The 121,896-nt window shown below is 45.9% G+C and overlaps 2 long non-coding RNA genes across 11 annotated transcripts; both read left to right on the top strand.

Moving 5' to 3' along the window:
• The first annotated feature begins 12,919 nt into the window (after nucleotides 1-12,919).
• LOC141421474 (uncharacterized) lies at nucleotides 12,920-36,787 on the top strand. 9 transcript variants are annotated; one of them, XR_012446016.1, is made up of 6 exons: nucleotides 12,920-22,228; nucleotides 22,321-26,306; nucleotides 26,554-31,246; nucleotides 31,338-31,504; nucleotides 31,597-31,784; nucleotides 32,193-36,787. It is a non-coding gene; the product is annotated as an uncharacterized lncRNA (long non-coding RNA). The 9 variants fall into 9 exon arrangements; XR_012446014.1 differs by having other exon boundaries at nucleotides 12,921-16,440; nucleotides 16,569-22,228; nucleotides 31,338-31,784; XR_012446015.1 differs by having other exon boundaries at nucleotides 12,921-20,867; nucleotides 21,096-22,228; nucleotides 31,338-31,784.
• Nucleotides 36,788-36,817: 30 nt separating this feature from the next.
• Nucleotides 36,818-46,975, top strand: LOC141421473 (uncharacterized). Of its 2 annotated transcripts, XR_012446008.1 has the most exons (4): nucleotides 36,818-37,929; nucleotides 39,385-39,424; nucleotides 39,891-45,730; nucleotides 46,789-46,975. It is a non-coding gene; the product is annotated as an uncharacterized lncRNA (long non-coding RNA). The 2 variants fall into 2 exon arrangements; XR_012446007.1 differs by having other exon boundaries at nucleotides 39,385-45,730.
• The last annotated feature ends 74,921 nt before the right edge of the window (nucleotides 46,976-121,896 follow it).

The raw sequence follows: 121,896 nt of genomic DNA, 5'->3' as shown, positions 1-121,896 counted from the left end.
GGCCCTGTGCTGGGTGCTTGGGACACAGAGCTGAGGCCCTACACACCCAGCATCCCCTCTCTCTTGGTACTTTCCCATGGGCTCTTGCAATGCTATAGTTCCTTTTAAAAACAGAAAGAAAAACACTTCCTTTAGCCATCACCCTCTTGGCGGCTTCTCTACATCTAATGTATTTTGCTCCCGACTCCACACTCTGCTAAGGAAGCTGCTGTGAGGGTCACCATCCACAGGCCAGCTCAGCAGCCCCACTCTGTCTGCTCGAAGTGTTCCAGCGCTCCACATATTCAAACCTAAATCCTGCCCCCCCAAACTGCTCCCCAGCCAGTGTTCCCAACTCAGAGTGGCGCCCCTCTGCGATCTTCTGTGCCCAACACCTGTGGGGATTCTGGACCTTTCCTTACTGCCATCCTTCAACCACACCAATACCAAGTCCCTCAGGCTCTTCCTCCTAGGAAGTATCAGACATGTTCACTGCACCCCATCGCCTTTCTCATCAGGCCCCCATTTGGGGGCTCATTCTCCTTACACCCACCTTGCCCCCAGCAATCCTTTCTTCTCATATTTGCAAGAGAGATCATAAAAGCATGACAGTCACTACCTCCTCTGTCAGCTAATAGTGTCTTGCCTTTGGCCTGAAGATAATGTATACAATTTTTAACCTTTGTGACAAAACCCTGCATAAATCCGCACTCCCCCAGGCTCCCAGGCTCATTTCTGGTTCTCCCTGTTGTTCTGTGCACGTGGTTTCTCTCCATTACCAGGCTGTGCCCAGTCCCTCCCCTGCCCACACTATGATTTACCCTTTTCACATTCCTTGCAGTCCTCCCCTTCCTCCTTGCGTCCACTCATGACCCTCTCTTCCTTCGGTTCCCTCATCCTCATCAGAGACAGGCTTTCCCTGCCTGGGACACAGATCCTCTTGTTAAATGCTCTTTGCTCCAGTGCGTTACTTAGGCTTTTTACTCTTGCAGTCAGTACTTTGCAGTAACTACTTTCATGTGGGTCTCCTCTGCTCCAGTGCCCTTAGGTGTTAATAAACACAATGGAACACGTGATTAATTGGAGAAAAGGTGCAGCAACGGGGAGCAGAGTGGGCCAGGGAGGCAAAGGCCTGTACTGGTTGGGGCTGTGCATGGCCCTGGAAGAAGTAGCCAAGCCATTGAGATGGAGGGTGTGAGCAGAGACACCCACGGAGGTGGAGGAGAAGTGAGGAGAGGCATCGTATGGGGTGGAGATCATCTGACTGTGGAAGCCAATGACAGGGATAAAACTGAAGCCTTCAGTGCCAATCTAAGGAGTGTAGACTTCAGCACCTGGAATGGGAGCAAGCCAGTTCCCACATGGGCACCTGCCTTGTCCTTCTTTGGAGACTACTTGATCCCATGGCTTTGCACCCCATCGCAGGGGCTGGTGGTATGGGCAGAGGGGCTGGAAGCGGGGAGATATTCGCCAGGAGCCCTGAGGTTTGAGTCTGCACAGGTGTTCTGGTGTATGGTAAGGGCTTTCATAGCGTGGGTGAACCTGGGCATGTTGCCCGCTACACGTCAAACAACTCCCTTTGCATGTGGCGAGCTCTGCCCTTGCTGAGTCCTGTTCAGCCATACAGAGCCCACCACTGTCCTTCACTGTGACCAAGAGATGGTTGACCATGTAATGCCTGAACATGGTTAATATCATAGTTTGCCTTTTCTCAGTCTTTCCAAGTTGGCATGGCCTTCCTAGAGGAGACACACGCCTATGGGCTAGAAGTGCCTATTCCCCAGCAGCTCTACTGGTCCACAGTTGAGAAGGGTTGCTTTTGTTCACCACATACCTACTTCCCAGTGCCAAATCAGCCTCAGAAAACTCTCTGGAAGTGACGCCAACGTCAGGGACAATGCCCTGGTTCTGGGGTCAACACCATTCCATGGTTCCTGAAGAGATGGTAGACTATGGAACGTAGGCGTTATGATTTTTGACCTATGTAACATGGTCCACTAACTCTCGGTATCCAATCCGTCCTCGGAGGGCACCCCGGAGGTTGCCAACATCAGGAAAGAAAATATTGGGTTTAGCTTCGCAGCTGCTCCATGTACTTCCTGTTGCCTGTGGTTGATGTCATGCAACAAGACCCATCTCTTCTGGGCATTCAATGCACCCCCTGGGAAATGTTTTGGAGGTGATACAACATGGAGGCAGAGACCCCAGTTTCAGCCTCAGCCTGATTCTTGAAGAGGTGGTTCCCTTATGGCAGATGCACAAGGAGATATTTGTGTGACATGGTCCACCACTTCCCAGCTGGCAAACTTTGGAGGCTTCGTGGAACCTGTAATCATTGAGGGAGACCCATCGGTTTGGCCTCCGCCCACTCCGTGGCATTGCAGAGATGCCTTCTCTTGTTGAAGCTGACTGTGTTTGCACTAGCGTCCACTTCTTCTCAAGATTAAGTCCAGCCTCTGAGGGTTTTCCAGCGGCAATACTAAATACAGGAATGAAATGGGGGCTGTGACTTTAGAGAGGCAGTTCACCAAACCATTACAATCCTTATTCACCAAGATGGCATGGTGGGTATGGCTCCAAATTCAGTCCAACCTAAGAGGACTGCCTCAAAATGCCCCTGACCTTTCAGGCAGATGTGGCTATGGGCCTTTCCTCATGGTATAGTTTTTCTGTGCCTAAGACCAGGACTCACAAGGAGGTTGGACCTGGGTCTTATGTGCCCTGATATAGTTGCTTGGCCTGCTCAGTGTAATGAGCCAGGTGTTGTTTTTGGTGGCACATAGGCCATTTTGTATTTCTTACTTTTATTCCCATCCCCCACTCACAGTTCTGCTAGCCACATCCCACGCTGTCCCTCCCAACTGTGACCAACTTACCATTCCTCAGACTCTGCATTAGAGCCCAGTAAACAGTAGGCACTTAATCAACATTTATGGAATTATCCACTTCTACTCGGTGGGACTTACAGCCTTGGAGGGCTTCCTGGAAGAGTTGCCACTTTGGGCAACAAGCTGCTGGTTCCAGTGTTGATGCCACCCCTGACCATGAAGACAAGACTCCCAGCCTGTGTGTGCTTGTCGCATGATGCATGTGTTGTGCCCGACCTGCCCTCTGGTTCTACCCAGCTCAATGCCTCGGAGGGCTTTTCTGAACGTGTCATCAACCTTTGTCCTCGGCGTCTCTGTGTGGTACTTGGAGAGATAGTAGACCGTATAGCGTACGCTTTATCTGTGACGTATGTAACACGGTCCACTAACCCTCAGTATCAAATCCATCCCCGAGGCTCCTGGAAACGACACTGTCTTCTGGGAGGCATCATTGGACCCGCTCCAAGACACTCGAAGAGATGGTTTCCGTATGGCATGCTTTTTTTTCTCATGCATGATGGGAAATGACATACTCTCCCTCTTCTTATATCAAGTTCTGCTTTGGGAACTCTCGCCATCTCTGGGGAGGAGACCTTAACTCTTTCTGGGATCAGTGCTATTCCATGGCCTCAATGACGTAGCTGACTATGCAACTCTTGGTTGGTAGACACCATGACCTGCTTCTTCTCAGCATCAAATGCAGCCTTGAAGAGGTGCTCTGAGGCGTCTTGGTGGATGTGAGCGTCTGACAGCGGTCCCTGCCATGGTGCGGTACTTGAAGAAATGGTTTACCGTCCCACATACATTTTAAGTATGTATGTGGGACGGTAAACCGCTTCTTGGTATCCAGCCCAGCCATCCAAACCATCCTGGAGACAGCCTGAAGTTGAAGAACAGATGCTGGGCTCTGCACCCTTCCCATGCCCCGGCCTTTGGCGACACTACAAGATATGTGCTTTATCTGTTAATGTTTGCAACACAGTCTTCACCAGGATAACGATCACCTCTAGGAAGGTAACCTGCTTCCCACTGGGCACAGCTCTACATATGGCTGGAAGAAATAGCTGGCTCTGCCAGTGTTCATGAATGAGGGATGTTACATGCTCTGCTTCTCGTTATCCTCAAAGCTCTCCCCAGATGACTTCAGGACATAATGCCCACGGAGGGGCGTGGATGGGTGCACGTGGCAGTGCCTCTCCAGGTACTTGAAGACACACTCATTTTTATCATTGATGATTCGTGTATGGTATCTTTTTTTCCATATCAAGTCTAGCCATCTGGAGGAAGATGCCTGTTCTAGACTCGGCGCTGAGTCTCCGTGAAGATACGATTGACCCCAGCATGTATGTTTACGGATCAAGCCCGTCCCTTGACCCACTTCTCCCCCTCTCCAGCCCAACCTTGGAGAACTCTCTGAAGATGCTGCCAACTTCACAGACAAGGCACGGTTCTTGCATCGGCAATGACCTCATGGTACCTGAAGAGGGTCCCGCCACACTGCATGTGTCTTATTAACAGCATGTGTCACATGGTCTCAACATCAGCCTTGAAGGGAGGTCCTGGTAACCACCAGAGACAGGGCACCAGCTTTGCCTCAGGGTGCTTAGGAGAACTTGACTGTGCTTCTTATGCTTTACTTACCACGCATGTTTCTGGTCCACCTTCTCCTAACAGCAAGTGAGCCTTGGGGTGGTCTTGGGCAGACATTAGTATGGGTGTCATCTCCTTTCTGAGTCCTTGAGGGGTTCCTCTGTGCTGCGCCTAGTGCATTGCAGCAGGCTCTGCATAGTGGGCTCTTCTTAATACTGCATCTAGCTCAGAGGGCTTCCTGGAGGTGACAGTAATGAGGGCAAAGAGACGCCAGTTCTGACATCAGTCCTCTCCATGGTACCTGAAAAGATGGTTGACCATAGAACATGCGCTATCTTTGTGTCGTATGTAATATGGTCCACGTCTTCTCAATATCAAAGTCAGTCATGGAAGGAGGGCTTCCCACAGGCAAAGCCAACTTCATGAGAGACACCCCATCTTGGTTTCCACACCATTCCACAGTATGTGGAGAGATGGTGGACCATCTTCATGATATGTGTAATTCAGTCCATCTCAGCATCAGCCAGGTGTAGGGGGCTTTCCGGAGGCCATGCCAACTTGTGCGCAGGGTCTGTGGAGGAGGTGCTGTCCAGCACAAACTGCTGGGTGACCAGCTATACACCATGCTCTTTATTTATGACTTGGGCCACTTGGTCTCCAACCAATTCTCAGCACCTCATACCAGGGCATCCTAGAAGTAGTAGCGGCATTGGACGTGACTTGGTGGTCATTGCCACATTTGCTGATTGCTGATAGCTCATGACACACATTGCCAGGGCTTCCTGGAAGCACTACCAAATTCAGGGAAGAGAGGCGGGGTCAGCGTGCCTTCATGGTATTTGTAGATGCGGTTGACCATGGTGTGTACGCTTTATTTATGACGTAGGACACATGGTCTACTTCTTCTCAATATCACATCTCGCCTTGGAAGACTTCCAGGAGATGATATCAGCTTTGAGGAGGAACCACTGTCCTGGGGTCTATGCTGCTGCTGCTTGGTACTTGGAGAGAGGTGGTCCGTGGCGCGTTCGCTTCATTTATGGCGCACATTACACGGTCGACCTCTTTGCAGTATCTAATCCCGCCTTGCAAGCTTGCCTGAAGCTAACATCAGCTGTGGGGTGGGGACACCAGGTCTGCGCTCTGCAACCCAGCGGGGTTCTCGACGTGCTTGTCTTGTGTGATGATAACTCTTGTGTGGCAGCCTTCTTCTCAGCAAACTCCTCTGGCTTGACAACTTCCAGGGCAGGGCTGACCTGAGGACGAGGAGCGTGGCATCAACACGTGTCTGGATACATGAGATGGTTGACCAGAGAGCACACGCTGTATTTGTGCCGTTTGTGACCTGGTCCACTAACCCTCAGTATCTAATCCCCCTTGGAGAACATCCTGGAAGAGATGTCAACTTTTGGGGAAAAAGACAATAAACCACCGAGGCCAGCTGCACTCTGCTAGACTCAGAGGAGAGAGCATCTGCGAGGCGTTTGTGACACACGGGCCAAATGTGGTGGAGTTGTTTGTTACTGTTGCTCTTCCTTGGAGGGCTTCCTCAACACGGGGCCATCCAAGGTCATGGCAAGGGGCGTGCTGTCTACACCATCCCAAAGTACCTGAGTGATCAGCCGACCAGAGTGCAAGCCCCTTCCTTACAGCATAGCTCACTTGGTCCAACACACTTGTGTAGTGAGACCTTGGGACGACCTTGAGTAGGGTCAACCTTGGCTTTGGGCATCTGCGCCCCTCTGTGATCACAGATCAAAGTTGCCCTGGGGGATAACCATGACTGCAACATGTCCTCTACCTGCCTCTCTCTGTGTCACCGCTCTCTGGTCATGATGTCAACGTTGAGAACATGTCATTGGTGTCTGCTTCACTGGGGTATTTGGAAGAATGGTTGATGGACAGCACGCATTCAACTAATAGCTTCAGCAAACTAACACTCAGTGTGCACTTCCGTATTTAACAGGACTTCCAGGACTGAAGGTCAAGTTTGGGCAAGCATCAGAGGTGGTCTTGTCAGTATTAATTGGTGGTACTTGAAGAGAGGTTTTCTGGGTTTCTGTTTCTGTGATGAGGATGAAACACACCTGGTTAACCTCTTTTCCAGTATCAGATCCCATCTTGGAGGCCTCTGGTCCAGACCTCAGCTCTAGGGAAGGATGTTACAGTCAGCACCCAGTCCATACACAGGAATCTCTGCTTGGCCACAAACCTGTATCTAATTTTTGACTTATGTCATCTCTTCTACTAACCCTTACTGTCTGACCCATAGTTAATAGGACTTCTGGTTTTGGGAAATCACAGATGGGCTTGCCGGTGTTAATTGGTGGCACCTGTAGAGAGGTTTCTGGGTTTCTGTTTCTTCCATGTGGATGAAACACAGCTGGATAACCTCTTTTCCTATCAGATCCCACCATGGAAGACTTCAGCTTCTGCTGAGGACATAAATAAGTGGACACATAACTAGCTGGCCACAAAGTCTGCCCCATATATCTGACTTTAGTCACCTATTTCACTAACCCTCAATGTCTTATCCATTCTTAGGAGGACTTCTTAACCAACCTGGGATGCCCACCTGGAGGAAGACTGGTTGTTGAGACAATTCCACGCCCTAGAACACATAGGTAGGTTATATATGGTTGTTTTGGTCTGCTTGTTTCTGATGGGTTACACATGCCCAGCCTTGTTCTAAACCAGCCCACTCTGGAGTCATGGCTGGTGTTTGCCTCTTTGGTGGTGAGCTTATGGTTAGCTGACCCTGAGGTATAAATCTGCCTATTGGACAAAACACCTGTTTTGAAAGCCAAGGTGTGTGCCTCGGCCACTGTCCTCAGCTTTCAGTATATTCTGAAAGGGTGCTGTGGACCTAGTGACCTTGTAGGGAAAGAAAGCTGACTTTGAGATCAAGAACAGACTTTGGGGTACCTGGAACTGATCTGGGCTGGCACCTGTATGTTTGTACTAAGAATGTCAGAATCGACTTGAGTCTGGATGAGCACTTGATGTTACACCAACTCTGGGGTAGATTTTATCATCATCCCTCATCCAGGAGAAGTGAGCAGGTGGCTGACCACAGGGACACACCTGGTCTCCTGAGAGACAGTCTAACTGTCTCTAGCAGACAAATGCTGGTATTTGGGAAGAGCTGTGTTTCTCTGATTATCCGCTCTGTGGTACTGGAGGAGGGCTTTCCTTTGGTGAATTTATTCCTCTTGTGATCAGACACTTCCAGTATCAAATACCAGCAGGGAAGGCTTCGAGAATGAGACCTCAGTTGTCAGCCCCAGTCTAGGGTAGCAAGCGGAGACGTGTGCTTCTGCTCTACACATCACGTGTGCCCGTCTCAGGCCTTTTCCTGGGACTTCTTGGGGGAGACACAACCCTCGAGAGGCCACGAGTCTCAGCCATGGCAGTAGATCATGGCTAGTGCATTCGTTTTGTGACTCTGTGTTCCCGACTCATTTGTGACACTTAGGGAGGGGAGTAGGCAGATGGGGTATACTGAGTTCTGGGGAAGGGCTAGATTTTTCCACTTCTTCTCTTTTCTTTTTGGACTGTGGTCAGAATGGATGGGGTGTCACCAGTTTCCATGTTAGTGGATGTCCAACACCACTGCTCCCACCTGAAATGGGCCCAGGAAGTGCAACAATGGTGAGTGTGTCTTTGCCTCTGATGTCACCAGGACATGTGGCTGCTGGGCACCTGGGTGGCTAAGCAGAGTTCAAAGACAGACTGAGAGGGTGCAGGGCAGCAGCATCACTCAGGGACCTCTTCTCTGTCTTCTGCCCTGGTGATCCTTTGGGTGGAAGGGAGGGCACAAATGTGCATTGTTGTAAGAGGAAACCTGCAGCTTTCTGTCCCTTGATCTTTGACTCTTCTCCTTAATCCTATCACAGTAGTAAAAATGTGTCTGGAGATCCCTACCTCTATAATGAAAACTTATGGTCAGCAGAGTTTTGTGGCAAACAGAGGCCAACCTGGAATTGGCACAAATATTTGGCAAGCAATCTTCAGGAAATGAAGCTGCTTTATCCCTTATTTCCACCAAGTTCAATGAAAGGCATTCCATGGCATTCAACCTGGGGATGGGGGCTTGGCCGCTCCTGACTTCCCATCTTGTTAAATCCCAATCCTCTGCAGAAGGTAGTCAGAGAATGCCTCACTTCCCACTAACCCAGCACTGTGCGTCTGTTTTTAGCATTCCACCTCACCCAGAAAGCTGCTTGGACCACGGCCAGCTCCACACAGGAGCCTGGGAGTTGGTTCATTTCAGATCACCCACCTGCGGGGAACTTGACATTTACTTGTGAACTCTTATAATGTACTGACTTCAGGATGCAAGCCATTATTCCTGGGGAGTACTTCCTGAAGACTGTCAGATTTCCACAGACCCGGGTTCCACCATCAGGAAAGCTGCAATACCTGGAGAGAGGTTGAAGACAAAATGGCCTCTGTGGTGGTGAAAAATATTTCTTGGGCAACTTCTTTTCCCTATCAAGTTTTAAAGGTTTGACTGACCTGCAGAAACCACTAAACCTAAAGTAGACTCTCCTCATAATAAGACATACGATGTCTGATCTACCTGGTGCCAGGTAGACCTGCAAAAACTTCCTGGAGGTGACACTAACATTGGAGAAGATCTGGCAATTCCATTTTTGTTTGTTTTTGCTTGTTTTCTGATCAGTGCTAATCTTCGATACTTGAAGGAGAGGTTGTCCGTGTTGTCTTCTCTTTATTTATGATGAAACATACACGGGAAACCTCTTTTTTAGTATCAAATCCCACCCTGGAGGCACTCTCTGTTCCTGATGCAGCCTTCAGGGAAGGGACAGTGACAGCGCCACCCTGGGTAGGCTCAAGGAAGGCGAACTGTGTGACATGCCGAGGAGGTGTAGCCCTCAAGACCGAACCCTCCGTGGAAGGTTTGTTGGAGGGCTCCTGTGGCCTTAGACTGCTTGGTGACTCGTGGTGGGTGGTAACTCTTCAATGTGAGGTCTTGCTCTATGACTTTGAGGTCACACCAGCAACATCATGGAAGGGACAATAGTGCCAATCACTCTCCAGGGTAGCTGAGGGGATGGTAGACCGGTGATGTGCACTTCATTTATGATGTAGGTCACCCGTTTGACTATCCACCAGCACCCAGTCCATCTGTGGGATGACATCTTGGGGCACTTGGCAACTATGGAGAAGATGTGGGAGGGTGTGGAGCCAGTGTGAATCTGGGATATTTAAAGAGAGGCTGCCTTCTAGGGGGCCCTTGTAAAAATCAATAGAAGCTAAATAAATTCTGCTGCACCCCAACTGCAGATGGTGGTGGGAAGGGCCTTGGCCCCACAGGGGAAAGCCCTCCCCCAACACTTGGTGAATGCAGGATGTGTGTGATGCCTGCTGGGGGCTCCAGCAGCAGGCCTGTGGTTGTGTGGGGCAGGGTGTGTGAGGCAATGCTAAGGTTGGAGTCCTGTTCTGTGGACATGATGGGTGGCCGTCTGGTGAGTATGATAGTGTACCATGGTTCATCTCTTTTCAGGGGTGAGCACCACCTTAAGAGGGTCTCCTGGATGTGAAGCCAGAACCCAGAGGTGGCAGAGTCAGAAGCACTCCTGATGAGAAAGTAAGTGGGAACTCTTTAGAGCCAGTTTCTAGTCTCTTTAGACTGAGACTGGAAACTGGCACACGAAACCCAAAGACAAGGAGTGAAGTCCCCTGTCCCCATGAGGAGGTCATGGTGAGGGTGTGTGCACACCCCTCAGGTGTGGGGGAAGGCTTGGAGCCAGTGAGGCAGCTGTCCTCCTGGGCCGAGGAGGACCAAGAAGTTGGGTTTTGTTCATTGTTCACTCACACTTCATTCCCATCTGCCCGGGGGTCACACTTTGCCAGCTGAGGCTTTACAATGGTGGCTCTTGAGGCCCAGGTCACTCCATGTCCTTAGAGGCACAAGTGTCCAGGAGACATATTCTGGTTTTGATTGAATGTTAAAATATCTGTCTGGTGCAAGGCTCATGAAGACTTCCTTTGCCCAATGGGTTCCACTGGGGAAGCTGGGATGACTGAGTGGCTGTGATGACCGTCCCTCTTTCTTCTCATCCAGGAGGGCTTTGGGGCAGCAAAATCAGTGTTCCTATGTTATTATTCTGTGATACTTGAGACTTGGAAAAAAACCAAACACGGATGACTTGTCCAAATCCTGCCCACAAGAGTCCCACCAGTGCATGTGGCTGGTGCACTAACAACTCCCATTCGTCCTCAGGAAGTCCACTAAGGTGATGCCAACCTCAGAGAAGCAGTGTCGCACATCGTTCTGACATGCGGTGCTTAATGAGAAGTTGCCCGTGTTTCTTTCGCTGTATTTGTGACGAAACATTCGCGGTGCACTTCTTTTTCAGTATCCTATTGTGCATCAAAGACGTCTTGGTTCGACTGCCAACTCCTGAGAAGGCATGTTGGCACACATGATGGATGCTGGTCAAGATTTTGGCACCCTTCCTCTTGTCTCCCTTTCTTCTCCTGGATCTGATCAAATCTAAGGCTCCAGTCCAGGTTTAAGTGAATGGATTGGTCCCTCCTCTGTGCAGCTGTGAGTGGTTCAGAAATGATGGGTTTCTAATCCCACTGGGCCAATGAGCTGCAAGGCGATGTTTGCTGAGGCTTCTGGGAAAAGAAATATTTCTTTTTGCTATGAGAGCTGCCAAAATAGACCCCGCACTATTCCCTTTTTAGTCATGGGGTGTGATAACATGAGATTTGAAGGCCCCACAGCCATTTAAAGGAGAGTGCATGGGACTGTCCAGACGAAAAAGGGGAGGTCTGCACCATGACAGGTAGATTGGAGAGCTAGAGAGGATCACAGCTAGGTATCTGGGACCTGGATCAAACCCTACCTGAAGCTTGCCATGCCTTTGTACCTTTCAATTATGTAAGTTTATACATCCACTTATTGTTTAAGCCAGTTTGCGTTGGACTTTATCTCACCATTGTCCATGTGATTAACGTCTTTCAGCAGTGTGTTCCTCTTTTTTTTTTCTTTTATTATTCATATGTGCATACAAGGCTTGGGTCATTTCTCCCCCCTGCCCCCACCCCCTCCCTTACCACTCACTCCGCCCCCTCTCTCTCCCCCCCACCCCCTCAATACCCAGCAGAAACTATTCTGCCCTTATCTCTGATTTTGTTGTAGAGAGAGTATAAGCAATAATAGGAAGGACCAAGGGTTTTTGCTGGTTGAGATAAGGATAGCTATACAGGGAGTTGACTCACATCGATTTCCTGTGCGTGGGTGTTACCTTCTAGGTTAATTCTTTTTGATCTCACCTTTTCTGTAGTTCCTGGTCCCCTTTTCCTATTGGCCTCAGTTGCTTTTAAGGTATCTGCTTTAGTTTCTCTGCATTAAGGGCAACAAATGCTAGCTAGTTTTTTGGGTGTCTTACCTATGTTCACCCCTCCCTTGTGTGCTCTCGCTTTTATCATGTGCTCAAAGTCCAATCCCCTTGTTGTGTTTGCCCTTGATCTAATGTCCACATATGAGGGAGAACATATGATTTTTGGTCTTTTGGGCCAGGCTAACCTCAGCAGTGTGTTCCTCTTAACTGGCTATCCCTGTTGTCCTATGTGAGACAGGTTCTTGGTGAAAGGTGACTTTTTGTGGTTTCTAGCTTTTGTACTTTAAATTCACTGTCATAGTGAATCACTTACCAGTGATGACTAACGCATACTGAATATGTTTTCTTTCCAGGTAAGGGCCATTGGCCCCTCTCCAGAGGACCTGCAGGATGGTGGACCTCAAGTCTTTCCCCTCATCCTCACCATCAAGGTCTTACTCCCCTGCGAGGACTTCCCACCAGTGATGCTGACTTTGGGGAAGCTGCTGTCATTTCCTCATCCCTGCTGTTCTCTGGCTCTCCATGATGGGTTTGCTGTCTTTGTTCAAGTCGCAAGTCACCCACTGTCAGCATTGAAGCAAACGGTTCCTCTAAGGAATGAGGAAGACCTCAAGGAGGAGGTGTGGGAGGCACACAAATGCATGGTTGGCTCAGAGCTAATGCACCGAGTTTCTGTCACTTAGCTCCATGTCCCTGTTTTCTCATTTCGAGTAGAGGCGTCAGGGTCTAGGACAATCTCCAGGAGCTCTTAGAGGGGTGGCAGGAGACATTGTGGAAGCCCTTGGCCCTCATCGTTGAGCTGTGCCCGCAAAGACTTCCTGGGATCCTGAAGTAGAGGGGGTCTGGGCCGGATTGCTCTGTGCCTGATGAGCACTGCGCCGTCCACCTCTGCTCAGGACCCGCCTCGCCCCGGGGCGCCCCGTGCTACCTGCCTCCTCCAGGCTAAGCTGTGCCCACTGAAGTCAAGGTTGATAGGCCCACATTTAGCTTTCTGTGTGCCCCAGCCCCATCACCACGCACTGCCCCTCAGTGTCCCTCGCACCCAGGAGCATGGCCGGAGAGGAGCACATGTTCATCTCTGGTACCTGAGAAGAAGTTGCCCCATGTTATTTTCGCTGTATATGTGACGAAACAAACATGGTGCACTTCTTTTTCGATATCAAATCTCATCTTGAAGTACTCCTTGACCCCCATGGAACTGTGGGGAGGGGACCTTGGTGTCACTACCTGTCTTGGTATGTACGTGGAGGACTTGCCCCAGGATTTACCCCCTTCTCCCCACTCCTGGGTTCTGGGCTCAGGGACACTGGTGTCCACCCATCTTCAGGCTACACCTGCCTCTCAGAGCAGGAACAATGGGCAAAACCTAATTTACACGCTAGCTCCCCGATGCAAGGGAGGCTGGGAAGCATGCTCTGCCTCTGTTATGGCCTTCCCCCTGCCACTGGAAAAAAGTTCAGAGGAGGGCAGCTGAAAAACATCATAAAACGTAACAGCAACAGTCATTGCTGCTTTTTTATGGAGATGTAAGTGGATGGTGGCCAGCTGTGTTTATTGTAACCAAGACATGTCACCTGATGGGTTGTTGTCACCCACTTCCACAGAAGAATTGACTGGGGACACCAACCATGGCAAAAGGGTGTGATCCATGTGTGTGTGTGTGTGTGTGTGTGTGTGTGTGTGTGTGTGTGTGTGTGTTGGAGCTGGCTATGGGAGCAGGTCCAGTCTGTAGGCCCCGAAGATAGGTGTTCCCCGGTGAATCATTTTCTTTATAACCAGTGCTCCTCTGCCAGCCTCCCCTCTGGCATCAAGTCTACCCCAGAGCTCCAGGCTATTTGAACGGGGACCTTGGTGGCCTCAGCATCTCTCTCAGGTAAGTGAGGGGGTGTTTCCCAGAGTGAGTGTATATGAGAACCACTACCAACCTGTCCACTACCTCTTAGTGTTTGCCTCCCTCAGGCCAAGCCCCTGGAGCTGTACAGCTGAGACAAGAGGCCATGAACCCCTCTCCAGGCTCCACGTGGTACTCAAAGACAGGTTATCCATGTTTCCTTGTTTTATTTATGATGAAAAAATTGGAGTGCACTTCTTCTTGATTATTGTCACATCCCATCACCAAAGTCCAGAACCGACTTAGCACTGGCCTTCACGGCAACCCTTTGTGACCACTGACTGGAGACACCTTTGACAGGCACAGTAGCCCGTTTTGCCCTTCCAGCTAGGGGTGGTAACTTTAGGAAGGCACAACTGTGGGTTCAGAGGGCATGCCATGCATCCTCTGGTTGACATGTGCCACCCAGTACAAGGACCTTCAACCTTTGAACCCTCTGGAAGGATCTGGTTCTGAGTTATCTGTGGGTTGTTATGAACAATTACCCAGTGATGGTTCTGTTTAGAGCTTGAGGAAACCTTCCAGGAAGCTTCTCTTTCACAATGGAGCCTCGTCTCCCTTCCTGGAAGGCTCTGAACGCTGCTGCTCCTGTGGGGAGACCCCTGATGCCTGTACCAGTCCAGGTATACCAAAAGCAGGTCCTGAGGGAGCTGGCCGTACCTGATAGTAACCTTCTTTGTGTGTACCAACTGTCTGCTTTGCAGAACATGGGCCTGGCAGCTAGGGAATGGGTAGGACCACAGCAGCTGGTCTGAGATGTGCAAAGGGACATTGTCCACGATGTGTTCATTTCGTGGCATATATTAAAGGTTGACCTCTTTTTAGCTTGAAATGCTTCCTTGAAGGACTTCCTGTACATGGTGTCAAGTTCAGGAACGGGATGTGGGTGTCAGCCTCTTGACCAGGGGCTGGGAGCAGATGGTCAGCCAGATGGCAAGTGTTTTCATTTATTTATTTTTTTACTTTGATATTTGAGAATTAATTGAATGAATTACCATATAATCTTGTTTCCTAAGGTAAATCTATACATTAAAAATTAGGTTATGTAACACCAATTTCTCTTTAATGAATTGACAAAGAAATGTGAACAAAAACACGTTTAGCATGGTTTTCAGATTTTCGAGAAGAATCTTAAAGTGTATACTCTGCAATCCCTGGCTTTCCAAAGATCTAAAATAATAGATAAGGCATAAATATGCACTGAAAAATAAAAATGACGAATACAAGATGAAGATGGGAATTTTTATGAATACATAGCAGGCACTTGGGTACTTTATTATACAACTTATTTTGATGTGATTTTATTTTTAAAACTAAGTTTAAGGGGAAAAAAAGCAAGGCCCAAATTCCTGTTAGCTTGGGAGAGTTATGATTTCCAGATTTCTGATAGAAAGGGCCATCCTAAAGTCTTTCAACAGTCTTCAGGTGCCCTATGTCTTCTCTCACCTAGTTGGTGGAGGAAGGGCACTCTCAACCCCAGGACATCTCTCTGACTCCTCTGTAGTCTCCCCAGAGGCCAGGACCCTGTCATTACTGCAGGGAGGGGCTCTCCAGAGACCACACTCCTCTTCTTAAGGTTCAGGATTCCTGAGAAAGTGAGTGGCTCAATCAGGAAGAGCTGCCAGAGTGAGCCATTCCTGGACAAGTTAGAATTGCTGGGGAGGGAAGTGGTAAAGCCAGTGAGAGGCTGATCTCAGGCAGGTCCCATGCAGGGTAGCTGTAGTCTGAAATGCTGGGCCCACTGAGATATCAGTGACACCCTTAGCTGGTGGTCCAGTGAGCAGAACTAACCCCTAGTAGTGGAGCTAGCACTTCTGCCTCAGCAGAACACTTGGAGTGATGCCATGTCCTTGAGGAGGCAGTGGGCAGGTTGGCACTGCTCCCAGGACCCCTAAAGAACAGTCCCTTGGTTCATGAGTACATATCTAACCAGGATCTTTCTATCTGTCTGTACTTCAATTAAATAAAAACAAAAAGCAAAAACCCAAAACTTGGGCTGTCATACTGGCTCAAGTGGTAGAACACCTGTCTAGCAAGTGCAAGACCTGGAATTTAATGCCCCTAGTACAACCCCCACCCCCCAAAAAAAACCCAAACCTAACAGCAGTTATTCACCAATAGCACACTCATCTCCCCATGGCCAAGTTTGCAAGAACCACTTCTAGGTCTATGAATGATACTTGGTCACAGCAAATATTGACTTTATTACCCAGACCATGAGGTCCCATAACCAGCCAGGTCTCGTTTATTCTTGACAGAGCTTCATGGTTTCATGGAGGGAAGCCAGCCTGCTCCAGCAGCTCTGTCCTACTGGTATATAAGGTCCCTTGTATACCTTTATTGATGACAAATTGTGGTTAGGGACTTTGGGGAAATCAAGCTTGATTCCTCTACCAGCTCCAATGGCAGGAGAGGGACTCTGGCTCTTTGTAAACCCTCTTGCCTCTTTAGGAGGCCTTCTGGACTCTACCTTCATGAATGACTGTGGTTGTCCACTTTTAGGACTCATGTCAGTGCCCCTATGCAGACTGGGAATGAGAGCCAGCCATAGACCGTATGTTCTGATTATGAAGAATGTCACCTGGCTCCTTTGTCCTCAGTATTGAATTTGTTTTTAGGAAGACATTTTGGAAGTGACAGCAGCCTTGCAGATAGGGACTGGATGTGAGATTCTTGGTGCTTCACTTTTTCCTTTGTGAGGCATGTTTGGCCAAGGTCCACAGCACCTATTTTGGTAAGCCTCTGCATCTGATCCACCACAATTTACTAATTGTTGGGGAAGCTGGTGGTGCAGTGGTGGTGTCCGTCACTCAGTTGTTTCTGAATAGCTATTGTCTGTGATCTATTTGCCTCTCCTAACAGTCAGTGGATTGGACCGTGCCTATGGGAGCCTTCTGAGCACAAGCCTCACTTTCCAGGAGGTCCCTTGATGTCTTCAGCCCTGCAAGGAGTGCAGACAGAAGCTCCAGTGCACACTTTGATGGGACCTTTGTCATCAGTGCCTTAGGAGGACTGAATGGAGGTGGTACTAGCTCTGAGAGCCATGCGAGGTTTTAGTCCCTGATGTTTTTGAAATAAAGACAGAATCCCTATTTTGCTTTCTTTGTTCATGGTGAAGTTTTAAAGGATCCACTTTTTCAGAATGCAGTGCTGCTTTGGATAAATTCCTGGCTGTGAACTCTCCATCAAGGAGAGACTTAGGGTAACCCCACCAGGGTGAGTGACAGCCAGGTAGACCCCAGATCGTATGCCTAGCCATGAGTCAGTCATCTGGACCTCCAAAGAGGGGTCTTGTAGCTCCCGCTTCATGCACTTGTCAGCCTTTACATCGTTATTGCTGATGAATTGTGTTGAGGCTGGTGTATTTCAGAGCCATTCAATTTCTGATATTCAAAAGGTGGGTGTTCCTTCTATGCTTACGGAATTTATGGTTAATCATAGATGAAAAACCCACATTTTCGGTATCTAACGTTGATTTAAAATATTTCTGAATATAGCCCCCACACTGGGAAGAGAGACGGTTATCCTCCTCCTTCCCCCACCTAGGGAAAGAGTGGAAGGTGAACTCCCAAACCTGTGCTTTCATTAGCGAGGTTTGTCTTTGGGACGTGTGTCCCACAGGGCTTGGGATCACCACCCCCTCCCCAGGAGGCAGTGCTAAGGGCACCTGTCCTGTGTCACTTCCATTTCTGATGGATTGTGCCTAAGCTCATGCTGTCCAGGACTAAATCCTTCTTTGGTATTTAAAAGGTGGATATTCCTTCTATGTTTATGTTATTTGTGGTTAAACATAGAGGAAATTCCACGTTTTCAGTATCAAATGCTTCTTGGAAACCACCTGAGGGACTGAAACTACCATGAGGGAAGAGATAGTAAAGTTGCCCCACTCCCCAGGGCAAGTGGACAGACGGTGGCCCCCAGAGCATGTGCCTGATTCATGCCATATGTCTGTGGACCACCCACCCCTCATGAGGAGCCCCTCTGGTGAGCTTATCACTGAGGCTGGGGGCTTGTCACAGTCTCTATCCAGAGTCACTTTTGCTTCAGGCGGACTGTGCCTACCTAGGTCATGTGTTCCAGGATTAAGCCTTCTCTGGTATTTAAAAGGTAGATTTTCTTTCTATGGTTACGTGTTTGATAGTTAATCATAGAGGAAAATCCACATTTTCAGTATCAAACGCAACTTGGGAACATCCACCCAGCAGGAGACGAGGCTGGGCTCAGCCCTCCCGGGGAGGTAGAAAGATGGTGGGCCGCAGAGCATGTGCTTCACTTGTGCCATATGTCTGCCGACCATCACCTTTAGGAGCCCCTGTCCTTCCATCCAGCCTGGCTGAGAGCCTGTGCTGCATCACCACAGGGACGCCTGGGACTGAGAACAATGCTTTTGCTGTCTTGCATCCATTTTTTGTTGTTGTTGTTGTTGTTGTTTTTGTTTTGTTTTTTATGAACTATGCACAGATTTGTCCTATCCAGAACGCAATCCTTCTTTGGTATTTAAAAGGTGGATATTCCTTCTATGTTTACGTGATTCCTGGATAATCATAGAGGAAAATCCATGTTTTCAGTATCAAATGCTGCTTGGAACTATTTCTGGAAGAGACTGTAGGACCAGGGTATGTGAAAGATGGTGGATCCTATATTGTGTGCTCATTGACGGGATGAGTCCCACCATGGTCTTGCGAGCCCACCTTGGTGAAGATGTATTATGGGTCTGTCACAGCCACTTTTCTGGGGCAGCCTGCCCTGCCCAGTGGGACTTTCATTTTTAACAACTCAAGTACAGGTTCGCGGTTTCCTGGACGGAATCTTCTTTGGTATTTAAAAGGTAGATTCTCCTTCTATGAGTACATTATTTACGATTAATCATAGAGGAAAATCCACGTTTTCAGTATCAAATGCTGCTTTGGAAACCTCGGAGGATGTGAAGTCGCCACAGAAGAAAGGATGTCATCTGCACCCCTCCTGGGTACAGGAATGGACAGAGAGAGCTTTGTGCTTTGTGTTACACAGGCCATGTGTTTACATGCCAGTCCCTTTCTTGCCCACAGCGCACAATGTGTTGTGATGAGGCTCTATGCTTAGTATCACTTTATTGACCCTGAACAAGGCTTGTTGTCTGAATGTTCATGTTTTGGATGCCTTTCCTGTAACCAGTTCCCACCAGCTAGAGGATACCTGGGTGGGCTGTCAGTTTCAGAGGGGGATGTGGGGGGAGTGATAGCCCTCTAGGAAACCCAGAGAGAAGGCTTATACCCCATGCTGGCCTGGATCCTAAGTAACTGCATATCCAATTTGTTTGTCTTAGGTTCACTCCTGGAACTGCTGCCAACAGTCACCATAAAAGTGGCTCTTCCTCCAGTGGTACCTATCGTTTGCTACTTGAAGAGAGGTTATCCTTTGTGTGTTTGCTTTACTCGCGATGAATATGCAAGGGCAAGCTCTCTTCGAGGAGCAAACCCTGCCTGGGAAGGTCCTTGGAAACAAAGCTGACTTCGGGGACCTGTGTTGGAGGCCAGGACTGCTCAAGGGTATGCAAAATGCATGGCTCACCATCACCAGCAGGGGCTTCTTTCTTTCTGCTTGTGATCTGGTCCTCTGAATCTTCTGATCCCATATATCTTTCCAAGAACTTTCTAGAGACATTGACTTTGGAGACTTTGTAGAGCTGCAGTTCTGTCTATAAAATAGTACTTCATTTAGTAGGCCTGCCTCAGGTGATGACACCATCTACAGGGCAGTTGCTCTGGCTGGTGTTTCCAGGGGAGATAGGAGCTTGGGGAGAAGGCCGTGGTCAGTGAGCCTCATTTGCAAGCCAATGCTTCATTTAGATGTGGCCTTTTGCTCTCCCCAGCCTCCATAGCCAGCCCATCCTTGGAGAGACTTTTAAATCTACTGTCCATTTATGGGATGGGAAGGGGGTTGGTGCACAACCAGGAGGTGGCCACAGAACTTGACATTGGGACCAGTGAGACTCACTCCACTGGTGTCCTCTCTTTTTGTAAGTGTCTTGGCATCATTACTGAATACCATTTAGTTAGAAGGAGTTGCTGCTGCTAGGAATTTCTTTTTCCTTATGTGGGGAGGGACTCTTCTACCAGACAAAAGCTTTCGAGTAGTAGCTTTGGCTCTCATGGCTTTTTGAACGCAATACTAGCCTCGGGAGAAGGACACTTTAGCGCTGCTACACAATTTGCGAATGGGTGGTTGGTCATGGAGTGTTGGTTTGCTTTTTACTTGGATGGTGGATGTGACTGTGAGTTCTAACCCCAGTTAGTTCATATCCATGGGAAGAACTTCCTGGAGGCAATGGCTTTTTGCACAGACTGTGTTTTTTTCTCCCATCCATTAAGGGGGTGTCAGCAATGTTCCATTCACTTTATGTCAAATTGTGTAGCATTGCTCTGTCTTTTGCCTGTTCTGGAGTAATGCAGGGAAGGAAAGTCAACTTCAGGGTCATGTCCCGGCATGCAGGGTGCAGGGCTGGGCTCCTAGACCAATCAGACGAGGCTTGTCACCCGCCCTGCCCTTGGTCCCAGGCCACAGGTGGAGACGTCCACTCTGGCGAACATGCAGCATGGTCTTCGCCCGCTACTCACCTGCTCTTTGGTACTTGAAGAGAGGATACCCCTTGTATGTTCACTTTATTGATGGCGAATATACAGGGGGAGACTCTTATTTGCGTATCAAACTCTGTCTGGGAAGCACTCGGGCCCAGCTCCATCCTCAGGACAGGCCACCAATGTGATGTCACCCCTCTCAGGTAGGTCCTGATTCCTGGTCTTGTATGTGGGTTTGGTAGCTGCTAGTGCCCAGTCTTCCCTGCACCCTCTGCCAGGTTCTTTCTCTTGAGAGTGCCCTGGGGGCTGTGCCATGCTGGGAAGGGGAGGGAAGGGGCCTTCTGTGGATGCTGCTACCTGCACTGAGTATAATGGCAGCTTGCTTTTTAAAGGACCAGTGGCCCATGGACCTGCCTTTTCTCAGTTACAAGCCATCTCTGGAGGCTCCCTTCTCACACTTCTAGACACATGTGTGGATGGCTGACCATGGAACCAGTGATGAGTGGATGGTGCTAGTCACTAGGATGACTGCCCTAGGGTCTCTGACCTTGAAGGGTGTTGACCTTGTGCAAAGGATGTTGATGTTGGTGCCATTCTAAAGGTAAGCGATTGGGTGGGATTTGCTAAGCCTGTCCTTGTTCAGTGAGACTGTCACCTGACTCCACCAGCCAGTCTTTGGGGATATTGTCAAGTGTAGATGTACCTAAGCACCTTGCACAGATGTTGTGGTCATCCTGACTTAGTTATCCCTGGAGTCTGAGGGTGTGGCTGCTTTCTGTTTGTTTGGAGTAGGTCCGAGTGACACATTCTTGGATCCAATCACTTCTAGGTGCTTTGAAGCCAGCCTTGGAGGAGGGACCTGGGTCTCAGCACTGAAGTCTGGGAAGGACCACGGCTGCCTTCTTCCTGGGAGTTGTTGTCTCCAATTTGCTGATCTGAGCCCTCTGTGAGCATCCCTTAGGAGAACGGTGATGCTGCTATCCTGCCGGTAGCATGGTGATCCAGAAGTGGACTCATCAGTGCTTGTTGATTTCACATATGGAAAGACCCAGGCCTGCCCTTTTTAGAGGTCAGTTTCCCACAGGGTGGCTTCGATGTGATATGCTTTATGGTTGAGTCCCAGAGTGGAGGATGCAGGACTGGGCTCCTGGGCCAATCAAATAAGGCTTGTCCCTTGGTCCCAGGCTGCAGGTGGAGACGTCCACTCTGGCAAACACGTAGCATGGTCTTCGCCCGCTACTCACCTGCTCTTTGGTACTTGAAGAGAGGATACCCCTTGCATGTTCAATTTATTGATGGCGAATATACAGGGGAGACTCTTATTTGCATATCAAGGTCTGTCTGGGAAGTACTCGGGCCCAGCTCCATCCTCAGGACAGGCCACCAATGTGATGTCACCCCTCTCAGGTAGGTCCTGATTCCTGGTCTTGAATGTGGGTTTGGGCCGAGCTGCTGGTACCCGGTCCTCCCTGCACTTTTTGTGCTAGGTTCTTTCTCTTGAGAGTGCCCTGGGGGCCATGCCATGCTGGGGAGCGGAGGGGTCTTCTGTGGATGCTGCTACCTGCACTGAGCATAATGGCAGCTTGCTTTGTAAAGGACCAATGCACATGGACATGTCTTTTCTCAAAGGCATGTGAACATGGCCTCTCTGGAGGCTCCCTGCTCACAGCATCAAACTTAGAAGGGAGACTGGGAAACTGTGATGTTGGACCATGTGACTATAGGTCACAGATGACCATCTTTGTTTATCATGGCTTTAGGCCTGATCCAACAACCCTGGGAGGGTGTCCTGGAGGTGGTGTCCCTCTTTGGGAAGAGGCTAAGGTTTTCTCATCAGCACTCCTCTTTTTAGCTTACAGTCCCGGAGATGAATCTGTAACAGCGCCTTATACTTGTCATTTGTGATTCAAGCCCTGTCTGGAACTGTGTCCCACACAGGAAGCCAGCAGTCTGTGGGACCAGGTACGTGGATGTTGGAAGGTCAGAGGGTACCCACTTCTGTCTCAGTGTCTGTGCCATGGTCCTCTGACCGCCAGCATTCCGTTCACCCCCAGGATGACGGCCTGAAGGAGGGGAGCTTCTTGATGTCCGGTGCTCTGGTCCTGTGTTTGTGGAGACCGTCTTGCGCCATGACACTGCCCTGCCTGCCTGGGGGTCTTTGGACTTGAATCTATGTGAGGAGGGTGCATCTTCACAGCCCCGGTCCTGTTGACAACAGGTGAGGACCTCACCTGTCCATGAGTCACTTCTCACCTGTAGCAGTCATTGCCTGCTCCTCCCTCGGGGAGAGGCCCTAAAAGGGCTACTTTGTCCTTCACAAAAGTAGCATATGGAGGTAGGCTCCTGTTCAGTGTCTGCTTTCTCCTTTCCTGGGTTTATGGGTATGATGCCAGCCTCTGGGAGGGTTGATTTGACCCCCAGGGGAGTCACTGATAGCAGTGCTTCTGTGGGAGATAGGAAATCATAGGGCCTTAGTTTTATCTGCCATGGTAATTTGCTGGGTCTCCTGTCCTTAGTGTACAAGACATTATTAGGAAGGCTTCCTGGAGGAAGTGCCATGCTAAGAAGAGATGGTGGTCCCACCCCCAGTCTTTCTGCAGAAGGCAAGAGGCTGAGCTCAGTGTCTCCAGGGAGGCCCATAGAGTGATCTCCTTTTTCAGCAATAAGTCCTCCTCTGTAGAGAGCTACAAATGATAGCCATGTGCAGGGGCCTTGGTGTCTGCCCCTCTCCGGACTCCCTGGGATGGAAGAGCTGACCAGTGACACACACCTGGCAGGTGGTGTTTGCCACCTGGTCTGCTGATTCTGCACCCCCCATCCCTCCCCAGGATGAGTCCCAGGAGACGAGGTCGGCCCTGTGAATGGTAGCACGGACCCTGCCCAATGCTTTTGTTTGGTACTTAAAGCGAGGTTGCCCTTTGTATATTCGGTTTCTTGACATGGAATATACAAGGGCAAGCTCTCTGTGAGTATCAAACCTTGTCTTGGATCCGGTCCAACGTCAGCAAGGATGCGGTATGTGTGTGCATGATTGTGAGTGTCCATTTCATGTGTGGCAAATTGCTCCTGGCCCACTACTTTGCTGAGATGGCTTCATGGGCACACGTGACTTTAGTGAAGCCCTTGGGAATATCCCTTCTCCTTGTTCCATGTGGGTGGGTCCCAAAGCATGCACTGTGTGTGTGGTCTGGGCCCCTGCTTCCAAGGTGGGCAGTCCCCAGCCTGGGCTGATAGCTAGGTCAGTGCTACTGTGGACAGTGGTTGTATGATCCTGTTGTGTGCACGTTCTGCTTGGTGTGTGTGACCTGGTCCACTAACACTCAGCATCTAATTCATCCCCAGGACCCCACCTGGAAGACATCCCCAGTCCACCCAAGGCGGTGGCTTTCTTTTCGGTGCCGACCTTTGGTACTTGAAGAGTGGCTATCCCTGTCCTCTTCGCTTTGCTCATGTCGAATCGTACAGGGTCATCCACTTTTTCAGTATCAAGAGCGCAGACTCTGGAGCCCGCTTTCCTGTATTTGGATCCTGCCTCTGACTTTTCCTAACGCACAGCCTTGGGCAAGAATGTCATCGTGTTGTGCCCGTTGTCTCGTGTCACAAGGGGATCAAATCTGTCTCGTAGGCTGCTGGGGCTGAGTGAATTCAGACTTGTACAAGGCGTAGAACAGAGCCCGTTGCTCAGAACTTCCTAGGTAGTAGCCATGACTCTTGTGTGCTATGAAATCTTATTACTGGTGGTGGCGGTGGTGTTATTAAACTCTTTCCTTGGAGTTTTGGCACAATGTCAAGACACAGAAGTCTCCATCAGGTACGTGAAGGAATCACGAAGCCCTGAGTTTGTGCGGCATTTATGGGGGCACCTAACCTCTTGATGCTCAGTAGCTAAACCACTCCCTCAATGGTTTCTGGAGCGAGATGCCCAGTGCAGTGGGGTCAGTAGGCCTGTGTCACCAGGCACACCAAGAACACTTGTTCCGGTCAGGAGAGGCAGTCCCTAGATTCTTGACCTCAGCCACTAACACCCTCAATAGAACTCGAGTGAGGCTGCCATGCTGAGTGTGGAGTGGGTTCCATGGTCTCCCTGGTGCTTAGAGAGACCATCTGTTGTGCATGCCTTATGCATGCACATGTGTGTGCACGTGTCTGTATGCATGTCTGTGTGCACGTGTGTGTGCGTGTGAGACCTGGTATGAGGAATAGCAGTCACCATCCAGTACTGAGACCGAGGCCTGCAGGGGCTGGTGTTCCTGTCCGTGTTGCTGTTTCATACTTGAGGAGAAATTATCCTTTGTGTGTTTGCTTTATTTAGGACGAATCATACAAGGACAATTTCTTTTTGAGTATCAAATCCTGCCTCGGCAGACTTCCTGGATGCCATGACAAGTTGTGTGAAGGATGCATGCGTCAGCCCTGCTTTGGCATGGGCAAAGAGCATGTGGCTGGTGTGTGGACCCTGGAAGTGGGGCCCAACTTAGTGAAGGACTAGGGTCTCCTTCCTTGGTGCTGATACCAATCTGCATTAGCCATGGGCATGTCTTTTGGGTGACACAGTGGCTTATCAAATTCTGTCTCTTGGATATGAAGCCAACTTCAGGGATGAGCCATCAGGGTCAGGCCACCACCTCCTGCCTGAGAGTGTGGCAGGCCCCCAAGCATGTGCTTGACTCTCAGTGTGTGAAGCTGACCTGCTAATCCTTGGGGTCTGGAACACCTGAGAAGAACATTCTGGAGGAGATCCTGACTTTGAGAAGATGCCGGGGCTTGATGGCGTGGTTCTTTGGTACTTAAAGAATGGCTGTCTGTAGTGTGGTCTTTATACTTACAATGATTAATATCGGACAACCATTGTTTTAGTATCCAAATTTGCTTCAGAAGTATAATGCTGACTTCAGTGAGAGGACATTAGTGCCTGCCCCACCACGGAGTGTGACTTTACTAATGATTTGTGATAACTAATTCAGTGATCCCAGAATGCCTCCCCCAACCCTGTGTGATTTTCTTAGACTATGCCAGCTTTGAGGTGGTCACAATATTTGAGGGTTTGGAAGATATTGACACTTGTTCATCTAGCTCTCTCTTCTTGTTATTAACTCTTAGCTGAGAGGAATTCCTTGGGGAGATGCTGGGGTCAAGCATCCCTCCAGGCAGATAGAGGGTGGACCAGGGGCTTCTAGGTCCAGTACCCACAATCCTTGGCATCCATTTTGAATATGGACAACTTCCTATAGGGGATACAAACATTAATGAAAGCCTTTTCTATCCTCCTTTTTTGTGACTTCTGAGCAGTTAGCCATTGTGTATTTATATGGCTTATTCTTGGTGTACACAGCATAGCCTATGCCTTTTTTGGTACTGACTTTACCATAGAGCGACTCTCACCTGGAATAAGACATGGTGGTCGACGGCATCTGGGGGAGGGTTGTGTTGTGTGTGTATGATTGTTGGCTAGAGTAGTGTCTCTCAAACTCTTAAAACGCTGCTAAGATCCTCATCACCTAGGGCTCTTGTTAAAAAGCAGATTCTGATTCAGGGACCAAGATTCTGCATTTTTAGCAAGTTCTCAAGTGATGCTAATGCTGCTGGTCTGTGGACAACACTTATAGCAGTTTGGGGCTGGAGATGATGTGCTTTATTTGTGATGCGTGCCTCCTGTCTCCCCACATTCCCTCTGCCATCCATCATGGGACAGCGTCCTGGAGCCAACCTGCTGCTCTTTGGTGTATGAGCGTGGTTGTCTGTGACAGGTCCCTTTTCTGCACAAATGTCATAAGAGTACTCTTCTGTAAAAGCAAATCATACCTTGAAGGGCTTCTCAGACACAGGCCTGCTCCAGGGAGGGGCCACCAGTGTCTACCCATTGCAAGACTTGCCAGGCGCTGGGCCTTCAGAAACTTACACATTATTGATGACTTGGGTCTTCTGATTTTGTAACCTTCCATTTCCAGTCAGAATGAAGGAGGAATTCCTGGAACTGAGGCCATGTCTGCAGGAGCTATCCAGTTTGCTGGGATCAATGACCCCTACTTTATCAGAACAGGTATTACCCATAATGCCTTTGCTCAGCTATGACACATATTCTTCTGCTAACTTCACGTCCAATCCCATCTCTCAGGAATGCTCAAGGGAGGCTTTCTTTTTAATTGAGCACCCCCCCCCACCTTAACACCTTTCTAAGCATGGTTCTAAGTGCAGGGTTGGTTTGGGCTTTGGTGTCAGGGCCATACGTCGACTGTGGAACCATGTTGTAGCAATGGATGTCTGATGCACGTGTACTTTCCTTACAGGCTGTGGGCATGCACCTTGCTGACTGGGGACTCAGCTCATCCTATGAAGAATCTTTAGAGGCAAAGACAACAGTGGGCAAGAGGCCATGGTTTTCCTGTCAGATCTATTCAAGGATATTTGAGGAGAGGTTATCCGTGTTATGTTCGCTTATTCATCATGAATAATACATGGTTAACCTCTTTTTGAATATCAAACTCTGCCTCGGAGGGTCTCCCGCACAAGAGACGTGAGGGTGTGTGCTTTGTGTGAGCCATGAGCCTTGTCAGGGATGCTTCCTGAATGTGAGACTGGTCGGGGGAGGAGCCCTGTTTGCAGTGAACTTGGTCCTGTTTGTTTGCAGTGAACTTGATGTGTTTTTCTGATTTGCATGGAGTTGCACCCTGCCCCCTTTTCAGTGTGTGTGAACCTGGGCAGTGGGTGGGCTGACCCCAGAGCTGAAGCCCTCCTTAGTACTGGCCATCTGAACCTAGTCCTTTAAAGGACAGGGTTTTCTGCCCCACTGGGATGCTCAAGGACTGGTCACTTCCTCCACAAAGACCCCTGAAGCCAATCTGTTTTTGAGGGTCAAGTCCAACTCAGAAGGTCTCCCAGGATGCAGGCCTCGCCCTCCTAAGGTTTGTAAAAGGCAGGCTGACTTAGACTCTGTTCCCTCTTCCTCACTAAAGTCACTTCCACCTCCTCAGTTGGATGTCTGTGAGCCATCACCACTGCCCCACTGGTGTCTCCTGCTCTGCCACTTGGCCCTGGAAGGAACTGGAGTCCCATCTCCCCTTCCTGGTGGAAACCATGTAACCAGTCCCTCATTGGCTCTGCGATGTCACTTCACATGGCTTCCTGCATGCAGTGCCCAGCTGGGGAAGAGAGGGCAGACCTCCAGTTTAGTGGAAGATTGTGTTCTTTGAGCCCTACCACCTTCATGATGCTCTCCTAGGGTGACACCCTAGAGTTGCCACAGTGCCCTACTGCCTGCTCTCTGGATACCAGTGTTTTATGTGCAAAGCCCAGCGTGATCAAGACCTTAGAAGGAACCAGTTCAGGAGGGATGCCTGTGAGGGGCACGGACTTCACAGCAAGGAAACCACCATCCTTTGCCCAAGGCGTGTGTAGGCAGAGTGGACCTTGGGTATGCATGTGCTATGTTGATGAATGTGTCCTCTGCTCCACCCGAAGAAGAAGTCGTAGAAGTGCCCAAGCTTTGGTGGGGAAATGCTGATATTCTTGCCAGTGTTGCTTACCTTGCAGGGCTTGGTGAGGGACCATCAGGGCTCTCTCATGAAGTCCTTGATAGATAACACATAGGTGACCTCCTTCTGGTGTCATGGGGAAATGCGTAGAGGGTGGAGAGCTTTAGGGAGGAGCCCTTCCATAGCACCATTGCAATGTTCATGGGCCGGGGCTACCTGAATGCTAGTGTGCTGACAGTCCCTGGCTCACAACAGAAGATAGGGCTCACCACCGCTCACCTTCTGTACTTGAGTTGTTAGCCCTGTTTCATCTGCTTTATTATTTCCTGCAGAAATATTCAGTCAGTGTCAAATGCTGCTCTGGGGCTTTCCTGAATGGTGTACCACCTTCAGGGAGGAGGTCTTGGTCTCAGACCCCAACCAAGGTATGTGTCTGAACAGTAACTCACACTACACATGCTTCCTTCATGATGCATGGCACCTACTACACTGCAATCTAATTCCCAAGGAAAGCTGTGGTTTTCCGGGGGTGTTGGCCTCTGCACCAAGCCATTATGGGAGGCTGGGCAGTGAGAATCCCATAGCACATGTGCTACCTCATGGTCTAAGTGACCCTTACCCTGTGAGTCACTGGAGACATACCAGTGTGCAGACGTGGTGGTGCTCCCCCGGGCATGCTGTTGACTGGCACTTAATTGGTCATCCTTATTGCTTTTGCTCCAGGAGGATTCTGTGAGTGACAAATCCTGCCTAGGAGAATGTTCTGGTAGCAGTGCTAACCCTGGGGAGATGTGGCATCTACCATGCCTTGCTGCATGCGTGTGTGCAGTTAGTTACACAGCATCTAAGCTTTGTTTTTGTGGCATCCCACTGCTTACTCACCCTCAAGAGAGTTGTGTCCAGCCTGTTGTCATAATTGCTTTTGATAAAGGACATTTGCCTACCCACGATGCTTTTTGATAGGGCTGTTTCTCTCTCTCTTTTAAAAATCAGATTCCCTTGTTATTATTAACTACATGGTCCCTGAATCAATCAACCAACAGGGATGATTTAGTTACTGTGCACATGATTGAACACAGACTGTATTCTAGATAGATAGTGTTCAGCCTAATGCACTGAGCAAGGTGAAGCTCGTGTGGCTTGGACGTTCTGGGGGGACAAATGGACAGTGAAACATGAGCTATGATGCATGATTTTTTTTTCATTGTCAAATTTTATGGAGGAAGAAAAGCAGAATAAGGTGCCAGAAAAGATGGTAGACATTTGTGTTCAATGTGGGTTCCGGAATATTCTCTCTGATGATGGGGAATAGGCACAAAATAGAGGTGAACCAGATAGAGATCTGTGTTGGAACATTTCAGAAAGGCATGGCCTATGGAAAAACCCTCTGATATCTCTAATAAGAAGAAGCAACAAGGCTCATAGAGTATCACCAACTCCCTGGCCATCTCAGAAACTCTTAGGGGACTTTATATTTTTTTCTGAGGGAGCCTATGGGAAGGGTGTGAACAGGGAGCCATGTATGGTCTACATGGAGAGGATCATTGACCACAAGAGCAGTGATAGAGAGTCCAGCTGGGTCTGTTGTTCAGATCTTGGGAGAGCTGATGGAGGCTTGTGCCAGGATGGGAGCGATGGTGGAGGTGGGAGACATGGAGAATGTGGGTTGTCCAGAGGTGGAGCTAGTAGATGTGTGAATGGACCAGATAAACCCTGCCAGTGTCAGGAGTGAGCAGGTGGTAAAGGGAAGGGCCAGAGGTTCTGAAGGTGCAATATTACTGAGTCAATGGTTATGCAGAGGGTGTTCTTACCAGTGTGGTCAAGATCCAAGCTTAGGCAATAACCCTGGGGCTAGAGAGCTGGTGGGGAGGATAGCATGTCAACATGTAGGTCATTATGAGAAGGAAAACAGGAGGTTGGATGTTGTCTAGCCCTGCAACCCTGTAGGGAAAGAAAAGAGAAGAAAAACAGTCCATGGAGGGGGCTATGTCCTCAGATTGGGGCGGAAGATGGAGCCATTGGAGAAGTGAAAGCATGAGGGCTCTACCAGTGGCACATGCCTTATGGAATAGTTGGGGCACGTGGGACATGGAGGGTGGGAGATGGGTTCTTACTTGAGCTTTTGGGGCCAGGATCAGGTTCTGAGGAGTGACCAGTGTGCAGTGGTGAATCCACCAGAACCTGCAAAATGGACCTGGCCCTAATAGCCTGAGGTTGTTTGAGAGAAGGTGGGTGAGCCATTTTTGATAGTGTCCTTCTTAGACTTGCTTCCTTGGGTGGTTCTGAGGGTGAGATGAGTGGTAGAGCAGTGGAGATGGGAGGGAGTGGGGGTCTCCTGGGACCACTATATGCTCAGTGACACTTCTTAAAATCCACCTGAAGACCCTCATGGCCTGGCTGACCAGTCTATACTGCAGTGTCAGTAAGGAGGATTTCTCCAGGACTGCCCCAGTCCAGTGGGCCCTACAGGAGCACGGCTGGTGCTGCAACATGTGTTCTGTTTGAGAAGTCCAGGGCCCTGTTTACAAACCCTTACACCTGCGGAGGACTGTTGACCTGTGGGACAAGTGGCCTCCATCTTCTCATTTCTAAACCTTGTCTGTGAGGACTCAGAAACCCCATTTCAACTCAAAGGAAGGGGGACTGTGTGTGTCAGCATCACTGCAGGGGAGGTGAGTGGATATCCCCAACCCATTTCAGTGTGTTCTCAGGACCCATGTCCACCACTTCACTAATGCTCAGTTTCCAATCTGCCCACAGGTTGGTGGTTGGAGGCCATAGCCCTTGGAGAAGTGGAGGGGGTCCCCTTGTCTGTCTTGTCTCTGCTTTTCTGTGGTACTTGAAGAGAAGTTGTTCGTGGTGGATTCGCTTTACTTATGACGAATCATTCACGGACAACACTTTTTTCAGTACCAAATGCTACCTCTAAGGACTTCCTGTACACGATAGCAACTTCAAGAAAGACAATCTGTGTCAACCGTGTAGAGAAACCAAGAATGGATGGTTGGCCGTGGACAGTGTGCTTGACCTAGCTGTAAGTCACCTGGTCTGATAACCTGAGCATCCGATCCATCGGTAGGCCTCCTAGTGGGCCATGCCAACCTTGGGGAGGCAGCCATCACCTTACAAGACTTTGAAAAGAGGCCAACTTCCAGAAGAGATGTTGGTGCCAGCACCATCCAGGGTGTGTGACTGGTTGACCAGAGGGGCATGCACTCTATTCACCCTGTGGGCCACCTAGTCACCAACCCTCAGCATCAATTCCACCCCAAGAAGACTCTCTGGATCCTGCCAACTTGGGGGAAATGTCAATGGACTTGCTGGCTGTGACTGCTCAGTGGATCAGGATGAACCATGGTCTTGGGGGTGTGTGTTTACCTAAAATGCAGTGAGTCATCCTTGGTAGCAACTCCATCACTATCACAGCCTCCTTGAAACGTTGACTTCAGATGTGGACATGATGTTGACTTCCCATGAGGGACCTGAAGTGGGTCAGCAACTCTCCTGGGTGTGTGACTGAATCATTCTTCACGAAGCATATGCCTTACTTATTAGATAACTGAGCTGGTCCTCTAACTCCCATCATCCTATCTCTATAGGAGAACCCATGGAGGTGATGCCAGCTTTGAGAATCAGCCTAAAAAATTGCACTGTCACTCCACCATAGGACCTTACCATAATGTGCTCACTTCATGTCAGCTCTGGAATGGCTCCCCCTCTTGTCTGGAGGACTAAGTAGGTCGAATGCCAACAGCACCCCCTTCAGGTAAGTGTGCCTCGGGTGAGCATGCACTTAATGTGGGTGTATGTCACTCGGCTCGGCCCACTACCCAACGATATCCCACCCATTCCTAACAGGACTTCCGAGAGGGGCACCCACCATTGCAAGAGAGGCAATGCATTTCTCACGAGTGTTCACCTGTGGTACTTGGAGAGAGGCTGGCCGTGATGAATTCGATTCATCAAAGCGAGTCATACATGGCTCTCCTCTCTTTTAGTGTCAAATTCTGCCTCAGAGGGCTTCCTCAGCCAGTGCTGTTTCTAAGGTGGGTTTCTGGATGGCTGAGCCTGTGACAAATGCTTTCCTTGGGATGCATGTTACTGATCCATTGACCCTAGAGTCCAAACTGACTCTTAGATGACTTCCTGGGGGCACTGCCATCTTTTATTACTTCAGGGTATGAGAAAGAGTAGGCCCTTGGTTTACTAATCCACAGCACCCTTCCCCCAGCCCTGTAGGAAACTCTTTTAAAGGGAGCCCAGTTCACCAAGGAGGCAGGGGGCAGACTGCTTTTGCAAATGGGTGGTTTGCTTTGTGTGTGCTGCTCTTTGCATTGCTAAGTATTGCTGCATGGCCAGCTGTGTGCATACTAATCTTGGGCTGGTGAACCAGGGGTTGGCTGGAGAGCTTGGGTCTGATTGGGAATTGAGTCACATGATTCACTTATTCTCAGGGTCCAGTCCACTCTCAGAGGCCATTCTCAAGCTGCCCAGCTATGTGGAAGATGCAGGAATGCTGTGAGCAGTCCCACCCACTTCCTGGTACCTGGAGGAAGGTTGTCTGTGGTGAGTTTGCATTATTTAATGATGCCCAGTACACAACCTCTTTTCAATATCACACCTCACCAGGTGTCTCCTTGGACCTTCCTGATGCTAATTTGGGGAAAGCCACAATCCTGTTGGTTCCATGCCAGCGTCCTTGAACATGTGGTTGACTCTAGAACTAGTGGATAGATGCTATCACTGTCTTTTGCTCATCCAGGCCGCTCATGGAAGGTGTTGCTGGCTGTTGTAAAGAAGCCTGTGATGGAAACTTAAGACCCTCACTGGCTTAGGGTATGGTGTGGCCATGATGCTTCTGGATTTTTGTCTTTTAAAAAATAGAAGAAGTAGGAGGAGGGGGAGGGGGAAGGGGAAGGAAAGATCCTTTTTCTTTTCCCATTAAATCTTGTCTTGGGGTCAGGACTTCTTAGACATGTTGGCAAATTCAGGGAAGGGATATGACATTCAGCATTGAGGGGTAGATGATTTGTCATGTCTGTTGGCCTGGGAGCCATACAAAATTTGAGGTCAGAGGACAATTTTATTTTCCATTTCTTATGTTTCTTTTAAAAAATAATGGTTATCCTAATCTTACTGCCATATTTATAAAAATGGCCTGTGTTTATAATAAAAATTCAAGCAATATGGGAAAATTTGAAAAGAAAAATTATCCAATTATCTACATACTCATAAATAACCATCAAGGACTTTAAGAATTTCAAACATCTGCCTGAACATATATGAACATAGAAAAGATGGTAGATGAAGAGAGAAAAAAATATTTTACCAATGTGAGAACACCTTGTACTCAATCATTTTTAAAAATATTAAGTGTAATTTTACTTGAATTTAACATAGAGAACAGCTACAATATATGGGAATAATTGAAAGGTTTTTTTCTTGCTTTAACAGAGGAAGTTTAAGCCCTGAATAGATCCCTAAAAAATTAAGAAAAATGATTGTGTAAGGTATTAAGTGGCTGGGACTAGTGTGGTTTGAACTGTTTCGATTTCATTCCTAGATCTGAAAGGTATAAGGAACCAGCATTCTCCTACATCCCGTCCCATCTCCTGCTTTTTCTTTTTTCCATTGTAAACATTTGTTCAATCATAGTCCTATATGTAAACAGATTCATTTTTGGCTACTTGTCCTTGCTTTTGTTTTCTTCAAAGTGAGGCTTTTCTTACTGACTCTTAATTTATATTCACTCATCTCAATAGAATGAATTTTATCATTGTTTCTTCAAGAATGGCTCAGAGACACTACCTTAGAGATCTTGGACACATGAGAATTTCTCTCATTTATGCATGAGGGACTACTTAGCTAGGTATAAAATCCTCAGCCTACTTTTAATTTTTTTTCTCATAAATATGTAGGTGCTTCTCCACTGTTCTCTTCATTAGATATTTCACTCACTCTTTTTGGCTTCTCCACTTAGCCCTTATTTACCTGGACTGTGTTATCTAGTGGCATTTGTTTGTTTTGCAGTGCTGGGGATTGGCCTCATGCATGATAGGCAAGTGATCCACCACTAAGCTAACCTCCAAGCCCTGGTGAGACTTTAGGCTACTGTATTCTGTGAGATCTTCCTCTCTGGGAATGTCTGACTATTGCCTTTACAGCTTTTCTCATTTGCCTATTGTTTTCATACTGTTCTGCTCAGCCCTTATGATTTCAAGATCTTTGAATCTCTTCAGTTACTTTCCAGGTACTCTCTGTATAATTTCTCTCAGTTTTAGGGGGTACAGTTCTTTCTTCATTGAGCTCGTTAACTCTTTAGGGATGGTATTTATTTCATTGTGTGGTTATCATCAGTTGAGGGTTAAGGTGCTTTGTTCTGTTCCCTATGTATGAGATGCCACATAGGGTTTGTGTTTGGTTCCATCTGGCACCTCAAGGATTTCTCCAGCTGCGACAAGTTTTCCTACACAGTTTTTTGGCTCAAGGACTCCCACACCTGATGGATATATAATCGTATGGACAGTATAAACCCTCACCACATCCTTGCTATCCTTTGATAGCTCACAAGGGACCTCATGCTACCTAACCCCCAGGTAGAAAGGAACTCGTATCATTTCTCTAGGCCATTACCGAGTTTTCTGTTTTCCTTTCTGTTCCAGGTCCAAGTTCACATCTCCTGGCTTGTTTTTGTCTTATTTTGTTTGATGTTTGCTTCTGGGGTGCTGGGGATGGAGCCCAGGGCCTCACACACACTGGGCCAAAAACTCTTATCACTGAGGCACACCCCAGCCAGCTCCCGTTCTTGCTTATTCTTAGACCTTATGACTACAGACCCTGGGAGCTTTCAGCCATTGCGTGGCCTTCCTTAAGTCCCATGGGGGCAGGTTGAATTCAGAATTTAACTGAATTAAATTCTCTCTTCATTAATACCTGGGGGTTTGACTTTCTTTATTCCTTTCAGTTGTACATGTGTTTATCAATTGATTGGAGTTGTCGTTGAATTTTATCCACTTCTACATTTGTGGGGAGAGACTAAAGCCTTCAAACTGAAGAATGGGTTAACTTGGGGCCATATTCTTGGGTCTCATTCCCTCTGAACTTTGTAGACTCTACTCAACATGCTTTCTGGCATTAAAACATTGCTTTGGACAAGCCCAAGGGGAGTTCCTGCTTTACCCCTGGACATAGGAATTATTTTTTCCTGCTTATATGTCCTGACAGTTTTTTAGTCTTGAATAGCGGTGCCTTTACCAGGATATAACTCAGTCACATTTTTCTCTATCATTTTTTTCTGAATCATATGAGATTTTCTTGTTCCTTCATTTCAAGAAGGTTTTCTTCTATGGTTACTATTACTTCTCTATTCTATGTATTGGTCTTTTCTTGGGTTAAAGGATCTACTTTGTTTATTACATTCTGTAGGCTATAATCTGGTCTCATGCAGCCATCAATATCTGCAGGTGTCTTTGTCATCATTTGCACTGTGCATTGGTCTATGCATAGTCACAACCAGACATCCCCCTTCCGCCTTATTGCAATGCCCACTTCCTGGATGGACATGGACTCCCCATTTGGCAGGTATGTGAATTTACTGTTAACAAGGGAAGATTTGTTTATTTATTGCTCATTGTGTCTGCTGGACCATGAATTCTAAGCATATAATCTGTCTTCAGGAAGATATCCTGGAAGATCTGTCCACAGAGTCGGTGCCAGGCTGTAGCATAAGAGAGTTTCCAGTCAGTGCTTTATTTTCTTTAAGATCATAATATTGCATAGTACTTTTCTTTGTGACAGACTCCAGCTTTGGAGGGCTTCCTGGACACAAGACCTGTGTAAGTAAAGGATTCTTGCTGTTGACTTTGATGCTAATATGAAATGAGGGACTATTCTCTGCTATGACTGACATTATGAATTTCTGTGCACTTGACCTTTCTGCCATCATCCCCACCCCCCCCGGAAGTACTCCTTAGACACTGGCCAACTTTGGCAGTGGCATTGAGATCTGAACTGCTGCAGAGTCCAGGACGAAATGCTTGAACACAGGGCATATGCTTTTGGCTATGCCCTTGGCCATCTTGCAGTCAGTCCACTAATCCTCATGTTCACTCTGTTCTCAGGGGGACTTCCTGGAAGAAGCCAACTTTGGAGAAGAGCCGTTGACACCTGGTCCAGTGTTCACGTGCGGTACTTGAAGATAGGTTATCCGTGTTGCCTTCGCTTTATTTGTGACGAATCATACACGGTTGACCTATTTTTCAGTACCAAATCCCGCCTTGGAGAAGTTTCTGGAGCAGAGTCTCACTTCAGGGCGGGACCTTGGTGTTGACTCCTCTCCAGGGTAAGCGAAGGGACCATTAACCACAGCTGACCCAGCAGAGCGCATGCTGTCCTGAGGTCATGTATGCCTCAGTCCTCATCCTGGGTGTGACCTGTCCTCTGTCTTTGGGAGGATTCCTGAGATGTTGCCTACTTTGGGGTGAAGGAGGACTTTTCTTAATAGCAGAGCTCCTCTGTGGTTCTTGATTCACTTTATTTTTTGATGAATCATCCACAGTTGACCATTTTTAAAGTATCAAATATGGCTCTAAAAGCACCCTGGGGCCATGCCAAGTTCAGGAGCTGAATGGAGGGTGAAGCTGTGAGTATGCACCTCTTCCCAAGGCTGCCATGCTTGTGTGCCTGCCTGCCTGCCATGTGATGTCACCAGGCTTATTGCTTCTTCATGTTGCTGGCTTGTCCCCTGTACAGTCACTGTGTGTATGATGAGGGGCCTTCTTGCTGTTCCCTTGGGATGTACCACAGATGGGCTCAGTAAACCTCTTCATTGTAGTGCATGCTCCCTGAATGGCTTCTGGGGAGTAGTGCTAATTACAAGCAAGGGACTGAAAGTGACCCCAGGCCACAGAGCATGTGTCACCAGCTTCCTGATCCTCGCTGCCTCCTCCATCCTTAGGCCTGCTGTCTGTGATGCACCGAAGCGAACACCCTGGTCAGGTACTCGAATGGCGGTTGTCCATGGTGTGTTCATTTTATTTATGATGAGTATTACATGGCCAATCTCCTTTCGGTACTAAACTCTTCTTGGGAAAACTTCACAAAGGGAGTTCCAGCGGCACCTGTGCAGGGTAAGGAAATGGAGCGTTTCTCCATGTCAAGTGCAGATGTCACATTTGTGCCACCCAGCTATCGTTGGAGGAGTTCCCAGAAATGATGCTGACTTTTTAGTGAAACTGTGGTTTTCCAGTCATGGGTTGCCCTTCATTCCTTGAAGATGCATCAGTGAATAGAGCACATTTGGTAAAGCATTTTAGGTGTGAGATCATCTTGGAGGGAAAGATAAAGGGACTCTAGGTCATGCCATTGGTCACACCTGGCTGAATGCCAGGCACACACATGATTTATTTATTTTTTACAACTCCTTCAATATTGAAATCCTCAGGGGAACCACTGGGAAGCAGAGCCACCTAGGCAGTGAAGAAGGGCTTCCTTGCAGTAAGAGTTCATGGTATTTGAAGACAGGTATCCATGGCATAAATTAGATAAGAATCACATGTAGCATTATTATATCTGTTGTTTGCTCATGGTAGGACCTTGAATGAGTCATTTAACCTGTCAGCTACCTGTGCCTCAGTTTTTTCATCTGTAGAATATGTTCAAGCCTACTTACAAGGGACGTATAGAAAGTCAATATAATCCAACATTTAGACAGTGTCCCACATATGGGAAAGTTGACTAACCATTGGCTCTCATAGCAGATGTTGTGTGAGTGTTGCTAAGGTGTGGATCTCCATTGTTCTTCCCAGCCCTTAGAGTAAAAGCTCCCTGGAGGCACAATTCTTGTCTGTGTCTCCCATCCCACACCGCCCACTGTACCCTTAGGTGCACATGGTGATGGTGAATAAATGAGTACATGGCATTTTGATGTTTTGTTTTTTGAACCCTCTTTGAAGCCTTCTGGAAGTACATGTGAATGGAGGGCAGCTGTCAGGTCTGTACAGTCCCCACCTGTGCCACTGCCCTCCGAGGATGCTGCCCTAGAGTAAGAGTCTCCTGTCTTCAAGTCGGCACCCCAACCTTGCCGTGGCCATGCAGAATGGCAACAGCTCCTTTTCTGTGTCCAGTCCACCTCAGGACCTTCTGGAAGAAACCCACTTTGGGAATGGGACTTTGGTGTCCGTGCCCCTCTGGGTAAGTGACCACTCACTGACCCAAGCAAGGGCTCCATCTTGATGTGCATGCTTACACCTCCCCCACCACACACACACATGCAGCTAGGTCAGGGCCCATTTCCAGAGACCTGCCAGCCAGTTCACAAGCTGTGCTCCTGCCGCACCCAGGGGCTCCTTGGAGGTAGTGGCAGCTTCTCTAAAGAGGGAGAGACAGCGACAGGAGGGGACAGAGTGTGAGAAAGGAACTTAGCTTCCGTCAGACCCCGCAGGCAATGCTGCTAGAGCAAAGAGATGCCTTGCTGGTGCTCTTGCTGGTGCTGACATTTGATCCTTGAGCAGAAGTTGCCCTTGGTGAATTCGCTTTATTTATGTTGAATCACACAAAGGTAACTTTTGTTTGAGTATCAAATCCTGCTTGGGATGGCTTCTGGGACCTAGTGTCAAGCTCAGGGTCTTTATCTCTCCCATGAATAAAAATGGATAGTGTAGACATGGGCGTGGACAGGATCGGGTACGAATCAGAACACAATCATGGTGTGGTTCCAATAGGGTACCCAACTGCTGTGGAAGAGGGCATTGGATCGACACTGGCTTGGAGATAGTCTCACATTGGCCCCAGAGACATTTATTCCTTCTCTTGTACTCTGAAGAAGTTTTGACCTTGTGGATAAACAAAAGAACTCACCTTCAACAATGTCAACTATGACTGTAGCCTCCTTTTCACTGTCTCCCTCTCCATCTCCCTCACCCTCATGTTCTCTTTCTCCCTCTTGTTTTCTCTGGTCCCCTTCCTTGTCTGTTTTTCTCTCTTTCTGCCACCCCCTCCCCCATGCATTGTTCTCAGTTTTCTGATGGGATATGAACTGAATACAGGCAATCAGTATTTCATCACGTTTACATTAAATAATAGTGATAAAAATAATCAACACAAAATAGCACTACAAACTGAAACCGCTCGGAGGAAAATGTATTCAATTGACTACAAATTGGCAGAAGAATCCAATTTTCTTGACAACATTTCAGCTGTGACATTTGACCCAGGGAAACAGAACACTGTAGACATGGCGGCCACAAGAGGAAGCGGGTGGTAGCAGCTGCTCTAAACAGTAATATTTGTGGTCGACGAAAGCACACGGAGAGATCAAATCTTCATTCAGATTTTTTAATGGAAAAGAATTGATCCTAATGAAAATGATTTGGGGGAAATAACAAGGGAAATAAAAGAAATGAAAATGGCTCAACAGTGCAGTCAAGGAAACTAAATAGGGAATTGGATTAGTTTAATGGAATTCGCTCCAAAAAATCCATGTTTTTATGAAAATCAGTGCTGGTGTGCCCTCGTGGGGGAGGGCGGGGAGGGAGGGTGGAGAATTGTATTCATTGAAATGAGTCAGTGGGGTCAGTAAGAGCCTGGGGTCAAAATGCAGGTCCTCTGTGTAGCTGACCTTTTGCTTTCTATCCCAAACCTTACCAGCTAGCTTCCTGGACCGGTGTGCTGGCTTCGGGCACAGCTGGTAAGGTGTCCTCTGGGGGATGTGAGTGCATATTGTTGTCAGAGCATGTGTCCTGTGACAGACAAGTGTCTCCTGACCTAGCCCTTCGCACTGTCCCTCCATACCCAGGGGTCCTTTTATTTTGGTGAGAGGTGGAGGCCCTGCCAGCAGGGTCTGCTCGTAGCCAGAGGACACCTCCAGTGCTGTCACTGCATGCATGGAGAGTGGGTGGGAGCGCCCAGAGTTCACTGCTCCTGGGACTCTGGTGTTGGCATCTCTCAGTGCTGGCCCTTCACTGGTGCCAATGTCACTTGGTCCCACAAGCCCATCCTGGAGCTGATGTTTCCAGGGTCAAAACCATTGCCTAGGATGTGACAAGACCTTGTTGTTTGCATGCATGCTTTAATGGCAACAGTATTGCATGACAGGTTTCTGTCCAGATTGACATCCACCTGAGAAGACTTCCAGAGGCCATTCCACTCTCTAGGTAGCCAGCAGCTGGAGGCCTGTCCAGGATAGGGGTACAGCCCTAGTCTGGTCTGATGTGCTGATGATGTATGTCATCTGGTCCCCTAGCCGTTGCCACCCAGCCATCCTCAGGAGGTGGTGCCAGCTCTGGGAAGATCTCTGTGTAGCAGGTCAGTGTCCAGTTCTCCTAATGGAAGCTGCCTGTGATGTGTTTTCTCTCTTTATGACAGGCCTCGTGTGCCAGCCTCTTGCTCTAATCATAGCAAGACTCTGAGGGCCTTCGGAGCTCATGCCAACGTCAGGGAAAGGATTCTGCTGTCGGTCCCACTCCAAAGTTCACAAAATGGGTGGTGGGCACAGAATCCAGGCTCTGCTTGTGGCTTACGTCGTCGGGTCCTGACCCTCACTGGCAAGCCCATTCGCTCTGTATTCCGGATGCTCTGCTATGGAGCTGCTCTGCCTTCTGTGGAGAGAGGTCACTTGTGATCCGTTTGCAGTTTTCTACACACACACACACACACACACACACACACACTTTTATTTTTAATGTTTCATCTGCTCCATTTGTGGGGCCATTTGAGTGGTTAAGCAGTCATGGTTGCGGTCACATGTCAGTTTGTCTTTGAAGGCTGCTGGGTATGGACACTGCAGGATAAATGGTGGGGTTGATGGGGACCAAGGAGGGGTGTCTGGATGTTTGTATCATTACCCACTGAGGGCAGCCATGCCTGTGCTAGCCCTAGAGTCACCTTCTCTTGGGGTTGGGAAGGAAGAGTTGCGTGTGAGCAGGGTCACCTTCCGCTCAGTGTCAGATCCTACCGACACTGAGTCAAGGCTGAATTCTGAGAAGGATCTCAATATTCCAGGAGGTGATGGAATGATGGGTCTTGGTGAGGGGTGTTCCTTGAAGAGTACGAAGAAGTTGTGGTCCCTAATTGTCCCAAGTTTGAGCTACCCGAGAGGAGGGGCTTCTGGAAGCATCTGCCTTGGTGTGAGCATTCGAGCCTCTCTGTGGTACTTGGGGAGAGGTTACCCGAGCAACTTTGCATCTAGATGACGAATGTTGCCCGGTGAACCCCTTTTCGGTATCAGATTCCACCAGGGAGGCCGATTCGGAGGCCTGGCACCTTGGGGAAGAACAAACATGCTGCACCAGCTCTGCTCTGGGGCATGGGACGGATGGTCGACCAGTTGGATAGTAATTGCTTCTAATGTACTTCACCTGGTCCACTAGCCGTCGGTGCCCACTGCAGCCTGCGGGTGGGGCAAGCCGGTTGCTTCAGCTTGGCGCCTCAGCTGGTACTTGAAGAGAGATCGACTGTGTTATATTCGCTTTGTTGACTTCGAATAATACATGGTTGATCTTTTCTCAGTATCAATTCTCACCTTGGAGGACACCTTGGAGATCCGACCCCTTTTGGGGTGGGGGTGGCTTGGAGCAGGGCCAGGGGACCTGGGCTGTGCTGGATGGGTTATGTGCAGCCTGTACCTGGCTCCTCCCACCTATTGTCCACTCCATCCTCAGGGTGGCTTCAGGAGGTGACACCAGCGCCATGGAGACAGTGGCTGTGGTCCTTGCTCGGTGTCACTGTGGGTACATGAGGAGAGGTTGTCTGTGATGAGTTCGCTTTATTAATGACGAATATAACACAGATGGCCTGTTTTCAGTACCACTTCCCATCCGTTGGTATGTACCAAGTGCCTCGCCAATGCAAGGTAAGTGATTGCATGGACTTGTGTGTGACGTTCCTCATCCTCTCCACCAACCCTCAACTTCACATCCATCCTGGGAACACTTCCTGGGCTCACACCGACCGTTTTGTGTTGGGGAGGCTGGTCATGAGACATTTGCTTGAAGTGTGATGAATGACTCTGGTCCAATCCATTTTCTGTGCCCATGTCACTGAGGCAGAGAAGTCCTGGAGCCAGTCCCCCGCTGGAGTGGGCTGACCCCATGCATGCCCTGAACCTGGGCCACCCTGCCTCTCGTCTCCGCTCCGAGGAACCCCCTGGGAAAGAGCCACGGTCTGTGTGCTGTGCATGCTGCTCTGCTGGTACCTGAGGAGAGGTCGCCCGTGGCACGTTTGCATTCCTCATGATGCACAATACACGGTCGACCTCTCTCCAGTATCAAATCGCACCTCGCATGCCGCCTGCACACCTGGGAGCTGGGCAGGGACGTGGTCCTCACGTGCATGACTCGCTTGACCTGCACCACAGCCCAAGCATCCCATTTCCTGCAGGCAGGGGGGTGGGAGGCCACCTGGGAGAAAGGAGCCTCCTGTCTGAAGTCTGAGCTGCTCGGTGGTACCTGAAATAGGTTGCCTGTGAGGTGTTCACTTTCTATACGATGAATATTATACAGTCAACCTCTTTCCGGCATCGAATCCCGCCTGGATGACTTCCACCTAGAGATGCCCACTGGGTGGCAGAAGACTGTGTTGGTTGACCCATGGACCGTGTGTGCTACCAGTCACCTGACCTGTTAGTTCCCCAGGTCTATTCTGGGTGGCCTTTGAAAGCATTACAGAATGCCCCCATCTGAGAGGCAGTGGTACAACCGGCTGTGTCCCTCCCTCCAGCAGGACTCTGCCTGTGCCTGCCCATGCTCTCTCTGTATTTGTACCCTAGGCCTGCCCAGACCCTGCCAAGATGGCCACAGAAGCCTGATCCCAAAAGGATGGAATGTTCTTTGGTCAACAGCTCCATCTCTGAGCCACCCCTCCCAACCTCCCCCCACTCAAAAAAAAAACCTGTAAGCTTTCTCAGGGCAGGGGCTTTTTTTTTTTTCCTGTTCTCTGCTGAATCCCAAGCCCTGAGACCGAGGCCAGGCCCATAGTAACAGAACAGTGTTTGATGATTGACTAATGGAGTCCCCAAGGGCAGAGACAACATTGGGTTAATCCCCAGGAAAGTGCTGGGCACAAAACAGAAACCATCCATTGTGCTGACTGAGTACGTGAGTATGGGAATTAGTGTTTAGAAAATTTTCACATTTGTTAACAGCTGTTTTGGGTTTCCAGTTTTTAATTTTTTTCTCCAGGATGTCACTTGAGTGTCTTAAGTTTGCTGCAGTGAGGACAGATTGGCTAGGTCTGGGTGGTTTTTCTCTACTTTTTAAATGAAGACCTCAGTGCTAGCCTGCTGAGTGTTCCCATTCCTCCTCCTCCTGCCACTCCAGCAAACGCCACTGTGCCATGAGCACCAGGCTCTGGGGAACTCCATCTGCAACGGGCCAGAGCCTTGTGTCAGGGCTAATATTTTATGCATGAAACTGACTAAATGAACACTTGGAGATGAAATTTGCATTAATGCACTGATGCATCCTTGGAATATATTAAGCGTGTGTGTGCGGGGAGACTGACATTAGCTTGGTATAATTGCTCCAATATAAACATCGCCACAGCACTGTGTCAGGTGGCACGGTTGCCCCAAGTGTCTTGGGCAGATTCAGGACGAGGGTTGGGCGTGAGGGAAGCTCTAGGAACCTCTTCTGCCACTTGAGAATTACGCATGGGACAGTGTCAGCCTGGGGTACCAGGCAATCAGCAACATGCATGTTCCAAACTCATTTTATACCCAAAGATGGTGACCCTGTGCCACTTGGGTGCAGAATTTCATTAAAGGCAAAATGACTGATTTATCTATTGTTTGATGAGAAAGGAAAATAAACAAAGGGCCTTTCTCATCCAGCAAGCCGAATGAAAGTGTCTGTTCCCAGGCGGGCCAGAGGAAAGGCGCTGTGGACCCCTCAGCCTGAGGGTCAATAACTCAGCCCGTCTCCAAGGCTGTGGGCAAGCCCAGCCAACAGTCCCAGTATGGGGCACATACTGTTTTCTGCTTTCTGGTACCTGCCGTGTGCAAGGGCCCTGTTCCCCCCACCCTCCCGAATTTCAGGGACATTATCAGTGGATTGAGTAAGCTGGACCTGTACTCCCACTGCCTTGCCATTTTCAAGGGGAGCTGAGGAGAAAAATAATAGCTGCCCCGAATGGTTATTTGTCAGGGACAGGTTCCGTTTTACACGTAGGAAATGGAGCACAGAGAGGCTGAGTGACTCGCCCAAAATCACCCAGTTGGAGGTGGGGCGGTTTGGGTCTGGCTCCAGGCTGTGTGTTCTTAACGTCTCTACTGTGGTGAGCCACCTTGCTTTAGGACTAGCCCCTCCTGCCCTAGATGAGAGACGGCTCATTGAATCGGCCTTCAATTTTTATTTTATTATTTATTTATTTTTTGCGCGAGGAGGAGACTCGCTTTTCCCAAGACTTGACTTGCCAAGATTGTCGCTTTTTTTTTCCCCCCTTGGGGTGCTTTGCTTTTATTTTGCCCTGGGAGAGAGCTGCTTTCTCTGTCCAAACACCCAGAACATGGTGGGTGTCCAGGTATAAGATGCATCAGGTGCATGGTGATATGCACCTGTCATGGCAGTTACTCAGGAGGTAGAGGTAGGAGGACTGAGAGTTCGAGACCAGCCCAAGTTCAAGGCCAGCCCAGGCAGAGCTAGTAAGACTCTGTCTCAAAAATGAAATACAATCAAGAGGACTGGGGTTGTAGTTCAAGTGGTAGAATGCTTACCTAGCAGGTGCCAGGTCCTGGGTTCAATCCCCAGAACTGCACAAAATAGAAATTAAAAATTACCAAGACTGACACTGACCTCTACTTGCCCTTGAGGGCATTTGGCAGCCTGTGCTCACTCCCTCTGTGTGGTGGGCAAGCTGTGGGTGTGGTCAGGGCCTGGTGAGCAGGCAGCAAGAGCTTGAGGGGGCCAAGACCCCCTCCCCATCCTTGCCTGCATGCTGGATAGACTCAGGGACAGGAGGTGACCCTCAAATGGCAGGTCCATCCCTCTAGTCACCTCATTGGGCAGTTGAGGACCTGGGTCCATGGAGTGTAGAGTGCTTTGCTGCGGTCTTTTTATTGGGGTTGGGACGCTGGACTCAGTCCTTCTGGTGAGTTAGCAGTGTCCTCATTTGTCAAGACTGCAAGGGCTGCGGAATGGCCCTTGCCTGGGAACCCCAGTACCCAAGTGGTGGGTGCCACCACCCTGCGGCAGACCTGCTCAAAGCCAGTGCTGCTCACAGTAGGCCCTCAGCTGCTACCTGTCTCCTTGAATTAAGTCAGCCACAGACACCTGCGCAGAGTAGGTGCTCAACACGAGGTATCATGAGTCAGAGCTCTTTACTGCTGGGAGGAAGCACATGGGAGGCGCTCAGAGAATGTTTGTAGAATGAATAAATAAAAACATGCTCTTTAAAAATCCAGGGAAGACAGACATAAATCTCCACCAGCACTGCCAAGGCTCTGCCACCAAAGTTGCTGAAAAGACCCTGTGGAGGTGGAGGGGCCATTTGTCACGAGCGAGGACAGGCTGAAGGACCAGAATGCAGGGCCCGATGGAGGCTCATTCATCATTTTTCCATTATCCTGGAGATATGGAGAGGAGCTGGCGGGGCACCTGTATGTGCAAGGTGCTGGGCTGAGTGAGGGTGGCAGGGCTGGGATAGGGAGGACAGACCTGCTTGATAAGCAGGGCGCCCCAGAGCCTTCTTCCTCCAGGAAGCCTTCCCGGTCCATCTCCCACTGCCGTCAAGATAGTCATCAGTGAACCTGTGCCAACCCCACTGTGGCAGGGGCCCTTTTTGACTCATTAGCCACAGTGTCCATGTGCCTAGCCCAGGTCTAGTGCAGAGAAGGCACTGCTAATGCTTGCTGGCCTTACTTCCCATTGCAGGCAGGTGGGACCAGGCACTCAGGAGCAGATGTCCTCAGGGGCAGAGCCTAGGACCTTTACCAAGGACAGAGGAGGGCAGATATGGCTGCAAGCCAGGAGGCTTGACCCTAAGGCCAGCCTTGGACCTGGTAAGCATTTGCCCACTACTTGCCTCCCTTTGGGCTTAGAGCAGTAATGGGATTTTCTGAGGGCTCTCGGGGCCCCAGCCTGTGTTAGGGTCTTGTTAAGATGGCAGAGACCATGCCATCTTCTGGGGGCAGCTCATCCAGGTCCATCAGCAAGTGTTGTAGGAATGAGTGAGCCAGGCCTCTGATTCCCATATGAGGCTTGCTTCAGGGAGAAAGGTGTAAGCCACTTAGGCAGAGCCCCTGTGAGAGAGGAACATAGACCAGGTGAGGCCTTGACAGGACAGGCCCTGTCCAAAGGAGCCAGCCTCCATGTCCTGAGGGGTCAGGGTGAAGGCCCTTGGGGCTGGAGGCCTTTCCTAGGGTGAGAAGGTGGTGCACAGAGCCAGGGCTGGAAGAAAACATCCAAGCGCTGCCTCCCACCATCTGTAACTCCGTTTTCCCTAACACTCGAAAATAGATGGTTCTGCTCTGCATTCTCGTTGGCAGGAGAGCAGCAGGGCCTGCCAAGGCCTGGGGGAGCCGCCAGCCTGCTGAGTTTTACTGTACAAACAGCTGGGGAGGGGGGCGCCTCTGTTAACTCGAAATCCCCCATCAGTAAACATGCCAATTTAAAGTGTAATTAACTCAGGCCGGAAAAGAATTCCGATTTGGACTGCTTTTCACAGTTGAGGTTGTTTTTCTTTTATTTATTTATCTCTTTCAGGGTGTGGTAGTGTCTGTGGTGGGTTTTAGCCAGGAAAAATAGAAGGGGGGCCCCCGGGTGGAGCAGGACTGGTTGGGAGAGGGAATGCTGGAAGAAAGGGAAAGGGGGAGGCTGGCTTGACGCCCTGACAGCCTGGGGTCTTCATCTCTTTTCTGTCTTGGGAAGTGGCTGCCCTGCAGGTGGGGGAAACTAAGGCAGAAGACAGTGGAGGGTATGTTGAACCACTTAGTAAGGAGAAGGGGGTGACACAGACCCTGGGCCATCTGGCCAACCGACTCGGAAGTCATGGGGTACTGGGGGCAACCCTAGGGAGATTCAGGCTTTGTTTAACACCCTCTTGGCTTCCCTTTCTCAGGGACTACCCTGCTCTCCCTGGACCCATTTCTCCCTGATCACCTCCTGAAAACCACTCCGAGACGATCCTGTTCTCCAAGAAGGAGGGTCTACCAGTGCCTGGCAAGTGCTCAGCTCCTCCATGGATGCCCTCCTTGAGGAAGAAACAGCCCAGAACATGGGATCCCACCCCCACCCCCACCCCCACCCCCACCCACATGTACCCTGTGTTCATTAAGGACCTGGGAGCAAATCCCCCAGCAGGACCTGAGCAGCCTTCCCTGTGGAGCCTGGGGAGAACTGGGTGGCTTGGGGACAGACCCAAGTGGAAGCACCATGGTCCCCTCCAGCAGGCTGAGCCTGGGGAGGAAGAAGGAACTCCTGCCCCCGGCTGGTTCTCAAATACTCTTATGTTGGAGTCGGTTAAATAATAAATATGCATTATGAAATGTAAATAAGCCTGTGTGTCTGTGTTCAGAGGACATTTATTAAGTGTAACAGCTGAGTCCCTCTGCCTTCAGGAGGGGTCTGCCCCAACAGCACTTTGTAAGAAGTGACCTCCAGAAGTGGGGGTTCATGTCTCTATCCCCCGCCCCCTGTGTGTGAGCCCCACATAGGAGCAGGAGCCAGTGCTGCAAACAAAAAGTGAGTTTCCACCAATCTGGGGTCCCACACGCCCCCCATCTCCACCCCCAGCCCTGCTATCTGCCCAGGCGGGCAGGGACAGAGGCTGGGGCCCAGGGCAGAGCCTGTGCCCACGCCTCGGTGCTGCCGGCCTCTGCTGGTCACGACTCAGCCGGGCTGACTCAGCCTCGGCCCCAGCGGCAGCCTCGTAAATTACATAATTATCCATGAAAGCCGCGCTTCGCTGAGCCGAGGGACACGCTCCGTCCGGCGTGACTCACTGTTTCCCCAGAGCCTCTGAGGCCCGCCCGCCCACGCGTGGCCGCCTCATCTGAGCTGGCTGGGCGGGGGAGGGGACCCAGCCCGGCTTTGCACCCCTCCTGCAAACAGGAAGGCAGGCAGCCTCCATCCCGGGAGGGCCTGGGGTGGGGGCCACTGCCCCTGCAGTCCACCCCGAAGCCTCCGGATAGATGACTGCATATGACAGAGGAGGAAACTGAGGCCCAGAAAGGCCCCTTTTCTAGCCCCATCCCTCCAAGAAAGCCAAAGAAAGGTAGCTTTGGTTAACGCTGGTGACCAGCAGGGAGATGCTGGGTGAGCTCAGCTCCTGGGAGACCCTCTAGTTAGCCCCGCTGGACTTGGGACTTTCAGACCCTTAGCCCAACTCCCTTTGGTGGGAAAAAATTCCACCTTTTGAAAAACACTTCTCTTGAAAATGACCTTGAAGTTGGGAAGGAGACATAAAGGTGGCTTTTCTGACCCAAACTGGGTGGGGGCACTGAGAATGAGACATGTTCCCAGAGAAATGGGACCTGAGGACCCAGGTTCAAATCCAGCCTTTGTCACTTAACTGGCACTTTGGTGTTCTGGTCTCTAAGCCTCAGTTTCCCTAACTATAAATTTGGCCCACTGCCACACCCCTCATAAGTAGGATGGGAGTCCCCAGGAGGGACTTGCTGGGCTGTTTTAGAGTCACTTTGGTTTGGGGGCTCCCTCTCTCATAACGATCCATGGCTGGTTAGCATTCCTGACCTCAGCACACTGCAGCCCTGACCCCCTAGCCAAGGACCACCCCTTGCTGCGAGCCTCAACATCCAGGGGTTATGTTCTCCCAAGGTACCCCAACATCTGATGACAGGCCCCAAACAGAACCACAAGAAACAGCAACCAGACAATGGAGCACAGAGAGACTGGGGGTCCCCAAAGCCCAGCCACCTTCACCGTACTGCAAGCCATCCTGGCTCACCCTGTAAGCCCCCACTCTCTCACTTCTGTCCTTCATATGCAGACCCCAAACAGCTCTGCTGTGGGGCTGGCTCCCAGGGAGAGTACTTGGAAGGGTTCTTTCCCACCATGACTGGCACCTTATCCCTCCTTCATCATAGTCCCCTGGAACTGGCTCACCCTGTTATTGTTAACACTGCACAACTACTCTGTCCGATTGTAGTTACCTACTGTGTGCCTGGCAGGAGCAGGTGCTGTGTCCACATCAAGGGGAGATAGTCATGGTGAATATGAGGAATCTGGATGCAGATCTTGCCGGGATCTTGGCTCTAAGCCAACCCTAGAAGTCACTTGCCTGTATGAGGTCTCAATCAGTCTTCTCATGTATAAAATGGGTATGATCATATCTGACCACGTATGTGAGTGGACCCCGGCACTGACTTTCAAAGGGCTGAGGACTGTTACATGTGTGTGTGAATGACTGAGCACTTGGGTGAACTCCATGTGTGCACAGGCCCACACACACTGATACCACCTAAGGACGGAGGGCATTTTGGGTGCCTGAGCCAAGGTCAGGGGCCACAGATGGGGTAGGAATTGGTGAGAGGTCAGGCAGCAGATCACATGCTGGTGGGATGGTGAGATGCCATGAACAGGGCAGTGGGAGTATACTGAATCCAAAGCTGCGCTAGAAGAAAGATTTGGGATCAGAGTGAATCTGGCTCTCTCTAAAGCATCCTTTCACTAGCTTTTTCTAAGACCAAAGCAATTGACACTGCATAGCTGTCCCTGGATCATTTTGTCTGATTGATGCCACTGAGTCACAAGCCTCTCTCATTGTCTTCTAGTCACTAATGAGGTTGACCCCATTGTGGCCCAGTAGTGATGAGGCCTCTTTTCACACAGATGGGCTGTCTCTTCTACTCGAATCCAGGTCCACTAATGACCACATTCATTTGCTTCCCTGGGTGCAGGGACACTGTCCCTCTTCTAAGGATGTCAGTCAGCCACATCCCACTTTGATGGGTAGCAGAGAAAGTAGCTGGGGTTACACACTGCCCAAGAATAAAACTGAGTTTCTCCCACAGGAAGAGCACCAGAATTCCAGAAGGTAGTGATGTCCCTGCTGCAGGAGGGGGGAGGAGCAGGACTGAGGTACTGAAGCCGCCACACCCCAAACTACATGCTCCGACACACCTGAGCTCACACATGCACTTACTGTGTGATCCTGGGAAAGCCACTTGAGTTCTCTGAGCTTCAGATAACCCGGGTTCTTGCGAGAGGGACCTGCAACCTTGCCGAGCTTAGCCCAGTCCATGGCTGGTGCCCCATCAACCAAAGGTCTCTGCCAGCCATCTCTGCCTCTCCCATTGCAGACCCCTGCCAGGTGTAGACATGTGCTAGCATGTTCATGAGACAGACTTCTGTACTTAAAGGGTGAGTTCATCCTTATGGAGGAAGGAAGATATTAGCAGAGCCCTCAGGGATTTGCAGGCAATCTCAGGTGCAGAGTCCCCAGGAATGGGGAACAAGGAGCTGTTTCTTTTCTACCTGCTGTCACTGTGGTCTTGCCATTTTCCTTGTGGTGGTGATATTTTTCTGGAGGGTCTGGGAAGAAGGGGGTGATTTACACAGAAGAGCACACATGAGAGGCACCTGGTGTTGCTGGAGCTGCCTGTTCCCTGGGCTTGGGTAGAGAGAGTGCTGACCAGAAAGAGTGTCACTCCATGGGTTTTCCCCTATTGGCCTCTGCCCCCTAGAAGCCACCAGGCTAAGGAGACAAAGGAGAGAGTTCCAGGAAGCTTCCTCACTGAGGCACTGGTACCCAGCCTCCATGGGGAAAAAGTCCCTGAGCCATTGGCCCTCAGCACAGGTGTTGCATCAGCACCTGGGATGCAGACCTCCCCAGGATGTCCTGCTCCTGGCAGCTGTTATATCACCTTTCTCCTTTGCAAGGAAAAAGAAGCAAACCTCCTAGGAAGTGAGCTGCCCTGCCCATAGCCAGCAGGTGGTGGTGGTGGGTGCTGCTCCAAGTCCCCCACAGGGCCCCTAGGTCAGGATAGATTCTGAGACCTCAAAGGCTAACAGGAAAAGGCCAACCCCAGGAGGAGGCTGCCCAGGCCTGTGGGAAGGCTGGCCCTGGGCAGGGAGTGCGTGGGGTTCAGGGACCCTCTGATGGTGGTAGGGGGCAAGGAGGTTGGTAGGCCAGTTTTCTTCCCTGGGCTTCACAAAGAAGAAACCTTGGTGCTTTTCTGGGGGTGGGTGGGAGGGTGGCAGAAGCAGAGCTCGGCCCCCTCCCCTGAGCCTGGGTGGCTCAGCAGAATTACAGACAGCACGGCTGCGGGATGCTAATGGGCTTGGGGAAAATGGGATGCAATTTAGCGGGTGTTTTTCAGGCCCAGAGCTATTGAATAAATGAGGTGCATGTGGCTGCCACTGGCTGACACACGCTGAGCTCCCTGGGCCGCAGGGGCTGCGGAGTCCCGCTGGGCAGGCTCAGCCTGGGGGTGCAAGCAGGGTGGGGGAGGCTGCAAATCCCTCCTGCCCAAAGAAGAGCTTGACCTGTCTAGACCCTGCTCACCCTGAAGGGGACAGCTGCTGGGGGTTGAGGGCCACCAGTTTGCAATTAGGGCCCCAGGCACCATGACCTCTGGAAAGGTGGGGTGCAAGCAAATAATGCCTACAGGTGTCTGAGCCCTTGACATTGTCCCCCTCAGCCCCCACTTCCTCTGTGCTGGGAAACTGGGGAAGAGGTGGAGAAGCAAAACATAACTGCATCTGCCAGATGCAGCAGCTGGGCCCACTGGGGATTGTCGGGTGAGGGGGAGCAGCATGGTTGGCAGAACCCCTTCTCAGCTGGAGAGAAGATGAACAAAATCATGCCCAGCTGGCTTACACATTTCCCAGGAATCAGCTGCAGGTGCTGCACTGGTGTGCAGATGACCTGGACCTCTGCCTGATTCCTCTAGGAGTTTGTTCCATGACTCTGAGCAGCCCCCTGACCTATCTGGGCCTCCTATTTCCAGGTAGTAAAAATGAAAGATGCAAAGATGTGGTCGTCTAACTGCCTATGCAGTTAGATGGGTAAACACCCACCTCATCCCTGAATTTCCAGAGCTCACTGAGCCTGGTTTGGACCCCTGTTCTAGATGGGCCCAGCTCTGAGGTGTTAAACTCCTCTCCCCTTTCTAGAACAGCCAGTCAAGCCAATGAGAGGGACCAGTGCTCCCCCAAGACCCCTTCTCCCAGCAGAGTTTCCATGGGGCCCTCTTCTTCTTCCTGGTGTTACCTCTAATGTCACCACAAGGAACCCTTCCCATCCCTCCAGGAAGGCTGCAGGAGGACCTGCTGTGCTGTAGACCAGGGAAAAGTGGTTACGGCATTCAGTATTCCTGTGCCCAGGATTCTGAACCAGGAACCTTATGTGAAAGATGGGGTACTCCACACACAGTGACCTGGTACAGACAGCCGTTCCCAAGCCATTCCCACCAGGCCACATATGGGCCCAGAGGCCCGAATATCTCTGGGGGACCCCTTCTCTCCTGCCCAGGCCCCACCACCCAATGCTGAATCGCTAGGGAAGGTGCTGCTGAAACTTAGTTCCCACAAATGCAAGTGAAAACGAAAGGCTATGTCTCAGATCTGATGTGGTGGCCAAGAGCCTATGTGTTCAGCCTCCCAGATGGTGCTCAATTCTAGAGAGCCACAGGAGATGGGCCTCTTCAGCTCCACCTAGAGGACAAGCAGCCACAGCAGAGGACGTCCCCATAGTCATGGGGATCAAAGTAAGGGTGGCTTCTGAGTACATGTGCTTGATATTCACGGTCATCTCATCAATTTCCAAAAGTGCCCCGTGTGATGAAGCCACACAACTGGCTGAAGGCCACCAGTATCCCACCAAGGCTATGCAAATTTTGCTTACCACCCTCTGCAAAGAGGGAGAACATATACCATGGAAAACCGTGGGGCTTTGTGGTCATGGTGAGAAAGAGCCTGAGGTAGACTAATCAGGAAGGAGGTCGGAGAGGCCAAGTCTCCCTCTTCCACTGCTGTCAGAAGCCTGGTGAACCTGTGATTGGATGTTTTTATGGATCTTTTATTATTATTATTATTAGAGAGTTTTAAAAGATTTGTTATATTCACAGAAAAATGGAAGATCCAGAGAGTTCCCATAATGTCCTCTTCCCCCGAGTCTCCCCCACTCTCAGTACCTCTACCAGTTCCAAAGGTGCATTTATTACAATCCATGCACCCACATTGACACATCACTGATAGGCTTCAGTTGGCAGTGCTGTGTCCTCTGTGGGCTTGAACAAATGAATAATGTCACCATTACAGTATCATACAGAGATCTTTTTCAGAGCTGAGGATGGAACCAGGCTAGACAAGAGCTATATCATTGAGCCTCACTCCAGCCCCAAATTTTGAATTTTGAATTGATACATGGGAATTGTATTCATGGGTTACAATATGATGTTTTGGTACAAGTATACATTGTGTCATGGTCAAATCAGGGTAATTAATTAGCTATTCATCACCTCAAACATTGATCATGTCGTTAAAGTAAGAATAAGCAAAACCCTCTTTTGTGGCTATTTTGAAATGTACAGAACATTGTTGACTGCAGTCATCCTACTATACAGCAAAATACCAAAACTTAGTCCTCCTGTCTCTCTGTAATTTTGGACCTGTTGACCAACCTTTCCCCGTCACCCTCTCCCCATCCTCTGGAAGCCAGGGTTCTCCTCGCCACTTGTTTGAGATCAGATTCCACATGGGAATGAGATCATGTGTTTTGTATTTTTGGGTCTGGCTTCCTTCACTGAACAAAATGTCTTCCAGCTCCATCCATGTGGTCAATTAACAGGACTTACTCTTTTTTATGGCTGGATGGTATTCCATGTGCGCGTAGATACCACATTTTCTTTATCTATTCATCTGTTGACAGGCAGATTCACTCAGTATCTTCTCTGTTATGACCAGTGTTGCAATGAACCCGGAAGTACAGCTGTCTTTTCCACATACAGAGCTAATTTCCTTTGGATATAAATTCAGTGGTGGGATAGCTGGATCATATGGTTGTTCTATTTTTAACTTTTGGAGAAACTTTCACAGTATTTCCCATAATAGCTCTAAAAACGCACATTCCCACCAACAATGCATAAGGATTCCCTTTCTTTGCATCCTCCACCACGCTTGTTCTTTTGTCTTTTTGATGATAGCCATTGCAACTGGAATGAAGTGATAATTCATTGTAGTTTGGATTCACATTTCCTTAATGGTTAGTGAAATAGGGCATCTTTTTCAGATACTTGTTGGTCATTTGTACATCTTCTTTGAAGAAATCTCTATTAAAGTTTTTGAAAATTTTTTTGTATTGGTCTACTTGAATTCCTTATGTATTCTGGATATTAACTCCTTGTTAGAGGTATAGCTTGCAAATATTTTCCTTCCCTTCGTAGGGTACTCTTCACTCTGTTGATTTTTTCCTCTGCTGTGCAGAAGTCTTTTAGTGTTTTAGTAATCCTGTTGGTCTCTTTATGCTTTTGTTGCTTGTGCTTGTCAGTCTAAATGTCATGGAGAGCTTCCTCTATATTTTCTTCTAATGGCTTCATGGTTTGGGGTCTTACATTTAAGTTTTAATCCATTCATAGTCAAATAGTTCATATGTGATGTAATTATGAGGAACTAATTTCATTTTCTGTATATGGATATCCAGTTTCCCCAGCACAATTTATTGAAGAGACTATCTGTTTCCCAATAAATGTTTGTTGTGTCTTTGTTGGAAATCAGCTGGCTATGGATGTAGTTGGATATACTTCCAGGCTCTCTATTCTATTCCATTGTTCTATAGATCTCTTTTTATTCTAGTGCCATGCAGTTTTGTTATTATAACTTTGCAGTATATTTTGAAGTCAGGTAGTGCTCTACCTCTAGCTTTACTCCTTTTATTCAAGATTGCTTTGGCAATTTAGGGTCTTTTGTGGTTCCATGGGAAATTTTTTTTGTGGTGCTGAGGTTTGAACTCAGGGCCCCACATTTGATAGGCAGGTTCCTTAGCATTTGATCTGTGCCCACAGCCCTTTTTTGCTTTAATTATTTTTGGAATAAGGTCTTGCCTTTATGCCCAGTTGGCCTGGACTGAGATCCTCCCATTTAAGCCTCCCATGTAGCTTTATTGGTTGAGAAGGAATTTCACTGACTTTTTGCCTGGTATGGCCTCAAACTTTGATCTTCTCTATCTCCACCTCCTGGGTAGCTGGGATTACAAGGTGTGGACCTCTGTGCCTGGCCCCATGGAAGTTTTCTGTGAAGATCGTCCATGGTGTTCATTGAATCTGTATGTTGCTTTGAATAGTACGGACATTTTAACAATAGTAATTCTAGTCTATAAACAAGGGGCATCTTTCCATTTATTTTCTTATTCAATTTCTTTCATCAATATTTTAAATTTTATAGCTTGCAATATAGAGATCTTTCCTTGCCTTGCTTCAATTTACAAAAAAGTACAAACCTCAACATAATAAAAATTCAATGTGACAAACCACAGGCAACAGTCTAAATAGAGGAAAGTTGAAAGCTTTTCCTCAAAGAAGACAGGATTACCACTATTACTTACAATAGCTACTTTTTTGTAGCTATTGTAAATAAGATTATTTCATTTGTTCTTCAGATAGTTCATTAGGAGACCTTCTGACTTTTGCATATTGGTTTTGTATTGTACAACTTTAATGAATTTGTTTATTAGTTGCAACAATTTTTTGGTGCAGTCTTTAGGGTTTTCTATATATGAAACCATGTCCTCTGCAAACAGGGACAATTTGACTTCCTCCTTTCTTATTTGGATGCCTTTATTCTTTTCTCCCGCCTAATTCCTTTGGTCAGTACTGTGTTAAAATAGAAGTAATAGTGGTAATCCTGTCTTCTTTGAGGAAAAGCTTTCAACTTTCCTCTATTTAGACTGTTGCCTGTGGTTTGTCACATTGAATTTTTATTATGTTGAGGTTTGTACTTTCTATGCCTAGTATGTTGAAAGGTTTTTTTTTTTTGATCATGAAATGATGTTGAATTCTGTGAAATGCTTTTTTCTGCATGTATTAAAATGTCCATATGATTTTTGTCCTGCAATTTTAGTGTGACGTTCTACATGTATTCATTTTCATATTTGGGTCATCTGTGGGATAAATCCCAGGTGATCATAGTGGATGATCTCTTTAATGTTCTGTTGAATTTGGTCTGCTGGTATTTTTTTGAGGATTTTTGCATCCATTCTCATTTGGGTTATTGTTCTGTAGTTTTCTTTCATTTTCTTTTGTTCTCCTCCTCCCTCTCCCTGCTCCCTTTCCCCATACCCTTGTACGGTTTTGTTTTCCATGAAGCCGCGTGAAATGAGGTAGGAGTATTTTCCCCTCTTCAACTTTCTGGAATAATTTGAGAAGAATGATATTAGTTCTTCATTAAATGTTTGCCAATGTTTGGTAGAATTTAGCAGTGCAACCATTATATCTTGGGCTTTTTTCTTTCTTTTCTTTTTTAATGAGAGACATTTTATTACTGATTTCATCTCCTTACTTGTTATTGGTCTGTTCTGGCTTTTTATTTTTAAAACTCATTCTTGGTAGGTGGTATGTGTCTTAATCCTCCTGTTTCTTCTAGGTTATCCAATTTGTTGATCTACAATGGTTCCTAGTTGTTTCATGATCCTTTGTATTTCTGTGGTATCAGTTGTAGTATCCTCTCACTTATTTCTGATTGTGTTTATTGGAGTTTTCTCTCATTTTCTTAGTGTAGCCAAAAGTTTGGCAATTTTATCTTTTCAAAAAACTAACCCTTCATTTTGTTGATCGTTGATAATATCTTTCTAGTCTACTTCATTTATTTCTCATCTGATGTTTATTATTTCTTCCTTTACTGATTTTGGGGTTAGTTTGTTTTTGTTTTTCTAGTTCTTCGAGGTTCAATGTTAGGTTGTTTATTGGAGACCTTTCTTCTTGTTTATTTATTTCTATTAGCATGTATTGATTGTACAAAGGGGTTGCACTGTAATATGTCCATCTATTTATTTATTGTCTTATGCTTAAATTCACCCCTACCACTCTTTCTTATCTTCCCTCATTCCCTTTTAAATAATTAAATAATTATTTTAAAAAATTAAATCATTTTAATGGGTTCTATTATTCTATTTTCTTACCTGCATATAAATACTTTGATCATATTCACCCCCTACCACTTTCTCCTTTTTCTTCTCTCCTCCTGCTGTTCTTCCCACAAAACAGCTCCTGTTGTACATTAATGTCATTTGTTTAGGTCTGGATTCTGCATATGAAAGAAAACATGAGACATTTCTCTTTCTGAGTATGGTTTATTTTGCTTAACATGATAATCTCTAGTTCCATTCATTTCATGCAAATAACATAATTTCATTTCTCTTTATAGCTGAGTAATACTCCATTGTGTGCTTTGCTAGCATTGTGTGTATAAAACATATACAGACACACACATACATATGTATATACATATATATGTAAACATTTTCTTTATCCATGTATTAGTTGATGGGCACCTAGGCTGATTCCATAGTTTGACTACTGTGAATTGTGCTGCAGTAAATGTGGATGTGCAGGTATCTCTGTTATATACAGACTGACATTCTTTGGATATATACCCAGGAGTGGGATAGCAGGGTCATATGGCAGTTCTATTTTTAGTTTTCTGAGGAACCACCATACTGATTTCCATAGTGGCTACACTAATTCACATTCCCACCAACAGCACATAGGGTTCATTTACCCCAATCTTTGCTAGCCTTTTTTTTTTGCAGTACTAGCCTTCTTGCTAAACAGGCACTCTACTGCTCTAGCAACACTTCCAGTCTTTTTTTGCTCTGATTATTTTTGAGATAGGGTCCTGCTTCTTGCAGAGGCCAGTCTGGACTGTGATCCTCCTATTTTATGGTCCCTGCTGTAGCTGGGATGACAGGCACAAGCTACCACACCCAGCTTTTTCTGTTGTGAACTTTCTTCCCCGCTCCAGATTTGAATCAAGATCCTCCCAATCTCAGCCTCCCAAGTAGCTAGGATCACAGGCTTGAGTCACTGGCGCCCGCCTGACTGTTGTTCATTTTCTTAATGATAGCCACTCTTGCTGGGGTGAGATAGAAACTAATGTTTTGATTTGCATTTCCTTTGTATTTGATGATGTCGAACATTTTCTTTTGTATTTATTGGCCATTTTTTCTTCTTTTGAGAACTGTCTGTTCAATTCATTGGCTCATTTTGATGGGCATTCATCACTATAAACTATCCTTTTAGAACTGCTTTTATGCAGATGATTGGGTTTAGTGTGTTATGTTTTGGCTTCCTTCCTTCCTTCCTCCCTCTCTCCCTCCTTCCCTCCCTTCCTCCCGCCTTCCTTTTTTCATTCCTTCCTTCTTCCCTTCTTTTTTCTTTATTTCTTGGCCTCAAGAAACTTTTAAATTTCTCCTTTAATTTCTTAATTAATGGGTTAATATCCATTAATAATTTAATTTCTATGCATTTTTCAGGTCTCCAAAGGTTCTCCTTCTGTTACAACTTCTAGCTTTATACCATTGTAGTCTTAAAAGATACTTGATATAATCTGTATCTTCTTAAATTTATTAAAACTTATTTTGTGGCCTACCACATGATCTATCCTAGAGGATGTTCCAATGTGGAGTTGAGAAAACTGTGCATCTGCAGCTGTGTATGAAATGATATGTAAATGCCTGTCAGGTCCATTTGGTCTGAAGTGAAGTTTAAATCTGTTGTTACATTGCTGATTTTCTATCTGGGAGATTTGTTCATTACTGAAGGTGGGGTGTTAAACTCTTCTATTATGGTTGTATTATACCATCTCTCCCTTTGGGTTTAATGATATTTGTTTCCTATACATCTATAATTGTATATTCTCTTGACAAATTGATCTTTTTATCATGATATAAGGACCTTTTTTGTCTCTTTTCATAGGATTTTTTTTTTTTTTTTGCAGCACTAGTGTTGGGCCTCACACCTGCTAGGCAGGCGTTCTTACTGCTTGAGCCACTCTATCAGCCCTATTTTTGTGATGAGTATTTTTTGAGATAGGATCTCATGAACTATTTGCCAGGGCTGGCTTCAAACCATGATTCTCCTGTTCTCTGTTTCCTGAGTAGCTAGGATTATAGGCATGACCATTGGTGCTTGGTTATTTTCATAGTTTTTGACTTGCAGTCTATCTTATCTGGTATTTAACTACCTTGGCTCACTTTTTGTGTCTGTTTACATGGAGTATCTTTCCTTATCCCCTTCACTTTCAGTTTATTTGTGTCCGTGTCAGCCAGTTGTTTGTTTTCTGTGACAAATACCTGAGAGAAGCAACTTAACGGAGGAAGGATTCATTTTGGTTTATGATTTCAGAGGCTTCAGCCCATGGCTGGTTGACTCCATTGCTTTTGGGCCTGGGTGGGACAGAACATCATGGTGGAAGGGCATGGAGGACGAAAGCTGATCACTGCATGGCAGCCAGGAAGCAGAGAGAGTGCCTGCATAGCAGGTTTCCTAATCCTTCTCTTCCATTCCACCTGGACCCCAGCCTACTGAGGGTGCTGCACACATTCAGGGTGGGTGTCTCCGCTCAGTTAGTGGCTTTTGGAAACACTGTCACAAACACACCCAGAGGCATGCTTTACTAATCTCCTAGGAGACTCAATCCAGTCAAGTTGACAACGAAGATCAACCTTCACTGCGCACCAGTGGGGGGGAGTGAGTTTCTTAGAAGCAGCATATGGTTGTTTCTTTTAAAAATCCGTTCAGTTACTCTGTATCTTTTAATTGGGGAACTTACATGCAAAATTATTATTGTTTTATAAAACTGATTCCTGCTGCTTTTATTAATTGTTTCCTGTTCACTTTTTTAGCTCTTTTGCTCCTTTCTTCCTCTTTTGTGTGCCTTTGTGCTAAACTTTGATTCTTTTCTCTTTCCAGTTTGTGTACTTGTGAAGGGGCTGACATAAATGATCTTCTAGTATGATAGATCATTTTAAACTGGTAACAACTTAAATTTGGTTGTATACAAATATCCTAGACTTTTACCCTCCTCTCCACACTTGATTATTTTTGTTTTAACTATCTCTTTTTATATTATGACTTCCTTAATGACTTATTGTAGCCATTATTATTTTTGATCATTTTTACTTTTGTCTCTTTTTATCATTTTTATTAGCATGTGTTTAATTGTTAATTAAATCTTCAAATTAGAGACCTAACAGATTTACTTAGCACCATTACAGTAATGGAACACTCTAAATTTAATTGTGAATTACTTTTACAATGAGTTTTATAGTTCTGTTTGTTTTCATTATATCAATTATCATTCTTTCATTTCCAGATTAAACAGTCTTTTGAGCATTTGTTGTAGGTCAGTCCAGTGGCAATGAATTCCCTCTACTTTTATTTGCTGGGGAAAGACTTTACTTCTGCATTTATGAGAGGTAACTTTGCTAGGTATAGTAATATTGGCTGACAGGTGTTTTGTTTCAGCACTTTGAATATGCTATCCCATGCTCCCTTTCCTGTAGTTTCTGCTGAGAAATCTGTTGGTAGCCCAATGAGAATGACCCTATGTGAGCCTTGACATATTTCTTTTATTGATTTTTGAACTCTCTTTCTTCTTTGACATTTGGCAGTTTGATTATATGTGCCTCAGAAAACATGTTTTGGATTAAATCTATTTGAGTACCTTTGAGTTTTGTGGGTATTGATATACATCTCTCCCAAGACTTGGGAATTTTTTAGCCATTACTTTATTAGTTAAGTTTTCTGTGCCTTTCTCCCTCTACAACTATCTTTAATGCTAATATTTTTATTTACTTTATAGTGTTTCATATTTTCCATATTCTTTACTTTCCATCTTTTCTTTTTCCTATTTTCCCTGCAACTGGGTTATTTTGAAATTCCCATCCTCAAGTTCAGACACTGTTTCTTCCTCTTTCTCTAGTATACTCCTGAAGCTCTCAGTTGTATTTTTTATCTCATCCATTGAACTCTTTGGTCCCAAGGTTTCTATTTGGTTCTTTATGATATCTCTCTCTTTCTTAAATTTTGCATTAAGATCATGAGTTGCTTCTCTGATTTAACTGAATTGCTTATCAGTATTCTCTTTTATCTTGTTGAATTTCCTTAAGATTATTATTTTGAATTTCTTCTGAGGCATTTAGTAAATTCTCCTTTCTTTGTGGTAATTTACTAGAATTATTGTTCTTTTGGTGATGTAATGTTTCTTTGCCTTTTCATATTGCATGTATCCCCATGTTGATCTCTGCATACCTGCACATTTGGTAGAAAAGTCATCTCTTCCAATTTTATGGAGTAGCTTTCATAAGGACAGGCTTCCTCCTGAAGCTGAGTTCTAGTGTGTTTCTTGGATCTGGTGCATTGGCTTTGGCTTGGGTGGGTGTAGCAGTGAAGTCTATGCTGTTTCTTTTGCTGTAATCACCATCCATGATGCCTGTCAGTGCCTCAGTGGCCTAGGCTGTAGGAATTTGGAGCAGTGATGCCACAGCTTCACCAGTAGCAGGACACCAGGCTGTTTCTCAAGCTGAGGGGTAGTGCATGATGGGTTAGCTAGTTTAGAACACTCTAGCAGGGGCTTTGATTTCAACATGAAGCTGTGCCACATCAGAATGTGACATGAGGTATGGGGCACAATACAGGCTCCCTCTCTGGAGCAATGCAGCCATGTGAACTACAGGCAACTTCCTAAGCTGGACTCAAGGCCTATGTGGTCTGCAGAATTCTCCAGCAGGAAAGACTGTACATGTCCATGGCAATGGTGAGGGCTTCTGGGGCCTCCTGGATATCTTTTCCCCACAGTGAGAGCTTCTGGCTTTGAGCTGACTCCAACCAGAGAGATGGAATATAACTGACAAAGTGGTCTCTCCAACCAGGGGAATGGAGTGCCACAGGCAGGATGTTCTCTGCCTCCTCTAAACTGCCACCCTAGGTTTCCATGCTCCACAGGGTGTACTTCAGTGCTCTCATTTAGACACTCATAAAAAATGTGGCTGCTTGTTGTGTTGATTATTGTGGGTGGATGAGTGTCAGGCACTCTTAACCATAGCTCCATGAGGCCCCTCAAATTGGGCTTTTGCTTTTGTTTTCTCTGTGTGGGAGGGGGGCTTATGTGCATATCACATATGTGCACATCTTTATTCTTCCCCTGTGCAAATGGTTACTGCCTGTGGCCCCACTGCTGCTGCCTCTCTGGATCTGAGTTTGAGCTAGGCCAGAGGCACAAGAAGGTCCGGTGAGGGAGGCCAGGTGTAGCAGTATTGTTAGGGAGTGAAGGACAGAGGGAGAGGAATCAAAAGAAGGGCAAACCAAATCACAGAGGTGTTACCAGACACCAGAATGGAGAAGTGAAGTGGGGTGCTGATTTCTCACTCCCTCTGTTGTTAGAGCGAGCTTTTTCTCTTGCTCCTGGTTATTATTGAACCTAACTGGGCTTAACTGGGAGCAACTGGAGATTCAGAAAAGACATAAGATAGACAGACATACAAAAAGTGGGGTCAGGTACATTGGGCACTCAGGTGGAGATGCCCAACCCTAATTGTTTCTTTTCTCCATCTTTATTCTTTAAGGCCTTACTCCTTGCAGTTCTTTAAAACCTTGTTTCTAAAGTCTTCTTTAAAACCTCGCTTAAAACCTCTTTCCTTAGACTCTCACTGTCCCATGTTTCTCTTTGCTTATCTTTAGCTTAATCACTCTTAAAGTCTTTTGCCCCAGGCTTGCAGCTTTTCTTTAGCATTCTCTCTTTAGCTTCTTAAAGCCTCGTGCTTGGAAAGTCTCCGTCCTCTATCTTACACTGTCCCATGTTCTCTTTGGCTTTTCTTTAGCTTCTAAAGCCTATGTTAAAGTTCTTTCTTTGGCTTTCTTTTCTAAGGCCTATGTTAAAGTTCTCGGTGCAGACTTTCTCCTCTTTAGCCATACTTCTCCCTTCAGCAATTTTCGTTTAGCAATTCTTTTCCCTTCAGTAATTCTTTTACCTTTCAAAAGCTTCCCACACCCAAAAGCCCAAAGCAGAAGAATCAAGCCAAAGCCCATGCCAAAGCCCCCCAAAACCCAAGCCCAAAAAAGCCCTCCAAACCAAAAGCCAAAGGCAAAAAGCAACAAGCCCCCAGCCCTCCTTCAGGGCCTCTTATAAACAGTGGCAAACAGGGTGGAGCAGAGGCTCTCTGGGAGGAGCGTGACATTGTAATAGGAGAAACCTGCATTCCTGCTTCTCTGAATGCAAGCTCAGGAGATGCAGCTGTTCTGCTTTTTTCTGTTTCATGGCCGGGGCTGTGCCTATCTCAGCCTACAGGTAAAAGCATTAAGCCACATCTTACCTTGCTTACGTCCAGTTCTCATAGGCTTTTCATAATCCACTCTCCACATATCCCTGTTTTTATTTTTTTTAATGCTCCCAATGAAACCCGCTCTCCAATTCAAAGGAGTTGTTTTGAAACCTCTGCTGTATGCCAGGGCTGTTAGGATCCAGTCTCTCAAGCACAAGGTGAAACCTCTGACTACGAGCCACCTGTAAGCAGCCTGCAGGGGATGCTTCACAAGAGAAGCCTCTTGGCCTGTGGAGGTGACCCCACATGCATGGGTCCCATACTTGATGGGCCAGGTCGTCCTCCTGACCCTCCTCATCTGACATTAAATCAGAATCTCCTGACTGAACTTTACTTTTACAGTGGGGCTGACAGTTCAGTGCTTCCACCACCCACAGCATCTTGTTACTGCCTCTCACACTCCTGTAGGACTGCTTTAAGGTGAGTCCCACTTCCCGGCTAAACTACCAAGGAGGAAAATCCTTTACTTCTTACTTCTACAGCTCTACCATAATTCCTCTACTGCTCTATAGTAAGTCTCTACCATATTCTATTGTATAATTTCTACTTTACAATTTGTCTACCATATAACACTTAATTCTATTGTATAATGCTTAATTCTTTACTTTATAAGTCTTAATTCTTAAGTCTTAATTCTTCTACCTTATTCTTAATTCTTGTCTTTTACCTTATGAGTCTTAGCACAGCTTTTTAAAGCCTGTACATAGAGTTTCCCAAGTTTTTACACCTGAGTGTATTCAATTCACTCTTCCTCTCACTTTGCTTCTTTTTCTTTTCCTTGCTTATTTTTTAGTTCTCTATTATGCACACGCCCCCCTGAAGAATGTCTTCTGGTCTCAGGCTTTGAGTTCCCCAATAGTTAATTAATACCCTGCAGTCAGGTCCCTGTTGGGGTGGCACCTGGAGGGGGACACTGTTTAATCACTCCCTCCCTTGTTGGAGCGAGCTTTTTCTCTCGCTCCTGGTTATTACTAAACGTGCCTGAGCTTAACTGGGGGGTGACTGGAGATTCAGAAAAACATAGGATAGACAGACAGACAGAAAGTGGGGTCAGGTGTGTTGGGCACTTGGGTGGAGACACACACCTTAATTGCTTCTTTTCTCTATCTTTATTCTTTAAGGCCTTACTCCTTGCAGTTCTTTAAAACCTTGTTTCTAAAGTCTTCTTTAAAACCTTGCTTAAAACCTCAGTGTCCCATTTTTTCTCTCAGCTTATCTTTAGCTTAATTGCTCTTAAAGTCTTTTGCCCACCCCCACCTCACCCAGGCTTGCAGCTTTTCTTTAGCATTCTCTTTTTAGCTTTCTTAAAGTCTTGGTGCTCAGACTTGCAAAGTCTCGGTCCTCTATCTTGCACTGTCCCATGTTCTCTTTGGCTTTTCTTTAGCTTCTAAAGCCTGTGTTAAAGTTCTTTCTTTAGCTTAGCTTTCCTAAGGCCTAATGTTAAGGTTCTTGGTGCAGACTTCCTATCAACCCCTCTTTAGTCATTCTCTTCCCTACAGCAATTTTCCTGCAATTCTTTTTCCTTTAGTAATTCTTTTCCCTTCCAAAAGCTTCCCACACCAAAAACCCCAAAGCAAAAGAATCAAGCCAAATCCCCTTTAAAAAAAACCCAAAGCAAAAGCCAAAGACAAAAAGCAAAAGCCCTAAGCCCTCCTTCAGTGGGACCACAGCAGCGAACAGGATGAACCAAAGGCTCTCTGGGAGGTGCGTGACATTGTAACAGGAGAAATCTGTGTCCCTGCTTCTCTGCACACAAGCTTAGGAGACACAGCTGTTCTGCTGTTTTTCTGTTTCATGGCTGGGGCTGTGCCTATCATGGCCTACAGGTAAAAGCAATTAAGCCGCATCTCACCTTGCTTACATCCAGTTCTCATAGGCTTTTTATAGTCCACTCTCCATAGAGAAGTGACTTCCCAGGCAGAAGGTCTAAGCTGGGAGGCTGTGTGGTCCAGGTGAGGATTTGTTGTGCATGGAAAAAGAAGAGGAGCTTAGATTCTGGAGATAAAGAATAAAGGTAGAAGCAAAGGCACTGACCAACCAATGCTGGAGTGAAAGACTGGTAAGGCTGCCTTGAAGACCACTGGGCTCATCCAAAAGCTCCATGTGTGGAAACTGAGGCCCAAAAGGGTGCCAGGGAATAAGACCCTGCCCTGTAGGGAAGCAGTTCCTCACTTGTCCAGATGACCCTCACAGACCATACCCCTCCTTTCTGTCTCAGATTGGTGCCATGTGAGATCAACATTCCTATTCTTTTGTTTGTTTCAGATTGACAAAAATGTATATATTTGTGAGGAACACCAGATTGCTTAAGTAGAGGTATACATTGTGGAGTGACTACATTGAGCTAGTTATTGTATACATTATCTCATTTTCTTAGCTTTTGAGGACACTTAAAATCTTCCCCCTTACCAATTTTCAATTACAAAATTTGTAATTAACTATAGTAACCATAATGTACAGTAGACCCCTTGACCTTATTTTTCCTATCTAAAATTTGTGCCTTTGATCAACATCCTCCCAATACCCTGACCCCACTGACCCCACTTTCAACCCTTGGTAGCCACTCTCTACTGTCTGCTTTGATGAAATCAACTTTCAAAGATTCCACCTATAAGTGAGATCTTGTGTCATTTGTCTCTGTGTCTGGCTGTTTCCTTCAGCATAATTTGCAACCATGTTGTTGCATATGACAGGATTTATTCTTTTTTTTTTAACTGAATAGCATTTCCTTATGTGTATATATACTACATTTTCTTTATACATTTATTTATTGGTGGACACATAGGTTGATTCCATATCTTGGCTATTGTGAACAGGGCTGTAGTAAACATGGGGTGCAAATGTCTCTTCCACACACTGAGTTGATTTCCTTTGGATGTATCCCCAGTAGTGGGATAGATAGTTGGATCATGTGGTCATTCTATTTTTAGTTTTTTGGGGAGCTTCCAGGGTATTTTCCACAATGGCAGTGCTAATTTACATTCCCACCAGTGGTGTATAAGTGTTACCTTTTTCTGTACATGATTAGCATCACTTATTTGTGTATTTTTTGGTAATAGCCATTTTGATAGGTGAGAGGTGATATTTCATTGTGGTTTTAATTTGCATTTCCCTAGTAATAATGAAACCAAACTTTTTTTCATGTACCTGTTAGCCATTTGTTTGTGTTCTTTAGAAAAATGTATATTTAGGACCTTTGTACATTTTTAGTTGGGCCATTTGTTTTCTTGCTGTAAGTTATACAAGTTCTTTATGTGTTCTTTTGGATGTTAAGCTCTTAAATATGGCTTGCAAATATTTTCTCCAACTCTGCAGGTCCTCTTTACTTTGTCACTTGCTTCCTTCTCTGTGCAGAAGCTTTTGGGTTGGATGTAATCCTATTTGTCTGTTTTTGCTTTTATTGCTGTGCTTTGGGGGTTAGATCAATGCTATGGAGCTTCCCCATCTCTGTTTTCTTCTAGTAGTTTTACAGTTTTAGATCTTACATTTGAGTCTTTAATCCAATTGGGATTGTATTTTTATATGATGTGAGATGAGGGACTCATTTCATTTTTCTCAATGTGGTTTATACAGTTTTCATAGCACCATTTATTGAAAGCACTATCCTTTTTTCATGTGTGTTCTTAGCATTTTTGTTGAAAATCAACTGACTCCAAATGAGTGGATTTAGCTCTAGGGCAAGTGTTTCCATCTGAGTGTCCCATCTGCCAAGGAGTTGCAAGACAGACGCCTGCTGGCTGGGGCACTGGGACAGGAAGCCCACCTTCCTTTGCAAGCCGTGCTGTACTGGAAGGTCAGTACAGCTGCTGGGTCAGCATGGGATGGATGTGGTCACTCACTGGCCTGGAAGACACATAGCAGTTGCTGGGGGCATTTGAGGTCACCTGGCACTCATCTAGCCACTCTGGTGATCGTGCCCAAACCTAGATTGGCAAGCTTCCTTGGTTCAGGGTTCTGAAAGGGCCTCCCTGGAGGGCTGGGAGGCTGGCTGAGGGCTGTGGAGCAAGGGAATTGTATTCATATCAGACGGGGCTAGAAAGGTGGGCTGAGGTCAAGACCTCCTAGGACCCATGGAGAGCTGTGACATGCCATAGGTTTCTTGCCCAAGAGTCCCTTCTGGATACCTCTGGGTACTGGGATTGTGTGTGAGGGTGAGGACAGCAAGGGGTCAGCAAGGGGTCCAGGCTGGGGCTTCTGACCAGACCACATGGAGGTAAAGGTGACTTGATCCCAGGAATACAGAGAAACTGAGAGGCCCAAGAAATATTAGCACAAGAGGGAGGGTCAAGCATTCAGGGAAGGCAGCTTGTCAGCTCCTGGCTGGTAGCTCCTGGCAGCTCTAGGTGCAGCCTGGAGGTACTGGTAAGGGAGAGACACAGAGGAAGGACAAATGGGGGTAGTGACTTGGTCTGGAGCCTTTGAACCCTCCTTGTCCAGCAGAGAAATATCAGGGAGCCCTGAGGGAAGGGGTCCCTCCATTGGACATGCCTGTGTAACCTTGCCCAGTCCTTGGGATTAGGAACTTTGATACAGACAGTGGCAATGCCTTACCGCCTGGCTCTGGGCTGAAGGACAGACCTGAGCTTGCCTGGGCAGGGTGGGGGGTGTCACAGAGCCCTGCTGCACATGGATTTGACCCTTGAGTGATACCCCAGGAGGCAGCATGGACACTGAGTTCTGCCTAAAGGCCCAACCCTGAAGGTATGAGGCTCAGCCCTGGATGCCCCCTGCATACTTCCAGAACTCCAGCCTTTGGAGACTGGTTTGGCACCCACTGAAAACCACGAGCAAATTGCCAGTGGTAAAACATCACATAAACATTGCTTCTTGCAAAATATTGGAAATAACCATTGCACATTACCCAACAGTGAAGCAAGGCCTGAGTATGGTACCCCTGGACGGTATGTCCTGCCAGCTTGGGAGTTCTTCCTCTCTGTGGCCAAATTCCTCAATGGCCACTTGGAGCAGCAAAGGGGAGCAGAGACTGGGAGACCCAAGGGACCAGAGTCTCTTTCTCCTCCTGCCAGTAGGAAGTGTTTACTGCTTAGAGCCGGCTTAAGCCTGGCAAGCTCACTGCTGTCATGGCCAGCAGGCTGCTGCCTATGCGGTGGAAGCCGTGCTCTGAATCTGCTGGGTCAGCAGGAACAGGCGTGAGGACAGCATTGGGGCTGGCAGGGCTGCAGGATAAGAGCCTCGTCCTGCTTGGGCATCCCTGGACCCTTGAGGTGGACGGTGCTCAGATTCAGTTCCAGAGAAGACAGCTAGGCCATGTCTTTATCCCCTTACCTCTGGTGAAAGCAGAGGCTATTCAGAGGTCCCTGCCCAGGACCACATACTGAGGTGGGGGCTCCTGTTCTGTGTTCTTGCCTGCAGCAGACCCTCAGCCTGCTTCATACATCTCGGTGGATGTGACTCGGGGATTCAGGGAAGCTAGACTACACAGCGATGCTCCACCAGGACACAGAGCCAAGCACTGAGTGTTCGTTGAGGAGAAATTAAAAGCCATGGATTAGGAAAATGAGAGACACGCTTAAGAATTAAGTCACTTTGAAACCTGTCTCTCCCTTCCCTTTGGCTCTCAGCAATAGCTTCAGCTAATGGGGAGTATTTCCCCATTTGCAGCCACTGACAAGTAATAATTGCATGTACTTATAGAATATAATTGTTGTTTTGATACATGTTTACATGTAGAATGATGAAATCAGGCTAATTAACATAACCATCACCTCGTGCTTATTTCTTTAGAGGTGGAAGCATTTAGAATCTATTCTTTTAACAATTTGGAATATATGTCATGACTAACTACTGGTAATAAAATACACATTATCACTTACTGGTGTGCAACAGATCTCTGAAACTTATTCCTCCCCTCCATCCAATGCTCCAGACCATTTGGCTAACATCACTACATTCCTCACCTCCACTCTCACCTTCGGCCCCCATTAACCGTCCTTCTCTCTGTTTGCGAGTTTAATGTTTTAGAGCCCACAAGTGAGGTCATGAAGCATTTGGTTTTCTGAGCCTGGATTATTTCACTCCACTTAATGTCTTTCAGGTTCATCCATGTGGTTGCAAATGACAAGATTTCCTTTTTTTTCTAAGGCTAAAAACTATTCCATTGTATAAATATACCACATTTTCTTTATTCATTTCTCTGAAGGTAGACACTGGGGTTGGCTCCCTATATTGGCTGTTGTGGGCAATACTGCTGGCTGTTTTCATATGTTTTGTGCCTTTGGAATATGCACTCAGTACTGAGATTGCTGGGCAATGTGGGAGCTCTATTTTTAATTTTTTGAGGAACCTCCATAGTGTTTTCCATAATGGCTGCACTACTGTACACTCCTGCCAGCAGTGTGCAAATGTTCCTTTTTTTCCCCACATCCTCATCAATGCTTGCTGTCTCATGATCTTTCAATAACAGTCATCAAACAGGTGTGAGGTGATGTCTCATTGCAATTGTGATTTCTATTCTCCTGACGCTAAGTGATGTGGAGCACTTTTTTTTTTCATATACCTGTTGGTCATTTGTATGTCTTCTTTTGAGACTTGTCTATTCTGGATTTCATTTTTTAATTGGATTATTTGTTTTCTTGCTATTGGGTCATTTGAATTACTTATCTGTTTTGGATATTTTATTGGATATTTTGTTTGGATATGTGGATATTTTAACCTCTTACCATATGCATGCCTTGCAAGTATTTTCCTTGCATCTTTTAGGCTGCCTGTTCACTCTGTGGATTTTTTTGTTGCTGTGCAATTTTTTTTACTTGATGTCATCCTATTTGTCTATTTTTGATTTCATTGCTAATGCTTTTGCAGTCATAACCCCCTTCAAAAAATCATTGGAAAAACAATGTTGAAAGATCCCCCTAAGGCTACTCAAAAAGCTAAACATTGATCTACCATTTGATCCAGCAATACCACTCTTGGGGATATACCCAAAAGACTGTGACACAGGTTACTCCAGAGGCACCTGCACACCCATGTTTATTGCGGCACTATTTACAATAGCCAAGTTATGGAAACAGCCAAGATACCCCACCACTGATGAATGGATTAAGAAAATGTGGTATCTATACACAATGGAATTTTATGCAGCCATGAAGAAGAACGAAATGTTATCATTCGCTGGTAAATGGATGGAATTGGAGAACATTATTCTGAGTGAGGTTAGCCTGGCCCAAAAGACCAAATATCGTATGTTCTCCCTCATATGCGGACTTAGATCAAGGGCAACACAACAAGGGGATTGGACTATGAGCACATGATAAAAGCGAGAGCACACAAGGGAGGGGTGAGGATAGGTAAGACACCTAAAAAAATTAGCTAGCATTTGTTGCCCTTAACGCAGAGAAACTAAAGCAGATACCTTAAAAGCAACTGAGGCCAATAGGAAAAGGGGACCAGGAACTAGAGAAAAGGTGAGATCAAAAAGAACTAACCTAGAAGGTAACACACATGCACAGGAAATTAATGTGAGTCAACTCCCTGTATAACTATCCTTGTCTCAACCAGCAAAAACCCTTGTTCCTTCCTATTATGGCTTATACTCTCTCTACAACAAAATTAGAGATAAGGGCAAAATAGTTTCTGCTGGGAATTGAGGGGATGGGGGGGAGAGGGAGGGGGCGGAGTGGAAGGTAAGGGAGGGGGTGGGGGGAGGGGGGAGAAATGACCCAAGCCTTGTATGCACATATGAATAATAAAATTAAAAAAAAAATCCCCCTATGTTTTCTTCCAGTAATTTTACAGTTTCAGATCTGATGTTGAAATCGTTAGTCCATCTTGAGTTAATTTTTGTATATGGTGGTATGAGATAATGGTTAAATTATTTTTTTTTTGTGGTACTGGAGTTCTGACTCTGGGTCTCACACTTGCTAGGCAGGCACTCTACCACTTGAGCCACTCCATCAGCTATTTGTTGAGATGGGTATTTTCAAGATAGGGTCTTGCAAACTGTTTCCCTGGAGCTGGCTTCAAACATTGATCCTCCTGATCTCTGCTTCCTGAGAAGCTAGGATTATAGGTGTCAACCATCAGCATCCAGCTAAGATCGTTTCTCTAACATGTGGATATCCAGTTTTCCCATAATTTATTCAGAACTGTTCTTTCCCCCATTGTGTGTTCTTGGCATCTTTGTTAAAAATCAGTTGGCCATAGATGTGTGTGGATTTATTTCTGGACTCTTTATCCTGTTCACTTGGTCGATGTATCTGTTTTTATGCCAGTATCATAATGTTTTGATTACTACAGTTGTGTAGTAGATTTTGAAATCAGGGCGTGTGATGCCTCCAGCTTTATCTTTTTTGCTCAATGGCTTTGCTTTTGGGGGTCTTTTATTGTTCAATACAAATTTCAGGAATTTTTTTCTATCTCTGAAAAAATGACATTAGAATTTTGATGTGACTTGCACTGAAGCTGTGGATTACTTTGGGTGCTGTGGACATTTTAGCGGTATTAATTCTTCCAGTCACAGAAAGATAACACAGGACATCTTCCCTTTTATTTGTATCTTAGCCAGTTTCTTTCATCAATGTCTTATAGGGTGCACTGTGTGCATCTTTCATCCCCCAGGCTAAGTAATTCCTTAGCTATTGTTAGTGGGATTGTTTTCTTATTTTTTTCTAGATAATTTGTCGTTAGAATGTATAAACACGGGGCTGGGATGTGGCTCCGTGGTACAGCGCTTGCCTAGCACGCGTGAGGCCCTGGGTTCGATCCCAGCACCAAAAAAGAAAAGACAAAAAAAAAAAAGAATGTATAAACACAATGGACTTTTGCATGTTGACTCTATCCTGTGAGTTTGTTTTTTAGTTACAGTAGTTTTGGTGGAGTCTTTAGGTTTTTCTATAATAAAAGCATATTGTCATCTGCAGGTAGTTTTACTTCTTCCTTTCCTATTTGATGCATTAAAAAAAAAACCCTGTTCTTGCTTAATTTCTCTGACTAGGACTTCTAGAATAGAAGTACACAGCCTGATTTCTAACTCAGCAATTCAAAGTGGCAAGTCCTGCATGAGCTGCTGGGGACACCTGGCATCTCACTGGGCAGAGTGCAGAGCTGAGACTACCCCATGGGTATGATCCCAACCCATGGGCCCTCCTCCTACCGTGCTTCCCTTGCTTAGATCCTCCCTACTCACAGAACTGAGCTCTTATATCAGCCTTGCTCACTGCTCCCTCTCAGGGAGTCTCTGCATCCAGCCTCTTTCTGCCCTCCTGCTGGCTCACTGTGCTGCCCTTTGGCTTGGCCTGCCCTTCTGTTCACATACCTGTTGTCTCTTGCACCTATCCTGAGTCAAACCACTGGGTTGCCTCACCCCCTGGAAAGCATTATGGGTTAAATTGTGTCTCTTGCAGAGAAGACATGTTGAGGGCCTAACTCCTAACCCCGCAGAGTGGGAACTTATTTGGAAATGAGTCTTTTACAACAACAATCAAGTTAACATGGAGTCATTAGGGTGGACCCTAGTCCAATATGACTGATGTAAGAGGGAAGAGTTGGGACACAGAGATGCACACATGAAGAATGTCAAAGAATGTTGGCATACCACTGGAAGCAAGGAAAGAAACCTGGGATGGGTTCTCTCTCATAGTCCACAGAAGAAAAGGACTGACCTGCTAACACCTTGGTTTCAGACTTCCTGCTTCCAGAACCATGAGACAACATGTATCTATTGTTCAAGTTACTTGTTTTGTTAGGAAGTCTCAGCAAACTGGTACAGGGAGGGAGTGACACCCACAGGACCGTACACTCACGGGACACATGTCTTTCCCAGCCCTTGTCCAAAACACCCCCTCTACTCCGCAGGCCATTCTGTTACCCTGCGAGGAGCCTCTCTGCCAGCCTCATCAACTAGATAACTACTGATTCAAGGGACCCTGGCACTGATGCAAACAGAGACTCTGAGAGGACCAGGCCCTGCCCACTTTGGGCTCTGTGGCTCTATGCTGTCTCTCCCATTCTTCCAAGAGGAGCTTCCTACAACTCTGGGAGTGCCCCTGCAGAGGCTGAGCCTTGGTCTTGGAGCATTTAGAATCTTGAGAATTTGAAACTTGGAGTTTTTGGGCTCAACTGTCCCTTGTAGAACAACCAGTCACAAATCAACCATGAACAAATCAGAAACTAACAGGTTCATTTTTCCTGGGAGTACGAATGGGTTTACTGATGTTAGGGAGTGTGTTTGGATTTTTCTAAAGGAAATTCAGACACTGGTATGTGCTGGCTGCCAGGGAAGGGAGCTGGAGTCTCCATAGGGTGTCATTTCTGAATCTCATGAAACCAGTGACCATGAACTCAGGAGGGCCCGTACCTACACTTGGCCCTCCCAGCACCCCATAATTGACCCGACCCACTTCCTGGGTAGAAAACTGAGACAAACTCTAGACAAATCCCTGGCCTAGAAAGAGGATCCAGTTGCTGCTTTCCTTGACACTAACCCTGAGTCCTTTCTACAAGCTGAGGAGCCCCAAGGAGCCCAGAGAAGCTCCAAAGAGGCACAGAGGCAGAAACTTGCTGGGGGCTGGGGCTGGTGGTGCATCCTCAGCCGTGGTATGAAGAATGCCGAGTCTTTGTTTGGCAATGTGCTCCTGTGGGCCCCAGGGCACACAGATGGACCGTGGGCTACAGCAGGCACATGGTGTCTTGACCTGTGGTCTGGATGCCCTAGAATGTGGGTGGTATGGACCTTGGGCCACAGCCGGTGGTGTAAATAACCTCAGGTGGGACAACTCCCTGGCCCTGGAATCCCTGTCATGCCCCCACCCACAGTGTCCTGGGCTTCGGGCCCAACGCCCCCAGATTTCTCTGTCCCGCTGCCCAGTGATTCCCCCCAGAGTCCCAGCTATGGGTCATCCAAGGCTACTGCCTCTGGACAGAGGATGGTGAACATAAGAGAAGGACGGGGTCAGGCAGTGGCAGTGAAGTTTGAGACATGGGGGTCACCGTCATTAATGAAAAGATCATTGCAGTGATAGACTGAGGTTGCAGACCAAGGCTGCTGTTCAGGCTCTACGGAGCTCTCCCTAAGGCACTGTGGCCATGCCAGGCTCTTTCCTGCATGTATTGTGGCTCATTCTAACACACCAGACTTATCCACACCCACATGGCCCGTCCACACCTGTGGAGTGTGGACTCCTGCTGCTTCCCTTCTGCCTGATTTCTTTCTCCCTCTGCAGCCTGGCTCAACTGTCACCCTCATGGCAGAGCCCAGGGGAGCTGCTTCCTGTCCCTGTCCCACTCAGATTATTTGTGGGGCACCTGGAGAGCATCATCTTCCCCCTCCATCTCTGCTGTGGAGATGGAGTCATCAGCCCTTTCCCCACAACAGTGCAGCCTGAGACCAGCCCAAGCCAGAGACCAACCCTCTCTTGTTTCTACACCAAGCAGAAACTGAACTGCTGGAAGCTACATCCCTGGTGTCCCCTCAGCTCCCCCAGAGCAACAGAGCAGCTTGGAAGTGCTTGTGGCACATTCATGGCTGACCCCACCTCCTGGCTGTCTGTACCACCTCCAACAAGCCATGTACCTCAGTCTCCTCTGCGTGTGGGAAGAGTTGGGCACAGATCCACGGGATAAGGACAAGTGGTGGGTAGCAAGTCATTTGGGTATTGACACTGACTATTGTCCTGCCCACTACCCTAGGTCATGCCTCATTCTGTCTCCTGGGCATAGGTTAGACAAGGCCTGGATTCAGAGGCAGGACAACTCCTCTATATCCCATGAAAGGGAAGTGGGTTGTGTGGAGGCCGCAATAGGCAGAGCCCTGCAGCAGCTGAGGAGATAGGGATATGTGAGAGTTTAGACCAGAGCCTCTCAAAGCCTGGGGTTAAGGAAGAGCCACAGGTAGAGTGAAATGTCAGTGAGTCTGTGCAGGAAGCTTGGGACACTGCTGTCAGTGTCTGGGAGCCCTGAGTTCCAAGTCTCTATGGGCAGGGGATTTCTCTGTGGCAGAGAGGGTGGAGAACACCTGGAGCTCAGAAGCTGAGAAACAGATGGAGCTCTGGACACTTTATCCAGGCTTCTGACCTAATATGCGAGGAAACTGAGGGCAAAGTCAGGCTGGGCGTATAACCCAGGCCTCCTGCCATAGGCAAGAAACCTGAAGAGCCAACCTGTGCTCCACCATTTGTTTCACAAATGCCACAGGGACCCTGAGAATGTACATGTCAGTAGCCCTGCAGTGGGCTGTTTTGCAGGGGAAGTTAGAGCTTAGCTTGGGTAACTGGGACAGCAGGGAGACCTCAGTCTTATACCTGCTGCCACTGACCTTCTGAGAGTCTATCATCCTCACTAGCCACAGAGTCTACCCTGGACTGAGGGATGTGGGCCAATTCCTTAAGGTCACTGCCAGCTTAACATCCTGTGGCTAGGAGTGGCTTCTCCAAGATGGCAGAGAGAAGATACCAGTCTTTGTCTCCCCACAAAAAGGCAAACGTATCTGCTTTACCTAAAGCAACTGAGGCCAATAGGAAAAGGGGAACAGGTACTAGAGAAAAGGTTAGTTCAAGAAGAATTAACCTAGAAGGTAACACTCATGCACAGGAAATCAATGTGAGTCAATGCCCTGTATAGCTATCCTTATCTCAACCAGCAAAAACCCTTGTTCCTTCCTATTATTGCTTATACTCTCTCTACAACAAAATTAGAAATAAGGGCAAAATAGTTTCTGCTGGGTATTGAGGGGGGGGAGAGGGAGGGGGCGGAGTGGGTGGTAAGGGAGGGGGTGGGGGCAGGGGGGAGAAATGAACCAAGCCTTGTATGCACATATGAATAATAAAAGAAAAAGGAAAAAAAAAAGGCAAACATAGACAGCTGTCAAACAAAAATAGCCCTGGGAGGAATCAAGGAGATCAAGGAGGCATTTAAGAATCTGCAGCAAAACAATGAAACAGAAAGATGAGAGAGAGAGGGAGAGGGGGAGAGAGAGAGAGAGGAGGGAGGAGAGGTGGGAAGGAAGAGGAAGGAAGGAAGAAAACCACCCAGAAAGGATTGTTAGTAAGATTGACATTCCTAAATGCCAGGAGATAGAAACAAAGAAGAAAAGAGGAAGCTATTGGTTTCCACCCCATGGTAGGAACCACTATGGCCCCAGTAGCCTATTCCACAGAGCACAGACATCTCTAGCTGCTGAGGTAACCAACAGCCATCCCTGTCCAGACAGGAAGACTTGGTGCACACCATCCTTTCACCTAAGACACAGCCATTGTTGACCTGCTCTGGAACTAGAACTGTCACCTCTCCCACCTCATGGCTGCCACAAGAGTGCCCATAGTCCAGAGTCCCATACTCCTGGCTTTGTGACTGCACTGTGTCCACTCAAGTCTCTGATGCTAGAGTCATTGCCATAAAAAGCTAGCTTACCTTCCATGTTGGAGGGCCAAGGCCTCCCTTCATCTGTCCACACTCCAAGCATCAGCTCAACCACAGTTGGTAGCTAGGCCTTCCCCTCACACTGAAGCCACTCTATTTCTGCACATGCCTGTGTTTCCATCTCCATCCCCATAACTATTGCAAGGCAATTGCCTCTCATACTGTTGTCAAGGCAGCAACAGAGGTGTCTGCACCCTGGGCACCAGAGTCACTTCTGCCTGGGAGGGCAGTTTATGCTTCAAGCCTTATCCCTATGATAGCTCCATGGATGGCATTTGCCAGACACTGGTACCACCATGAGTGGCCCTAAAGGCTAGAACCAGTGTCAAGAAGTATCTCCTCAGCCACAAAATCCCTGGTGAGAGAAAAAGAGATTACTATAGACTCCAATAGTCTGATTACAACTGCAGGCATTGTCACTGAAGGCACCTACAATCTTCATCAACACCAAACTCAATTGGCAGAGCTGGATAGAAAGTACACTGCTACCCGCTCAGTACTGCCACAGCCATTGCATCCCACATAACTGATTCTTACACCCACATCAGGGAATGTCTTTCCCTGTCAAATCCAACCCATAAAGTCTGGAGGAAGTGCCTGCTACAACAATGTGTGGAAATCAGCATAAGGCAATAAGAGGCATGAAAAACTAAGACATACTTCCACCAGAAGAATACAGTAATTTCCCAGTAGCTGACCCCAAAGAAATGGAGATCTACAAACTGCTTGACAAATATTTCAAAATAATTATTCTTATGGATACTCAGAAAACTTTAAGAAAAATACAGAGAAACAATTTAATGAAGTCAGAAAAAATTATACTATTGAAAAATTTAACATAGATTAATTATTTTTTTGCATTACAGGGATTTGAACTCAGGGCCTTCACCTTGAGCCACTCTGCCAGCCCTTTTTTTGTGTGATAAGTGTTTCAAGATAGGGGCTTGCAAACTATTTGCCCAGGGCTGCCTTCGAACTACAATCCTCCTTATCTCTCCCTTCTGAGTACATAGGATTACAGGTATGAGCTACTGGCGCCCAGCTAAAATATATATTTTAAAAAAAAAACAGAAGTTTTACAGTGGAAGAATATAATGGCTGAAATGAAAATGCAGTAAGAAGCATCAGGAGCAAAACTAATCAAGCAGAATAAAGAATGCGCGAACTCAAAGATGAATTTTTTTTAATGCAGAGAAGAAAACTTGAGAAGAATGAAAAGGAACAGAGTCAATACAATAGAATCAAAGAAGCTAGTATTTGAATTATAGAAATTAAATAAGAAGAAAATAGACAGGGATAGAAATCTTACTGAAAGAAATAATAAGTGAAAACTCCCCAAATCTGGGAAAGATGTAAATGTTCAGGTACAGGGAAGGTTGAAGATCCTCAATCAGATTTAATCCAAACAATCCATGTTAAAATCAAAGATATGTTAAAATCATATATTTAGTGCTGAAGAAGTAAAGCTGCCAATCAAGAATACTCTATTCAGTAAATCTCTCTTTTATGAATGAAGGAGAGGTTAAAAAACAAAACTTTCCTAAATAAAAGTTGACAGAGTTTATCACCATTAAGCTCACCTAGCACTCCACTTAAGGAAGTTCTTCAAGTTGAAAGAAAAGGACATTAATTAGATGAAATGGATAAAAGCATAAAACTCACTATTAAAATAAATTGCATAATCAAATTCAGAAAACACTGTACTATAGTGTATAAATCACTTGTATATTTTGTATGAAGTTTAAAAGATAAAAATATTTAAAATAATAATACCTATAATAATTTTAAGGAATATACAATATTTAAAAGACCTACAAAATGTGGCAGGGGTGGAATAACTGTAGAAGTTTTTTAAAAAAATCAAAGTAAAGTTGTACTCAGCTAAAATTGCCTATTATAACTATATAAGATGTTTTATGATCTCAAAGCAAAGATACAGAGAAGATTTAAAAAGTAAGGAATTGGGACTGGGCATGGTGGTACTCACTGTAATCTCCACTATAGGGAAGGCATAAGTGATCTTGGTCCAAGGCTGACCCCAGGTGAAATCACAGGATGTGCTCTGAAAAATAAGTAAAGTAAAAAGATCTGGGGGCATGGATCAAGTGGTAAAGCACTTGCCTAGAAAGCTTGGGGACCCTGAATTCAAATCCCAGTACTAAAAATAAAAATAAAGCATACCACTAGAGAGGAAGACAGCAGGAGAGCAAAAAAGGAACTGAAGATCTCCAAAATAACCAGGAAACAATTAATCAAAGGCAATAGTAAGTCTTTACCTATCAATAATTCCCCTGATTAAATTCTCCAATCAAAACACATATGGTAACTGGATCAGTTAAAAAAAAAAAAAAAACCAAGACCCAACTATATGCTGTCTACAAGAGACTCACTTCACCTTTAAGAACACACACAGAGAGTGAAAAAAATACACCATGTAAATAGGAATCCAAAGAGACTATCAATGGCTATACTTAAACAGAAAAATAGACTTTAAATAAAAAACCGTAAAAAAGAGACAAAGTAATTCTCTATGATGGTTAGCCTTGTCGATTTGACTGTATTAAGGGATGCCTAACAGATTGATGAAGCACACCTCTGGGTATGTCTGTGAGGGTGTTTCTAGAGACATGAGATCACAAGGGCACTGATCTAATCAATGTTTTAATCCATTGGTGGGTTCATACTCTGAATAGACTGTTGGGAGGTGGTAGAGACTGGAAGGCCCTTTCCTGTTTCTGCTTTGCTTTCTAGTAGCCATGAGTTGAACAGCTTCACTCCACCACACCCTCCCCACCATGATGGAGAAAGCCTCTGAAACCATGAGCTGAAATAAATCTTTCCTCTCTTAAAATGCTTTGTACAGCATCAAGTAAGTCTGACCAACACATCATCCAATGATAAAAGGGTCAATCCATCCAGAAGATATAGTAATTATAAACATATTTGTACCCAACATCAGATCACTTAAATATATAAAGCAAATATTAATAGATCTGAAGACTTCAGTAACCCACTTTCAGCAATGGACAGATTATCCAGACAGAAAACATTGGACTTGAACAATACTTTAGACCAAATAGATGCAACAGACATACTACAGGATAGAACCTTCTATCCAAATGCTGCAGAAGAAGCACTGTCCTCAAGCACACTTGGAATACCCTCCAGGACACAGCATATATTAGGCCACAAAGTTAACAGATTTAAGAAGATTTAAATATTTTTTCCTGACTACAATTGTTTGAAACTAGAAATCAACAAAAAGAAGAATTTTGAAAAATTATAAATATTTATAAATATTTGTTCCTGATCAACTAGTGAGTCAAAGAAGAAATTAAGAAAAAAAATTTAAAATATCTTGAGACTAGTGAAAATAAAAATACAACAGACAGTACTTATGGGATATAGAAAAAGGAGTTCTAAGAAAGAAGTTTATAGCAATACCTGCATCAAAAAAGAAAAATAATAACCTGATGTTCCACCTCAAGGAACTAGCAAAAGAAGAACAAATGAAATTTAAAGTTATTAGAAAAAAAGGAAATAATAAAGATCAGAGCAGAAATAAATGAAATGGACATTAGAAAACCAATAGAAAAGACTGACAAAACTAAGAGCTGATTTTTTCTTTTCTAAAATTTATTTTTTTGTTGTTGTACTAGGGGCATTTTGTGACATTTACAAAAGTTCTTACAATATATCATATTTAAATTCACCCTCTCCATCATTCTTTATTCCCTCTTCCCCCAAGGGCTGATTTTTGAAAAGACAAAATATATGAAACCTTAAGCTAAAAAAGAGAGAACTCAAAAAACAAAATCAGAAATGAAGTAGATATTTAACTGATATCACAGAGATATAAAGGATCATTTTTATGATCAATTATATGAACAATTGTATGTCAACAAGTTGGATAACCAGGGAGAAATGGATGAATATAACCTCCCAAGGACAAATGATGAAAAACAGATATCTAAATAGAGCAAAAAATGTATGGAGATTGAACCAGTGATAAAAAGCCTCTCATCAAAGAAAAGCCCAGTGAGGATGTGAGGGGGAAAAGGAACCTTCATATGCTCTTGATGGAAATGTCAATTAGCACAGCCACTATGGAAATCAGTATGAAGGTTCTTCAAAAACACAAAACTAGAACTACCATATGATCCTGATATACCACTCCCGGGCATATTTCTAAACAAATCAAGTCAGCATACAATAGAGACACCTGCATGTTTATTGCAGCACAATTCACAACAGCTCAGTCATGGAATAAGTCTAAGTACTCATCAACAGATGAATACATAATGAAACTATGGTACATATGCACAATGGAGCATTTCAGCCATAAAGAAGAATGAAATTATGTCATTTGAAGGAAAATGGAAGGAACTGGAGATCATAATGTCAAGTGAAATAAATCAGACTCAGAAAGACAAATGTCACATGCTTTCTCTCAAATGTGGAATCTAGATCCATAAATACTAACAAATAAAAATACATAAATCTAAACTGGGAACTATTTGGAGGAGAGGGATTGAGAGGAGAGGGACAAAGAAGGGTGATAGGATGAATAGCTCAAAGTACATTGTAAATACATGTGTGAAAATGTTGTAATGAAAGCCATTATTTTGTATAATTAAAATATTTCTTTATAAACAACATCAATAAAACAGAAAAGTCCAAGACCTGATGACTTCACTGTTGCATTCTGCCAAGCATTTAAAGAACAAATACCTATCCTTCTCAAATGCTTCCAAAATGTTGACGTTCAGGAAGGAATACTTTCATGTGCATTATACAAGTGCAGTATTGCCCTTACACCAAGCCATACAAGAACTCTACAAGCAAAGAAAATTATATCTTTGGTGAACACAGATGCAAATATCCTCAACAAAATACTAGCAAACTAAATTCAACAGCAAATTAAAGGACTCATTCATCAGAATCAAGTGAGATTTATGCCTGGAGTGCAAAAGATGGTCCAACATATGCACATCTAAAAATGTGATACACCATATTAACAGAATGAAGGATGACACCCACATGATCATCTGAAAATATACAAAAAGGGCTTTTCACAAAATTCAACATGTTTTCATGATAAAAGGTCTTCAACACAAAGAGTTCAGGTGTGACAATGCCACAGATGACACCAGTTTAAATGGTGAAAAGTTGAAAAACTTTTTTTCTAAGATCGGTATCAAGAATATTGAAAGGACAATACCCACTCTTGCCACTTCCATTCAATATAGTACTGGAAGCTCTAGTCAAAGCAATTAAGTAAGAAAGAGAAATAAAAGACATCCTACTCAGAAAGGAAAAAGCTAACTTGTGTCTGTTTACAGACAATATGATCTTTTTTTTTCCTTTTTCTTTTATTATTCATATGTGCATACAAGGCTTGGGTCATTTCTCCCCCCTGCCCCCACCCCCTCCCTTACCACCCACTCCGCCCCCTTCCTCTCCCCCCTCCTCAATACCCAGCAGAAACTATTTTGCCCTTATTTCTAATTTTGTTGTAGAAAGAGTATAAGCAATAATAGGAAGGAACAAGGGTTTTTGCTGGTTGAGATAAGGATAGCTATACAGGGAGTTGACTCACATTGATTTCCTGTGCGTGGGTGTTACCTTCTAGGTTAATTCTTCTTGAACTAACCTTTTCTCTAGTTCCTGGTCCCCTTTTCCTATTGGCCTCAGTTGCTTTTAAGGTATCTGCTTTAGTTTCTCTGCGTTGAGGGCAACAAATGCTAGCTAATTTTTTAGGTGTCTTACCTATCCTCACCCCTCCCTTGTGTGCTCTCGCTTTTATCATGTACTCATAGTCCAATCACCTTGTTGTGTTTACCCTTGATCTAATCAGACAATATGATCTTATACATAGAAAACCCTAAAGACTCCACCAAAAAAAAAAAAACCCTGTTAGAACTAGTAAATTTAGAAAAGCTGCAGGAAACTAAGTCCATATGCAAAAACTCAGCTGCATACTTATACAATAGCAACTAACTGCTTGAAGAAGAAATCCAGAAAATAATCCCAACTACAATAGCTACGAAACATAAAATACTCAAAAATAAATTTTAACCAAGGAGATGAAGACCTGTGCACTGAACACTGTAAAACTTTCATGAAAGGCAGGAAGTACAAGCAAACAGAAAGATAGCCACTGGATTGGAAGAATTAATTTCATTACAATGTCCATACAACTAAGAGACATCTACAGATTCAAGGCAAACTCCACCAAAATTTTAACATTACTATTCATAGAAATAGAAAAAACAATCATGAAATTTGTATGGAACCACAAAAGTTCCCAAGTAGCCAAAGCAATCTTAAGCAACAAACAAAAACAACAACAAAATCCCCCAAAACAAACAAAGCTGAGGGCACCTCAAATCAGAGATTTCAAAATCCACTACAAATCTATAGTAATCAAAGCAACATGGTACCGGCATAAAAACAGATACAAAGACCAATGGAATAGGATAGAGAGCCAAAAAACAAGTCCATGCATTTATGATCAATTGATTTTTTTGACAAAGATGCCAACAACTCCCAATGGGGATGGAATTGTCTCTTAATAAATGATGTTAGGAAAACTGAACATCATCATGCAGAAAGATAAAATTGAACCCCCTTCTCACACAACACACAAAAGTCAACTCAAAATTGATTAGGACTGATACATAAGACATAAAATTATAAAACTTCTAGAAGAAAACAAAGGGGAAAATCTCCCAACATTGGTCTGGATAGTGATTTCAAAAGCACAGGCAACAAAAGCAAAAATAGACAAATAGGATGACATCAGGCAAAAAATCTTCTGCACAGTAAAGGAAAAAATCAACAGAGTGAACAAGCAGTCTAAAAAGTGAAAGCATTTGCAAGTCATATGTATGATAAGAGGTTAATATCCAAAATAGATAAGGAACTCAAACAACTCAACAGCAACTCAAATAATCAATTAAAAATGAGCAAAGACATTCTCAAAAGAAGACATACAAATGGCCAACAGGTATATGAAAAAACATCACTCAGTGTCAGGAGAATACAAATCAAAACCACAATGAGACATTGCCTTACACCTGTTTGAATGACTGTTATTAAAGCAAATGAAGATATGGAGAAAAGGGGACCCTTGTATACTGCTGGTAGGACTGCAAATTAGTAATGCCACTATGGAAAACCATATGGAAAGTCTTCCAAAAACTAGATATAGAACTATTATATGACCCAGCAATCTCTCTATTAGATATGTATCCAAAGGAAAGAGATCAGTACATGGAAGAGCCATCTGCACGCCTGTGTTCATCACAGCACCATCCACAATAATCACAATAAAGAATGAACCTATCAGCAGACATGGATAAAGAAAATGTCATCTGAGCAGCCTTAAAAATAAAGGAAATTCTGTTATTTGCAACAACAAGGATGAATCTGGGGGACGAGTGAAATATGCTAGATACATATAGGTGCTACATGAGTTCTCTCACATATGGAACCTAAAAACGTCACTCATAAAAGAAAGTAGATTTGTAGTTGCCAGGAGGCTGGAGGTTGGGTGAGGGAGGTGTTTGGGAGGTGTTGGTTAAAGGACACAACATTTCAGTTGTGCAGGGAATTAAGTTCAAGTTCAATAATGCATACATGTATTGTATGTTGCAGTGAGTATAGTTAATAACACAGCATTATAAAATTGCTAAGAGAGTAAACTTTAGGTGTTCTCATCACATAAATACGAAAAGGTAAGTGTGGCAATGCATGTTGATTAGCTCAAATGAGTCATTCCACACGTGTGCATATTTAAAACAACATGTGGTGCAGCATGAATATGTGCAAGTTCAGCTAAGTAAAATAGGAGCATTTGACCCAGCGAAGAAATGGACAAATGAAATGAGCAGAGCTTTTCAAAGGAGGAAGTCCAAATAAGCAAAAAACACATGAAAAGTGCTCAACATCCCTGGCCATAAAACAAATTCAAACCAAAACCAGGTTAAGATTCCACCTCACTCCTGTTAGAATGGCAGTCATCAAGAATGCAAACAACAAATGTTGGTGAGGATGTGGGGAAAAAGGAACTCTTATACACTGTTGGTGGGAATGTAAATTAGTATAACCACTATGGAAAACAGTATGGAGGCTTCTCAAAAAACTAAAAATACAACTGCCATATGATCCAGCAGTACCACTCCTAGGGATATACCTGAAGGAATGTGAGTCAGGTTACAACAGAGGCACCTGCACCCGCATGTTTATTACAGCATTATTCACAATAGGCAAGTTATGGAAACAGTCAAGATGCCCCACCACTGACAAATGGATCAAGAAAATGTGGTATCTATACACAATGGAATTTTATGCAGCCATGAAGAAGAACGAAATGTTATCATTCGCTAGTAAATGGATGGAATTGGAGAACATCATTCTGAATGAGGTTAGCCTAGCCCAAAAGACCAAAAATCGTATGTTCTCCCTCATATGCGGACATTAGATCAAGGGCAAACACAACAATGGGATTGGACTTTGAGCACATGATAAAAGCGAGAGCACACAAGGGAGGGGTGAGGATAGGTAAGACACCTAAAAACTTAGTTAGCGTTTGTTGCCCTTAACGCAGAGAAACTAAAGCAGATACCTTAAAAGCAACTGAGGCCAATAGGAAAAGGGGACCAGGAACTAGAGAAAAGGTTAGTTCAAGAAGAATTAACCTAGAAGGTAACACCCACGCACAGGAAATTAATGTGAGTCAACTCCCTGTATAGCTATCCTTATCTCAACCAGCAAAAACCCTTGTTCCTTCCTATTATTGCTTATACTCTCTCTACAACAAAATTAGAAATAAGGGCAAAATAGTTTCTGCTGGGTATTGAGGGGTTGGGGGGAGAGGGAGGGGGCGGAGTGGGTGGTAAGGGAGGGGGTGGGGGCAGGGAGAGAAATGACCCAAGCCTTGTATGCACATATGAATAATAAAAGAAAATGTGGTATTTGTATGCAGTGTAATTTTATTCAGCCATAAAGAAGAATGAAATTTTGTCATTTGTAGGTAAATGGATGGAACTGGAGAACATCATCTTAAGTGAAGTTAGCCAGGTTCAGAAAGCTAAAGGCTGCATGTTTTCTCTCATATGTGGAATACAGACCTAACACAAATACAAACAGTATCATGGAAAACAGGTCACGCTAAGGGGAGGTCACATACAAGAGAGGGAGGGTAAAAAAAGGAAGTTAAGAAGGTGAATATGGTTGATATACTTCCCATACAAGAATGAATATAGGATTTTTAAACCTGTTGAAATCATCGTAAGGAGACTAAGGTAGAAAGGAGAAAAATAGAGGAGATGAACCTATTTGAGTTATAATAATTATATACATAGAAACGTCACAAAGAAACTCCCTGTATTGCTATCTTAAACAAACAAAAATGCTATTTTGTTTTTTACAAAAACAGAGACCGGGAGGGCAGAACAGGTCCTGCCTGAGGTGTTGGTACCAGTGGGGGGTTGGATGTAGGGAGAGGGTGTAGGAGGGTGAATATGGTGCCAACATGGTGTACACATGTAAGTAAATGGAAAAATGAGACCTGTTGAAGCTATTCCAGGAATGGGGGAAGAGAGGATAAAGGAGAATGATGGAGGGGAACATTCAACTATGATATATTGTAAGAACTTTTGTAAATGTCACAATGTCCGCCCCCCCCAGCACAACCATAAAAAAAACTGAAAATAACCTCAGCTAAATTCAAGACATCACTGTCTGATCCCAGTCCTTACTCTTTAAACCTGTTTTGTACTCCATTCTGTCATTTTATTCTTCAAAAGCTTTCTAATAAAATAACAGAAATTTGGGAAAAAATAAATAAATAGGAGAGTTTGAAGCAAAAAATAAAAGTAAAGGAATCCTGTGGTCAGGAGGGAAGGTGTGACTAAGCTGGCAAGGACATTGATATGCCCCTGTCCTCTCTGGGCCCTACTTCAAGCCAACCCTGGGTGAGTGTTCTCTCCCTGGCTGATGGGCTGGTCATGGCCACTGCTGGAAGGGGGAGAGGAGGTAAGAAGTCCCTGACCAGGCAGGAACTGGCCCCAGTTCACCCTCCAGCTTTGACAGACACCCTGCTAGCAGATCCAGACCTGTTCCACCTGAGACTGCGAGGGTTTCTAGAACCCCCTCAAGAAGATGGCACAATTATCTTGCTGCAGAGTACTGGGAGGGCCCAAGAACCAGCATTCCAGGAAGCTCCCAGGTGGGCTGATGGAGGAGCACTTTGGGAACAGTTGACAGATTAAGAGAGACAGACAGGGAGGGAGAGACAGAGAAGGAGAGACCAAAACAGTCACGGATGGAGAGATAGAGTCAGAGAGAGAGAAAGAGAAGGACAGACAGACAGAAATAAAAAGAGAGACAGAGAGAAAGGAGAGTCACGGAGACCAAGAAAGAGAATAAGACACAGAAAAAGACAGAAAGGCAGAGGGCAGTTCAATGAGCAGTGCCTGGAAGGTGCCAGGCTGGCAGCTGTGTCTTTTTGGCTCAGGTCAAAAACTCAGAGGAGTAATAAGGAACAGGAAGGCTGGGGACACCAGGGGGCAGCCCTGTCAGGGTCTGGAGCTGGTGTGCGAGAGCAGGCACCCCCAAATGCACATCCAGGGATTTTCTCCTGACCTGGATCAGGAGGTTGCAGGGGCCCAGGTCTGCCCTGGCTGTAGGGACATGACTAGTAGGGGGTGGATAGGAATGCTTTGTGCCACCTGTAGTCAGTCCTCAGGCCAAATGAGAGTAGCCACAGACATGCTCTTGGGGCCCAGAAAGGGCCTTTGTGGTAGCTGTCACTTAGAGGCACAGTTAGGGTCAGCAGCCTTGGGACCACCAGTGTGTGGTGGTCTGCCCAGAGACCAGCTCCAGCACACTACCCCTTTATCGACCCAGGCTCATGGAGAACAGGGCAGGGCAAGCTGTGCCCCAGGGCTTCTGGGCTCCAGCCCGGGGCCACTTTCCCAGGCTGACCTGGCGGCCCAGAGCTCTTTGGGCCAGCAGCAGTGACCCCAGCTCACCCAGGGGAGGGGGGGCAGTCACGTCTTCTGTCTGGCCCAGTGGCCCTCCTTGGTGACTATAATTGGCAGGACCACAAGGAAGGTTTTGTTGACCCCAGGGTGAAGGCAGGCACATGGTGGGGCTGCCTCTTTCATCTCCCAGGCCCCCAGTTACCCCTTTCTCTGGCCTGGATCAAGATGTTTTTAAATAGCAACAGTCAAGGAGCCCGGGTGGCCCTGAGGACCGAGGGGACACAGGGCCTCTGAGGCTGCTCACAAAGAAGTGAACATTTGCTCCTGGACACAGAAAAAAGAGGCTCCACTGGAGTTTCAAAACAGATGCCTGCTGGGAGTTGTTCCAGCCTTGCCACCTGGCCTGGGGACATGCTGAGTCTCCTCTTTGAGTGTGAGACCCCTGCATGCCCCCTCCCAACAGGTGTCTACCTGAGAGTGTTCTGGAAGAGACAGCTCAGCCAAAGGGGGTGGTAGCAGCCTGGCGGTGGGCATGTGCTGGCCTTAACTGCTCCCAGGCTAGGGCTGCCTTCTCTTCCCTCGGCTCCTCCACCTGAAAGCCCTGCTGTTCCTTTGAAAATGGTTCAAATGCCAGGTCAGATGGAGGTAGGCTTTGCCCTGGGAGGGGTCTTGGGGGCAGTGCTGGTCTGGGGAGCTTCAGACCATGTCTGCCTGTCACGCCCTGGGCAATTCATGGGGTGACTCCTGTCTCAGCCCTTCTGACCGCTGTGAGGAGGGATCCATGAGGCTTGGTGGAGAAAGCATGGCTGGGAGTGGGCCAACAGGCCAGGGTTCAAGTTCTAGTTGCCCCAAACTCTACTGTGTCCAACCTACACAGCCCCATGCCTCTCCATAGCCACCTCCACCTGCCAAATCCCACCGCCTCCAGTCCTTGTGCCGGTCCAGCCTCGGGGCATTTGCCCGTGATGCTGCTCATCCACCAGCTTCTCTGTTCACACTGCCTAACATCGCAGGCTGCTCCTGGCTCCAGTCTCAGTAGAAACGCTCCTCCCTGATGCACAGTGGGTTTACAATGCATTGTTTTGCTCACAGCTCTGGCCAGAAATTACAGTGCTAAGATCTCTGTCATCTTCCCGCCCCCTAGGAGAACAGTGTCCTAGAAAAAGGAACTTTCCCACTTGCTCCTACCCGTGTCCCCTGTGCCTGGTGCCCTGCTGCACAGGGAGCAGGTGTATAGAGAGAATTAATGGGACTAAGTAGATTGAGATGGAAGAAGAGCTAATGAGGGGCATGCAATGGAGCCCCCAAAACTAGAGGCCCAGCCTCAGAGGGTAGGCCACCTGGGTCTCTTCTAGCAAATGAAAGTAATTAGCTGCTTAGCTAAAGCCTCAAGCTTCTGTAAATAGAGAATTCGGGCAACTTGGCATGCCCAGGGAAACACCGAGGTGGTTTTTCTGGGTAATGGGGTCTCTGGAGGATGATGCCCCAATCATCCGGCACTGCAGGAGGGCAGAGGATGGTGGCTCCCTCTTTGCTCTCAGTCCCCAACAGTTCCTTAAACACAAGCTACTTGAAAACTCTTGGGGGGCATCTGGAAGTTCTGTTTGCTGGGGTACGGCTGGTTAGTTGGAAGCTAAGCAGGGATCTTCCACATGATTCCTGGGTCACAATTGTTTTGGAGTTGAAGGCCACAGAGGCATTTAACACACTGGAAACCTACAGGCTGGCAAGATGTTCTTTTCTCAAAGAAGGAGCATGACCATTGAACATGTGGGCCAGACCAGACCCTGGTGATTAAACATATACTCCCACTTGACTGCCCTGAGGATCTGCACAGGCAGTCCCAGGGGCCATCCGTGAGCACCCTAGCTCTCCTCTCTCTTCCCTAATGAGTACACACAGTTCAGGATTCTCCCTCCCAACCCCAGTGAGTTAAATGTCCAGAAGAAAGAGAAAGATAGGTCCTGCTATGATGATGTGGGTTCATTGTTCCTGCTGGGGCCTCCTTTAGCTCCATACTCAGGATCCAGCTGACCTCTCGGGGGCTGACCTGAGGAGCGGATGGAGGCAAGAATAAGCAGCATACAGTGACTAGACTCAGGTGAAGCACTGGGCACGCTCCTGGGCTCTCCATCTTACACCAGTGTTCTGACACCATCTGCTGTCCTCTGGCTCCACTTTCTTCCCATGAATCTGCAGGAATTGAACCTGAGCTGTGTTCACTGTCCCCTACCTTGAACTCCCAGCAATCTTCAACCCCCTAAGTGCTGAGTGGGGCCTATTGGGCAAGTGGCTGTAAGACCTGACTCTTCCAGGATCAAATTTTGTCTGTCACTTACAACCTGACCTTGGGCAAACCTTGCCTTTTTGATTCTAACTTCAATCTATGAAGTGGGTATGCTCCCCTCTGAGCTGTTGTAAGAATTAGGTTGAGGATATGACTGTGTTTCTGCAAACTGGGAGGATTATAAAAATTATTAGCATAGCTTTCAACCTTATAAGGTGACTAAGTCTCAGTAGCACAAAGGCCATCCCGAGAGATCCATGTTTTTCTATTTTGTTTATTACTTTGGAGGACTTACAAAAATTGAAACAGGAGAATCTCGTGAGGTTATTAATACCATCTGGTGTCTTCTGGCCAAACCCTTGAAAGGGTGTGGCTGTAAGATCACCAGCCATTAAGAAGGGCTGAAACTCTCACCCTCCTTGCATTTTTTCTTCCCTTCCTCTGTATCCCATCTTCCCTGTTTCCATTCATCTCTCCTTCCATCCATCCTTAATCCATCATGCAGTCATCTTCCCATCCATCCACCATTCTATTCTTCTATCCCTTTCTCCTCCACCTCTCCTTCCATCCATATATCCATCTATTCTTCCATCCATCTATCCAAAGAGAAAACATAACTGCAGTGAGATGAAAAATAATCATTCCATCTTCCATCCATCCATCTCCCTTCCTCCCTACCTCTTCTTCCTTCCTCCACCATTCTCTCCTATCCTCTCCTATTCTCACCCACCCACCTCCTTCCTCCCTACTTCCATTCATCCCTTCTTCTATTCATCTCTCCATGATCCATTCATCTCCACCTCTCCTTCCAACACCCACAAACACTTCCTCTATGTTGGGCCCAGAGAGTTCAAACTGAGTCAGCACCCCCCCTCAAGAGCACCTGTCTTGCCATGGGAGACCTCAATTAAACACAGAATCTCAGATGTGGGGAGCCCACAGAGGAGGGGTGGGTTATACAGGGGTTCAGACAGGAGCTTCAGAATCAGCCAGAGATGAGTCGTGATCCTGGAGGAAACTTCTTGGAGAATCTACGCAACTGCTTTCTTACAGCTGCCCAAAGGGCTAGAGAATCTGAGCATGTGCTCTGTCGCATGCCCACCCTGGTGACTTCCTGCTCTGTCGAGCCGAAAGCTGCCTGCTCTTGGCAATTTAATCCCAGTTCCCACAACGCCACAGGTTTCCCAGACTTGAAGACAAAGATAAAAGCATCACAATAACTGCAGCCAGACAAAAAATAATAACAATTCCCAGTGCCGGAAAAAAAATGTGATGCTGATGCTTACATCTCGATAAATTGTAAGATTTATCTTCTTGTGCCGAACTCCCTGTCTCTATTTCATTTACAGTGGATTTTTAATAAAAAAAAAGTTGATAAACATCAAAGCAACATAATCAAAATAGAAAAGTTTAACATTTATAGATGTTGTTTATTACTTTAGTGTTTTAAAGTATTAAAACAGCACACCAAAATTAGTTTCTTATCAAATGTCAAATTTTCATCAAGTTTTTGCCTGCAAACTATTTAAACTTTGTGCTCTGGAACGAAGTTGAGTGTCTTCATGAGAATGTGGGGGAGACTCCCCAAAGACTTCCCTGGTATTTTTCCTGCATCATTGCTCTGCTTTAAAAAAAATAACATGTCATGTTGTCTTCCTAATAAGCTTGGGGAAGGAGTCAGATTTGTTTGTGTTATTCCCTGCCCCACAGGCAGATCTGTTGCTGTTTTTGTGCATCTTGAAAAACATACACGAGAAGAAAACTAATGCAGAAAGGTCTTCTGACCTTGGCCCAGTGCAGGTTTCTTCTAGCAGATTCAACCTTGGCCTCGAACAAGCCAATTCTTTCCACATGTACAGCTGTGCAAAGAAAGACACTGTCACCCTGGGAGCTGCCAAGGTCATGGGCTCAAGCTGGAGTGCAGACCAGCTCAAACCAGCATAAACAAGGAGGGCAGGTATGCTGGAAGGAGGTGGGGGGCTCATGGGCACAGAACACAGAGCATCCTGGAGCCAGGAATCAGCCCCTGGCTTGTGCAGAAAGTTGGGCACACAGACTCTGATGGGCCCAAAGATGAGGACTGATGGCTCAGAGGGGCTCCTCCAGGGTGAAGGCCCTGGGACAGGTAGCTAGGGAAGAGGCAGGAGAGACTGAGGAGGTGGGCTCTGTGTTTACTTTGTAGTACCCTGCACGTGTCCTGGGCCAAATCACTGTTCCCTGAATCTTAGCTTCCCAATGACTTGACCTCTCTTGGCCTCAGTTTCTCATCTGTAAAATGAACAAAATGGTCCCTAACCCAAAGGAGTGCAGGCACCAAATACTCCTTCTTGGTCCACTTGGGTCTAGATAGTCTTCAAGCCTATGGCTGAACTGTGGCGTGTCCCCAGGTTCTAGCCCTGAAAAGGTCTCTCTCACTGCCAGTAGCATTAGTGGCAGAGGAGAGACTAGATCCAGCTATGGGTTCTGCTTCTCCCGACCCACCAAGCCCCAAGGAAAGGTAGCATTCTAAATTCCAGAACCTTCTGAAGGGAGTTATGTCCGTCTCGAAGCCAAAGCTCTGGAGAATGCTCTGCACTGGACAGCTGGTGGATGATAGACAGGGAAGGCAGCGGTGCCAAGAGACTCAGCATTTCCAGATGATTAAGGAGGAGAAGCAAACAGTGTTGCTTGTCTTGGAAAAATCTGTGTCGACAGCCGTCAGGGAAATTTCTTCCTGTAAAAGTCACATGATTAAAAAATGGAGAGAGAGGAGTCCCTAATCCCAGATGGATTATAGCAGACAGTCAGGAATGGGAGAACCACTCTTTCTGGGTCTCAGGACTCAATATTGGGCCATCGTAGCCTCGAATCCATGTGACCCTTTCAAGGGGACAAAGGGAAACATACACCACCACTAGACAGTGGCAGGACAGGCCAGTCATAGTTTCTGGAGAGCTCGGACACACACTGTGGAGTGTCCAAGAAGGCAGGAAGAAACTCTCTGAGTTTGGGTTTTAAAAATATACTATATTACTACCCAAGAGGCGGAGATGTGAGGGTTGTGGTTCAAAGTCAGTCTGGGCAAAAGAGTTAGTGAGAGTCTATGTCAAAAACAAGCTGGGTGTGGCGGCACACAGTTACTAGACAGCAGAGGTAGGAAAATGGATGTCAGAGGCTGGCCCTGGGCAAAAAATGCAAGACCCTATCTGAAAAATAAACTAAAAGTAAAAAGGACTGCGGATATGGCTCAAGTGGTAGAGCACCTGCCTAAAAAGCTCAAGGTCCTGAGTTTAAACCTTAAAAAAAATACACATATACCCTATAACCAGGGGAAGCTGGAGATTAGTTATTTACACCATGCATGTTAAGGAAATCCTGATAGATCCTAGTAAACACAACTTCCAAATATCAGTGGCTTAATACAACACCATTGTTTCTTGCTGCTTGAACTGTTTGATACAACGCCACTGACCAGCAGGTGGCTTTCTTCTATGATGACACAGAGACCCAGCCCCCCTCCATCTCATGACTGCATCCTCCACAGACAGGTGGCAGATGGAAAGCAGCATCTCAGGAACCCCAGCCTGGAAGGGAGGAGGGCTAGAAATAGGACACTGCCAGAGAGCCGGGTCACAGCAGCAGCTCAGCACATGTGTTTGTGGCCCTCTCATCCCAGAATGTTTCAGTCACTCATGCACTTCCCAGTGTCTATCTGAGCTGACTCGCTGGGCGTTAACATCTAGAGGACAGAGACCTGAGCCAGTGACCGCTCCAGCATGTTGGTCATTGCAGCTCTCCAAGTGCTCAGGGGAGAGAAGTCGAGGGCTGGGCAAAGTCTCAGAGTATGGAGCCAGGGCCACCCAGAGACGTGGGCTGGGCAATCTCCCTTGTCCTTCCATCTGTTAAATAAGCTTCTGCAAGTTTCTGGTCTAGGTCAGCTGTGTTGGGAACCAAAGAGGCCAACTGGGCCCATGGGGAGAGTGGATTCAAGAGCCCCATGGGGTCCAGAGTGAGGGCCTTCTTTTGCCACTAACAAAGGCTCCCCACTTGGCCTAACTTCACTCAGTCTCCGCTGAGCTGTTTTTCAGCCTGCCCTGGCCAACGCTAGCAAAGTATCCCCCTAACTCAGTGTGTCAAGAATCCCCAACCCTCGATTAACTGATTAAATCCTTCTTAGTAATTAATTGTCTTCGTCCATTTTGTTCTGCTGTAATAAAATACTATAGACTGGGGAATTTATATAGAGAAATTTATTTGTTTCATGGTTCTGAAGTCTGGGAAGGCCAAGAACATGGTGGCTACCTCTGGTAAGGGCCTTCACGCGTGTCACACATGGTGAGAGAGAGAACAGGGAGTCAGATCATTTGATAAGAAACCTGTCTCAAGCTGACCCACCCACTCCAGGGTGAAGGCACTAACCATTCCTGAGGCAGAGCCATCATGGCTTGATCCCCTCTTCCAGGTCCCAGCTCTCAGCATTGTTACACGGGGGATCTGGTTTCCAGCATATGAACTCTGGGGGCCACATTCAAGCCACAGCAATGATGTCCCATCTGCAGACCCTTCACTCTGCTCACTGGCTCCACGTCCCCTCCTGTCTTTGCTGAATTCAGAATTGAATTCCATGTCTTGTTCCTTTTGCAGAGTCTCAAAGAATATTTTCCTCATGTTTAAAACTGGTCCAGTTCAAACATTTGTGTTTAGCGCCACTGAGAGATAATTCACTCCAGCTAGAATATTCCTAGGACCTGCCTTACCTTCTCTAGGTAAGGGGCTGCCAAGAGGAGCTTTTCCCACATGGATGGTGGTATAGGAACTTAGAGGGTCAAGGCAGAGGGAGGGTAGTCAGGGAAGATGTGGGGGGGTACCTGCCTGAGCCTCCTTCCACAGCCCCAGCCCCTGACCTCTGCCAGGCCAGAGTACAAGGGCTATGCATCTGTGCCCAGGCTGCTCAGGGAAGGGCAGGAGTCCCTGGGAACGGTCCCTGGCCTCCAGGGAAGGTACTTCAGGCCGGTACCTGGGTGTCCTTCTTTGAAGACTATTTCTGTTTTTAAACCTCTGTGTCCCAAGTGCCAGCTTGGGCTATTTTGAGGACCAGCCATTCATCCCAGCCTTTTCACAGAGCCTTGTGAAAACCCTTATTAAATTCTTCACCATCAGAAACCAAATCCTCAGCCTAGGTTTCCTGAGAGCCCCACATGTCCAAGATTGTGAGGCCTCCTTAGGGCCCTTGTTTGAGAGGCCAGGAGGGAACTTGGCCAGTTACTGGGATCTCATTAGTGTCTCTTCCCTCAGAAATCCAAATCTGAGAAGTGTTGTCCCTGTGGACACTCAGTGCAGCACACACTGCCCACCACCCTGGAGGGAAGGCAGATTCCCAGGAGTAATTAACCAGCAGTGTCCAAATGCAGGACCTGGCCTTGGAATGGGTGGGAAGGCCCTTGTTGTCAGCCAGGAGTGACAAGGGCTAGAGAGCTTAGATGGCCCCTCTACCTTCCTCCTGACCCCTTGGGCCCCAGCTTCTCAAGGAAAAGTGTTGTTCAGAGACCCCCTGCAATAGCATGGAATATGAATCCCTGGACTGTTCCAGATTCTGGCCCAGTGCAGAGTGGGGATGGGCCTGCCCTAGGAACTTGCCAGGGTCCCCCTCCCCCCTTGGCCAACACTCAGCCTCTGCTACAGCACTCACGTCCTGATCATCCAGGTGAGGGCCTTCAGCTGTGGAGCCCCCTAGTCTCAGGAGGAGCCAACCCAATGGGCTCCATCCATCCTCTCCCCCTGTGAGTGACACTGCAAGACTATCTCTGTGAACTAGGGAAGCTGGGCAGACTGCAGGTCAGCTGGGAATAGGAGAGGGAGACCTCAGGAGAGTCTGACCCACATGTTCACTGATGGAAGCCCAGGCAAAAAAGCTACATCATTGTCCTACAGAGAGAGTAATACATGGTGAGGAAAAAGGATGAGCTGTTGACTTGCATCTTATGACTTACTATTGAGCTAAAGAAGCCAGTCACAAAAGGGTGCACATCACAGGGACAGTTCATATCTGCCGGAAACCATCTTCCATGCCTCAAATGTATACCCCAAATTCATGTGTTTGTGATTGAATCCACAATGCAACAGTATTGAGAGGTGGGGCCTGTATAAGGAGAGGAGGTCAAGAGGGCTCTGTTATCAAGGATGGGTTACTGGGGAGTGGGTCCCTACTAAAAAAAGAAGTCTCTCTCTTTCCCTCCCTCGCTCCCTCCCTCTTTCAACCTGTGCTCTCTTTTACCACAGGATGATAAGCAAGAAGGCCCTCGCCAGATGGGTCTCTGGGTCTCTGGGTCCAGGAAGCTGGTCTGGGAGAGAAAGCTGACTCATTACTCCCCAAGAGGTAATGAGTTCATGTCCTAATCCCCCACACCCATCCTGTGAATGTGACTTTATTTGGACACAGAGTCTTTTCAGATGTCAGTAAGGATCTCAGATGAGGTCATCCAGGATCTCGGGTGGGCCCTAAGTCCAATGATAAGCTTCTGTCTGTATAAGAGACACAAGAAGACAGACACACAGAGACTTTGTGAGAAGACAGAGGCAGAGATTGGAGTGACAGGGCCACAAGCCAAGGAATGTGTGGTCACCAGAACCTGGGAGAGGTGAGGGAGGGCATGGAGAATGGTGCACCCTGAATTTCAGGTGGTAAGAGAATGTCTCTCTTGCTCTAAGCAAAGTTTGGGGTAAATTATTATGTCAGTCCTGGAGAACAAAGACATTGGTGAGCAGATCTTGTACACACCTAGGGACTAGAAATGACCCCTGTGTGACTTCAGGGGAAGTCACTTTGCCTCTCTGAGCCTCTGCTTCCTCAGTAGAAGGCTTGGGGTGAGGCTCCTCAGGCTTCCTGGAAGACACGGAAGGGTCTCACATCCCCAAGGTGGCTTGGAACCTGGCACGGCTGCTTCTTGTCAGCCTTTGCCCAGCAACTGAATGCGCACAAGCAGGATGCTACCACGCTGGTGAACTTGAAGGGCGAGGTTCTGGCTAGAAGGGAGCCTGCCTTCGCCCCAAAGTGGGACTTCCTCCCAGCACTTGGCCGGGGCCCCTGGAGTGATAGACAGCTCGCAGGAAGACGGTTCCAGATGCTGAAGTAATGTTTATTGTACATGCGCCATAGATACTGTCCTGTGGTCAATTAGCCGCCAGTGCAGCGAGGAGAATGCAGGAGACGAGGGGCCTCCTTGGGCTCCAGGTTGGCCCTGAGAGAGCTTTGCTCTGAGAAGCAAAGGCCACCCTGAACTCCAGGTCTTGGGCCACTGCTCCTTCACATGCATTGCAGGGCTAGGCAGGAGTTCTCAGGACCCCTGGCTTTTCAGTTTGACAGACTGACGGTGGGGACCCAGAGGTGTTTCAAATTACTTGTTGTGGACTTTGAGAATAACAGAGACTGCGCAGGCCACAGGGACTTTCTTGTCCCCTTCCCACAATTTTTTTCAGAGAGGAAAATTGAGGCACAGAAGAGGAAGCAACTTGTAGAACTGCACACAGTGAGCAAGGTTAAAGCCAGGAGGCAGAGCTGACCCAGGATCCCCCTCCAAGGTCACCCTGCTGGAGGCTGGCCTGTCCACTACGGGAGGATCAGCTCCAGGTGACAGGAAGTCCTTCTTATACCAGCCAAGCTCCCTTTCCCAGGGGTCCACCCCCTGCTTGGCTTTATAGGGCAAAATATTTCTTCATTCTTCACCATGCCTTTCCCCAACAGACCCTGGAGACAGCACTCTCAGCCTCACAGCCCACCTCTGCCAATAATCCGGAGCCCCCAGCCTCCAGGGCTGAGCATCAGCCCTTGGACACCCTCTCACTTCCCTTGACTGCTGGGTGGGGACCCTCCGTGGATCACACTGAGGGAGGGAATTCATCCGAACCACGTGCTGACAGTTATGAGGGTTCTCGTAAGCTGAGGTCATTCTCCAATCAAATGAGAGATTTGTGGGGGAAACACTTCATAGGCTCTAAAAAGGTTACGGACTCTTATTAGATTATATATGTCCTGCCAGATGTCCATAGAAACCTTAGCCATCAGATCTTATGTAACTGATGGTGTCAGTAACCATGTCCAGACTCACACCCTCCCTAACCGGTCCCACATGGCAAATGTACACACTCTGGTAATGAGAGCTGATGGCCCTGGAGCCTTTCCAAAGGGCCAGGCCAGGCACTGTTCTCAGTCCAAGGTCACTGTTAGCTCATTTGATCCCCACAGCACCATGAGGAAGGCACTGCTGGGGTCCTGGTTCCATTAAGCCCATCGCTGAGCCACAAAGATAGTACCATCTTCTGCGTGTGCACAATCATGGTAGACAAGCTGCTGATGGAAAACCAAAAGGCACTAAATTGCCAGTGCAGATTTGCATATAAATTCATTGCATATTAATTTGTGCTTAGTTTGAACATTAATTTGTTGATTCATTTGCATATTATTTTGCAGGTTGATTTGTTGGTTCGTTTATTTATTTCAGAGTAGGATTTCAGGAGAGGTGTGCACAAGGTCACCTAAAACACACAGGTAGCATCAAGGCTTGCAAGGTCCCTGCAATGATGCCTGGGTCCAGCTTCAGGGGCCTCCTTCTTTTTCTCAGAATCACTGAGGTCCTTCCTGGACCTGAGGCTTTACCATCCCCTGTATCACATCCAGTGCTCTTCTCAATAGTCAAATTCAGCTAAAATTGTCACCTCCTGAGAGAGCTCTGTCCACATTTGCCACTACTTTAAAGTGGCCCACGGGTGAAAAGGTGGCTCAAGCAGTAGAGTACCTGCCTAGTAACTGTGCAGCCCTGTGTTCAAGCCATAGTACTGCCAAAAAAGAAATAAACAAAGTGACCTGCCCAAGCCCATTCCTAGCCCACCTTCCTGATTTATTCTTGTTCTAGCACTCACCACTATTTGAGATGGTCTTGCTTATTTTGACTTTTGGATATGACAATAGAGTCTAACCTCTCCAAGTACCAGTTCAACGGTCATTGCCATGGTCAGCCCCTTGCACAGTGCCCGGTATCTGAGTGAGTGGATCACAAGCTAAAAGGCAAGGAGAAGGCATGGGCAGGGCTGGTAGTTGGAGCCATACCTGAGCCTGGGCTCACAGTGCCAACCTTGAGGGTTGATTTCCTGAGCTTCCTAGTGGCCAAGACAAAGAAAGCAGCACGATCAGCAGGCTGAGTGAGCAGACAATGAGCTGTGCCAAGTCAATGGATCAGGAGGCATGGCCTTTTTTTGATGCTGAGATGGATGGCCATTTCCCTGAGGGTCCTCTTGAAGGGAACTCTTTGGTGAGCAGAGACACACCAGGGGTGCTGATTGTCGATACACCTAATGATTCAGCTCACAAAAACATTGAGACAAGGCAGCCACTCCCAGTGCCTCACCCCATTGCCATGATCCTACCAGCACTACAGGTGACTGTGCCAGCATTCACGGGGAGAGGGCATGGTGGTTATTCTGGTCCGTGCTGGACTTCAGCCTCTGCAGGCATCCCACCACCTAGGGACAGATATAAAAAGGGGAGGACACACTCCCATTCCACCAGAGGCAGAAATTAATGTCTGTGGAAAGACGGTTCTCACACGTGCCCTCGGAGACTCCAGGCAGGTGTGAGTCCCGAGGCGATGTGCAGTTCACTCTGTTCAGACAGGAACTAACTCTCTGCAGAGAGGCAAAGGCGGAGGTGATCAACACAAGGTGCAAGCAATCTAGAAGGTTTTTGACAGGTGAATCCTCAATAAGGTAAAAAAAAAAATATCTGGAAGTGTCTGCAATGTGTTGCCCTAACGAGAAACCTGTCTGCCAGAGGCGAGGCACCACAGGGCTCATGTTTATGGAGTCCAGAGAGGTTCCAAAGCCCACTGTGGACAGTAGCATCAGGCCTTTATTGCCCTAGCTTTTCACAGCCTCTTAAACTAAGTCAGAACTTCGGGACCCCACGTGTGTCAGACAGCAGCTCCAGAGAGGGTGTTTGCACAGGCAGAGGCCATTGGCAGAACTAGGTATAAGAAAAAGTCCCACTCAGTATGAATAAAATAACCCTGGGGTTGGCCCTTCCAGAGGAGGTGGCAGGGAGAGAGATCTTGCCTACCTGTAGAAAATCCTCTAACATTCAAATAACATTTGGAGCAGGAGACCCGTGTTAATTTACACTTTCAACTCACAAGATTGAAGTCAGGGAGGTGAATAAAACGGAGCGTAATTAATTAGAAGGGAGTATAAAAAGTCCACACGCAGCCTTGCCTCTGTGAAAGGGTCCAGGGGGGAAATTGGCGTCTGAGAGATAATGAAATCTCATCTTGTATCTAATCTGAGTACTTGGCCTCTGAGCACATCAAATGATATAAAAAATAGAAATTGACAATGGGTCTAAAATTGCTTATTGATGAAACCACAGAATTATGTGATAGAAGAAATCAATTAAGTACCAAGAGGTGAGGCCCCTGTGGGAGGGAGAGGCTTGGAAATTAACGAAGGAAATTGACTTGGGTGGTGAGAAAAGGGTTAGAAATTATCTTGCCACAGGAAAAGTAGAAATAGAAGGCTACTTTGAAATACTATATTATTATTTAAAAAAAAGTATGATAGAAGAGAGAGACTTGAAAATTGCATTCACCAAAATAGAAAGAAAACAGGGAGCAATGTGCTGACCGGAACCAAGACCAAAACTCCTAGAACTCACGGAAACCAACAGCTTGGGGGAGAATATCATCAGGTCCACAGCGATGTCTGTCAGATGGGGAAACTGAGGCCCAGGGGGCCAGTTCTGTGCAGGAGATCAGTCTCTGTCATCTTTCTTCCTTCCTTTACTGAGAGAGGGAGAGAGAGAGAAAGAGAGAGACAGAGGGAGACAGAAACAGAGACAGAGACAGAGAGAGACAGCATGCAGGCACCTGCCCAGTCTGACCCTGAGGGCTTGGTGGTAAGGTAGACCATTGACAGATAAATTGTCTCCCATTGTAGGGGCTACAATTCATCAGAAGTGCACCACCAAGTGAACCCACACGCTCAAAGGAAAGATCAAGCTCTACTTTCAAAGGGGGGCAAAACATAGAATTCTCCTTTCCAGCCCCCAAAAGTCTGTTCCCTGTTTCCTGTCATAGCAAACAGCTGCCCTGTCCATGCCTTGCTCAGACCCCACATCCTGTTCTAAGCCCAGAGCGGGGGGTAGGGGAATGTCCTCAGGGTAAGGTTTCAGGGTTCACAGGTTTCTGCAGCCCCTTCATTTTCAAACATGGGAACTGAGCCCCGTAGAGGGTGCAAAGTGTGCACCCCAGGGACCTCAGGGGGCAAGTGAGCTTGCCTAGAGCTTGCCCCCCTCAGGGGGCAAGTGAGTGGTGCCTAGACTGAGCACCACTCCCCATCAGCATCTGTCTGCTCTGCCAGGCTGGGAGGTGGTGGCCTCTGCCTCTTGGCCCACAGCTGGGCCGGAGGTGGCGCTTGGCATGTCAGAGGCAGCATTTCCCTCCCCTCACTCCTTCTCAGGTGAAAATTGGATCTTCCCACCAGGAGGTGCAACCAATTTCTAGCCCCTGTAGGGGCTTCTCTGCTAATAGTGTTCAGTCAAGAGGGCTGGGGCAGAGGTGGTCCCTGCATCCAAAGCTCAGCTCTAGGCCAGGCTCAGCTATTCCTGCATCCTGGCTGGCATCTCCACCAGCTGATGCCTAGGATTTGAGACTAAAATGGGACTACTGTAGATAGAGTTAGGGTCTGGGATGGGAGACCCTGATCCCCACCACAGTCCTGTTGAAGTGCTAGGAAGGGGTCTCCTGAGCCTTAGTCATCCCATCTGAAGCGTGGGTGACAGTCTCCTGTTGGTGAGGCTCAAATACCACCATCTATGAGCTGAGCAGAGACTCCTCAGCTCCAGCAAGATGGACACAGGCAGGGGCTGATCACTCCCGGCCACGAGCACCTTCATTATTCCACCCACCTGATGGGCCTGGCCTATTTCTCCTGACAGGACTGTCTCCCAGGCCCCTAGGCCTCTAAGACTTGCCCAGGGGCCCAAGCCTTCCTTAGCCACTCACACCACCCAACACCCCATCTTCAGATTCCTGGTGCCATGGAAAAGCAGGGGGCGGGGGTGACATGACACAGGTGCACCAGAAGGACAAAGAACAGGATAATTTTATGCCATGAAAACGATCTGATTTTCTGTGCTCCATAAGAATGTAGCATTATCAGATAGACATTTGGCATTTACAAAACAATTTTTCTTCATTAGGGGTTGATGTGTTTTTGCCATTTCATAGAAAAGGAAACTAAAGTTCCAAGAAGCAAAGAGACAGAGACCTTCAGCCTCAAGCCCACTGGTGTCCCCTGTCTGGCCTGACTGAACTCAGCCACTGCCTCCAGGTAGCCCCTCAAAGTCTCCGGGGCTTGCATCTGACCAGGTGCTTCTCCTGGGGCCTTGGGAGGTGAACAAGGAGTGGAGGGGATGACATCTAATTTCTGATGAGCTTTGGGACACACGTGACCAGCCCTACTCTGCTTTGGGCCAGGCTTAGCTATTCCTGCATCCTGGTTGGTAACTCCACCAGCTGATGCTTAGGATTTGAGACTAAAATGGGATTTGGAAAGCCCCTCAAGATTTTCAAGTCTCTAGCCTGATCCAACAGCCTAACTCCTCCGGGACACAAACATCACCCCACTCCTGGATGTTTTTATTTTTTTCTTTTTGGTAGTGTCTTGTTTTTAATATTGGGAAATCACGTGATTGGCTCCATTTTACAAAGATCATTCTAGACAGAATATGGAAGACCAATTGAAAGGAGAAACTGAAGGGAAGCTCAGTAGCACCTATCTAGTTTCAAGTATGCTTAACCAAGCAGTAATAGTTCTATAAGACTGTACAAGATGATCACACAAATGCATACACAGGGATGTATGCATAAGAATGCTTGCTGCAGCATTATTTGTAAAAACAGTCAAACAAAAAAGTGCTGCAACAGAAGTCATAGCACAAAATAATACTTGCATGTAATGGAATATTATATGCCGATAAAAACATGCTACATCTATATTTACTGACACAAAATTATGTCCATGAGCAAAACAAAACCATTGCAGGGCTGCCCTGAATGAGCTCTCAGAAAAAGTATCTACTATACATTTTTATGGGCCAAGAAAAATATGTAGCGTACAAACCATTATTGTCGGTTTTCTGGAGAGATTTTTGCAACCACGAAGGGAACAGAACCCACAAGCAGTGGGCTTTTCTTGGAGCACCCTCACCTCTGCAACAGCCTGATGCCGGGGTGCTGAACTGAGATGCAGAAGTCTGTGCATGGGTATGTGTTGTGTGTACTCACGTGTTTCCATATTGTTACTACCATTGAGGTAGGGGCTTGCTGTGTTGCCTAGGATGGCCTTGAAGTCCTGAGCTCAAGTGACCCTCCTGCCTCATCTTCCCAAGAAGCTCGGATTACAGGTGTGTTCTGCTGCACTGGACCCCTATCGTTCAACAATACTGGTGGAAGCATGGACGGTCCAAGGCAGTAAAGAGACACTCAGGCTGCCTTCCCAAGAATGTTCTTCTTCAGGAAGAGTCAAGATGAGGACAGCTGGTGGCAGGCATGGGGGTGAGCATTTGCTGACATCTTACAGACCCCTCTCAGGATGGGATGCTGACCAGAAAGGAATCTGGGAGTTCTTAAGTGAAAGACAGGCCTTGCTTCGCCTTCACAATTGTTAACTTAAAAAAGCCCTGAACAAAAACATGAGCTCATGTGGGCATTTGCTGGAAAGGCCGTAGGTGGAGATGGGGGGCGGGTATTGCAGAGTGGACATTGCCACCATATCTTTCAGGTTAATGCTAGGGCCCTCAACAGGTCTGTATGCAGGAGGTGAAACAGAACCCAGAGGGACAAGTGGACCAAAGGGATGGAATGGATGGAGTAAGCAAAGCAGAAGAAAAGAGAAGGTCCCCACTAGAGTGGGAACCAGAAAACAAGCCGAATGAGAGGATCACATAGCTGAGGACCATGAAGCAGAATGACTGGAATTGGATGTAGAAAGGAATAAATTTCTTATGGACTGGAATAAATAAGTGAGATTGATTAGGTTGAGCTGAACAGCCAGAGACTGGACAAGAACACTGAGGGACTGGAGGAATATTTCAGTAGGGGACTCTGGTCATTTCATAGATGAGGACACAGATCCCAGAGATAGATAGGACAGCACTGGCTTCCCTCATTTGTGGCTGCCAGGAACATTGGTGAGTCCCATGTGGGGAACACCTGGGGAAGAGAAAACTCTTCAGAGGGAGGGTCATTGATTTATATACCCCAGAAGGAGCCCTGGTCAAGCCCTTCTTGAGCCTGCACTGCCTCAGGCTGACCCTGCATTTGGCCTTTATTTCCCCTCCCTGTCCAGTGAGGAGGTTTGCTAGGATGTTTAAGAAGTGTGCTTAGAATCCAGACTCCTTTATCTCACAGTTCCTGAACATAGACCAGGCATTAGCCAGGTACCAACCATGGGCTGTGAGTACAAAAAATGGACACAGAAGAAACACAGATTACAGGTGGAGACTCACACCTGTAATCACAGCTATGCTGGAGGTGGAAACCAAGAGGATCATGGTTTAAGACCAGTCCAACAAAAAGTTAGAGATCCCATCTTAACCAATAAACTGGGCATAGTGGTGTGTGTCTGTGGTCTGAGATATGCACAAGGCACGGATAGGAGGATTGCAGTCCAGGCTAGTTCCAGGCCAAAAAAGCAAGAGGCCTTGTTCAAAAATAACTAAATCAAAAATGGTTTGGGATGTGCCACCCCTCTGTGCCTCCTCTCCACCTAATGGTCCCCTGAAAATAGGGTTCTGCTTCTGTTTAGGATTTTGAAAGCAGCAAAGAATGTTGTATCCATCCTACTACCAATCCAACTAATGAGAAAAAGCCCAGATAAGGTGAAAGCATCCTAGAACACACCAGCTGCAGCATGAGATCTTCTCATTCCAAAGGGGGACAAGACCTGCCAACCAGGACAGAGCCCAATCTCATCTGTAGCAGGCCTGAGAGGATGTGGTGCCATGTTGCAAATGGGTAAGACTAAAGCAGTGTAAAGTTTAATGTCTGCCTGGAAAGACTGGGGACTGATTGGACCTGAGGGTGGTTTGCACCCACTCATGAACTCTTTTTCATAGAATTTCATAAGGGCTCAGAAGAAAGACTGGGATTAGGTGGGGAACTGGAGAGAGGCCCCCTCACTTGCACAGACATGAAAGAAATGACGCTGGCTACCAGAGGACTGGCATTAAGTTCCACCTATGTCTCTAGACCCTTCTGTCCTAACAAGCAAAAGACTTAGGCTGCTAGAGGAGGGATAGCAAGGTATGTACTCCCAGGGTGTGGTAGGAAGGCAGGGAGGGGGAAGAGAGATTAATGAGTGCTACAGTGAAACAAAGAAAAACCAGAGTTGGGGAATGTTACCTGGAGACCAGAGAAGGGTCACCTCATCCCAGAGGTTAAAGTGGCCAATTAAATAACATGTGATTATGTGTGGGACAAGCTGTACCCACCCCATTTTTGTAACTTGTTCTAAATGGTATATAAGGAAAGCCCTCTTTGTTCTCAGTGCTCAGCCTTTGGACTTGAGTCCAAGTAGCTGCTGGCCTGTTTAATAAACTTGCTTCCTGAAAGCTTTGGTGACTCTCTGTCTCTTTCTGAGCTCTCCTGCAACATTTCTGGGGGCTTGCCCAGGATTGGGAGGGCAGTGTTTTCACCTTCTTGTTGCTGGCTTAGCATCCCCAGCCCACTGGGAAAGCTGCCCCTGCCAAGTGCCACCAAACCATGTTGATCCAAGGGGAGGGAGCCTCTCTCCCAGCTGAGGAGGCAAGTTCCAGTTGCACAAAGGAACACAGAAGGGCTCAGGAACCAACTTCGGAGCCCCACTCATCAGACTAGTATGAACCTGGGTTCGAATTCAGGCCTGCCTCAGGAGGCAGAAGGGGAGTCTGATCAACTCTAAAAGGGGGTTACCTGAGTAACCTCCTTTTTGGGGTGAAACCATGTCTTTCAGGTTCAGGGAGGGGGTGTGGAAGTACTGTGTTGTGTGAAAGACTGACAGATACCCTGGTTATGAAGCGAGTGAGGAGTTCTGTTCTGTGGTGAACTCATATGGTCTAGGGTGAGCACTAACAGAGCCTCTGGTCTGGGGCTTATACAGATTCACTATGGCCAAGAGATGCCTAAATCCCTGTGAGGGGAGTGGCCAGAGACTGATGAAGCAGCTGGTGTTATTTGATTTCCCCTGTGTGCTGGAGAGGTGGACACCTTACCTCCTCTCCACAGCCCTCATCCCTTCCATCTTTGTCTCTGTCTTGATGTCTGGCAAACAGGAGGAATGGAAGGAGGTCAGAGAAAAACACCCCCACTAGAGAGCATGTGTAAGAACTTTAAGAGGGGATTTAATGGAGATTATGGGGTCAAGCTGACTTCTGACAAGCTTAGAACCTTCTGTGAAATAGACTGGCCTGCTTTTGGTGTAGGATGGCCCTTGGAGGGGTCATAGTCAGTAGGGTTTTTGAAGTGGTTGTAAAGGAACCTGGACACCCAGGTCAATTTCCTTGAATTGATTGCTGGCAAGATGCAATCCTCGGTCAGCCCACATGGCTAAACCCCAACCTAGAGAAAGCATGTAGGGTCATGGTAGCCAGGCTGGCAGCAGCTTCCAAGTGCAGGAAAAAATGTAAAAAGCTGGAGAAACCCATATTAGCAGTGAACCCCAAAGGGACCCCACCCCCTTATGTGCCACTGTGCCCACCTTTGCCACCACCACCTGCCTCTTCGCCCCCACCCTTGAAAGGGGAAGCAGCAGTCAGTGGGGAAGCCCAAGCAGCAAGAGGAGTCCTTGAGACTGCAACAACCCCCCTTTCCTCAGCCTGCATGAGTGTCATTCTCACTCTGAGACTGCCAGTCCTCTCTCCACAGCTCTGTGAGATTGGACCCTAAGTTTAACCAGGAACACTTGAACAGTCCCACTATGGGCCTAGCCTCTCCCCCAGAACCTACTGCCCTGCAGATGCCCCTGAGAGAGGTCCAGGGCCAAATATATTATGACCAGCATAGTCAGATACAAGGAGGAAGGTGAACATTTATCTACCAGCCCTTCACCAGCATAGACCTATTAATTGGAAGCACCATATGCCCTCCTTCATGGAAAAGTCTCACACTACAATTGAGCTAATGCAGCCCATCATCCAAACTCATAAGCCCACCTGGACAGACTGTTGACAGCTTCTTCTGACTCTATTTAATACAGAGGAGTGACATCATATAACCTTGGCAGATCTCAAGTGGCTGGAAGACCATACCCCTATGAACACTCTAAATACCCAAGCCCATGCTCAGGGCCAGATCCCCGCGGAAGACCCCCACTGGGACCCTAATGGCACCTGAGATTACCAGCGGCTTGAGCAGTATCAGGAGGCATTATTAGGAGTATGAAGGAAGGAGCAAGAAGGCTTTGAACATGAGTAGACAACAGAAGTCCACTAAGGGCCTGATGAGAGCCCCAGTCAGTTTTACGAGTGACTATGTGAGGCCTTCCACTTGTACACCCCTTTCAATCCAGAGGCAGCTGAAAACCAGAGGATGCAGCCTTTGTCAGCCAGGCCCAAGGGGACATAGGGCAAAAGTTGCAAAAGTTTGAGGGATTTGCTGTCATGAACACCAACCAGCTTCTGGAGGTGGCCACAAAAGTCTTCATCAATTGAGATCAGGAGGCCAAAGGGGAGGCCTATGGAAAGATGAAAAGGAAGGTGAACCTCCTTGCTGTAGCTCTAGCTGGACAGTCAGGCAGGACCCTGCATGCAGGCCATGGCAGAGGAAGAGGCAATCCCTGTGGATGGCAGACAGGCTCACCTTAGAGAGAAACTAAGGTGGGACCAGTGTGCTGACTGTTGTCAAGAAGGACACTGGAAAAATGAGTGTCCCCAACAGCCTAGGGACCCCCAGAAGAACCCCCTCCCCAACCAGAGGCAGAGGTGGAGTTGTTGAAGGAAAGTGTTGGCCTGTTCAGGTGAGAAACGGCCCCTGGGAGGAAGACGTCATTGGACTGGCCACTTTTGAGAATTGTGAAGACTAGGACAGACAGGGCTCCCTTCTCCTATTACCCCAAGAGCCTATGGTGTGAATGAATATAGGGTGCCACCCCATTGACCTAATGGTGGATACTACTGGTACGACTCATTCAGCTGTAATCTAATCCATGGACCCTCTCTCACAGAGACATGCAACCATTGTCCAGACCACAGGAGATCAGACTTGCTGCCCCTTCCAGAAAATGCAATCTTGGAAAGCATGAAGAAAGACATGAATTTCTTTACCTTCCTGGTTGCCCTGTGGCTTTGATGTGCTGAGATCTGTTGTGCAAGCTAAGGGCACAGATAACCTTTGACTCTGATGGCATGGCAGCTTTAAAGCTGAGAGATCTGGAGCCAAAATTCTGACCCTCGTGTTTGCACAAGAGGAGGAATGGAGACTCTGTGCCTCTGAAAAAGAAATTCTTGAGATGCCTGAACTTCCCTTTACAATTCTAGGGAGTATAGGCTGAGGACAACCTCCTCTCCTCCCCGCACCCTGACTGGCTCGGAACATACTTCTGGGGAGGGTAGAATTAATGACAGGAACCATCCCTGTTAGCCAGAGGCAATACTACATTCCTCACAAGGCCTAGATTAGGATCCAAAAGCTTCTTGAGAGACTCCTGAAGTATGGGATCCTTCAGCCTTGTCAGTCTCCCTGAAACACCCCCCTATTGCCTGTCCAAAACCCAGGGACTGAAGGCTTTAGGCCAGTTCAGGACCTCTGTGCAATCAACTCAGCAACTATTACCCTACACCCTGTAGTCCCAAACCTGTACACGCTTTTGGGCCTTATCCCAGCTAAGGCAAAATTCTTTATCTGCTTGGATCTTAAGGATGCATTTTTCTGCATCTGCCCATAAAGCCAATCTATATTTGCCTTCCAATGGGAAAATTCTATTACTTGAGAAAAGGGACAATTGACTTGAACTAAGTTGACACACACTTCAAAAGCTCTCCCACTATCTTTGGGACTGTCCTGGCATCTGACCTAAAGGTTTTCTCAGCCGACCAGCATGGCTGCACACTCCTCCAGTATGTAGATGATCTTTTGTTGGCTGGACCAACTCAGGAGGATTGTATGGAAGGAATTCACCTCCTTCTCTCCTTTTTGTGGAAGATAGGATATAAGGTTTCCCAAAAGAAGGCTCAGATTTGCCAGGATACAGTCAAATACCTCAGGACAGTGTAGACTGGGCTCTGAGAGGAAACAGACTGTCTGCTCCATTCTAACCCCTAAAACCCTTTGACAGGTTATAGAATTCCTAAGAGCTGCAGGTTTCTGCTGGGTCTGGATTCCCCCATTACTGTCTCTTGGCAAAACCCCTTTATGAAGCCACAAAGGGGGCCTTCCTCATATACCATTAAGAGCAAGTTACAGAAATGGGGATACACAAAAAGATTATTCACCACGACCAAGTTGGCTTCATCCCAGGGATGCAGGGGTGGTTCAACATAGGAAAATCAATAAACATAATAAACCACATTAACAGAAGCAAAGACAAAAACCACTTGATCATCTCAATAGAAGCAGAAAAAGCCTTTGATAAGATCCAACACCATTTCATGATAAAAGCTCTAAGAAAACTAGGAATAGAAGGAAAGTACCTCAACATTATAAAAGCTATATATGACAAACCTACAGCCAGCATCATACTTAACAGAGAAAAACTGAAACCATTCCCTCTAAAATCAGGAACTAGACAAGGATGCCCACTATCTCCACTCCTATTCAACATAGTACTGGAATTCCTAGCCAGAGCAATTAGGCAAGAAGAAGGAATAAAAGGAATACAAATAGGTAAAGAAACTGTGAAAATATCCCTATTTGCAGACGACATGATCCTATACCTTAAAGACCCAAAAAACTCTACTCAGAAGCTTCTAGACATCATCAATAGCTATAGCAAGGTAGCAGGATATAAAATCAACATAGAAAAATCATTAGCATTTCTATACACTAATAATGAGCAAACTGAGAAAGAATACATGAAAATAATTCCATTTACAATAGCCTCAAAAAAATCAAATACCTAGGTGTAAACCTAACAAAAGATGTGAAAGACCTCTGCAAGGAAAGCTATACACTTCTGAAGAAAGAGATTGAGGAAGACTATAGAAAGTGGAGAGATCTCCCATGCTCATGGATTGGTAGAATCAACATAGTAAAAATGCCTATGCTCCCAAAAGTAATCTACATGTTTAATGCAATTCCCATCAAAATTCCAATGACATTCATTAAAGAGATTGAAAAATCTACCGTGAAATTTATATGGAAACACAGGAAGCCACGAATAGTCAAGGCAATACTCAGTCAAAAGAACAATGCAGGAGGTATCACAATACCTGACTTCAAACTATATTACAAAGCAGTAACAATAAAAACAGCATGGTACTGGCACAAAAACAGACATGAAGACCAGTGGAACAGAATAGAGGACCCAGACACGAAGCCACAAAACTATAACCAACTTGTCTTTGACAAAGGCGCTAAAAATATACAATGGAGAAATAACAGCCTCTTCAACAAAAACTGCTGGGAAAACTGGTTAGCAGTCTGCAAAAAACTGAAACTAGATCCATGCATATCACCCTATACCAAGATTAACTCAAAATGGATCAAGGATCTTAATATCAGACCACAAACTCTAAAGTTGATACAGGAAAGAGTAGGAAATACTCTGGAGTTAGTAGGTATAGGTAAGAACTTTCTCAGTGAAACCCCAGCAGCACAGCAACTAAGAGATAGCATAGATAAATGGGACCTCATAAAACTAAAAAGCTTCTGTTCATCAAAAGAAATGGTCTCTAAACTGAAGAGAACACCCACAGAGTGGGAGAAAATATTTGCCAACTATACATCAGACAAAAGACTGATAACCAGAATATATAGGGAACTTAAAAAACTAAATTCTCCCAAAACTAATGAACCAATAAAGAAATGGGCAAGTGAACTAAACAGAACTTTCTCAAAAGAAGAAATTCAAATGGCCAAAAAACACATGAGAAAATGCTCACCATCTCTAGCCATAAAGGAAATGCAAATTAAAACCACACTAAGATTCCACCTCACCCCTGTTAGAATAGCCATCATCAGCAACACCACCAACAACAGGTGTTGGCGAGGATGCGGGGAAAAAGGAACCCTCTTACACTGTTGGTGGGAATGTAAACTAGTACAACCACTCTGGAAAAAAATTTGGAGGCTACTTAAAAAGCTAGACATTGATCTACCATTTGATCCAGCAATACCACTCCTGGGGATATACCCAAAAGACTGTGATACAGGTTACTCCAGAGGCACCTGCACACCCATGTTTATTGCGGCACTATTCACAATAGCCAAGTTATAGAAACAGCCAAGATGCCCCACTACTGACAAATGGATTAAGAAAATGTGGTATCTATACACAATGGAATTTTATGCAGCCATGAAGAAGAACGAAATGTTATCATTCGCTGGTAAATGGATGGAATTGGAGAACATCATTCTGAGTGAGGTTAGCCTGGCCCAAAAGACCAAAAATCGTATGTTCTCCCTCATATGTGGATATTAGATCAAGGGCAAACACAACAAGGGGATTGGACTTTGAGCACATGATAAAAGAGAGAGCACACAAGGGAGGGGTGAGGATAGGTAAGACACCTAAAAAACTAGCTAGCATTTGTTGCCCTTAACGAAGAGAAACTAAAGCAGATACCTTAAAAGCAACTGAGGCCAACAGGAAAAGGGGAACAGGTACTAGAGAAAAGGTTAGATCAAGAAGAATTAACCTAGACGGTAACACACATGCACAGGAAATCAATGTGAGTCAATGCCCTGTATAGCTATCCTTATCTCAACCAGCAAAAACCCTCGTTCCTTCCTGTTATTGCTTATACTCTCTCTAAAACAAAATTAGAAATAAGGGCAAAATAGTTTCTGCTGGGTATTGAGGGGGTTGGGGGGAGAGGGAGGGGACGGAGTGGGTGTTAAGGGAGGGGATGGGGGCAGGGGGGAGAAATGACCCAAGCTTTGTATGCACATATGAATAATAAAATTTAAAAAAAAAGAAATGGGGATACAGCTTGTCCCATACATAATCACATGTTATTTCATTGGCTGCTTTAACCTCTGGGGCAAGGTGACCCTTCTCTGGTCTCCAGGTAACATTCCCCAACTCTGGTTTTTCTTTGTTTCACTGAACACTCATTATCTCCCTTCCCCCTCCTTGCCTTTCTGCCGCAAGGGTGCAGGCAAAACTCCATAGTGCCCAGACAAAAAGGCAGAAGAAAGAACTCTCTGCCCTGCAGGTAGGGCAGGAACCCACCTCAGGTCCAAGATCCTACCCCATGTCCATAGAAGTCAACTACTGCTGGGAATGCGCAAACTCCCCCACAAGACCAAGTTCCCAGGTAGGAAGGCAGATGACATCCCTTTCCAGAGCCCAGGTGCACAAAATCTGGTCAAGACTAAGACTAGATCAGGAAAATAGAGAAGTCCCCAGTCCCCCATGTGAGCCTGGTACCAAGAAGCAAGCAAAAACAGTGTGTATAGTGAGAGGCAAGGTGCCATCTTTTTTGCATGGATATCCAGCTATCCTGGCTCCACCTGTTGACAAGATCATCCTTTTGTCAATGACTTGCCTGGCCCCTTCGTTGAAAATCAAGCATAAACGCAAGACTTCACACCTGGACTCTCAGCTTTGTGATACATTGGTCTGTCTTTATGCCAATCTCATTGTCTTGTTGATGGTAGCTTTATAGTGAGTCCCATCTAGTGGAAGGCATGTTTTACTTTCTAATCTGGACCCCCGAATGAGATCTTATTTGGAACAAGGGTCTTTGCAGATGTAATTAAGTAACAGATTTCACTAGAAGACCATCCTGGACTACCCAAATGGGCTCTAAACCTAATGACAAATGTCCTTATGAGAGTCACAGAGGACAGAAGAGGAGAAGAAAGTCATCTCAAGGCTTAGAGCCACGAGCTAAGAAATGCAGTCATCAAGCCCAGAAAGCCCAAGAGACAAAATCTCTGCTTGGGCCCTGATGGGAGTACAGATCTGCTGGCCCAGCTTGACCTGGGACTTCTGAACTGTGACAGGATAAAATTCTGTTTTTATGTATTTTTTGAGGGGTCCTAGGGATTGAACCCAGGGCCTCAGGCATGCCAGGCAAACACTCTACCATTTGAGCCATGCCCCTAGTCTTTTCATTTGTATTTTTGTTTCTGAAATACTCTCACCAACTTTGCCCAGGCTGGTCTCAAGCTCCTGCTCTTCCTGTCTCTGCCTCCTGAGTTACTGGGATTATAGGCATTCACCTCTGTGCCTGGCAAATTTCTGTTGTTCTAAGTCACCAAGATTATGGTGTTTTTATTGTCATTGTTGTTATTATGGCAGTCCCAGCTGATGACTACAATGTCCTCCAACTTTGGTTGTTGGGTTTTTTCCTTTTTTGAATCTCCAGTATGTCTTTATAATTTTTAGGATCAGCTTTTAAGTTTCTGGGGGGAAAATCCTGCTGGAATTGTGATCAGAATTGTGTTGATCTATACATTAATCTAGGGAAAGTATCCATCTTAATGTACCAAGTCCTCCAATGAATGGACATGGAGCATAATTCAATCAAAATAGATCTCTCATTTTCATCAGTAGTGTTTTATCATCGTCAGTGTACAAACATTGTACTTCTTCCAAAGTAGTTTGTATTTTTCATGATATTGTGAAAGGTATTCATTTTCTTAAATTTTTTTTTAAATTATCCACTGCTAGAGTACAGAAACACAATTGACTTTTGTATGTTGAATGTATTTGCTGAATTTATTCATTCCAACCATTTTTATGTGGATTCTTCAGGGTTATCTATGTGTAAAATCATGTCATCTGCAAACAGAAATGGCTTTACTTCTTTCTTTCCAATCTGGATTCCTTTAATTTCTTTTTCTTGCCTATTTCCCCTGGCTCAATCTCCAAGTACAATGTTGAGTAGAAATGATGAGAGCAGACACTCTTGTCTTGTTCCTGATGTTGGAGAGAAAACATTCGATCTTTCATCATTAAGCTTGATGTCCACTGTGGATTTTTCCTAGGTATTCTTTATCAGGTTGGGGAAAGCCCCTTCTACCTCAATTTTATTGAAAGATTTTTTATTTTATGTAAGGAAAGGCTATTGGATTTTGTCATATGCTTTTTCAACGTCTATTGAGATAATCATGTGATTTTTAAATCAGTTATTCTATTAAGATGATATATTTCATTAATTTATGTTAGTTCTTTAACCAACCTTCTTTTCCTGGGATTAAATCCCTCTTAGTCATGATGCATAAATAATCCTTTTTATTTCTATGTTGGCTAGATTTATTTGCTAATAGTTTGTTGAAGATTTTTGCAGTTATATTCCCAATGGATATTTGTTTCCTTTTTTGTAATGTCTGTGTGGTGTGTGTATTACAACAATGCTGGTTGCACAGAGTTGAGAAGTGTTCTCATTTCCTAGTTCATCATTTCATCATCCTCTTCCTCCTTTTTTTTACTTTTGATTTGGTTTGAACTGGTAATTTTCTTTTTAGACATTAGTTAGGTTTTACCAGAGAAAACAGGTGATCCTTGACTGACTTTTCTCTTAGGAAAGTTTTGTGACTTCGAACTCAAACTGTTTACTTGTTGGATACTCTATTTTTTCAGTTTGGGTAGTTTGTGCTTTTCAAGAAAATAGTCAGTCTGGCGAAGTGGCTCATGTGGTAGAGTGCCTGCCTACCAAGCATGAAGCTCTGAGTCCAAACTCCAGTCTCACCAAAAAAAAATTGAAAAAAAAGAAAATAATCAATTTCATTTAGGTTATCTAATTTGATGGCATGCAATTATTTATAGTATGTGCTTATAATACTTTTTATTTCTACAAGAGTGATCATAATGTCCTATTTTTCATTGTACCTGGTTTAGGTTTGATTTGCTTTTTTCTAGTTTCTTAAGGTTGAACATTAGGCTATGAATTTGAAATCATTCTTTTTTAATGTAGGCATTTTACAGCTATACCTCTTTCTCTGCATATTGCTTTCTCTACACCCCATGGTTTGGGTATATTTTGTTTCTGTTTTCATTCATTTCAGTATACTTTCTAATTTCTCTTGCAAGTTATTTTTAATCCACTATTAAGAAGGAGTGTGTTCACTGCTGGTAGGAATGCAAACTAGTACAACCACTCTGGAAAAAAAAATTTGGAGGCTTCTTAAAAATCTAAACATAGATCTACCATATGATCCAGCAATATCCTGGGGATATACCCAAAAGAATGTGACATAGGTTACTCCAGAGGCACTTGCTCACCCATGTTTATTGCAGCACTATTCACAATAGCCAAGTTATGGAAACAGCGAAGATGCTCCACTACTGATGAATGGATTAAGAAAATGTGGTATCTATACACAGTGGAATTTTATGCAGCCATGAAGAAGAATGAAATGTTATTATTTGCTGGTAAATGGATGGAATTAGAGAACATCATTCTGAGTGAGGTTAGCCTGGCCCAAAAGACCAAAAATCGTATGTTCTCCCTCATATGTGGACATTAGATCAAGGGCAAACACAACAAGGGGATTGGACTTTGATCACATGATAAAGCAAGAGCACACTTGGGAGGTATGAGGATAGGTAAGGCACCCAAGAAGCTAGATGGCATTTGTTGCCCTCAATGCAAAGAAACTAATGCAGATACTTTAAAGCGACAGAAGCCAATAGGAGAAGGGAACCAGGAACTAGAGAAAAGATTAGTTCGAGAATAATTAATTTAGAAGGCAACACACATGCACAAGAAATTAATGTGAGTCAAATCCCTGTATAGCTATCCTTATCTCAACTAGCAAAAACATTTGGTCCTTCCTATTATTGCTTATACTCTCTCTTCAACAAAATTAGAGATAAGGGTAAAATAGTTTCTGCCTGGTAGTGAGGGGGTAGAGGGGGAGAGGAAGGGGATGGAGGGGTAAGGGAGGGGGGCGGGGGGAAGGGGGGAGAAATGACCCAAACATCGTATGCACATATGAATAAAAGAAAAAAAATTAAATAAAAATAAATTTTTAAAAAAAGGAGTGTGCTGCTTTTATCCCACATACATGTAAATTCCCCACTGCTTCCTGTCATTAATTTATAGTTCCATTTCCTTGTGGTCAACGAACATAGTTTGATAATGTGGGTCCTTTTATATGTATTGAGACTTGTTTTATGGTCTAACATATGGTATATCAGAGAATCCACCATGTACACTTGACAAGAATATACATTCTGAGTGACAAGTTCTATCCCTTTCCATTAGGTCTAGTATCAGTGGTGTTCAAAGTCCCCATTTTCATTGCTCTGTCTAGTTGTTCAATCCATTCATGAGGTGGAATATTGACATCTACACCTATTTTTGTTGAATTATCTATCTTCAGTTCTGAGCTTTTCTAAAATGTCTTTTATGGACTATGTTGTTAGGTCCATATACATTTATGATTGCTATATATTGATGGATCAACCTTTCTGTCACACAATATCACCACTGCTTCTAGTAAATATTTTTGTGTGCAGTGGTGGGTATCAAACCCAGGGCCTTGAGCATACAGACAAATGTTCTACCACTGATGTTCATCCCAGCCCTGTTTCTTTTTTTTTTTTTAACTTTTTTTGTTTTATTTAATGCCTCTGTACCAGCCCTGTTTCTAATAAAATTTTTGTCTTAATTTTGCCCAATTTACTGTATTAATCCCTTGTCCATAGTTTCACTTTTGCAATTTTAATTATCTCTGGACAACCACAGTATAAAAACATGAAATGGAAAATTCCAGAAATAATTAATAAATTTTAAACTTCACATCATTCTGAATAATGTGATGAAATCTCATGCTGTCCTGCTCCATCCCACATGGGATGTAAGTTATCCCTTTGTCCAGTACAACCATGCTGGATATGCTAGCTGCCTCCTGGTCACTCACTACCCATCTCAGTTATCAAGATTGATTGCTAAGGTATCACAGGCTTGTGTTCAAGAAACCCTTATTTTACTTAATAATGGCCCCAAAGTACAAGAATAGGGATTCTTGCAATTCAGATTTGCCAAGGAGTAACCATAAAGTGTTTCCTTTAAGTGAAAAGATGAAAATGTTTGAATTAATGAGAGAAAAAAGTGTATACTGAAGTTCCTAAGATCTGTAGCAAATAATTATTGTTACTATCTTACTGTAAAAAATTAAACTTTATGATAGGTGTGTGTGTGTGGGAAAACAGGATATGTAGAGTTTAGTTACCTATGATTTCAGGCATTGTTTCAAGATCTTGGCATGTAATTCCTACTGTATAGCCACTCCAGCTCAGTATTTCTATTTGCATGGAATATCACTTTTTCAACTATTACTACCTTCCACTCATTTGTATCTTTGCATCTGAATTATATCTCTTGTAGATTGCATATAATTAGATTATGTATTTTTATCCATTCTCTCAATCCTTGCATTTTAATTGAAGTTTTAGTCCATTGATAAGTAATGTATCATTTGATATGGCATGATTTTTCTGCCATGCCATTTTTCTGTCTTTTTAAAATACATATCTTATGGATGTTTTGCTCTTACAGTCTTAAATGCCATTTCAAATAATTGTTATTTCTTTTGCTGTACACCATTCTTATGGTTTGGATGTAAAGTGTCCCCTGAAAGGCCCATGTGTTGAAGACCTGGTCCCCAGCTGTTGATTGGATCATGAGAACTCTGCACCCATCAATGAAGTGATCCATTGATGAATTCAGAATTTGATGGCGTTATTGGGAGGTCATGGGAGATGGGGCCTGGTTGGAAGAAGAAGGTCACTGGGGGCATGTCTTTGAAGGGTATCTTGTCCATAGCCCCTTCCTGTCTGTTTCTCTCTCTCTTTTTCTCTCTCTCTCTTTCTCTTCCTCTCTCTCTCCTTCCTGACCTCATGAGGCTAACAGCCTCTGCCACTTAGTCCTGAAGCCATGATATTCCGCCTTACCTCATGTCCAAAGCAATGCATCCAACTTGGACTGAAATCTCTGAAATAAATCTTTCTTCTTTTTTAATGTGTCTCTCAGATATTTGTCACAGTAAGGAAAAGTCTGACTAACAAAATTATTAAATTATTCTCTTGGTGGTTGCTTGGAGACTATAATAATTATTTTCACTTACAATAATCTAGTTCAGATTACTACAAACTTAATTTCAGTATGTGCAAATTTTTGTTCTTCTGGAGCTCTATATTCTCCCAGCTCCTCTACACAGTTATTGTCAAATAAATTGCAACGATATATATCTTATGTCCATCAATACAGATTTATAATAATTGATTGTGAAGTTGCCTTTGAAATTATATAGGAGAAAACATAATTAGAAACAAAAATATTTTTATTTTATTTTTCATATTTTTAAATATTTATATTCATTTATTATATTTATATACTTATGTTTACTCATCTCTTTTTTGCTTCAGCAGGTCTGAGTTATTATCTAGTGCCCTTTCTTTTTTTCCTTGAAGAATTCATTTTAGTATTTCTTATATTGCTGATAGGATGGATATATGTTCTCTTAGTCTTTGTTTATCTGGGAATGCCTTTATTTTTCCTTCACTTTCAAGGATAATTTTGCTAGATATAAAACTTTTGGTTGGTAGTCTTTAACTTCAACCCTTTCCCAATTTCATCCCATTTCTTCTGGCCTCATTTTTGAGGTGAAGTTGGTTGTTAGTCTTATCCGTGAACCTTATTCTTTTCACTAATTTTCTCTTGGGACTTTCAAAATGCTCTTTTTGTCTTTGATTTTCATTGGTTTGATTATGATGTTTTTATGTGTGCACCTCTTTGAGTTTAATCTACTTGGATTTTGCTGAGCTTCTGGTATATATAAATATACATGTACATATATGTATATTAATTGTACAAAGAGGTTTCATGATGATGTTTCCATACATGATATAATATATACTTTGATCATTTTCATCCACTCTATTACCCTTTCTTGTCTTTCCTTCCCCATCACTAATAGTCCATTTTGCTTTTTTTTATTAATGTATAAAATAATGGGTTTTATGTTGACATTCTCATGCTTGCGTACTGTGTACCTTGATCATGGTCACCCCCATCATGCTCTCTTATCTCACTCCCTCTTCCCATTAATCCCTCCCCCACTCAATAGTTCCACCTTCTGCTTTCAATGGGTGGAAACCTTTGCCAGCTAGTCATCTGACAAGGGGCTAATAATATTCAGAATTTATTAAGAACTCAAAAACTGGATGTTTTTCATCCAACTTGGGAAGATTTTGGCCATATTTCTTCAATGTTTTTCCAGCTTATTCCCTTTCCACCTCATTCTCTTTCTGATTTTGGGACTCCCAATATGCAATGTGTTAGTACAGTTGATACTGTCTTACAGGCGTCTGAGGCTCTGTTCATTTTATCTTCATTTTTTCCGTCCCTCAGATTGAATAATTTACATTGCTCTATTTTCATTTACTGATTTCCCCTTTCCACCACTGACTTCTGATCTGTCAAATCTAATTATCAATATTATTATTTTACTTTTTACCCCAGCAGCATTTAACATAGCTAACCACTCCATTATTTTGTAAAAGTTTTTATTGAAATGAAATTCACATACAATAAAATGTATCCATTTAAAAGGTCCAGTGGTTCAGTCACCCTGAAACATTTTCATCACCTCAAGAAACCATATTATTTAATTATCCTCCCCCTACTCTCTTTTCTATCATCTCCTCCCAGGTAGCAGCAGCCAGTGGTATGATTTCACCTTTATGAATTTTTCCATTGTGGACATTCCATAAAAATGGAATCATGCAATGTTTATCCTTCTCTAACTGATTTCTTCCACTTAGTATAATGTTTTCAATGTTCATCTATATTGTAGAATTTATCAGCACTTAATTTCTTTTTATGGGGGAATAATTTTCCATCATATACAAATGCCACATTTTGTTTATCCATTCTGCAGTTAACAAACATTTGGGATATTTCCACTTTGGTCTATTATAAATTCTTATTAGGTATATGATTTGCAAACATCATATCCCGTTCTGTGGTTTCTTTTTACTTTATTGGTAGTGTCCTTTGAAGCACTTTTTTTTTTTGATGAAGTCTGATACATCTGTTTTTTTCTTTTGTGGTTGGAGCATTTTGGTGTCTTATCTAAGAATCCATTGCCAATTGGAGGTGATGAAGATTTATCCCTATATTTTCTCCTGAAACCTTGTAGTTTTAGTTTGTAAATTTTGGTGTAAGTAAGGTAAGGGTCCAACCTCGTTTTGCATGTGGTTATCCTGTTGTCTCAGCACCATTTGTTGGAAAGACTGTTCTTCCTGCACTGGGTGATCTTGAGTCTTTGTCAAAAATCAGTTCACCAGAGAAACATGAGTTTATTTCTAGACTATCTTTCTACTCCCTGACCTATATATTTATCCTTGAGCTAGTGCACACTACACTAACTCATTTGTAGTAAGTTTAGCAAAAAACCTGGGTCTTTTTACTTCATTCTTCTTTTTAAAGAAGATTTTGGTCATTCTGGGTCCCAAGAATTGCATCTGAGTTTTAGAACCACCTTGTCAAGTTCAACACAAAAAGTCAGCTGACAGGGATTGTATTGCACCTGGAGACCAGTTTGGAGAATATTGCTGTCTTAACAATATCAAGTCCCAACCCAGGAAGATGAGACTTTTTTTCATCTATTTAGACCTGCTGTCATTTCTTTCAACAATGCATTACAGTCTTCAGAGTATCAGTTTTGCACTTTTTTGTTACATTTATTCCTAAGTAATCATGCTTTTTTATGCTATTATAAATGCAATTGTTTTCTTAATTCTATTTTTATATCATTCATCGCAACTGTACAGAAATACGATTGATTTTTGGTATTGATCTTACATCCTGAAACCTTGCCAAATTTATTTATAAGTTCTAATAGGTGTTTAAGTGGTCTCTTAGAATCTTCTGTTTATAAAACCATGCCATCTGCAAATAGAGATGGTTTTGCTTCTTTCTCTTACCACTCTAGGTGCCTTTTCTTTATTTCCCTTGCTAATTATTGTGGCTAGAAACTCCAGTACAATGTCCAATAGAAATAGTGGGAGCAGACATTCTTGTCTTGGTCTTGGTCTTGATCTTTTAGGGAAAGCACCCAGTTTTTCACCATTAAGTCTAGTTTTAGCTGTGGGCTTTTCGAAGATGTCCTTTGTCAGATTCAGAAAATTCTCTCCTATTCCTAGCTTCTCATGTGTTTTTACTGTGATGGGTGTTGGATTTTTGTCATATGCTTTTTCTGAAACTATTGAGGTGGTCAAGTGGTTTTTGTTTTTCTGTTCTATTGAGATGATGATGTATTTATTACTTTGAGTCTGTTAAATCAACATTGCATTCCTGGAATAAGTCTAACTTGGTCATGGTGAAAAATTATTTTTATGTCTTGTTGGATATGGTTTGCTAGCATTTTGCTGACAATTTTATGTGTCTTTTCAGAAGAGATATTGATAGATAGGTTTTCTGATGTCTTTTTCTAGCTTTGGTACTAGGGTGACTGGTTTCATAGAATGATTTGAGAAGTGTTTTTTTCTGGATTTTTGGAACATTTCTGAAGAATTAGTATTGATTCTTTAAAGTGATTGGTCTCTGGTTATTGTGTGTGTGTGTGTGTGTGAGTTTGTGTGTGTGTGTGAGTTTGTGTGTGTGTGAGTTTGTGTGTGTGTGAGTTTGTGTGTGTGTGTTTGTGTTTGTGTGTGTGTGTGTATGAGTTTGTGTGTGTGTGTGTGAGTTTGTGTGTGTGTGTGTGTGTGTGTGTGTGTGTGTTGGTATCTAGTTTGAACTCAGGGCTTTGTGCTTTTGCACTTGCTAGGCAGGTAGTCTATTACATGAACCATATCTCTAGCCCTTTCTTCTGAGGTTATTTTTGACATAGTCTTACTTTTTGCCCAGGCCAGCCTGGACCTCCTATTTTATGTTTAATTGAGATGACTGGCACATACTACCATTGAAAGGAAAAATGAGGGAAAAGAACTGAGGCACTTAAGGAAAGGAAAAGGAGAGACACTGAGAAAAAAATCTGCAACCTTCACAAGCAGCAGGCTTTTATTTTGGAAGAAAGACCTGAGACGGCCATCAGAGTAGCACTCTGAGAGGGACAAGAG

Source organism: Castor canadensis, chromosome 3 (genome assembly GCF_047511655.1).
Source record: "Castor canadensis chromosome 3, mCasCan1.hap1v2, whole genome shotgun sequence".
NCBI lineage: Eukaryota > Metazoa > Chordata > Mammalia > Rodentia > Castoridae > Castor > Castor canadensis.
This window is presented reverse-complemented; position numbering and strand designations above follow the sequence as displayed.